The sequence below is a fragment of the Pezoporus wallicus genome, unplaced genomic scaffold (genome assembly GCF_028554395.1).
Source record: "Pezoporus wallicus isolate ANWC-B61680 ecotype Strahan unplaced genomic scaffold, APGP_CSIRO_Pwel_v1 contig_5524, whole genome shotgun sequence".
NCBI lineage: Eukaryota > Metazoa > Chordata > Aves > Psittaciformes > Psittacidae > Pezoporus > Pezoporus wallicus.
Window position 1 is genome coordinate 364,546 of NW_026636622.1, and position 143,638 is coordinate 508,183.

At 41.4% G+C, this 143,638-nt stretch overlaps 5 protein-coding genes across 12 annotated transcripts in view; 3 read left to right on the plus strand and 2 right to left on the minus strand.

Moving 5' to 3' along the window:
* The first annotated feature begins 995 nt into the window (after positions 1–995).
* On the plus strand, positions 996–32,603 carry SLC16A12 (solute carrier family 16 member 12). Of its 8 annotated transcripts, none has more exons than XM_057401009.1 (7): positions 1,297–1,313; positions 22,589–22,809; positions 24,906–25,009; positions 26,203–26,346; positions 28,757–29,348; positions 30,513–30,772; positions 31,873–32,603. In XM_057401009.1, the coding sequence occupies exons 2-7, from the start codon at positions 22,700–22,702 to the stop codon at positions 32,133–32,135; spliced, it is 1,473 nt and encodes a 490-aa protein (XP_057256992.1). In that variant the 5' UTR covers positions 1,297–1,313; positions 22,589–22,699; the 3' UTR covers positions 32,136–32,603. The 8 variants fall into 8 exon arrangements, with proteins under 8 accessions (XP_057256988.1, XP_057256994.1, XP_057256992.1 ...); XM_057401008.1 differs by lacking the exon at positions 1,297–1,313 and adding an exon at positions 19,048–19,127; XM_057401007.1 differs by lacking the exon at positions 1,297–1,313 and adding an exon at positions 21,216–21,740.
* A 5,510-nt stretch (positions 32,604–38,113) lies between these two features.
* Positions 38,114–42,181, minus strand: IFIT5 (interferon induced protein with tetratricopeptide repeats 5). The gene is made up of 2 exons (XM_057401014.1): positions 42,026–42,181; positions 38,114–39,595 (listed from the first exon to the last, which is right to left on the minus strand). The coding sequence occupies exons 1-2, from the start codon at positions 42,028–42,030 to the stop codon at positions 38,158–38,160; spliced, it is 1,443 nt and encodes a 480-aa protein (XP_057256997.1). The 5' UTR covers positions 42,031–42,181; the 3' UTR covers positions 38,114–38,157.
* Positions 42,182–45,100: 2,919 nt separating this feature from the next.
* On the plus strand, positions 45,101–57,871 carry LIPA (lipase A, lysosomal acid type). The gene is made up of 9 exons (XM_057401015.1): positions 45,101–45,257; positions 47,075–47,195; positions 50,996–51,194; positions 51,557–51,666; positions 52,301–52,437; positions 53,872–54,018; positions 55,121–55,192; positions 56,234–56,305; positions 56,901–57,871. Exons 1-9 carry the CDS (start codon positions 45,153–45,155, stop codon positions 57,132–57,134), a joined length of 1,197 nt encoding a protein of 398 aa, XP_057256998.1. The 5' UTR covers positions 45,101–45,152; the 3' UTR covers positions 57,135–57,871.
* Positions 57,872–64,315: 6,444 nt separating this feature from the next.
* On the plus strand, positions 64,316–66,447 carry CH25H (cholesterol 25-hydroxylase). Its single transcript, XM_057401026.1, has one exon. It carries the CDS (start codon positions 65,060–65,062, stop codon positions 65,885–65,887), a length of 828 nt encoding a protein of 275 aa, XP_057257009.1. The 5' UTR covers positions 64,316–65,059; the 3' UTR covers positions 65,888–66,447.
* A 68,403-nt stretch (positions 66,448–134,850) lies between these two features.
* The window catches only part of FAS (Fas cell surface death receptor), an 11,013-nt gene continuing 2,225 nt past the window's right edge, over positions 134,851–143,638 (minus strand). Inside the window, exons 2-10 of the mRNA XM_057401095.1 lie at positions 142,041–142,174; positions 140,354–140,519; positions 139,648–139,782; positions 137,683–137,794; positions 137,129–137,193; positions 136,687–136,758; positions 136,476–136,546; positions 135,959–135,980; positions 134,851–135,172 (exon numbers count right to left, since the gene is read on the minus strand). Coding sequence (XP_057257078.1) covers positions 134,883–135,172; positions 135,959–135,980; positions 136,476–136,546; positions 136,687–136,758; positions 137,129–137,193; positions 137,683–137,794; positions 139,648–139,782; positions 140,354–140,519; positions 142,041–142,174 — 1,067 coding nt within the window. The 3' untranslated portion in view covers positions 134,851–134,882. The remainder of the gene's footprint in view (positions 135,173–135,958; positions 135,981–136,475; positions 136,547–136,686; positions 136,759–137,128; positions 137,194–137,682; positions 137,795–139,647; positions 139,783–140,353; positions 140,520–142,040; positions 142,175–143,638) is intronic.

Sequence of the window (143,638 nt, forward strand, 5' to 3'; positions counted from 1 at the left end):
TTGTTACCCATGCAGTTGGTGGGGAAAACCTACCCCCTTTACAGCTGCTGTGAGCTGCCACTGCAGGAAGGGGAGTGCTTGCTCTGGGGAAGATGTATGCAGGTGATGCGGGCTCCCCAGTGTGCAGCTTCATCCCAGAGCATGCAAAAATAAGGTAAAACACTTCAGGCCAGTCTCTCACAGCTGCCTCATGCCACTGTCGTGTACAGTAGCTGTCACCTGGTCAGGAGAGTCTTTTCCAATCAATAAGCCACCCTGGAGCTGCCATGCTTATCCAAATTGCGTCTATTTCCTTATATTGAGGGGGTTTGAACTTAGCTTGGGAGAGCAGTATCACAAACACCTCCCTGCCACCCGCTGCTTTTGTACTCCTGGGAGCTTTGCACTTGCTCTTTACAACATCCCTGAAAGGCAGCAAGGTCCTGGGTGAAAGACAGGAACCAAGCAGCCCTTGCCTGGCGACAGTGTTTGGAAAGGGTAAGAAAAGATCTGATTTGTTTCATTTGTTCTCATGGAAAGTGTCACAGGATGTTTAATGTCCCTTCTGAGCAAAGACCTGCTGTTTTCCAGATCTTGTCTGAAAACCCATGTACTATTCAGCAGGCCACTTAGTTTATCTTCTTTGGATAAACAAAAGGCTGCTGGAATTTGAAACTTGTTCCAAAAGTCTAGGGTCCAAAGCCCGCTGAAATCTGTGTGAGTCCTTCCCCTGCTCCGGGGTTTTGAATTGAGGTTGAAAATTTAGACTAGCAAGCGATGGCAGCATGACTTCTAATGGTGTATAGGGCACGCAGGGCTGGTGTGTGTGACAGAGGGCCAGCCGTGTGCACAAGTTTCGGTGTTACTCCCACTCTTCAGTGTTTCCTGAGTTGGGAACAGTTTAAAAATACCTTCTGAAACGCCTGAGAGCACTGATCCAGAAATTCCCAGTACAGGCTTTGCCTTGACGGGGGCGGGGTGGGGGGAACCCTCTCAATGTGATGAAAGTACCTGTGCCACTGTTAGGACGCCCTTTTCGTGTTGGTGAAGATACCTGGTCCCTCTGCTGACAACCTGCCGGAGCCGGAGCCATGGTGAGCCCGCCGGGGAGGCAGCGGGAGCAGGATGAGGGCGGCGAAGGGGGGCCGGGAGGCGAAGAACCCGAGCCGCCTCCCCGCCGGGAGCTGGGGGCTCCGCCGGGTGAAGTCCTGCTCGGGGCGGGCTCTGCCTCGGCCCCCGCCCCGCGCCCCCGGCAGACACCTCCCCGGGGGGCCGCGCTCCTCGCGTTCCGCCGCCGCCGGGGCTCCGGGAGGGCCGGGGGCCGCCGCCTGCAGGTAGGGGCTGCGCAAGGCTCGGGGGGAGCGATGGGGCTGGGGGGGCATCGCTGGGGACCGGGGCGCGGAGCGGGACGGGCAGCGCGGGGCTCTCCGGCGGCGGTGCGCAGCGACCCGGAGGTGGTTCGGTTGGGTAGCGTTGGTGCCCTGAGGCACCACAGAGAATAAGAACAAACCGTGGAGCAGAAACGTTAATAAATAAATGAAAAATAAACGTAACCCCCATCATTATATTAAGAAACGGTATATATGTGCACACAGATGTATGAGACGTTGGTTAGGTAGAACGCTAGTCAGTGAAAGAATAAACAGCATTTCAAGTTCCTAGATAGTATGAAGAAAACTTGACTACGTTTTTCTCTGTTGTATAAGGAGAAATATTACCTGTTCAGAGCCCGGCGGCTGTTGAAGGTGCAGAGCAAGGCTTTGCTGTGTGTGCCACCTCCATGTGCGTACAGGCCCTCCTGGCTGTCACCTAGGCTCATTCACATGTGGAAGTGGCCCCCAAAATTACACGGAAGACTGAGGTGCCGACTGCTCAGTGATGGGCTGGGAGAGCTGGTCCGTGGCACTCTGCAGACAGAGCTGGCTGTGAAAGTGGCTAATTGCGGTGATTGATCTGAATTTAACAATTCATTTCCAGGACCCATTGCAGGATTTAACCTGATGTGCAATAATATACTTAAGCCAGGTGATGTTGTAGGCATATGTCTTACAGGAAATCCTGTGTTCACAGACAGGCTAAGCAAGGGTCAGTGAAAAAAAATATGCCAAAAGGTACAATAAGTAATACCCTTATTTTAAACGTTCTGATAACTTGCCACTCTTTTATTGACTTGTTCTGCTTAATATGTCTAGGGATAAGTCATTAAATAGGTATTTGGGATGAATTTGGGGTTGTGTGGTAGCCTTTTGACTGAATTGATTTCATTAGGTTAACAGGCTGGTTGGGGTAGCCGAGTTCCTCTGTTGTTGCAAGTCCTCTCCTGCAGTGGCAAAGAGGAAACGTTTCTGTTAGCACTGGGAAATTGGAGGATAACATGAAACTTAATGAAGTGAAACAGGATTGCATTTTGCTCAGAGTGGTTCTGTTATGCCTCAGTTAGAGCTGTTACCTCAAATCATTAGCAGTTACTGTCTTTTCGCATTTATTTTCTTGTATATATGTAACTTATTATGTGTTTCTTGGTTTTTTTTCAGTTACACTGTGTTTAATTTTTACTTTTTTATAGTTTGCAACAATGTAACAGAAGCTGAACTTTAATAGAAGGTTTCTCTGGGCTACCCTTAGGGCTTTCCACGCTAATGCCTTTAAAATTCAGTCATTAACTTTTGCCTTAAACTCAAGCTGGAAAGTGACAGTGAAGGACAACCTAGCACAGTGTGCAACTTGATTTACAAAGCTTTATCAGAATTGACTTAATTGAAGTGTAAAAGGGGGAACCTCAGGAGCCTTCTTTTCCCCCAGCTTGCACATTCACGTCAGCTTCAAGCTGTATTTTGTTTACCTAGCAAGTGGCTCGCTGCAGTAGATCTGATTGGATTCGCTGGGTTGGTTCTTGCCCGTGATAGCGAGGACAGGGCCTAGGAGACCCCCAGGGATCCCTTCCGGATCTGTATTCCCAGGCCAAAATCCTACGGACTGGACACAGGGGGGAAGATTTTTCAGATGTTTTGGTGCAAACACAATTGCTTCCTCAGGGAGAAATTTGGCATGTGTTTCCTTAGAGAACCGTGCTTGCGTAAGCAGCCCCCTGCCACCCTCTGTGCTGTACTAGTACAACCATTTGTGGGGCTGGTGGTGGACTGCATCGAGGAGCTGCCACGGTTTCAAAAGTGCCTTTTCTTCTTTGGTTATTGATTACTTTTAACTCTGATCTACCTGACCTGTGGCTGCTGTGTTAGGGTTGAGAAGGTGGCCTGGGAGGAGGGAATGTGTAGCAGGGAGCAGGAGGTAAGGGCTGTTTCTGCTGGCATCGCTGCTGCTGAAAGAAGTAATTGCTTATCTAACTGTGGTCAGCAGTAGATGACATGTGGTTATGGCCGTCACTTTAAAAACGTAGCTGACTGCTCAGATACCTTAATGCAATTGTGTGCACGTGCAGTTAGCTGCGTACACAGTGATCTGATTATGTATTTCTGTTGTAATTCTGATTTTACTTTCATGATATATAGCTATGTGTTTGTGTAACTTCAGGATGCATTTCCTGTACTATTCTGTCTTGCAGTATGGGCAATTCAAAAGACCATTTTTCTGGGAAATAGGTTTCGACACTGTAAGCACATGAGTTTTATTAATCAGATTATATTCAGCTGCATAGGTGTATGCCTAAAGTTCTAAAAGGGAAGATTAAACCACTTCTAAGAGGGTGCTTCTAATCCTGGAGAACATAATTGTCACCTGCATGCAATTTATGCTTTTACATGTACACATAATGTTACGTATCCTTTTGAATGTAATGTAGACCTACTGTTAAATTCTGAATGGCAGAAGTGATCAGGCATGTCACACCATTTTAATTGGTACAGTGGAACTGAAAAATCAGTGGAGTGTTTACTTTCTATAATCTCTACCACTTCTTTCAGTCTGGAAAGCACTGATGCTTTTGTGCATTGCTTTAGGACTTGTTCTCATTCTTACTTCAGACACCTTGTTTCTCTGTCATGATCCTTTTGTAGCCAGCAAGAAAACACTTATAGAACACAAATTCATGTGTAGTATGTCTGCATATTTAGAGAATGATGGTACCCTTTCTTGTTCACAGAACTTGAAGGAGTAATTACTTGCCATTACAGTCTTTATTCAACAGAGAAAAATCCCAGACTTTTAGGTTAGAAGAAAAATAAACTGTATTAGATTTAAGAACAATATTACCTTTATTGTTTGTCCTGTGGTGGGTCACTACAACTGCAGTTTGGATTATCTTCTTAGAGTGTCAAGCAGATTATATAGAAGAAAACTCATTTTATCTATCCTTTCAAACAGGAAAAGGACTTCTTGCCAGCAGCCTTATGAGACCCAAGTGCATCTTTCATGAGCTATGTTGTTGCCTGTATTAATTGACATATATCAATGTGGTCTGTGAGCAGTAAAACTGCAAACTTCAACTTCCCTGCAGGAGGTTGACTCCTCACCTGTCGTATGGAGAAATTTGGAAAGGTGCAATTCTTTAAGCCTAAACAAGACGTCCAGGCTAATCACTCAATTTTTCTTCACTAAAAATGAAGGTGTTTTCTTTTCAGCCTACTGGATTGCAAAGATAGTTTTGTTTTCTTCTCTGTTAGCTCTTGTACTTGTTACGATGTGGTAAGTGGAAGAGCTGTTGCCAGTAGGACTATATATGAATTCAGCTGCTCTGAATGAAAATACCCAGATGGAGACTACCTTTTTCTGGATTGTCTCATTGTCTCTCTTAGGGTTGTATGATGCTGGAGATAATGACACACAGGGCAAGCTATGACCTTCTGAGTACAAAATCTTTGGAGCTAAGCTCTCATCGTTCTGCTTTTGGAAGAAGCATTATCTGGTTTTGGTACATTGATGCTGAGTGCCGTCCTGCTCAAATGAGGGCATAGACACCATGGTAGTACAGATCAGGGTATAGCCAGGATGCATGTACAGTATCTTTCCTTTCACTGTAAAGGCAAAAATCCATCACTTCTGTCTCAGAAGCATTTTAAGCTGTGCAGGCTCCCGAGGCAGAAGATTATCACTTTGGCAGCAAGATAACTTATTCAGTGGTAAGATTAGCCAGCAATTTGCGGCAGCCTTCTTCCCCAGAGCCTGTGGCAGTGGAACCAGCTTGGAGGTTATAATAATAATTATTATTATGGAACTGGCTTGAAGGAATGAGGCAATGTATCTCATTAGTGAGTTGGGATGTGTTTAGTCTTTGTTAGTAAAACTCTATTAGTTACTTTGCGTATGATACAAAAGTCATTGAATGGTTGGTCTCTCAGTTGCAGTTCAGTGTTGGACAATTGCAGGTTATCTACAAAACAGGATCTTACTGCTATTTTTCTGTGAGGCTTAAATGATGCAGCACTTTTTGTTGTTGTTTGTTTTATGTGTCATTTATTGGTTTCTGCTTGTTTCATTTGATGGGATAACGAAGTGAGAAGGCAGTAAATGAAGTGGTCTCTAGTATTTGCTTTTAGACAATGTTACCTTTTTCCACTGAAGGACTGCTGGTCTCTTTTTTTCCCTCCTTTTCTGGTGTTTTATTGTAAGATGATCTTCTGAGCTTTGATGGGGATCTTGTTTCAGGGTGTTAAGTAAATAACAGAGAAGAATGAAGCAAATGTCTTTTATAGATGTGTTATATTTCTGGTCTATGTTGTGGATGTAGCTCCATACTTGAATGCACCAGGAAACAGGTTTGTGAGTTGATGGAAAGTGTAAGTTGGGTAATACTATTTAATTGAATAGAGTTAAAATTAATTTAAAACCAACACATCTGAGAGAAACTGGGCTCCTTTTTCTATAAAATATTATTTTCTTTAACTGTTCTGCTTGTCACAAGAATCGGTTCACTTTCTGGGGAATATTGTCCTTGAATGCTTTTTGAATGGTAAGTACATTAGTTGCTGCCAGAGAGTTGTCATAACAGTGTCCAGAAATAATGGTAATGTGCAACCCTAGGCCATATGTGGGTATTTAGTTACAGTGTACATTATTGTTATTTTAACTGACTGGTAGGTTATTTATGGCGAAGTAATTTGTCACCCTTTTATTTCTTGTGCAATCTGGGAGGGACTGGGGTTGTAAATTTTCCTTCTTCTAGATGAGAGCTGGCCTGTGCCTGTCGAGAGAAATGTGTCTTCTGGTCTTGACACTTGGTGATACCATCAAAATGATATCCATAGCTTTCCAAAAGATGTGACCAGACCTCTGGGATTCCTCAGCTGTCTTGGTTTGCCAGTGCTCTTGACTACACACGCCATTTATAGTCAATTTCTTCTGGGGTAACAGTGTACCTCATGTTTAGAAGCTCTTCTTGAATTCTTTTTAAGCATTAGGTAAGAGTGCAAATGAAAAGATGGTAATAGAAACTTCAGTTCTTGGTCATAAAGTTCCAGACAGGAGACAAATAGAAGAAGAAAACACTGTCTTCAGATATTTAAAAAATAAAAGGTGTTTCCCAGCCATTGCACAAGATCCTAGAGGCAAGTTTTGAGTACAAAACCCAAGATGTTTTAGCTAACAACCACCGAACTCCTGCATCCCTTTTTCTGAATAGGACCTAAAAGGAATTTTGAAGTTGGGAATTTAACTCCTCATCCTCAGTCCTCAGCGGGACAGTGTTGGCCACTTTCCCTCCCTTTGTTCAGGATGGACACAGTCTCCTGGCTTTCACTTTTTTTTAAAATTCAAAGCTCCCTTCCTTCCTTCCTGCATTTCTGGATCTATCCCAGTGTGGATGTGATGACTCACATTTCTCAGATGTGAAATGTGAATGTGGAAGTGGAATCTTTCCCCTGCCTCTCCAGGGGTTTCTCAGTCTGTGGTGCTGTTGAGTTTCTTAATGCGTCTCTCCTGATTCAAATGGCTTTCCTGCCGGCCACAGTGGTTTTGGCACTGTTACAGAACTTAGTAAGTCATGTCTTAGAGTGTTCATTGCAATTCACACATCTAATACTTTGTTGGCTTTGAGAGCTTCTTGAAGACCATACAAAACTTGTTAATTTAGTCCATTGACCTAAGCAAATACCTCCTCCTCCTGTTCATTTTAGAAGTCACCTCATCAAGTTGTCATGTTTGACAACATCAAGCTCTTTCTACAGGGTGTTTGGAGCTGGTTAGTGTGAGTTGAGAAGCCAGTAGTACAGGACTGTGCACTGCTTCTTTGTGGTCCTTCTCTGCTCTGTCTTCATTTGCTGGTGCTGCAATGGACTATGTGATCCCACATGAAATCTTATGCATTACTCATATCCTTTCCCAAGGTACCAGGGTATTTGGTTGGTAATTTCTTGGCTTTGCATTTGTTCCTCTCCTTTGATTGTGCCTATAATCAGCCCTTCAAGTTCATCACCTTTATTTCCTGTAAAAGCCACTAAAAGAACAGGGAAAAGAAGAGCTGAAATAAGAAGGGTCAAAATCAGAAATGGTTCCACAAGCATGTGCCAGCTTCACCTTTGTCACTGAAATGCTGCACCTGGTCTCTCAGTTGTTGAGGTTGAAATTTCCTGGGCCAGGGGCACCACACTCAGCTTTGAGGCGCTGCTCAGCGTCGCTGCTCAATAAATACCCATAGGAGATTTTAAAATGGATTGCAGCACTGAACTTAGTGAGAGCACAGGGGCTGCCTTTTTCATCCTATGGGCTAACTTTTGAGTTTATAATCTAGCGTTCTGAGTTGGCAGTTAAGGAATCAATTTGATGTAATATTCCTGTTTGAATGTGCAGATGTTGCTACACTTCTCATTAGAAGCAGCATTTCATGTTTTTATAGAAAACTCCCCTCATTTCCGATAGTTCAATCTCTTTTTTTTAAGCACTGCAGCCTTCCAGATGAGCTCATATCAGTTTGGATAATGAACTGCTGCCCACCTTTTCTCACTGTGATCATGTCCTGTGCTGCAGTATGTTCCTAGAGAGTTCTCTCCCTATTGGCTGTATCTGTTGGCCATGCTGCTTTCATGCCAATATCCTCTTAGACTACACTTCCTTCCATAAAAGCTTGAAAATTATACTATCTGTCTAACCTGCTTAATCTAACAAGCCAATAGTACTTGTTTTGGCTAAAAGCAATAGGCATTTGGGAAGCTGCTTCATAAAGTGCTCTCTGCCTGTTGAGTCCCTTTTTCTCTCTTTTGCTAAACTTCCGTCACAGAGTTTATTTAATTCATCTGGATGGTCCTTGGGACAGCTATAGCATGATACTAGCAGTAGCCAGCAAAAGTGTGTTTTTTGAAGGGGCTGAAAAGAGTCTTTGTGTGGATATAGAGAATATGGGAATGGAAACCAGGCAGAGCAAGAAGAACCAGCTGAGAGAAGTAGCACTTCTTCTTGTGAAGGGACTGAGTTACTACAAAGACCAGGTAGTTTCTCCACTTGAGTGATTCTAGTGCTGTGCTCCAGTAGCATCTGGGGCTTTTTGTATAAAGGCTTTTCATTATTAAGTATAGAATTAACATTTTCTGTTTAATATTTTCTGTTTCCTTATCTCAAACAATTCAGACTTTGCTCTGTGCAGCTGATATTTTGTATTAAAGTGGTCCAAATATTTAATTTGGGAAATGCAGCTGCTATAAAACAGAACTTGATGACAACAGAGAAATTTGCATTGGATGAAGAACGTGCTGAATGCAGCAGCACAGCTGATCACAAAGGGTCCTCAAACTCTGAGTAAAAATAAGCAATTTTTGTCATTATGTATTGAGGGACCTGACTTCCACCCTAAATATGTGAAAATATCAGCGGTCAAAACAGGATGTAATTGAAGAACAATTAAATTGGTCAAATTTCATTTTCATTTTTGCAGAATGACATGTGTCTGCAATTCAAATTGGGGAAAAAGAAAAGAAAAGCTTTGTAGCAGAGACATCTCTGTGCGTCCCAGCCAGAGCTGGCTTCCTACAGAAGCAAACACTGTTATTTCTACACCCTGTTTTTTAGCTCATTGGTACCCAACCTTTGAACAGTTACCATTTTGGTTTGCTTAGGGATCCAGATGCAGAGTATGTAGGGCAGTAGAGCAAGACAGCGTGAACCAGTGTTTCATCTCCTCGTTTGTGGACAGAATTCATTTTATCAATGTCCATTCAATTTAGCTTGATGGAGTAGCAAGTTGGAAAGAGTAAATTATCCCACACAGCTAGTTTATTCTTAATGAAGTTCATGGAGTGGAGAGTAATCTCTGTGGATTTACAACCCACATGACATAATTCTGCCTTTTGCTTATGGTGCATGCTACATAGAAACAGCCCACACATGGCTGATGGTAAAATGGCATTTGTCAAGAGTTTCCAAGCTCTGCTTGTTAGCTAGAAAGTACGGGATAACAAATTACTTCAAGTAAAAGCTCTTGTACAGGTACCTCTGGCATATTGGCGAGGTATTTTGCAGGACTCCTTTATCAAACAACTTCACTCTTTCACTTTTATCCAAATGAGAAATTAAATCTTGGGAGACAGTTGTGAAACCCAATACATGAAGCTGCTCCTTGGGCAAAGCCATGAAAATTAAGAGCTAGTTTTATTGCTCCTAGAGAATATAGCAGGCATGTAAATGGTGTTCTCAGTGCCTCCTGTCAGGGAAGGACTATGCAGTTGGCACAGAAGCACTAAACAACAACTGAGTGTGGGAAAAATGGAAAAAACCTCAGAGGGTGTGAAGGTTGTGACAGTCAGGATAATGCATGAAACGAGTGTGTCTTAGGGGGGCTGTGGAGGAGGAAAAGGAAATCATCTGCGCTTGAGGACTGATTGAGAGTTGGGATTTTTTATTTTGTTTTTCTTTCAGGTGGATTTGGAAGTCTGTAATAATTTCAAGTGCATCAAATGCAGCCTGCCCTGATGTGAAATGCCTGCTCAAGAGGAAAAACAGTGCAGGATTAGAGCATCGAACAGAGCTGTATACAGGAAGCTTCATAGGTAGACATTGCTAGCAACATCTTTCAGGTGTCTTTAAGGCAGCCAACATCCACAGGTGTTACTTAACCAGAAATGGAAGCTTAGCTCAGTGAGAGACCTCTTGGATGAGAAATAGGTATGACTTTTATTTGACCTTAATTTTCCTTTATCAGCTTTGTTGTGAGATCAGTAAGTTTGTAAAAAAAAATATTATCCTTTTGTTACTAGGGTCTTGATGAGCTTGTGGGTGAACTAGCAGTTCCCTGTAGCAACTGCTCTTTAGGGTACTCCAGGTTGCTCTTTCAGGTGATTCAGCAGATGAAATTTAAATACTACAGTCGTAACAGAGATAGTTTATTCCTTAGAGAGAGTGAATTCCATTGTAAATAGAAGATGTTCTTGAAAAAAAAAAAAAACTAGGTTCTGTTCTTTTTCACAGAAAAAAACTTCATTTAACCTAGAGAAGATTTTAAGGAATATCATCCTCAGTGCATCAAGATATAAACATTGGGTTTAAGCATATTTTTTGTTGTCTGGTCCTTCTCAAGTTGTTTTAGCTTCTTTTGTCATCCATGAAATAAGCTGTTTAAAGTGAAACTGATCTCACTAAAAGGATTATTGATAATGGGATCTAGTTAAGGAACAGTGGGCTGGAATAACAGGATAAAAGGGTGACTGTTGAGTCCACCTTTAAAGTCTCTTGTTCGGTTTCCCAAGTTGACGTGGTGAGTCTTTGACCAAATGATACTTGTATGACTGTCTAACCTGAACAGGTGGCAAATGCATTTCTTCATGTTGCCTCCTTAACCAGTAACAGCAATAAGGAAGCCGAGGTAGAGGAGCCAGGACTACTTTTTGTTTTTTTAACTTTCTCATAACTCCTGTGGAAGCACGGTATCCGGTTGAAAGCTGTATTTACTTAGAGAGTCTTTTCCTGAATTTGTTTCAATGTTTGTTGTTACAAACTTTCTAATGCAGTGGTCCAAGATGCTGTGATAAATGGCCTGCAGTTGGTCCGTAGGATCACATGAAGCAGCAGAGCCTGCGCGGATTGCTTCTGAAGTGCTTCCATTTGAGACTTTGCCGATAGAAGGGTTTGGATGTTTTACAGGAGATTTGGCAGACTGGGCTGGTTCCATGGTTGTAAATGCTCTCCTGCTCTCAGCTGCTGTAGTTGAGACTGGGTTTAATAGGAAGAAGAGATGGAGCAGTTTTATAAAGTCTTTTATGACATAGGTTTCTGGGTTGTTTTTCTTAGATAGCATCAGTCTCTTTCTCTCTTTTTTCTCTTTTCAAGTCCTTTAAAATGTCGCTTTTCTATGGGCTCTCTTATCATTGCTGTCTACCATTTAATGAGATGACTCCCTAACATTTTTTCTTGATGCTCCATATGAGCTCTTTTCCTCTGTCTATCTACCTGCCTTTTCGGTGTAGCTGTTGAAGAGAAAAGACAAACATAGAATCTGGGTAAAGTGGTTTCCTGTTTTTCTATGTACTGTGTTAATACTCCTAATGTAACTCGAGCTCTCTCCTGTGGAATTTCTGTCCTCCTTACTTACAGGTTAGTTTTCCTGCCAGAGGCACTCTTGGGTCCTTTGCTGCAGAGTCCTTGGTCTTGTGCTTTTTATGAGTTAAGCTAATTCCATGCTGCTTGTGGTCAGCAATTTTTTAAGCATTCTCTCCAGCTACACCTTTATTCCTTAAATGTGAATACAGGCATGTTTGAACTCTTTAATATTCGGTTTGCTGACAGTTCTGTGTCTATGGAGCCAAGAGGATACAAGCTGAGGAGCTGTATGGGAACATCAGAGAAAATGGAAAATTAACTTTTAAAGAATCAAACTAGCCAGAAACCTGGAGATCAAAAGTAAAACAACACTTAATAGGACAGATAGATTTTTTGTGTGTGTTTAGCTCACCATTTCTCTCTGTAGAGATATATGTTCTTTAACAAAAAAAAAAAAAAAAGAGAAACTGTGTTTCTGGGCTGCAATACTAATTAGCAGAAGTACACCCTTAAGCAGCATGGAAAGTTCCTGCTGATCACTCCTACAAATGATGTAATCAAGCAGCTGCACCAGTGCTCACTCAGTAGAGGGAACTTGAGGCACTTTTCTCAAAGCTTTAAAGATTCCCTTAAAGCTAAAATAAGCTGTTAAGCAAGGATCTAGTTGGAATATGGATGGCTTGGTGAGGCTGAATGGAAGGCTGAGCATGAAGAATGTGCTGATCTGCCCAAGACGTGTTGTTTGGTTGTTAACGTTCAGTGTGTGATTTCACTAAGATAAACTGTTACTTGTGAGTAGATGCATGCTTTCACAATATGCATGCTGTCAGATATGTTTTTCCTGGTCAGAGATTCATTGTTGTTTTTTTTTTTTTTTACAGCATGCTAAGAGGCTTTCCTCTTGGCCTCCATCTATTTCCTTGTCTTTCATTTTAGTATTTGGTGTTTCTTTCCAGGGAAGCTTAGTAGCTTCCCTGTCATTTTCTGAAGTTTGTGTGCAGTGATACACATATAAGCCTTCCTGTATTCAATTCCATGTATTCACTAATATGTGGCTACAGCTATATTATTTATTTATAATACATATAAAATATATACAGTATATTATATTATGCTTTTTTTAATGGATTAAATGTGATCTGAGTAATGACTCCTCAGAAATACCTAGCCCCCTAAAGCGACATTCATTAGTACTTGCTGTTGGAAGCCTGTTTCAGCAAACAGCAGACGGATTTTTTTGTCTTAAACTGTTGTCTTTTCAGCATTTAGAGACTTCCATTCCTGCTGGATATTATATTAGTGTACCATTGTATATACAATGATTATATCGTATCATTATTAAAAGAAAAATGAATAGTGGCTTTGATATTATGGCAGGGCTATCTAAATTTTAGAGTTCAAGCTTTCAGCCAAAAACCTCCCAAGAAAAATAATGCTCATGGTGACAATTTGCTATTATACGGTGCAAATTGTCCATTAGAAGAGCACGTTTGGCATTAAGTGTCCTAATAGGTTTGTTTCAGAACATAAGCTTGTGTGAACAAAAGGAAATAACCTGCCTTGCCTTTTCATGCCTTATTAGTTTTTGCAAACAAATCTTGCATATTGAAGGTGAACATGATGAATTGACAGTAACAGCAGCCCTAGAACATCTGATAAATAGAGACAATCTTCTGGATAGCTTGTTCTGTAAGATGATTTATTTCTAAAAGAGTAATCTCCTTTCCTTGTCTAAGATTCACATCTTGAAAATTATTAGTGAAAAATATTTTTCCATGTGAATTGTTAAAAACCTGACAATGCTATTTAGTGCTTTGCTATTGAGGCTCTGAACAGTTCAAAAATAGGGGAAAAATATATCTTTGTTTAAATGCAATTCCTTATTTTACTAAAACTCAACCAGGAACCTAAAGGACATTATAAAACAAATTAGTTTTGCATAACATGAATAAGGCCCTTCCATAAATGGAAGGGCTGAAAAGATGACAACTGTGAAAGAGTTCAAAGTGCAAGTACATTTTCTGTAAGTACATCACTGAGACTTCTAGGTGAGGGCATACTATAGTTTCCCATGGTCCTGCCTCCTGCTTGCTTGGCTTCCCCTCTGCCAGGGATTGTCTGAGCCCTGGGTGGCAGCTCTCCCAGGACACCACAGAACAGTTGTCAGCACTTCCCCAGGCTGTGACCCACACCAGGGATGTGTGCTGGAACTGGTGTCCATCTACATTGATTTCTTCTCAGAGACAGGGTATAAAAGCTGGCAGCAACCACAGCTTTTGGGTGGTACTTCCAGGTGTTTGCAGGAAGATGTGTCTCCATAGTATTCAGACCCTGAATTTTATCTAGGTACAGCTGCACTGTTGGTGCCTGAGACCTCTGGGGGTGCCTGATAACACCCTGATTTTCTCTGGAGGGATCAGGAAAGCATCTTCTTGGTAACTCCTTTGCCATGTCATCTACAGACCTATGAGAGGTTGATTTTTGGATCCTTATCACCAAAGAAGAATCTGGGGTGCAGAATCTGTAAAAGAAGGGAAGAACAGTGATTTCCACAGGCTGACTGCATAGTGGTCTGAGAAAAAATGTCCTGTTCCCACATGTTCCACAGTAGCTTTGCGGTGGTATTCTTTCTCAGGGCAAGATTTTCCTGAAGATGGAAAATTAATATACCAGATGTAGGAAAAGTGTTGGCTGAAGAGCACTTTGAATAAAATCTCTTTCAGCATTTCCAGACAATTATGGTTGTATGTTAGCATTTCTGTAAGGATATAATGGGATATTAATAAGTGCCTGATGATCAGAAAATGATTGGACTATCACATACTTACGTTTAGCCATAAATGAGAATTGCTTGCCAAACTGTTTAGTCATCATTAGTGATTTGTCATATATTTCAAAAGTAAGAGATAGATGTCATTTATTAAGCATACAGGTATCTCTGTAAACAAACAAAAAAAACCCTTCCACAACTGTTGCTTACAGCGTGATAAAAATAATTATGTGTACAGTTATGCCATCATGTGTAAAAAACATTAGAAAGAAATATTAGAAATATTAGGAAAAATGTAGAAATACTTAAAAATGGAGAGATATTAGAAAAACAATAAGCATCAGGCAGTTGTGAAACTATCTCATGCTCTCAGTACACACTGATATGTCATCAGCAACCTCTCAACAGCAGCAATTCCCAAGCATTGTTTTAGAAATCTTGTGTATGACTGCAACTATTGGACAGCAGAGGCAGATCCTTTCCTCGTCAAAAGGTTTCCTGATACTTTTTGTAACAGTTTTTGGCTATTCTCACTTACTTGCAAGAAGGCAGAAGACCCTTATTAAAATGGAGACAGAGATGGTACCATGTCCCACTCACAGCAGCACAGCTATTGGCTGTCAGTTAGGTAATACTTAGTGTTTTTCTTTCAGGGAGAAAATACATGTTTGATGGAACATGCTGGACCATAACCTTGCTGAGGCTCAGCTCGGATTTCGGTAATAGCTGTGGACTCAAGGAAAGCAGTTGAGCCCTCTGTTGTTTTCATCACAGTGAAAGGTGAAGTGGTGAGCACTGCGCTTGCTAGTTAAAAAACCTTTCACAATGTGGATCAAAAATGCATGTTTCCAGGCGGCCTTAGGTAGGCTGAAGTCAAACTTTCTATGCAAAGGGCTTTTCCTACAAAACTATTCCTTTGTATTGTTTTACCTGCTATAATTAACCTGGATTATTCAAGGACTAACCTAGCCAGAAACTATGTTAAAGGGTCAAAGAGTTTCCGTTGTATCTTGTAGACTCCTTCTGCCAGACCATTAGTCTTCTGGTAGACCCATACAGTGGTTTCCAGAGAAAAAGGAAGTTCACATTACATTTCTTATCTGAGTGGTACCGACTCAGCAAACAGTAACTATTTCTACTAGGGCTCTGTCCATGCCATTTGCTTTAGCAGTTTCTGGCAAATTTGGCAAATTAAGGAGCCAGCGTTGCAAAGTGATCATTATGGGAGGCCATAAGAGTGCTGCTCTTCCTTTCCCAGTAACATGCATCTCGATAGAGGAGTGACTAATGGATGTTGTGCTGTTCTACAGCCTTTACTTTTAACCATCTTTTTCATGTTTCTTCTCTGAATATTTTCTCTCTTGAGTTAAAAGGAGTTTCCTCAACTCCTGCCCCTCTTTTGCACCACCCCACTCACCTATGCCCGTCTCTGGCAGCCCTCTTCTCTACTAGCTGTTTAACATCTCTTGGTTTCTACCCTGCTTCTCCTGTTCCCACATCTATGCTCTGTTCAGTCCATCCTCTTCAGCAGCCATCTCCTTCCTTCATACACATAAACTGAAGCACATGAACATTTTCTGCTCAGCATAGTGATGAGAGTCAATAAGATGGGTTCTTATATGATTTGTCTTCTCTATCTTGATATGTTTTGGCTGGCAGGCAAGTTTTATTAGATATTTATATGATGCCTAGCACTGTGACATCCATTCTCTGATTAGAAGCCCCAGAATACTGCATGAATACAAATTGGTCATTAATGTTTCTCTTATTTGGTATCATAGGGTAAGCCCCTCCTTAAAAGTGTAAAAGAGGTTAACGATTTGCTGAGTAAGCCATCCAGATTTATGCAGGTATACTATAGATTAAGAAATGGAAAAAGTTATTACAATCTGTTGTAACGTGATTCCTGTGTTAGTGCTGTGACAGCAATTAAAAGCCAAGGAGGGGGTTGTTTGTTTGGGATTTTTAATTTTTTTTACTTTGGTTCTGGTACAGTTTCCTAAATGGACTTCCAGGTAAGTCGTTCTTGTTGCTAACTGTTTGTAACAGGGCTGGAGAGCTACTGAATTTGTAGACGTTTGAGAAGCTGAATGTACCCTTCTTATATAGGTACACATAATCCTCAAGATTATTGGCTTGCACAAGGGAAATTTGTGTGGACCCATCTGCCAGTCTTTTTAGAAAAGCTTTGGTTTTATCTAGAGGCTAGACAGAGACATCTTTAAGCAGAGAAGAGAGCTAAGAATATAGAGTAGCAGCTTTAAGATGCTCAGTGGAGTTGTTTTTATTTGGGAACAAAATATTGGAAAGGATCTCTTGGGTTGTTTTTAAGCAAGTCGAAGTCATGATGATACAATTCTTGATACTTCTGCTGAAATCAAACCAAGCTGTTCTTTTTCAGTTAAACAGCTAACCCAGTCTGCAGAATGAGACAGCTCTGCACTGAAGAAAATAAATTAGAAATGGCCTTTGAATCACAAGAGCTGTACAGAATTAGAGAGTCTAGTTTCTGCGTATTTAAGAACAACTTGGAGTTCAGCTGTCTTGCCAGACTGCTCACTGCAGTGCCTAGATGGTATGCAATTGATGTGGTGGGAGCAGGGAGAAGCAAAAGGAGGCTGAAAAGGTGCCATTTCCTAATAATCCAGTTGATAGAAGCTTCTGCAGCTTTCAGCATCTTCTGTGCTCATATCAAGTACTGTGCCCCATTTACATATGCTCTACTGTATTTGATGGCCTGTAGGGAATGAGTTAAGGGGCTAGTTAAGACTCCGGGGAGGACAGCGATCTGTGGTTATCCTTGATCCTTCAAGACATGCAAAAGAAATTAACTCTTTCAAAACCTGTAAAATATTTAATCTTACACGCATCTTACGATCCACTATCACATAGTACATACAATACTTCATATTTTTTCTTTCTCTCTTTCTCTTCTATCCTCTGGTACTTGTTCTTTGTGTTCTTTATTCATGGTTGGTTTTCTCTTTATAGAAGGTGCAGCAGTCAGAGAAAAGGGAACACAAGCAGGAGGTTAACATGGCTGTAGCAAATGCCTACAGATACGCTTGGTACAATCTTAAGAACAAGAAAAGTAAGAAAGAACCATCCTTAGAGCTATGTGAATTGGGTAAATACGGGAAAATATTAAAACTGCACTAGAGTTAGGTGCATAGGGTAAATGTACTAAATATATGCAATTCCATTACCTTGCACTCTAAGCAGTAACAAATTTTCTTCAGCAAAGCTTAAACTGCTTTAGTCTTGTTCTTTGTAAAATTCGTATACAGAGTTGTTCTCAAAGTGACTGGGAAAGCTGTGTGTGTTGTTGTTCACAAGAAAAATAGAGTTTAAATTCACTGATGCGGATGAACCTGTCCTTGGGAGTGTGTTCTGACATTTTGGACACAGAGACTGTCACAGATTTCTCAGGCCTCGCCCAACCCAGCACCTCTGTGAAGGTAGCAAATGGTATGTATGGTTTATGTTTATGTTTGTATCTTGCACTGAAAGAAAATTCTTGGCAAGGCTCGTCATTCTTTTCTCATGTGCATCTCTGTATTATTAAACAAGTAAAAGTAAGTATTGGATTCTGTGCTTATTTATGCTGGTATACATATTTAGGCCAGCTTCTTTGGGATAAACTGCACAAAATACTTCCTCTCAGTTCTGATAGAAGTTGCAAAGGCATTTTAATTTTGTGTAGCCAGAATAGTGCAAAGAAGCAGAAAGCAGCAGGGTGAAACTCACAGTATGGTCTGGGGGATGAGTGCTTCTGCCATGAGGCAGCTGTGGAAAAAACGTGACCTTGTGCCGGTGGTTCTATCATGAAATCATAGGGTGGTTTGGATTGGAAGGGACCTTAAAGATCATTCAGTTCCGATCTCCTTGCCATGGCCAGGGACACCTTCCACTAGAACAGGTTCCTCAGAGCCCTGTTCAACCTGGCCTTGAACACTGTCAGGAACGGGGCATCCACAACTTCTCTGGGCAACCTGTTCAAATGTCTTGCCTTCTATCTGAAGCCATATCCTTCTACAAATGGTGCATCCAAGCTGTTTGGCAGGTGAGGTGGCATATCTCGAGCTGCCCAGGTACGTCAGTGCTGTAAATGGAGAAGCTGAACAAGGGAGGACAAAAGCAACCTTCCAGGCAGGCCAGCAGGACTGTACCTGCTGTTCCTCTGTCCTTCGTCACACAAAAGTTTTACATCTTCACACTGTTGTGATATCATTATTAAATCAATTTGTTTAAAGAAGAAAATCTTTACGGTAGAAGGAGGGGCAGGTGGAGGGGGCAGCGAGTGCTTTGCTGGCTGCATGCCATGTTCTAAAAGGTCAGTGGCTCTTGTCGCTGTGCTGACCAGTTGCTAGGCTGCCATGGATTTCTGTGCTCCTTTCCCCAGCAAAAAGGACCTTGTGATGAGGTGCAAGGTTATAGTAGTGCCTTTTTAGTAACCTCACCCACTCCTTTCTGCTGGCTGAGCAGACTGAGTAAGGGAGATGCTGTTTTTTCTTTAGATAACCTAACTGACAGGTTATTTATCCTACTAGATTAAACCCAATGTATTAACTTGGGGAACAGAGTCACTCTTTAGTGAGCTGTCAGGGCACACTGGGTAACTAAGGCTTTCTTGGGGATAAGCAGAATTTGTTGCCACCTTCACCCCACTTACATCTTCTTTAAACTCGGGGCAAAGCACATTTACTTAATGCTTGAGTAAAACTTATCTAGCAAAGGTTGCAAAGTGCAAGAGCTCTTTTATGAGCTTTCCTTTTAGCCCTGCTTTTCTTTAGTCATCTCAAGCAGCAGGAACTTACGTGCACATCTGAGATGTGTTATAATAACAACTAATGCTGCCAGTGGGCAGCAGACCATACACTGCTAAAGGTGGAACAGATATGCAGTTAGTCTTATCCTGCACCAGAAAGGTTAAGAAAAAGATACAGCATGAGAATAAGCCAAGGTAGGGTTGGGAAGGGGAGGTCACAGTTGCTCAAAGTATGTGCTTTCTGTCTCTTTGACTTCATTTGCAGAGTCGGCAATCTGTGCTGTCCATTATATGCTTAATTAGAAAACAGCACCAGGGTTTAAGTAAATTGAGTTTTCTAACCTCAGAATAAAATTGCCAGATTGATGTAATAAGTGTTTATTAGATATGTGCAACAAGAAAGGTAACTATTTAACTTGCCTATCACTTCAGTGACTATGACAAGCACAGTGCTCCTTGAAGTGAGTGTGAAGTCAAGATGAGGTTTGCACTGGTCCTGCTAAGGGGAGCCTGGGTGGCCTATTTCTGTGTTGGCTGGACATTTCTTATAATATGGTTGGTTTTGGTTGCTTGTAACCTCATTAAACATTTCCTGTTCATGTGTATGTTGGCAGGCAGGGTTCTGAAAAAATAACAGCAAGTAATCATGTAACCAAATACCTAATCTATGTTTGCTTAGCCTGGTATGTCATCAAATATTTCCCAAGTGCGTTAATGTACAGTTAAATGTGAACTAGGGTCTCGGGGCCAATCTGAAGCTTGCCTGGGAAGCAGGGCCAGAGATCTAAGCTGAGGTCATGGCACCCAGCTATTGCTGTTTGTGCATTAAAATTAGTTAGGGCTCTGTATGTGGATGTTGTTGACTCCTCTGAAAAATTTTGTGTACGTTTCTGCTTATGGAAGGGTTATTGTTATCCCTTCTGGCATTCTTGGAACTTCCTCCTCCACCCTTAATAATCAGAATTTAAAATGAATTCTTCATCTCTCCAGAAGAGGCAGAAAAAGGTACTGCTCAAATCTAAAATAAGAAACCCTGCCTTGCCAAGACTACACAAATGTGCTGCAGATATATGTCTGAATTGTTCAGGATACTCTCTTATATATCATCTGCTTATGCAAACTCCACCTAACTAACTGCTTTACTTGTGATTGCTAGGAAACCTTCAGCAAAGTAATTTGTACTTTTTCAGGGTCCTGTTAATTCATGTGGCTGTGCTGGATTCTTATGGGCTATTCAGTCATTCAGGCATTTGAATATAACATATTAAACTTGCAATAATACAAGTTTACAATTATATAATATAAATGACACAATATAAATTATACAATTATACAGTACAAATACAGTTCTGAGGTCCTTAGTGTTAGATGCAAAATGTGGTGGCCACATGATGCAAAGCACTGGTACTCGCTTTACTTGTTCAAGTGAATTTGGCAGGATAATATAATGTGAGACTTGATTGCCAAATCAGGATATTTGAGCTATTTGAGCCTCTCTGGCTTCATGTTAGACGGGATATCAGCTTTTTTGTAGCTAGGTCAAATGCAGACACCCAAAAAAGTATTGAATTTTATTTCCCATCTAAGTAGACAGGGATGTGGTGGTGGTTTGCATCAAATTGTATTGCTTGATAATCTGGGCATTCACTGATCCAACAAGAAGAATCACGTGATCGCTGCCTTAGCCACCAGATAACTTGTTGATCCAATATTTGCATGTATCTAATAAGACAGTTGTTGCTTGAAGCTATGCAGAAAGGGGGATATAATTGATCCTATTAGTTAAAAATAGAAACTAAGTCATTAGTTCATGTCAGCTGACTCAAAATGTAACATAAACCCCACAAAATTGTTTGTTGCCTGGGTGGAATCCATACATGAGATGTATGGTCTGCTCACAAATTAGCAGCACATGCTGGAATGCAAATACAGAATGTGCGTGTCAAATGGCAAGTTCATGGATGCGTCTTCTGTATCACATGCCTGGCACCTTCTAACTAACTTGAACGCAAACATTTTCAGCGTCCCGCACAGATTTTGTTATACTTGCCTACACATTTACTGCATTAGCCAGGCTGTTGTTCCTTTTTTACCTCAGTTTGTCTGTGTTTGTGTCAGGGAGTTTGTTTCAGACCACAGAAGGGAAACAAAGAGGGTTTGGGTACACACTGGGACTGCTGTGTATTTGTCCTGAAGCAAATGGGTAAGGTCAAAAAGTGGACTTTACGCTTCAAGCAAAACATCACAGGGCTTGTGAAGAGGCCAGGGATGTCCTCGGGGTCATGTGAGTACCTAGAGAGACTGCTCAGAAAGCTCTCTCAGCTGCAGCGGCATTTTCTGCTGTGTATTAGAAGGTTGTGTCAGAAAAGGCAAACTGTCCTGGTCTCCATTCTAGAGCATTCAATGATCTTTTATGTATGTGCATTCTAGCAATTGAGTACTTCAAATATGAGGTTTGAAATTGTAAACTCATTTGGACCTCATTTGCTTTGTGTGGTTTTTCTAATCAGCTATAGGAATGGACTTGTAACGACTGCATCCAGCTGGGACCCTTTAAACTCCCTTAGGAGCTGCTACACCAGGTTTGGTGACTGCTTACAAAACCTCTTGTAACCCCAGCTGTGAATTCATGTTTGATCTGTATGAGCTGCTTTGACCATTGCTATCTAATATAAACCGGAGCTGTATCAGCTGTCCCATTTAAGATGTGACCTATTCTTTATACAGAGAGTGAAGCATTTACATTATCAGGCAGAGCAGAGCACTGTGTATCTCTCCAAAGAGCCACAGAAGTGACAACGAAAGCAGGTCATTAGAGATTATCTTTTTATCATACCTGAACTCTCTTCTAGTTCATTAGTGCAGGTTATACTGGAATAACACTTCATGCTGCAGCGAAGATCCTTATGAACACAGAGAATAACACAGACTTTGGAAGGCTTTATGATGGAATTTAACTTACAATGAAACAGATGTTTATGACAAGGAGGGAAAAAGAATAATAAAGACAGTATTAGTACATGTTCTAATGCTTGTCATGGCCATTGCTTTAGGCTGTAATTTATCAGAGAGTTCTATACAAATATTTACTTACATATAAATCTTAGCAAAGCCTATTAAATGAAGAGAGAAAATAGAACAGTAAATTTTATTTCCAAACAGTATACAGCATTTTTGGCCTAAAGTAAAATGTGTTGACTAGCACAGAGGCAAAAATAAATGATACTTGAGGAATACATAAAGACCTGGAACAGATAGTTAATGGTAGCTTTTTTTTAGCTTCTGTAACTGGATAGCAGTATAATATAATTTTGCCATTTTTTGTGGATATTTTTCTTCACTGATATTTTTCAAGGACATTATTTCAACCCTGGTCACCTTAAATCACTGCTCAAAAGCTTTGACAAGCACACATTTTGTTGTGAGGTTACGAAAGGTTCTCTTTGCCATTCACTAGGATGTAACTGCTGGGCAAATCACCCTGAAATAAATGATACCGGACAGAGGACCAAATTCTAATGGCACTTTTGCTTCCAAAAAATTCTGTAAGCTGCGTTTGAAAGAAAGCCCTCACCTTTATGCACTAAAGCTAAAGCAGTATGTCCTAGCCCAGCTGCGCAGGTTACCCTGATGCACTCTCTGTTTTCTCTCATCAGATGGCCAGCAACCCATGTGCCAGGCAGCCAGGGCCTGTGCTTGGCGTGCCAGCCCGAATCAGTCCCTGCCACTAAGGCAGGGTGGAGGGAGGAATCACCCCATCCTGTGCCATGGCCTCGCCGCGGTCAGCCCAGCGCGCCGGCCCCCCCGATGGAGGCTGGGGATGGATGATCGTTGCTGGCTGCTTCCTTGTCACTATCTGTACCAGGGCTGTGACGAGGTAAAGGGGCTGCTTCTTGTCTTTCTGATCTGTTTCTAGCATTACATTTTTCTTTTTTCCTTTTTTCTTTTTTTTTTAATTTATTTTTTTGGTATTTTTTGTTTAGGAGGAGGATTTGGGATCTCCCCTGATGTCCCACAGCTGCAGGGGTTAATGTTATTCTGGCTGGGTACAAACCTCTCTCTTGCTACATTTTTAAAGGCTTCCCGAAATCCCCAAGGTTGTGGGGGAGGCTGAGAGATAATAAGCCTTCTGGTTTTAGTCTCGTCTCCTCTGACAGCTGCTCTATCTCTCAGCACCATCTCCTTGATTTCTTACAGAATCAAAGCCTGGGGCACGCAGCATTATTTCAGGCTCTGGTGGTTTGTTCAGGGAGGGAGAAATCATGTAGGGTCTCTTTGGGTCCGCTGGGTCCCTCTGACCCCAAAGCCATGCTCATTTTTAGTAGTCTCGGTGGATTTCCTTGGCTCCTGAGTTTGAGAAGCCTGTAAATACCCACTTCTCCTACTGAAAGCATTTCAGCTACTGTCCTGCCTAAGAAGGTCCATGCCCTAGAGAGGGGGCCCCTTTCTGTACCCCTCTGGTATCTGAAATATGCGGAAAACATTTTCTCAAAAATACTTCTCAAAAATAGAAAGAAAAAGAATAGACTGCTGCCCTGCACAAACATAATATATACATTTGGGGTGAGATGGCTTCCGCAGTGACTTTGATGTCGGCTGGAGACAGAGGAGCCTGGTGTGTGTGAACATGGATATTTAAGCTATATTAAGCAGAGACAGAAGCACCCTGGTAAGTGAGAAACACTGAGACAGTGTCTTGTTGGGCAGTCAGTATAATGTAAATACAGTGTTTTATGCCTACATTTTACATTTCTTTTAAAATAAAGCTGCCATGTTTAGGGATCTAAAGTCTAGGGTCTTGGAGTCAACGGCACAAAAGGGGAATGGAAACGTTCACACAGTGTTAGTTTATGTATGCAAAAGTACTAATTCCATAATAACACTAGAGATTTCCTAGTGGATTTAATTCCTTTTTCATGTGTGAAATGTTTTACATCCAAGACGTCATCTAATGGCTGGCACACATTTATAATATCTACAAGAATGAAGAATGTGAAAGAAAAAGGCTGAAGAGAGTGGCCATTCATTGCAGGGGGAAAAGGGATCTCTTGCTGACCCAGAAACCAGACTAAAACTGTACAGCTTTTTAATCTGTTCCCCTGCAGAGACAGGTAGAAAGTAAGACTCATTAAGCAGAGCAAAGTAATCTCTCCTGGAAGCATTTTAATAAACTGTTGGAAGGTCCGTGTGCTCCTGCTGTGTTTTGATTCTCTGTTCATGAGAAGCTGCTTTTACTTTGCACTTGTGCTTCCATGAATACATAGCTATAGGGATGTCAGCTCTATAGGCCTACTATGCTGGCTCTGCCCAGCCAGTTGGTGCAGATGTGAATGACACTATTAGCAATCAACCAGGTCAGCAAAACACTGGGGAGCTGGTGTGCAAGGGAATTTGTGTGCAAGGGAAACACCATCATGATGTGGGCTATAAACTGCTGGTGATAATTACAACTTCAATTTCACGTTAGTTAAAAAAATAATATGAGTCTTAAAAAATCTAAAGTCAGATACCACAGTGAGAAACGTGGTATTATAATGTTCAGAATTTGTCTGGAGTAATCTGTCTGAATTAGGTTGTAATTTGCCTTTATTGTCTAATCTCACTGGATTGGGATAATAGTTGGATAGCAATTTGTTGCCAGTGCAAAGTAAGGATTCTTCTCAAGCTGAATCACCCTAGCCTAGGTGCCTTACACAGAGTACTGTTGGAATTATTCAGCTTGCACACATCAATTCATATCTTGCCCCTTATGCATTAAGGTAGCCCTTCATTGTAACCCTTCGTTCCCAATATCCCTTAGAAACTGTTTAAAAATGTCTCCATTTCTTTTGGATTTAGACAAATCATAGTTTTGATTTTCCTGGGAGCTAGCGAGGACCTTCTAGTGGGTACTCTTTACACCTGAAGAGCAAGACTGCTGTTTTCTGTGAAGCAAATATCCTATGTTCAAAAAGTTCATGTTTTCTTTCCCAGGTGCATCTCCATTTTTTTTGTGGAGTTCCAGACATACTTTGGGCAAGACTATGCCAGAACAGCTTGGATCCACTCCATTGTAGACTGTGCTACGATGCTCTGTGGTGTGTATTACACTTTTAAGACTAGTATGGTTGCTTTTTCTTCAGCTCCATCTGGTTTTAGCATGTTCACAAGTTGGTGGAGTCAGCTGGGAAACATAGATACTGTGGGCTCTCTGGGGTATGGTATATTCAAGCTGCTTCCTCCAGCATAGCTTTGCAGGAAGGGAGTGTCTTCATACTGCAGAAAAATGCTACAGAAAAGAAGTAGAACTTTGTTTTGCCAAATGATCTAAGTTTCCAGAAATGTACTTTTGTCGAGGTCTAGCGGGACAAGTCATGTTCGAGATCTACTAACTGAGAGTTGTTTCTCTTACCTTCTGATTGGAACCATACTTGAGACTTAGTACAGGATATAGGTCTTGCCTTCAGATCAAGTCACAGTCTTCCTAACTTGTATATTTACAAGCAGTCTTTTCCCTTAAAAGAAAATTCAGTGTTACTAAAAATGACGTATCAATGCAGTAGTTATACCAAATTTCTCATCCTGTGTAAGAGGGTTAATCCATGAGAAATGCTACAAAGGCACAAGGACACAGCTGGAATGAGACATAGCAACTCTTCTGTGTCAGCCAGGTTATATCTCGAGTTAAAAAAGAGAAATAAGGGTAACCTCGCCCTGGCATTAGAGGTAGGAGAGAGGGATGATACCCCATGGTAGGGGCATGGTGATCTGGGAGCCATCAACACTGAAGAAGTGCAAAAGAGGGGTAGAAGCCTTGGAGGTGGTCCAAAATGTGTGAGGCCTCTCCTGTTTGGGTCTGATGCAGAGCCCACAAGGCCAGGGAGGAGCAAGGAAGGACACCTGAATTTAATGAGGGCTGAAGTGCAAATTCCAGGTAGGGGATGGTCTCAGTGTTGTAAGCATGGAGTAATGGAAGAATGTGAGCTGTTGCTGTGGCCTCTCAGCCACCAGAACTGTGAATTGATTGTGTCCCATAATGACTTTGGTGTACACAAATGGCTGCTGAGAAAGCTACTGTAAATTTCAGTTTTATCCTGACTTTCAGGAGGATGATTTTTAGAAGATTTTGGTGCTCACAGCATTGTGATAGGGGGATGCTGGGAGACGACTCTGTGTATGTGATCATTGTTTTCTGCTGCCTGCCTACTGCTTCCTTTTTGGTGATGACCATTGTAATGAACTGTGGGTGAGGACCTGCTGTTAACTACCATCTGTATTTGTTCCTTTGAAGCCCCGCTTGGGAGTTTGATCAGTAATCATGTATCCTGCCAAGTTGGCATCATGTTAGGAGGGCTGCTTGCATCTACTGGACTAATTTTGAGTTCATTTGCCACCAGCCTGGAACATCTCTACTTATCATTAGGAGTCCTTACAGGTAGGAGGCATTCAGCCCCTTTGTTCTTGCCAGGAAAAGAGCACAGGAATGTTAAAAATAATGGTCCTTCCTTTCAAGAAGGGTGATCTCTTCTCCATGTCATTTGCTACCACACTGTTGAATGGAAGTACTCAGAGTTGTTCCCTTCATTGTAAAAAGAGAACCTGCAAGGGCTTCAGCACTCAGTGGGTCTCACACAGCCCAAATGCAGCACCCTGAAAAAGCAACTCTTTTGTTAGAGAGGTCTATGGGTGAAGTGCTGAAATCATAGGAGGCCAGGAAGGACTGCTGTTGTAGGTGATACACAAAAAGTTTTCCTTTCTTTTTTCCCTTGTCATCTGGGAGGAATTTATTGTAGTAGGAGTCCCACATGGTCCAAAAATATTTGCATGTTAAAAAAAATAATCTAAACATGAGAGTAATCAGGCAAAGCAAAGGTGCACTGGGTGAATACTTGCTTCCTCAGCTGTGCACTTTATTTTTGTCTACATTATATTCCAGTTGAAAAGCAAACAAAGTGCTGGCTGGTAGTGTTGCTGTAGCAGCTCTTCCAATTGTGTTCAGGTATGGTGATAACAAATATCTTTGCCTTGTCTGCCTATGTTTGTTGCACACAGAGGAACTTGAGAGGTGCCCATGGTCACTGGCATTCCTTCCTCATTAATACTGACCTAGCCACGGTGATATAAGCCCTTGTACATGGTCTCCTGCTGTTTAGTAATGAGTTGGTGGAATTACTGCAGTTCACATGCTGCCACAGCTTATTTGTTTTAAAAAAATAAAAACCCTTATGGTAGTGCATGTCACTCCTGTATTACAGCGTTAATCTTTGACAAGTGTGTTCATAACAAATAAAAAGGTTCCTTGTAACTCGAGGGACTGTGCCACATACCACGCTAATGCCATCAAGGCTTCCTTCGTGAGAACCATGGTGAATACTGAAGTGGAAAAGCGGTTGCACTTTGTACATGAAGTTGTAAAGAGCCAATTCTACAAGCAGTGAACTACCAGTCTGTGGGGATTGATTAATAGAGAGGTGAACTCTTGGTAAAGGCTGGAGGTGGTGCCCCAGCCCAGAGATGGGATGGGACCGTAACTGGTGACTGTCTAAATCCATATAAGCTTCAGGACTTGAAACTGAAGAGTGAAGCAGAGGTGAGATACGGAGTGTCAATAAGTAGCAGAGTTTCTTCTGAGAGGCACAAAAATGTTTCCTGCCCCAAGCTCTGCATTACCACTTTTCACAGGACATTTATTATTACTGACTTTTTCGGGCATATTTCCCCCACCAGCTCACAAAAAAATAAGCAGTGTGTACACCAAATAGAGTGTGATTTTTACAGTTCTTGAGTAATGATGTCCAGCTCAGGGCTGCTCCTCTGCCTCCACTGCCCACACAGGTCCAGTCCCAGCTTTCTGCCCTGCTTCTTCCCTTGCCTCTTGAGGGGTGGCAGAGCTGGCACCCATTGCCCATAGTCCTTCTAATCCACTTATCCTGTCTGGGCAGGCTTAGTGTCCACCCTGTACAGTGTGGCCTTTGAGGAGGACGTGGCAAGCTGGTTACAGCACTGGGTGATTATCTCCTGTATTGGCCAGTTCTGCCAAAAGAAGTGGGGACTGTTTTACCCTTAGTGTGGGACGTGCGTCAAAAGCCTAGTCAGGAACTCATTTCTGCAGCTCATTCAGAAATACACGTTTTAATGATAAGGCAAGCATTTGATGATTAAAATCTGCTCTCTGGTTCTGGAGCAAAGACCACAGTCTTTTTTGCAGTCCCAGAGAGGGATCTCATTTGTTTACTAAATTGGACGTGGCTTTATTTTCTGAGGCTTTCCCCCCCTCCCTTTATTTGTAGGCAGGACAAAATGGCCAGGACTCCAAGCAGCTGCTGCATGGAGTTTGTTTAGCTGACTAAAAAAGGTTTATTGTAGAACATTAGTAACAGAGACAGACTCTTTGTACTGCGTTTCAGAGACCTGAAAATTAATGTTCAGGGTTGCAACAGGCTGAAAAACAAAGTGGTACCTCATCACGACACTATATCCAGTGCCAGCATCTGTGCAGATCCCAGGGCAATGCCTCATCTTGCATCCAGAAGAGGCTGACACATCATCTCTCTGATGTTTATTGATCGTCCCTGTTCTTGTTATTAAGTGAATCCCATCACTTCTTTCTGAGTCTTGTTATAGCAGATTAACAATGATCCATTAAGTTTGTCAAATCAGTGACTGACATGGAAGAAAGGAGTCATCCTGGTTTCTCTTCACGCTGTGACTGGGCTGTGAAGTAGAGGATCAGAAAAAGCTTCCTGTTTTTTTGTGCTAATGAAAGTAGTTTGCGTGGTTTAAGTTAATGTGTTCCATATGTCATGCTTTGTATTAAGCTATCTGCACTGTGCTTTCTCTTCTAGGTCTTGGGTTTGCACTCTGTTATTCTCCAGCCATTGCAATGGTGGGCAAATATTTCAACAAAAGAAAAGCGCTGGCATATGGAATAGCCATGTCAGGAAGTGGAATCGGTACCTTCATCCTGGCCCCTGTGGTCCAGCTCTTAATTGAGCAGTTTTCCTGGCGTGGAGCTTTACTCATCCTGGGAGGTTTTGTTTTAAACCTCTGTGTCTGTGGTGCCTTGATGCGGCCCATTGCTCTTAAGGAAGACCGTAAAACTGCTTCTGAGTTTCTTGAACAGGATTATGTTCCCAAAGCACAGAAACGAGACTTAAAGCGAACATCCATTTGTTCACCCTTAATCAAAGTGTGGTCTCATGAATGTTTATGCTACTGTTCATGGAAGGAATATAACTTTTTGCTGATGCCAGGCTTCATGGTGCTGGCAGTGTCGGTTTTATTTATGGCATATGGCTGTAGCCCTCTTTTTGTCTACCTAGTGCCTTATGCTTTGAGCGTTGGAGTGAGTCACCACCAGGCTGCCTTCCTCATGTCCATACTCGGTGTCATAGACATCATTGGGAATATCACCTTTGGATGGCTAACAGACAGAAGGTAATGCCTTTTGGCTAAGCAAGTGTAAGCTTTAGCTGGTGGGAGGCTGATGCAAGTGAGGTATAACAGGTATAAAAGTTAACATCATGGATTTTTTCTGTAACATGTAACTTGAAAAAAACCCTAACCTACAAGAATAAATAAATAAAAGAGAAAAACACCTCTCCCCCCCCCAAAAAAAAACAAACAAAAAGCAAGGAAAAAACCAAACCACAACCCCCCCAAACCCCACAACCCAAACCCCCAGCACATAGTCTAGCTGTCAAAAATGCCTACTAATGTTTTTGTTAAAAATGCCTTTAATGTTTCTGTCTCTTCTGAGTTTAATTCTTTTGCATTTGATAGTGGAAATGTAGCTCTTGCCTCTGAGGTATGATGAGCATGATCCTCTGTACTCTACTTCCTCTGCCTTTACAACTCTTGTGTGCTGCTGGAGAGACACAAAAGTAATGGGAAAGGGTCAAAGGTCTGGCCCACCACTGTTGGGCAGATACTCAGAAGAACTGACCTAAAATTGTTATACATTTTCCAATATGTAAGAACTCACCATGCTTTGTTAACTCAGCTCACTCCAGACGTCTGTGTGCAGCATCTGTAACATCAGTAGAGACTGGCTAAATTAAGAAGGATTTTTATTCTAAAGGACACATTCTTTTCAGTTATTCAGTTTGTGGGAAAATCAATTATTGGTTTTGTGTGGCAGGGAGAAAGGAATTGTCATCTCACTTAGCTTACACTAACACCAGTGTTGAAGGGCTGATGCAAAGGATGACATCTAAGAGACCTACACTGTAATATTTTTACATAATACTGGGAGCACCTTGCTGAGCTGGGATGTAAAGCCCAATGGAATACTACTTTGAACACTGAAACTTCAGAGGCTGTGAAATTCTGGTGGCAGAGTGGTTCCCCTCACTAAGAGCAGCCCAAAACCCACTGCAGACAGCATGGGCTGCAGCTTACCAGATGTTTCTGCAGCTGTAGGTGTGCAGCTTTCCCTCCCTGGGCTCATTGGTGCTGAGCTTTTTATCTTGAAGACTGCAAGAAAATGGACTTAACTTCGAGCTATATAAGAGAGAGAGACTGAAGTGCTGCATGACAAAGCATACAAACAGATGCTGTGCCCAGTGATAATCCTTTTCTTTTCTGTTTTGAAATTTGCAGGTGTCTGAAGAAGCATCGTCACTTTTGCTACCTCTTTGCTGTGGGAATGGATGGCCTCTGTTGCCTTTTCCTACCAGTTCTCCAAAATTTCCCCTTGCTTGTGCCTTTCTCATTTACCTTTGGTTACTTTGATGGAGCCTATGTAACACTGATCCCTGTCATAACAGCAGATGTAGTAGGAACTTCTTCTTTATCATCAGCACTGGGTGTCGTGTATTTTCTGCATGCCATACCATATCTAGTGAGCCCGCCTGTTGCAGGTCAGTGCACAAATGACTTTCCTATAATCTTAGTGCTACTACAGATTTGCCTGTCAGTGTGACATAAAAGGAGAGGAAGGACAGCAAATGCACGCTAAATGTGGAGGTAGCCCCTGGGCAGAGAAATAATATGCCTAGGCCTTCATAAGATTTTTAAATCATCTTGAGCCCTGTCTTGTTGGGATGATTTCTACATAGAGTCTACAATAGAGTGAGTTGAAATTTAAGAAGCAGAACAGTATGGAATCAGACTTCTAAGAGCTGTTACATCACCACTTCACATAGTTCAGAAATTGTGCAAGTAGAAGGGGCAAAATTTCACTGTGAAATTACATGATTTTGAAAATGTAAGCAATTTCATTCCGAGGTGGGTTTTTTGGTGCAGAGGACTTGATCTTTTCATCTCCGAGCTGCTTTGAACAGGTAGGTGAGTCAACTTCAGTATTCTTTGGTCACAAGCTCATCACTGTAATATCTAACCATCATTTTCCCCGTCAGTTCCATCACAGTGAAGTAAGGATGAGAGCAGAGAGTTTTAAATATTGTGGAAGGTCAGAGATCTTTTTCAAACAGCCATGTACATATATGTCTTCTGGATTTTGTCTACTGTTCATATCAATTCCTGGTTAATCACTACTTTTGAATCTTTTAATTTAATTAGCCATAGCAGAAATCATTGGAAAGTGGTATTATTTTAAGTGATACATGAGCCTTGAGCATGTGTCATTAGATGTTTCTGTATGAGAATGTCATGCACACAATATTTAATCCCAAGGCTCTCTAAGCATGACTTTAGACTGCCACCTAAATCCATCCAGTTGAAAGATGTCTGGTTACTGTTGTGGCGATGACTTCTGGGCCTTTTTTCATGGATTGGGCCTCCAAACAAAAGTCCATAAAAATCTTACCTGTCTGCTGAGGACAAATCCCTCCCTGCCCTAGGAAATAAAAGTATAGTGGTGGTGATGTAAACCTGTATTGTTTGATTGTATGTACATGTGATAACTCCAGAAGCTTATAAAACCCCTGTTGATCACAGGATTTGTAAATTATCAGAATTCTGGTGGACCTTTAAAAACCCATGACTTTTTTTCCTACAGGTTGGCTTGTAGACACAACTGGCAGTTATACTGCATCCTTCCTCTTGTGTGGATTTTCTATGGTATTTAGTTCGATGTTATTGTGCTTTGCAAATCTAGCGAAGAAAATCAAAAGAACTCATTTGCTGTCACTCACCAATGACATGGGCACGAAACAGCACATCTGGACTAATGGAGCAATAGCTTATTCTGTCACAGCAGAATTAGACCAAAAGGATGTTCAATTTTTGGCTGTGGATATAAACAGCTACAGCAACAGATGACAAGTGCATCAAGATTCTGCACAGCCATGACTGAGATAGAGGTGGCTCTATAGTGTTACACTGCTGAAGATACTACTCCTGTGAAACAAGGCATCTCTTAATTAGACTTTTCTGGCATGTTTTACTTGGCTAAAGTCTACATACAGCATTAGTAATACAAGTAAATGCAGTAATAGAAGAAAGCTAGACTGAAAATAGAGTTTGTAGATACAAATGTTCACAGATTTGTTTGAAATGCAGTATGGCGACTCCACAGGTAATCTAATCTAGAAGATGAGAACTGGCTATAATAAAAAACCCCTATAATCGGTCACGAAAACTGAACAATAAAATTTGAAGTATTTAAAAAATAGTATTAATGAAATAAACTTTTTGGTGTTCTGGTCTATTATGTTTCAATGGACTACTCACGCACACCACCAAAAACCTTCCTCATGTATCATTCTGCATTAAACTCTTTGCAAATAACTGTGTCAGATGCCAAAGCCATTTGTTTTAGTTTGGGGTGGCTTGGTTTTTTGTTTGTTTAGCTTTTTTGTTGTTGTTCTTTGTTTAGATCTGGCAGGAATCTGTGATTTATGCTGAAAGTGTCCCTGGAGCAGCTTTAATTTTTATGGTGTGCCTCAATTTTGTACATACATTGCAATTTCATGTCAGAAACAGTTTTAGACAGACTTTCCCAAGCCCCCTACAGCAAAATTTTGAGGTGGTTGCTGGTTTGTTTGGGTTTTTTTCCTGGATATCTTTAAAGCTTGAATTTCTACACATTGACATTCCAGGTAGGATCCTCTGGTTGATCCTTTTCTGGGAGAGTGAAAGAGGTGCCGTGGCCAGTCTGCTGTCTGAAGAGCAGTAAATTTGTGCCAGGGGACTGGGTTTGATGATAGACAAACCTGCTTTATCTGCATGAGTGGAAGAAGCCCAAAGGCAACTCAGGAGACTAGAGCAGAGTTTCCTCTAGTCTCTATTGTTTTTCCAAACACAGAGCATCTTCCTCCTATAAAATCAACACCTGTTGATGAGTCTGTGCAAGCAGATGACTGTGAGACTGCCCACTCCAGAGACCATTACTAAAGAGGATGTTAGCAAAGTTGTTTCTGCAGTGGCAGTATTGCAGTGGCAAGTCTGCCTCTTTTCAGGCCCAGAAGCTGTAGCCTCAGTTAGAGCAAATTACTTGTTTGTGCCATCTGAAGAGCTGATCAGGGCACTTGTCCTAAATGACCACAACACCACAGCTGTGATCCGCACAGGTTTCCTTCTGCTTGTGTGGGGAATATACTATAGCTGGCTGCTACAGACTGAATGTAGTTCATGGGGTAAATTACTGACGATGTCATACGTAATGGGATGTTTCTATGTTTCCAGAGTGAAAATGTTGACAGCAATGGAGGAACTTCACATTCTGCAATGTGAATCATTTCTGTGTTTTGATGCTGTATACAACTGTATTCTGTTGATTAGCAAATTGATCAGAGTCCAAATAATTTTCACCAGTACTGAACTAGTAGTTTTGTAATTGTCTGCAGTGTATTCAATGGTTGCTTGTCATGTCCTGTTCTACTTTGTGCCACATAAGGGAAAATAACATAGACTAATGTTCACCAATTTGATCTAGATCAAGAGTATAGCCATAGGAGTATAATATAGTTATATATATATATGAATAGTATGTGTGGCAAGTAGTTTTATTATTCATGCATATCTCAAATATAACATACTAAAATTGTCTGTCTTCAGCTGTCTGTGCTCAAATGAGGTATTTCCTGCTGCCCTGCTTTAGAAGTGTGGTCGGAGCCCGTAGCATGATCTACATGCACAGACCACAGAATAAGAGATGGATGGGAGTTCAAAGACTGCTTAAAACTAATGACATAATCTTTTTCAGCTCTGCCTGAGCCCTAAGCTTGGTTTTAACATATGTTCATAAAAAAAGGAGAAAAATTATCCATGAGTGTTTCTTAATGAGTTAGGAAAACTACGCACATTTGGAAAAAGACAAAGTGGGTTTATTAATTAGAAGTGATGAAGATGTTGGTTTAGATCTTAATGCAAAGTTTTAATATAAAAATGTAAGGAAGAGTGTGGTCTACACAGAAAATAAGCAATTTTCCACAAGTTGTAAATTACCATTGTCATTTACTTCAGAAAAATTTAATTACTTTGTTTACCACATTGCAACACGTCAGCAGTTGTTCACACCAGAAATGCATATTGTAAAAGCCTGTTGTAATAATAGTATATGCATTTTTATCCTAGTAAACAACACTGTGTAATACGGTATTACATTTTTAAAGTAGTTTTTTTTTATTTCAAGTTATTCTTTTCCCAGGTTTTTTTCCATTTATGTGTTTACAGCAGTATTTCTTGCTTTAAATATCTAATTCAGCAGAAAACGTTCAACTGGTTTTATGCACAGACTTTTTGTAGAAAATGGTAGAATTATTTAAGTGTTTTCTAACACTGTATCTGCTTTGACTTCAGCCAATGGCTAAAAACTTATCTACCAGAATGTGCATAAAACACACTGAAATACCAGATATGAATCTCCCCGGTAAGAAGCAGAAGGAAGGAAGCATAAACTGCGAGTGGAAGAATTAGGAATATAGTCAAGGTTTGAGAAGCCTCATGCCAAACTTCTACCCCCTGGTCCACGCAATGCAAACGGTCAGGCTGTCCTCCATGGAGATATTTCCTGGCATGGCACTGTGCAGCAGTAAGCAGAGACACCTGGGCTAGCTGTGAACAATTTGCCAGGCTAACACTACATGTGCTCACCAGCCCTACTGAACACTGACGGATATGAGCTTGGATGTCGCACTGCACAACTGGCCCTGTCTGCCTTCCAGGGAAACCATGGTCAGACTTGGCTGGGGTAACATATGCCTGAGACAGAAACAGAATGATCCTACCTCAGATGAATCCTGCCTGGAATAACACACTATTCTGTACAATGAATGGGAATTCTGCATAAGTGAAACTGCTTACAATTGCTGAAATTATCCCATCTGTTTCCATTCCATGAGGTTTGAAATGTGGAAGTCATCATTCCTTTGAATTTGCTTATGTTCTAATGGTAACTTTTATCAAATCAGCTTTGGAACATTTAATAAATTGTACCTTGTGTGAAAACAGCATTGGAAAAATCAAGTCCCTTCTGTTGAAATAAAATAGCCCTGTTTTCAGGGGAAAAAAAAAAGAAAAAGAAAAGAAAACCCAAAACTTTGAGCCTGGAACCTTTCTGCCAGCTTGGATGATACTTTATCTTCTGAAAAACAAAAGTTGTCTGTGCTTCTATATGCGGAATATATTTTATATTGCCACAACAGTTCCTCGTTTGCTTTCTGAAGTGTTACAAATTTCATTGTGAAAAGGAAGAGCTTGTGTAAGTTAAGCTGTAACAGGACTTTATGGTCATCATAAGGAAGTCCTTAGTTGGAATTCCCTCAAAAAATAAGATCTTCTAAGTGACTATTCTGCTGTATTCCAGTAGCATTTTCAATATAATTTAGAAAGTGCCTTTGAATTGTAAGTGAATAATTCCTGACAGGTTATCTTCACTCTTGTTTTCCCTCCACCGCTAGCATAGGCTCCAGTCATGTATTCATACTTGGGTGTGAACTGAGAGATGTTCAGCTTCTGTGTGGTTCTGGGTGTTGCCCACTGGACTTGGACACTGCAAAATGGGTGTTTTGTTTTGCCCACTTGCGGAAGCTCAATCTCAGCCTTTCCCTGTGTTTCACCAGACAATGCAGCAGCACCACCCTGTGGGAAATAATATTTCTCCTCATTTACAAGACACTAGGCAAGAACTAGAAAGCAGTGTTTGACCAGCGTATCCACGGGCAGTACCGTGGTCGAGCGCAATCCTCCGAAGCCTGAAGCAGGTCAGGCACAATAAATAGATTCCTTGCATTACTACATCCCACAATCAATTTCTTTGCTGTGGAGAAGACTGAGCCACTCTGACTCTTCATAAACAGCCAGGTGCACATTTTTCTCCATGTACTCTTCCTTATTTCTTCGAGGTTCATCTTCCAGGAGAGAGACAGGAAGAGGCCCTGGTAGTGGCATGTGGAGGGGAGCATGGGTTTGCCACCATGGCTTTGGGAACCTGCACCACCATTTCTTCCTCAAATTCTTGCCTGCTGCTGTCCATGCCCTCAGGAGGGTTTGGATGGCAACGATGCTGAGGCTAGAAGCCTCAAGACTGAGAAAGGCAGTGAGATCACCTACCTTACACTCTTTTGCCCTAAAAGCTCTGAGAACGCCACCACAGGTAGTTCCTGGCTCCTGTCAGCACCCCTACTGTTGTTCCTGCCAGCTTTCAGGAGTGCTGTGTCAGTCCTGCTCACAGTCCTTCCTTCCCTCCTCCACCCCTGCTCTTTCCCAGCCCTAGGGCCACCCTTGTTTGTAAGAGAGAAGCTGGCAGGCAGCTGGGAAACTGGGATGTTTTTTCTCCCTTTCTTAGGAAGAAGGTGTGGTTGGATTATGTACACTGTTAAGTTCCTGATCACTTTAGCTTGCGTTATGGAAGATTCTTTGAGCTGAGAGGGGAGAGGCTTCCTGGTGTTTCATGATTTGACATCATATTTTACACTCCTTCAGGCCTGTCATCCTGACTGTACATGGGACTGGTGTTGCAGGGACAGGAATGCTCCAGGATGGCTGGAAATAAAAGTGCGCATCCCTCCTCATTGGCTCTGTCTCTGAATGAACCTTTCTGCTTCATTCTACGCTACTGGCTAGGGCTCAGAAGTGTTTTGGAAGCACAGTGTTAATTTTCTCTGAGCACTATGACCTACCATACCAAGGTACAATACTGTGGAATTAGTCTGGCCTGTTACAAAGAATACTGAATTTTAGTTGGGTGTCTGAAGACAATCGCCTCCTCCACCCATTCTCCCTGTCCTTTCAGCCCTTTATTCCACTCATATAGACTCTGTTGGCACTCACCCCTTTTCCCATATGCCTTTTGTGTTCTACTGCAATGCTCTTCAGTGCTCATCCAACCTTTCATTCTAGCTGCACTCTGCCCTCCATGTCCAGTTCAGTGCATTTCTTGTGTCTGTTTTCTGTCCCTGGCTTGTTTCACCAGCATGACTGCAGGTAACCATCTCTTTGGCATTTCAAAGACTGCCTTACCTTCCTCTCCGGATGTTTGCTGTAGCAGTTCCAGAGAGTGTGGTTTAGAGTAAACTAGATGGATACTGTTTTGTGCACAGCTTAATTCTTTGGTGCAACACCTCTGAAATCAGCTTTGCTGAGAGTTTGGGAAAGTAAATGGGGCTGTGTCCTGACCCTTTCATATCCTGCCAAAACTTCATCCTTGTTATTTTTTTCAAATGGCCATTTCCCTTTCTTTTATCTACTAACATGAGGACTGGTCAGCAGAGAGATACCAGAAGCAACAGCTGATACATGCAATGCTCTTTAATAGTTCAGAACAATAATACATGTTTTGTAAGCTTGGCAGTAAACTAGTCAAATAGTGGCTATTTTTCATAGATAAACAACATACAAGTTAGTAAACTAAAGAAGTCTTCAACAAATGTTTCTTCCAATTAACACTAAAAAGGATATCCTTTAAATATTTGAAAAAGCATCAGAAATTCCACTTGTGTATAAGCATGCCTTTCAAGTGGACAGATGAAATACTATAATACTTTTTTCTCCTCATCTTTTTCTCAGTTGAAGGTAAGATCTGATTTCCATCTTCGAAGCTCTACGTTCTACAGATACCCCTTACACTGGTAGAAAGGTTGTGTTTTAGCACTGAAGATTAAGACAGCCTAGCTATTATTTCGTCTTTCCAAGCATGCTCTGTTGGTGAATAAACAAACAAATGAATAATCATCATCTGCAGTTTCTACATTATCACTAGAAAGTGATGCTACCAGATGTTTCATCTGCTTATAACTCCAACCTTAAAAAAGGTTTTGAGAGTCTGTTGAAATGTCCTTGGGTTTGGTATTCAGTGTTTTGGGGTTTTGTTTGGTTTTTTTTATGAAGGTTTTGTGGAGCTTTAGCTTCTGATGGAAAGTTGTAGCTCACATAATGCGCTCACATATTCTTCATTGTTGGGATACAATGCAATGGCTTTCTTATAGCACTCAATTGCTTTATGTTTCTCATGGTTTAGATTGTGAATGAATCCAAGCGTACCAAAATCTGTTGCATTTCCCAAACCTTCCTGAATTCTCTTTTCCAACAATTGCTTCAGGGCATTTATGCAACTTTGTCTTCCATAGGAAGCTTTTTCAATTTTCAGCCCTTCTGTGTAATTCCTAATGGCTTCAGAATCCGATTTCATGTGAAAACGCTGAAAATTGCCATAATGGTAATAGAATTCTTGTTTATCAGCATAGGATAGAATATTTATCTGAAATGCTTTCTGAAATGTCTCTTTTGCTTCTTCATACCTCTTTCCTTGTGCATACATGTTTGCTAGGCCAATATAGGCAACAAAACATTTTGTGTTTTGGTCAGTCGCTGTTTTAAAATGAAAAATGGAAAGTCGGATGAGTTCCTCCACTTGCTCTTGAGGTGGATATCTTGTAGTCTTTTTCAATTGAAACAGCTTTTCTTTGTAGCAGACTCCTAGTTGGTGATGCAAAAAGGCTGATTTTGGTGTCACCACTAGGGCCTTCTTCAAAATTTCCAGTGCCTTGTCCACTTCTCTTTTCCTTCTATAAAATTTAGCAGCATATCGCAGGACATAAGGAAAATCAGGTGTTTTCTGCATTGCTGCTTCAATGTACCTCTCCCCTTCATCAACTTGCTTCAAGTCCTGAAGTTTTAATGCAAGTAAAGCCATAATAAAAGTATTCTTTGGATTCAGTTCTACTGCACGCTTCAGGGCCTCAATCGAAGGGCTTACATGTTCACATTCTCTCTGAGAAAAATCTTCCAAACGATACATTACTATTGCATAGCCAGCATTAAATTCTGGGTTATTGGGTTCATTCTTCAGAGCATTTTCAAAACAATCCTTTGCTCTCTCGTAGTATTTTCTCCCAAACTTTAAAAATGCCCACCCTTGTTCAGCATAGATATCTGGAAGCTGAATCTTCCCTGGAGCAGTACTTGAAAGCTTTTTGCAGCTGTTTTCCACTTTGCTTACATAAGTTTGAGCATCTTTGAATCTTCCCATGTAGTAATAGACCCAGGCATAGTTCCCCCAGGTAACAAGGCTTCTCCTGGCAATTTCATCTGGGTAGTTTTTCTTAACTTCTTCTTCAGCTTGTTGGAGATATTTCAGGGCTTCCTCGTTCGAATTCTTTAGATGGCATATGTAGGACAGTAGATTATAATTTTTTATGTTGGAATTTGCAAAAAACTTGATCTGATCACCTATTGTTTCCTCTAGGTTATCTAGATCCATATCTTCTTTCAGCAAAGTCCATGTAAAATGACACTGGAGCTGCATCAAGGAGCTCTTCAAGGAATTCTTGGTAATGGTACTAGAAGAAATCAAAGAAAAACTTACTTATACCCCATTTGGCTTTTGCTGCTCTTGGCTTTAAACCAGACGTAATGTAGGCCATACCACAGCTGGTGCCACTAGTTGACAATACTTCAAACAAGCAAAAGCTGTGGGAAGCTGGAGGTCTAAAGATCTGAATAGTTATTTTAGTAACTCTCCTTGCAGTGTATGAGGGCACCTCTCACATAGCAACAGAGCTGGTGGTCTGGATATCAGAGGAGAGCTAGTATCCACAGTAAAGCTGGCACACTTCTGGCCCAGAGGAATGTATTTCCCGTGCTGGTAACAACTTCTGAGGCCTACCCAGAAATTATACTCAAATAAAAAACTTCCCTCAAAACATAGCAAAAGTGATGCATTTCCTTTCCCATGTGCCTGTATTTTTTATGATTTGGATTATAAGTTTAATTTTTAATTTCTTGCCTTTGTAAATCCTTGTTTTTTAGATCACTGCACCGTTTTTATGTAGGATTATACTGATGTATCCAGTAGCTGACTCCCAGATCTCACCAGTCTCCCCAGTTCCTGGCATCTGAATGTACAGGCCCTCAAGGGTGCCAGCCCATTCTACTTGCTGGTACAGACCACACACTCACTCACCCTATAGATCTCCAGAAAATGGCTTTGGCTATCCAGTAGCTGGTCAGGGATCCTCTTTCCATGCAGGTGCTCACCTCTAGACACACACACGCAGGCATGATGACCAGACCCTGTTTAGATACAACTGGTCCCTCTTTGTGATTTTGTAACAGATCGCTCAGATCTCTTGTTTCTCTGCCCTTGGTCCCACAACAAGTGCAATCCCCAAATACTTTTCCCTGCATCCTGTAATGTGTCACATTTCGCTAGGCGCTCTAGTGGACCCCTAGTGCTTGGTGTTCCCCTAGCCCATGGAGCTGAGGGTCCCCTGGGAAGGCTGGGTGGGGGCTTGTGTCCCTGACTAGGTGTTGTGGTTTAAGCCCAGCTAATGACTAGATACCACACAACCAGTCACTCTCTCCCCACCCTACCCTGACAGCATGGGGAGGAGAATCAGAGGAAAAAAAAAAACAAAGTAAAAACCTGTGGGTTTAGATAAGAAGTGTTTAATAATTGAAATAAAGTAAAATATTCTCATAATAATAATAGGAAATAAAGAGAGAGAGGAATTAAACCTAAGAAACACAAGGGTGTGTATTGCATTGTGATGCTCAATGAAACTGCTCACCGCCCACTGACCGATGCCCAGCCCATCCTCGAGCAGTGACTGGCACCTGCCAGCCAACTCCCCTGACCTGGGTTCAGCTCTAACAGTTACTTTTCTTCCTAATAGCTGGTGCAGTGCTGTGTTTTCAACTTTAGCCTGAGAACAATGCTGATAACACACCAATGTTTTAGTTGTTGCTAAATAATGCTTAGCCTCATCAAGGACGTTTTAGTCTCTCATGCTCTGCCAGTGAGGAGGGGCACAAGAAGCGAGGAGGAAGCAGAGACAAGACACCTGACCCAAACTAGCCAAAGGGGTATTTAATACCACAGCATATCATGCCCAGTATACAAACTGGGAGGAGTCACCTGGAAGACCCAGACTGCTGCTTGGGTCAGGCTACATCACTTGTGCTTATTGTGTTCTTTTCCCCCCTTCCCTTTTCAGTTTTATATTCTCTCACATTGTTCTTTCCCTTATCATTGATATTAAGAGTAGTTTTGTATTATACTTTATTTACTAGACTGTTCTTATCTCAACCCATGGGGTTTACATTCTTTTGATTCTCCTCCCCAACCCTCTGGGAGTGGGGGGACTGCATGAGCAGCTGTGTGGTGGAAAATGAATATTCATGAATGTCACAGAAACAGATTTGTGATACAGATTAAATACAGTTTAGCTTAGTTCAATGTGTCACTGGTAAATGTAGTTTCCAAAGCTGTCATAAACATCTTGGCTTTGCCTATTTGGGGGTGTGTGTGCCTCTCTTGTGCATGTGTGTCAGTCTTCAGAAAATGTCACCTCCGCTCTGATGCTCAAAGTTGCAGCCCAGGACCTGCACTGCCCTGTTTGCTGGTCCTCATAGTAATAGAGTTCAAAGTAAATTCTCAAATGCATTGGTGCCAGCCACCCATTTGGCTGAGCACCAGCCATGGCTGTAGCCTGGATTTCATCCCTGAACTGCATGCACACAGATTTTCAGACTGCAAGTTCTGCTCATAGACACTGTTCCTTGTCAGAGAAGCAATAACAGTACTCAATACAATATTCAGTAGCATCCTTATTTTATTTTTAATCTTCCAGTAAATACTCTGTAAAATACTTTCTGCTGCTTGGATCCCCAAAAAAGTCCCTCACTACTTACATTTATGTAAATAATAAGCTTTATTTTCCCATGGCATAGCATAAAAGCATCTTTTAGAGACTGGGTTGGTGGCTTACCTCATGGTTATCCTTCTCTGCTCACTTGTCTTAAGGCAGCTGCAAAGCCAGTGGTGTGCTACTTGCTGTTGTTATGCCTTTCCTTTTATATGCTCCAGCCCCCACGTGATCCATGAGAAAGCGAAACTTCAGCTTCTGTCTGAATCTGCAGAAGCAGAAGAGCCACTTGCTGGGGAATAGAAACTTCTCACTATGCTGCTTTTTTTAGCCTGGCTCCATGCCATGCATTACTCTGCATTGTGGAGAATGTGGTAACAGCTCCTAATAGCTTCCAGCTTTTACTTTGCTCAAATGCAGAGGCATCTATGATAAGGAGAATATTTCAGGCTAGTATAGGCTGACCTGGTTATCATGCATAAGCTAGGGAAGGGTCATTTCTCCCTCCTGCCTCTGCTGATGAAGTTTTGCACAGTTCTGCACCATGATCTAGGCTTTCTTTTTATTGGTATTGTCATCCACATAACAGTCACACAATGTCTTACTGCCCCTGCCTGCCCTCCATCCTATGTCTCCACATTGCAGGGTATCTGCTGTTGTACCAGGCCTGTATTTCTCTGTGTTATGTCACTGTATGAGAGTACTAAATATCTGATCCCACCTAGACAACTGTTTGTTGCTGCTCTCTACACAAAACTGCAGTTGTACTGTGCAAAGATAAAAGTAAAACAAATAAGAAACAATCAATTCAAGAAAGTTCTATCACAGCTGTGCCAAGCAAAACAAAGCTGCAACGGTCAGGACAAGTTCATACAGAGCAGACCTGGCAAGCCATGGTCCTGAGGCCATGCAAACTCAGTGCAAAGCTTATGGCCAGTTGCTAGCAACAGCAGTGGTAGTTACAGGGCTACATGTTAACATGTACATGGGTACTGGAGCACCTATGGATATAAACAACTCACTGAACACTTAGCTAAAAAAAAAATAATATCGGCAGAATTGGCTTGATAAAGTTGATTTTAGGGGTAACAAAGAGATCAAAGAAATGATACCTAATATGTGTAAAAGGCACTATGTATGGTAAATTTGGATGGAATCTGAAGCTGCAGACAAGTGAAGAAGAAGAAAGGTGTAAAAGCACATTAGCAAACATATGACCCCCCCCAAAAAATGACCCAAAGGTGATGCTGGGGAGAGGAAGAAGAAACCACCACCTTGGCATCATGTTCCTGCCAAGAAAGGATGCCAGTGGTTGATGACTGTTGGTGTTGCTCCCTCAGCAGCCTGAAGCTGATCTGAATGCCCAGAGGAGCAATCTTTAGAGGAAGGAATAGAAACTAAAGGAGTTTACGTGTGTGCATATGTGCATAACAATTTTAACCACAATATTACTATTATTGTGTCATTTTCTGTATATAAGTCCTTTAACTGCATTATTACTAGCCCAGCAAAACAATTGTCTGAAATTCAGATTTCATTATTAAAGTAATGTAAATGAACTATACCATAATAAATGACAGGTTCACCTCTAATATCCTATTTTATGCTGTTTCAATTTAGCCTAATTTAGCATGTAATTACTATGTTGGACAGCAGCAGTTGTGGCATTTTATAACTTGGGTTTTGCCTAGGGGGGAAGGGTACCTTGTAATTAATTTGACAGAAAACCCAAGTGAATCACGGAGCAATATTTTTGCTACCCAAGTTCTTTAAAATCACGTCCCAAAGAAATGGAATCCAGGAATGCAAACGGTTGCATAGTGTCATGTCACTTGTATCAACTCATGTATCCATATATCAAAACAAGGGGATGTTATGAAAGCTTCATTTAAAATCTTAATGCTTTCTAAATAAACAGAAAATTTCTGTTCTTGACACGTTCTTGCTTTACCACTGTGTATTTTGTGTCAGGTTTCTGTATTATTCTGAGGATATTACTCGGGACCTGCACCTAGTAACATGAATATTTATATTACAGGATTGAATTTGGTCCAAGTTTTTGCAAGCCTGGTCACACATCCCCTGACCACAGACACGCTTCTCTGGGAGATTACAGTATGCAATGCCATGCCAATTAGTTGCCCCAGTGCATGAAGGTAAAGCAGGTTTGCAAGCAGCTGTGACAATAATCCTGCTGGAACTGTGTGTCTGCATGTAATTTAAGCCCATCTGTATTAGATTTGATGTATTTTGACTCTGCTCAAAGATGATAGATAGATGACAGATAGATAATCTATTTGCGGAAGGACAACAGTGATTGCTCACAACGCTTTATAGTCCTGACAAAGGACCGGCTCTTCCCGACACTGTGGAGGCGTTCCCGGGGATGCTCCCGCCGCGGAGAGAGGCCGTGGGAGACGAGGCTACACCTCTTCCTTCCTGCCGCTGTTTTCGCCCATGAGACCGCCGCAGGCTCTGCGGCGCGATCGAGGCAGGGCGGCACTGTGAAGATTCCGGAGACTTCGGATGGGGAGCACACGCACACGCACACGAAGGGGAGGGCTGGGAAGCAAAAACCGCGGGCGCCGTTCTCAGGCCTGACAAACTTCTGACAATGGAGCCCGCGGCGCCGGGGACGCCCACACAGGGATTACTTGAGGAACGCTGGAACACACCGGCTCCGGCAGCTCAAGGCCGCGTACCCTCGGCCCGCCGGCACGGAGCAGCAGCAGCTGCCCACGGCCGGGTTTCCGCCCCTCGGGCGCTGCAGGGAGGCCCCTGCCCTGACGCCGCCGATAGGCCGCGCTGTACGGCCTGAGCTGCGCCGCCGGCCTAGCGCCCTCCTGCCGCCTCACCGCGCCGCGCTAACCGCGCCGGGAGCGGCGGGGCGGGAGCGGGGGGGGCAGGCAGGTCGGTCCCGGCGCAGCAGCAGGTCTCTGTGGGGCAGCAGCCACCCTGAGGGGAGGCGCGAAGCGGCGCAGGACACACCCGGGCGCCCAGCGCGGCCGCGCCTGTTCAGCCGAGGGCTCGCTGCTGCCGCCCCGCCGCTGACACGAGCGCGACCGGCCCTGTTCTCGCTCTGTCAGCCGGGCAGTAGCCCCCGCCCCTGTGACGCCGTCTCGTGCCGGCCACTGGGCCCGGCGGAGGCTGCACATAAGGCTTTGCGGGGCCCGCTCGCTGCTGCATCAACGTCGAGTTGTGCTTCGCTGTTACGGCGAGCCGGGGCCTCTCGCTTTACCGCAGAGCCAGGATGCGGGGACTGGTGGTCGCTGTTCTTCTGTTGCAGAGCATCGCCGGCTCGGGCGCATTCGCCAGAGGGAGGAGGAACGTGGACCCCGAAACGAACATGAACATTGTGAGTGGCGCGCCCGTGAGGAAAGCGTGCCCGACGCGTGCCCAGCGCTGTTCCGTGGGTGCGGACGCGGGTGTAACAGGGCGAGGCGAGGGGTCGGGAGCAGAGGGGCGTCCGGGCGGTCTGAGGACCTTCCGCGGCTTCGGGGCCGCACACTCAGTCCCTTCCCCCGTCGCAGCCGCAGTGAGACCCCGGGGACTGCAGCCACAGGCCAGCGGTCAGCTGGCTGCTGCTTCGGCCCTCTGCTAGATGTCGTCTTTCGCTTCTCCTCCTTCCAGATCCTTCGTGGTCCCTTGCTGCCTGTACAGATATTTGTGTCACACATTTTCTGATCCAGATCTGTCAGGACACTCTTAACTGCTACAGAAGTCCATGCTTACGAAGCATACTTGAGCTACTAGCACAGTGTTGCAGTGTTCTTACCCACAACTGTCTTCATTCCCATTTAGCATTTACTCTCTTAACTTTATTCTTCTTTTGCTGCACCAGCCAACTCGAGAAAAAGTTTGCTGTTTGTAATTGGTATTAGTTGCTCTTTCCTCTGCCCCATCTAAACTGTGCCGTATCTTCACATGTGCAAGAAGGTACTTCAGGCTGTAAATGCTTGAGGTCTGTAAGGAAAGAAGTGCTTGAGTTGTCAATATCATCTAAATATCATTTTGAGGTTTGAAAATAGTCATTTAGTCTAAGGCTAGTAGCATTTGAATGAAATATAGCCTTAAAATAATTTTGGAATGTTAATGTTGTGGGTGATTAAAGATATATTTGAAAGAAATAGCATGTTTATTTAAATGCTCCTTCTCTCCTTGCTCAGCAGCCTAAGAGTAGAACTACAGAAATGTCTGGCATTCCTTAAGTTTTCTCAAGGCACAGTTGGTGTCATAAAACCTATTAAGTAGCAAGTTCTTTGTCCTAATGGAATTGCATTGAATGAAAATAACGTAAAGCCCAAGACATAAGAGATAGGGGATAAACCTATTAATGAAATCATAGTGTTAAAGAAGTGTGGGTTTTTTATTTTTTCTATTATTATTGCCTTGTTTGGCTTGTCAGCAAAGTAAAATCTCTGTAACAGGAATAAGGTTTGAGGAGAAAGGTGAGTTAGAAATGGCACATGAAACTACAAGCTGAAGTGACAATGTCAGCAGCTGGCACATGTGAAAAGCATGACGGTAATATTTTAAAGCTGCTGTTTTAAAAGAAAGCTGTTTGTGGCTCATTTCAGCACATTGCCTAAACATGACTGTGTCCTGTGTATAACAGAGAATTCAATATAAAGTTCAGATGTAAATCCAGAATGGTTTTGAAGAAGCCTTTCCCTTCAGGAGAGAGTACTCTTCTCTCCTTCTCTTCCGTATGCCAGTGTGGTGCCAGTGGCTTTCTGCTCTCCTCACTTGTTTGTTACTGGAAGTTTCTGCATTCCTTGAGAGCAGACAGTTTTGATTTTTGTCTGCCAGATCTGCTTTGTGGTGTTTTGTTCTCTTATCTCCTTTCCAACACTTCAATAGGCTTTCTCAGTGTAAGCAGCAGGTGAGTAACTAACCTGACAGTAGACAGGGACAGGTTAGGGAGTCTCCCTAAATTCCCTGGTAAAGTCTGTGCTCTGGGTAGTTCCTGATTGCATACTGGCACAGTCCGTAAGAAAACCTGTCTGCATTGAATAGGTGGGCAGATTCCTACCACAGACTAATTTCACATCCCATCTTCAGAAGGAACCCAGAGTACTTTGTGCATGTTAATGAACTTAGGAGGACTTTGACTCCAAAGTGGTTTCTTTTCTTTCTTCTCTGACTCCCAAGTGGTTTCTTTTTTTTCTTCAGAGTCAAATTATTACTTTCAGAGGATACCCTAGTGAGGAGTACGAAGTGACAACAGAAGATGGATATATCCTTTCCATTAACAGAATTCCTTATGGAAGAAAAGACTATGAAAGGAGTAAAGGTAAGATTTATTTCTGCTTGGAAAAGTGAAGAGTCATAAAAAAGCTGTCTTTGATTTATAAAACTTTTCTCCTGCAATAATTCAGAAAAGGTTTAAAGACCATATGACGTATACAATTAGCATGTTTTACTGGTGAGTCTTACAGCCAAATAGTAGGCATATGTAGAGTGACTAGAGTAAAGGAAGGGAGAAGGAGTGAGAAAGTTGTATTTTCCTGGCATTGCCTTTATGTGACATTAATGCAAGCCTTTCATTGTTGTTTTATATTTATCTTTTTTGTTTGTTTTTTTAGGGTTTGAGCAGCCTGAATTTTCTAGGAAGTGGAAAGTAAAGGTTGAGATTTGTTGTGTTTTTGAAGGCATAAAGTGTCTTGGAAAGAGATTGATTGTAAAATTGTTGTGTTATTTCAAACCTCATTTTAAAAAATGCTTCTTTATAGGAAATAAGTTTGTAAAAAATGCCTGACCATTTTCAGAAGTAGAGGCAGTGCCTTTTTTGGTTAAATATAAGTGAACTGCAGGAGTTCCCACTGGAATGTTCACAAAATAGTTACTGTCTGATTTCTGCATAAGAATTCATTCGTTGATGAAATGAAACTGAAACTGCCTTTGCAATAAGGTACATCCAGACCAATAGTATGTACTACTGGGGTGTCATATTTTATATATCTACTTAAGCTTATTTAAACAATATCAGAATCATAGAATCATAATATTTTGGGTTGGAAGGGACCTGCAAATGTCATCTAGTCCAACCTCCCTGCAATGAGCAGGGATGAGATAAAATCCTTTCAGAGCATCTTGAGTACAATACATGTGAAAATATATTGCAAACTGAGATAAGTAACAGGTAGTTGACAAGAGTTGGCCCAGACTGAATTGTTTCATGGATGTGATTTGATGGGAGACTAGGAGGAGCATTGGCATGTGCTGCCAGAGCACTGTTAAAAGCTGTACGACCGTGAAAGCTGGAAGGTGCATGGAAGGAATGCACAGGGTGTAGAAGTGAGGAGGTAGGGGATAAAAAGGATAGGGGGAATGTAAGCCAAAACTTAAGAAAGGCAAAGGGTTTTGTGAGGGCTGAATGATGGAATGCTTTCAAAGTGAGACTAAGGTAGAAGAGGAGAGACATACAGCCTTTGGCTTGCTATCCTCATACAATATCTGTGGAACTAACAGTGTATTTGAGCAGCAGTGGCTGAATTTGGTATCAAGTCTTGTCATCACCCCTTATAAATGATCCTTTAGACAATTGCATGCATACAACAGCAATAGCCTGTTTGTATAGAAATTGCGTATCCTGAGGACTGCTTCAGGACCCTTTCGACTGAAAAAAGCTAGGATGAGAGGTAAAAACATGGAGCTCAAAAGAAATCAGTGATTGCCCTGTAGCCCTATGTGTGAACAAGACTTGTGGAAAACTGCTCTCATCTGCCAGTGGCCAAGCAACAGTCTCCCTGACCTTATCTGTTGGTTTTGTATGAGTTAGGATGTTTGCACTGTGCACTGTTTCTCACAAGGTGGTTTTATGAAGATCAGTGCATGGATGAGACTGCTCAAACCTGGCAGGTGTCTTTGACTTAAGAATTGCAGGGAAGCCCAGAGGTAAAAGACAGGCTGCCTTTGTACCTGTTGATCTTGTCAAATCCTTCAATGACATAAGCAAACAGAAGTTTTCCTGACCTGTGGGAATTCTCCACATTCCCCTTGCCACACCCTCGACCCCAAGTTCATGTTTTGCAAAGTGCTTTGATTTTGAAAACAAGGGTTATTGAGCACATTTGGGGAAGTATGATCTCCTAGAAGAATGAAGATTTCAAAGTTCATGTTGATCTTAAGTTTTTATAGACTTGGTATCTTTTCTCAGAAAGATACCAATGGTGTGTTACTGCTGACTCAGCGTATATATGCCATAATTCTTCTTTTGCAATACCTGCATAATGTGAATGGGATCCCTTGGAATTATGCATCACATGATGTTTTGCTTTAGTTTTCCCCGCATAATATGCGTAAGAAGGGCATGGAGATAAATCTGTCTTCAACTTCTTGGGGGTGTAGTGAAGAGAACAAAATGTTCTACCATCGAAAGGGTAGTTTAAGGACCTACCTTTCTTATTTCCCCTCTGGGAGTTTTAGGATTAAAGGTGATACACAAAATTATTATTGTGCAAGTCAGTTTGTTGTATGATTGTGTAATTCATGTGCAAATCTGGTGACTGCTTGGTAAAGTGAAAAAAGAACTGGCAGAAACTGAAGGCTAATAGAGAACAGAATTGAAGCATTAAAGAAGTTAAGCAGTTTTCCCCTTCCTACATTATGAAACATGCAAATAGCAGCCTGATGAAAGCCAGTTCTTCAAAAAGTGGGAAGTTCATTGATCTGAGTTTAATAAAAGGGAAGAAGGTATCACAGCTAAAAGGGAACATTAACTGAAAACAAATTTAATGTTAGGCTTGAAAATCTTGCGCACTGTTCATAAGGCAATGAAGTATTACTGCAGCAAACAGTTGTGTTGAACTCTGCTGTCTCCAGTGCCACTTTGGCACTGATGGAGATTTGCTCTGGTTGCAGGGACAGTGTGCCACATGTTTTTTTAAGAAAATGGAAAAAGCAGGCACTGAATAGGTTTGTGATCAAAGGTATACAGGTTCCTAGGAGGGAGGAATATTGCTTATTTGGATTTTGTAAATTGCAGGAAACATTTATGTACATGACCCAGAATGGAGAGTATAGGTGACTGAATGGTTGTGATTTGGCTGCTTCTACTAAAAGATCCAAGCCTATATTATCAATGGAGGAAGTACCGCGTGATTTAGTATTGTAGTAGAATGATGTGTCTTTGGAGGAGGTAATTCCTGAGTAATCTCTGGCACTGAACTAAAGTTACTGTGATATCAGATTTCAGTTATTAAAGCAGAAAAAACGCCCAAAATACCTGTGCTACTGCAAGACCCAAAGAGGTCTTTGTATTTTCTGAAGGTAAGACGCTTTCTAAGGGATTATGTGTTAGCTTAGCTTATTTATGTAGAAGCAGGTATCATCTTTTTTTTATTAATTTATTTTTTTAATATGTATTCCACATAAGGATGTCATTTCCCTTTTCATGATGGGGAAGTCAGGTTTTGTTTATTCTACCTGGGTGTTGATTGTGGGTTTTTTTAACTATTTAAGTCAAGGGGAGAAAGTCCTTTGAAATATTGATTCACCTGTAGGCTACTATACTGCTCTTCAGGTTCTGCCAGAGCTTTGGTAATGGAAATGAGTTGCATAGAGGTAGTATCAGTACCAGCTGCAGAGATTTCCACAGCCCAGCAGCTAGTTTGTCATTGTCTTGACTGGAAAACAAAGATCTCAGTAGTACATATATGGGAATGTCTTCTCCAGGTTTAGGGGCAAGGCAAGAGTCATAAATAGTTTAGTGGTGTCTGTTTGGGCCACTTTGAGTATTTGTGGTCTTGAAACAGTTGTAAAGGGTACTTGTATTTTTCCTGTAGCTCCCACTTTTCTCATGTTTGCTTGTTGCATATCTGCTGTCTGTTTTGAACTTCAAGGACTCTTTTGCTCTAGTTAGAAAACTAACAAGTGGCTAGTTTAAAATTCTTAATGATAAAAAGTAGCTTCTTGTGAAAGCACATGATTCATGGCACTATGAATAATATATGAATTGTTAGTAGACTAAGTCAAGTAGATTAAATATTCAAAGTCCAAATCTAAAGTAGGCTTTCAATAACTCACTTAAATTATTCTTAGGCATTCAGTTACAAGTGAACAGGAAGGTATGATAAATGCATTATTTTTCAGGTCCAAGGCCTGCCGTGTTTCTGCAGCATGGTTTGCTTGCAGATGCCAGCAACTGGATCACAAACTTGGATTACAACAGCCTTGGCTTTATGCTGGCAGATTCTGGCTATGATGTATGGCTCGGAAACAGCAGAGGGAACACCTGGTCCAGAAAACACACACACTTCACAGTGAAGCAAGAAGAATTCTGGGTTTTCAGGTATCCTTGTCTTGCTAGGTTACTGCGTATGCTGTTTGCGAGCAGGCTTCTTTTCCTCTTTGGCCATCATCTTAGTTCAATCACATCGTGAATGTGCAAGGTATTTTTTTTCTGATCACATATGCTGTTACATATGCAGGGGCAGTAAAGGGGAGTTTCATGGTCAGTATAGTATCCTGAGACAGCCTGGTCAGTAGAATTTGCTTTTACCCGTGCTTGGTGTGTAGATGCAGTTCTGCTTCATGCAAAGGAAGCTTTTCTTTATGTCCAGACAACTGATCTGCAGTGCAGTAAAGCTTTGTGCAGCTGTTCCACACTGATAACTGTACTTACACAACTGACTTTTTGTCTTTGCTTTGTAGCTTTGATGAAATGGCTAAGTATGACATTCCAGCCTCAGTGGACTTTATTTTGAAGAAAACTGGCCAGGAACAAGTGTTTTATGTTGGTCATTCACAGGGCACCACAATGGGTATGTGAAGAGATGCATTTGTTAGAATATATTGTGTTTGAAGTTATATCAAGTTCCACATATGTGGTTTAATGATGAAAAAATAGGGCATTTGTAATCTACTGCTTCTGGGTTTTAGCTGCTTCCTGGAATAGTTGTCAACATTAAAATGAAAGACTTACTCTTTCTGTGTTTACTTAAAGTGGGAAGCTGCTGAAAAGATAAATTGAAGTCACAGGTAGCTACCAGTACAATTTTTATTAAAATAAATTGATGAACTGTGGATAATAAAATGAGAGTCATCAGATGTGTAGAATAAAGAATCCTATTTACAGAATACTTTGCTGTACATAAGACCTGGTTCAGGTGCTTTTAGACCTGCAGAGAGAAAGCGCTAGAAGAATGTTGGGTGAGTTAGCATGAATTTGTTTTTCAGAAGAAAACAGTCCTTCTTATTTGCCTCATTTAATCTGTATTGTATAGTAACTAGATTAATTTGCAGTATCTAAACTCATCCTAAATAAAACAATCAAACCATTAATCTAAAAGTACTTTTGTGCACTTGCTGTTAGATTTTTATAGAATCATTGCCATGTAAAATTCCCTTCTAACTTGCACCATTGAGGTTTGTTAATTATTCTCTTGTTATTTACAGCTTTCATTGCTTTTTCAACTTTGCCACAGCTGGCTAAGAAAATCAAAATGTTCTTTGCCTTGGCACCAGTAGCTACAGTCAAGTTTGCCACTAGCCCTCTGGCAAAATTAGGAGTGTTTCCTGACCTGCTACTCAAGGTTTGTATTTTAGCATAAATGTTTTAAGCCAAACGGGGTGCCTCCCTTTCTAATTGAAAACAGCATAGCAAAGGCTTAATAGCTGTGATTAGAGAGTAACATATTTGACAAGAATACTGCCTAGTTTCTCCATAATAATGCTGTGGAAGTAAACAGTGACTTTTCTGGTTTTATACTGCATAATGAGACAATTTGCATCCATTTAAAGTAGTATTTTACAAGCTAATATGTGGAATAAACTATGTTTTTCCATGTTTCTAAAATTTCAGCTACAGAAATCACACGATTAATTAGTCAGTGTGTTTTAGAAGAATCACATGATAGCTTTAAATACAGAATACTTCTGAATTGTCATGAACTTTAACAGATTTGTTTCAAAATTAACCTTTAATATTGGAAGAGGATCCTTCAGAGGATGATTAAGAGCAGCAGCTTTATTTAGATGTTGTGAGTCATGCTCTGGAGGAGTTTTAGCTTTCCCCATAAGCCTCAAAGGGTATGTAGGCAGACTAGCAGGTTGCAGTGAGTGCCTGAAGTCAGACATTGTGAACACACCACTGTGTCATTTTTAACCATCACTTTTCTTTCCACCACCCATGGAGATTCCCACACAGAGCTGTTTGTTGTAGGAGATAACACCCGTCTCTAATGTTCCTTGTACAGATTTAAGTACATGTCTCTTTACATTATTAGTTCCCTGCTCCAAAGGCAGTTAACTTAAAAGCAGTACTAACAGCTGTAATTTCCTGTTCCTTGTGTAATGAACTTTGTCTAATGAGAGCAGTAGCTAATCAGTGCCTTCTGCAGATGTTCGTGTTGTGCTGAGGAACTTGATTCTCAGGGTGACTTGCAAAAAGGCTAGAGTGCAGAAGTATGTGACAGTGAGAAACCCATGGGCCAGTTTTATCTTTAAAGAGCTGTGTCACCTCTAAGGAAGTTCTCAGTGGGCCATTTTTAAATCCTTGGATGTTTTAAAAATGCCCATCAAGAGGAAGTGGCCACCACAACTCATGTGACTTGTTTTTCTTACATGATTTGAAGAGAGGAAGTTACAGCTACAAAGCCATTAACATTAGTAGACACAGCTTAACATACTTTGATTCTGATGACAAGACAGTGTACAGTATTCTGTAAAATACTGAATTTAAAATTGATTTGGATTTGAGGTCAGGTTTGGAATTCTTGAAAGATTGTCCTAGTTCCCAGGTGCTTTTTGTGGGATTTAATGGACTGTATCATTTGGAGCAGAAGCACTAACCGTGACCTTCTGGATTGGACTGTAAACAAGGTTGATAAGGGGATAAATAATTTTCATGACACACCTGTCACCAGGGCAAATGGAAATAATTACCTTAAGAATGTTGTGGTAAGAAAACTAAACCAAACTCATTCTATGCAATTACATATTTGTCCTATGTTCTTGTTATTTTGTAGGACATGTTTGGAAAGAAGCAATTCCTCCCTCAGAATTTTTTGCTGAAGTGGCTTGCTACCCATGTTTGCACTCACAGAATACTTGATGACCTTTGCGGCAACCTGTTCTTTCTTCTGTGTGGTTTTAATGAGAGAAACTTGAATATGGTGTGTTCTAGTGGCTTTTAATAGCTAAGTTCTTGCGAATTTTAACATAGTATTAACTGTGTATTGCTGTACTGATTGTCCTTTACATGTAATTAGAAAACCCCTAATGCTGCCTTCATCATACTGAGTTTGGATTAGTATCTTTTCTTGGTATAGATCAGTTGTGCAGTTATGATGGATAGAATTTACCTTTTAAAATGTTACTGGAAAGCTAAAATACATTATTTTTGATCTGCTGGCAAAGTGGGTAAAATAAATGATTTAATATGATGGTGCAAGTATTTAATTGCTTTTGCAATGAAGTGAGGAAGAAAGATCTAGTTTTCAACTATTTTCAGAGAACCGTTGAAGTTTTCTGTTCTTTTGGTGGACATGTGCGATTATTTTCTCTGGGACCAATTTCTGACCCTGATGATGGCTTCATCTGTGGTCTGAGTTCCAGAAGGCTTGTTCATAGAACTTGTTTTATTGTCTAAAAGCCAGTTAACAGAAATCAGTATGAGACCACCTTTCTTCACAATGCTTCTTAAAGCGTTTCTAACTCCCTGAAATCAGTAGAAGGTGGTATCAGTTTACCCAGAGGTGATTCTCTGTTTTTTTTATATCAAGGTGAAAGTGCATTTTTTGGATGTTTTCTTGCCCAGCACATGCAGTTTTCATGGTTTTAATGGTGGATAGTATTTTTTTTTTCTGCCAGGAATTAAGCTTCCCCTGGGTATTTGTACTTCTAAACTCAAAGTGTAAGAGGTTCTGAATCACTTTGGACTGACAGCTACTAGTTTAGATGTAGAGCAACAGAAGGTTTCTCTGGAGGTCCATCTAAATATTAGTTAATGTGCTCCCAATTCTTACAACACTAGCATTTTTAAAATATTATTAATATATGAAAGATGTTTAAGGGATATCATTATGAGATTTAAAGTTCTTTAGTTAATTGTCATTATTCCCCAGACATTTGAACTTTTTACCTCATCCATAGGTATGGTTCCAGTTAACTTTTGTTTATAGCAATTTTAAGAGGAGTGGAAAATTTTGTGTTGTTCAATAATGGGTAGAACTGCTGCACTATGAGGAGTAAACCATGTTAATTATCTTGTTGCAGAGTCGAGTGGATGTGTATTCAGCACACTGTCCTGCAGGGACATCTGTACAAAACATGATCCACTGGAGCCAGGTAGAGTTTCCAGAATCTAAAATGTCCATGGCTGTCTTGCTTATAGGATATTGATATATCTGATATTTAAACTGAATAAAATGCCAAAATATATATGCAGCATAGGCTGAGTGAAATTTTGGAACTACCAATTTTCAGAGTGACAGCTGTTCACTGATGATACTGACTTAAGGTGCCTCACCCCTTTTGTTTATTTCTTTGGAGATATGGTAACTGTAAGTACCTCAGGCCAACTATAAGTACATCAGGCCAACAAACAATACAATGGAAAAGCTAAATTCAGAGGGATGCTGTAACAAGTGTTTGCTCCCCTTTCAGCAAACCCTGGTTTGATTAAAAGTTATATTTTTAGCCAGTGAAAAGCATCAGGCATTCTGTTTTGTTCTCTTTTGCTTCATTTTATATTTTATTAGTATATTTTGAATTTCACCTTGTTGCACCATTTCATGACTCTGACATTATTGTGCCTGAAGCTTGCTCTGCGGGCTGACAAGAAAGAGAAGGCATTTGCCATGGAAGCTGTAGTCAGGGCTGCTTGTGATGTTGTAGCTCTTCAAATGTTGGCTCAGAAAAAAATTTGTGAAGATCTTTTCCCCCTTTTCCTCCCCACAAATTCCTGTTATTTAGACTTCTGTTTCTGAAAAATAATAGATGATAAATCATGCAGAGTAGATTTCTAAGAAAGCTTCATGCTGTGTTCATGTACCTTCAGACAGCAAGGTAAATATTTCAAAAGTAGGCATGGAGCTGCCACATCCTGACTTTGGATACACTGAAGTGTTTTCCTTAATCTTTCCTACTGGTGCTATGAAAGAGTGTGAAATCTTAAAGGACAAAGTCTAATGGTGGTGAATGTCAGTGTTTCCCACTCCTGTGATGCTGGGCAAAGCAGTGACACTTGTCCTTGTTAATATTTGGCATTTCACTGTTTCTTGTCTCAGTTTTCTCTGCCAGTTCTCCAGATTACCTACACTTTTTTTATTCCTGAGATAGAAGTGTTGCAGTTTTTCTTTGTATGTGTGAATATTTGTTTATTTCTAGGCTGTGAAGACTGGGGAACTCAAAGCTTATGACTGGGGAAGCAAGGCTGCAAATACAGCTCACTACAACCAGGTAGGCATCTTTTATGGATATGATTCTTTAGTGTCACAAAAAAACCTCCTAGGGCACTTCTCTGGGTGCTGTGTTTATGCTGCACGCTAAAGAGCCACCCAGTAACCAGACTGGAGACTTGCCTATTAACACGCACACACACACACACTCACACACACGTATTGCTGGTCTCCAGCCTGTTTAATCTCCATGTAGTTTTCAAATTGCTATGTGCAATACCGAAGATATTTTGCCCCTTGTTAAATTAGTGATAAGTAATATTGCAGTATGATACTTGCAGAGTAGCAGTCACTTTTAGTATTTGATTAGGGTTCAGAAATAACTTGAGTGGGGTGCATCTGAGACTTCTGCTACCCTACTGTCTTGTAAGCTCCTCAAAGCACATTGTTTACTGCTATGTGTGCTATAATATGGCAGGACTCTTGAGAATTATGTTTTCTGTTGAGTCTGAACTCCATCTCTAGCTGCCCAAGAGAGGAAGAGAAAATGAGAATCTGAGACATTCTTGAATTTGCTAGTATGTTACACTGCAATGTAGTATCACACTGGAGAGTTTTTCTGTCTAATGCTTTTGGTTTTGCTTTCCTTCACTCAGTCTACTCCCCCTTTCTACAAAATAAAAGAGATGACTGTACCAACTGCGGTGTGGACTGGTGGACATGACTGGCTGGCAGACCCAAAGGATGTTGCTATGCTGCTCACTCAAATCACAAACTTGGTTTACCACAAAAATATTCCAGAATGGGAACATTTGGATTTCATCTGGGGCCTTGATGCACCTTACCGCATGTATAATGAAATAATTAACATGATTAGGAAGTATATCTAAACTAACATGGTATTTCAGAGTCATAGCTCACCAGTCAAAGCTCACCAGAAATTCATCTTTTTGGAACATATGCTTTTCTGGCAGTAATGCTACATTGTTTATTTATGATGCATTTTTAAAATGCCAGCAATGACCACTGAATTAGATTCATATTTGGTTAGTTTTTTCTCAAATGTTATTTCTCTCTCCTGCATAAATCCTCACTGTACCCTGCTGATTTTGCACACACCAGCATGGTAATCGAAAAACAGCAGTGTGGCTTTGCAGAAAAGGAGTATGTCATGTGCATATAAATTTAGTGACATGTCTGAAAGACAAGTTAGTTCATCCAGCACCTCAGGTGCTTGACAGTTAAAGCAATAAATACTTTACTGTCCATAAAAGACACTGCCGTTTCTCAGTACATTGCCATTTCTGAATACCTGTCAGAAATACTCCTTGTACTGCAGTGACCCATTTGCTGCTGGTCCATTAAAAAGCACTTAATGACCTCATTATTTGAGCCATCACATACAACCTAGCTACATTAGATGATTTTCAATATTGCCCAGAAGAACTGCCATGAAACCAGAGAAGATCATCACTGTCAGTTGAAATCTACTGTTTTGGTAGTGATTAATTGCTGCATTTTTTCTTGATTTAATGCTGATGCCTTTCATGTTTCACATACCAGCTATGGATAAGGATCATTGCAGGAATCTGCAAGGGCAAGTAAAAAGAGAAGTAGCTGAAAGTAATACCACTTTCAGATAGCTTTGTCAGTAGGTTATGGCTTTCAAGGACAATGATACTTGTGTTTTGTTTTCTTTGCACTGACCACTAAAAAACAAGCTCCTCAGTATACTACTGATGAGGGAAGAGCCAAAGCATTAATTTTATAGCTTGAGTGACTTAATTTGCATGGACTTTTCCCTTTACTTATCTGCTGCTTTAAAGGTATGTTTACTTCTTAGCTTCTGGTGCTTGCCACTGTTGTGTTCAGGAACCACACAACATCCTGGTGAAGCCTGGCAGTATTAATGGCAGTCTCCATTTGTTTCACTTTCCACCTCAAAGGGTGACTAAGCCCCCCTTTAATGGGGGAAAGGAATCGCATCTGCTTTAAGGGTCTGACTTTGGAGCTGTGATTCTCTGTGGTATAGGTGCCTTGCTCTTTTCATTGATTATGCAGAAGACTTCGGCTCCTCTGAATTACACAAAAGTTCCATACCAAATGTAGATATGCAAACAACCTCCAGAGTCAGTTGCCTCAGTCCAGATCATCTCTGTGCCATGCTTGGATTCAACACAGATTTCTCTCAGTAATCCCAACAAGATAAAACCCCTTTTCAACATGGCGTAGAAAATAGTGCATTTTAAACTGAGGCAAACTTTCTTTTTTTTTTTTAAAAAAAAGAGCAAAACTATGCATAAGCCAAAAATTAGGTTGTTTGTGTGTTTTCTTTTTTTTTTTTTGTAATTCCTAATTCAGACTCAGGGAATCCTCAGGCTTTGTTTAAGGAAAAAGTGATTCATGCTATTCCAGTTGTGATTCCTATCAGGGCCTCCAAGTTTGCTTTATATTTGTAGCAGCCATATTTGCTCCACCTTGCTGTGCTGAAAGGAAGTTTCTGTTGGAATCTAAAGTGGCTGACTTAGTGGTTGTGAGGGAATGTGATACAGCAAGAGCTGTGTGCATCGTGTTTGTTAAGCTTGAACTATTTCAATAAACAAGATTGCTGCTTGGAGTTCAGAGCGATGTGTTGTGTTTCACTTCTTGTTTCATGAATGCATGTGAATCTTTGGGACAGAATCCAGAAAGCTGTCTGTTTTTTCACAACTATTCAGCCATAGAACAAGTACATTAAAATAAATAAAATCGCCAAGTAAGCTTGCATTTTACTTGGGTCCTGAAAGAGGCTTTTACTAAGCCTAAAAGGACTCTAATGTTGTTTTGGGGGGACTTCTCCAAGACATTTAAGTAAGGTACCAATTGTAAATACTCACAATGCAGAGACACTTTCTAACCTTTCAAACCACTGACATGGTGGAAAGCATCTTGTATCCCATTCTTAAACTTTGGGTAACTGGGTTGCTTAACAGACTGGTAATTTCATAAATAGCATTTAACCACATAGTAAAGCAGGGAGCTAATCTCTGCCATGGTATGCTTGACCCAGCTTTTGACTTTTGTCATCTTCAATCATAAACGTGTTCAGGCTGTAAAGTCTGTATACAGCAGATGTGCAGTCAAAAAAGCAAGTGTGTTAAATTCTATGTGTTGTCAGCTTTGCATGCAGGTGAGTTCCTTGTGTGCCTGGAAATATAGCCAGAATAGTGGAAACTTTTCACAAAAGCCATTGTGGAGTTTTGCTGGAGCAGGGGTGGCTATGGGAATGGTCAGCTGTTGTGCTCTCCCTGGCTTGCTAAAATTACAAGCACTGTGTGACACAAACTTGGAGAGGTGTCAGTGAAAAGAAGTGTGCAAAATAAGACACCCCAAACATCTTTTTGGAGGAGAGAATCTCGGTGTAATAAGAATGAGCAGTAATGGATGGTGCATCTTTCAAAGCAGGTCTTACATGCTTAGTGTGTGGTCTGTAGACATCTTTGTGTTACAGGTGTATATATATGATGTTGAATGTTGGCTGAATGTCAGCTTTGAATAATAAAAAGTGCACTGGCATAACAGAGGGAATCAGACCCCTTCTGCTGACTTGGTCTCAGCATTTAGTGATGTGATCAAACTATGCCAGAAAGCCAGAAGACAGTAGTCCCCGTTCAGCTGATGGATTGCCAGGCTCACAGGCCTGCGTATGTCTGAAGTGAGTGCATGATCCAGGGCTTTGGCTTAGAGATGTACAACACAACCGGGCATACAAGGATTACACAGACATAACATTGCTTTGTCCACTTGAGCTTGGAACTTGGAAAACTTTTTTTTTGGTGGTCATCTGCAAATATATTCACACCATTCATTTTGTGCAGAAGGCCTAAGGATGGTAGAATGCATGTGTGTCTGTTGGTGCTACGTACTGAATGATGTACTAGCTCGATGCAGAGCATCTTTATGCTATTTAGTAATTCTGTAGATAGTGGTAACACTGATGAAAGTTTACACATCAACCGAAACAGCCTCGAAGTGCCTCAGAATAGGAAGAGATGACAAAAGAGCTCCTCCTCCCTTGAGCCCTGTAAGAGAAAAAGTGTTGCCAGCTTGGGAACAAAATAAACCAGTTTTCCATAAATTACTCTTTATGGTGAATGTGCCATTAAAAAAAAAAAAAAAAAGGAAACGTGAATAATACGAAAAGTTACAAATAGCTTTAATCTGTAAGGTATGAGAGATGGCTGCATGGGTTTTCTGGTATATAACAAAACATGGGTCTCAGTGGAAGATTTTCCTACGCTAAAGCACTTCCAATATCTTGTCCCTTTCTTTGAGATCTTACAAAACACAAAGTCATGCTGCAGCATTGCCCATCATGAGCATGCTAATAATGGCCTCTCTTCTGCAGTAGCCTATTTTCAAATAACTTTCTATGAGCAAAATCATTGAAATCATCAATTAAATAAAAGATTACCAAGGCTGGATAGACGGTACCAATTGGATAGACCTGGAACATGATTGCCTAAGTCTTATTTTCTAAGGATACTGGCCTGAAAAATGTCTGTATTGCATTCTGACTCTTTCAAAAATGATGCACATGTGCAGTTGTCGAGGATGTGAATCAATTTTTCACTATGGAGTTATGAATTCTGAATGAAAGACTTTTAGAATCTTTTCCTGATGGTTATTGTTTGTAGAGCTGATCCTGATAATGTAAAGCTTGAGAATTAACTATTTACTTTGCTGGCAGCTTTCCGTCCACAGCCATTGTTAGGAATAAACTTAAAAGACCCATAATTAAGCTTGCTTTCTGTGCTGGCTGGGGAGGTTTTCAGTAGAGCTTGAATGGGGAGGTGGGGTGTTGGTATGGAAATATTTTGATTCAGGAAATGTGTTAGTTCTGTTAGGAAAAGTACTTTGTGTTTTCATCAAAACTGAGGAGGAATGTGTGTCTTCTTCATCCTCAAGTACTCAGCATACCCAAGGGCTCAGGGGATGCGAGGAATAGAGACTCGTGTCCATGCTGTGGATTGAGATTCTAGATTTGAAACCTAAGGGGACTGTAGGTTGGAATGATGTAAATATGCAAAGCCCCTCTTTCCTTCCCCATCTGTAACAAATCTGTGCCTACCTGGCTGTCCTGCCGCAGAAAGGCGTTACCCCTGAGACTGGTAACAAAGCTCGGGATGTATTTCCTGGTTCCTGTAAAGTTAAGCGCAAGCCCGCCTTCACTCCGGCCGCCTCCGCTCGGGAGCTGGCGGGCTGTGCGCGGCTCCTGCGCAAGGGGGCGCTGTTGCCCGCGCAGCGGAGCTGCGTCGCGGCGCGGCGGGGTGCGCGGGGGGCTCCGGCCCCGAACCGCGCGGAGCCCTGTGGCACCGCGAGTCAGCCCGGTCCGGCGCGTCCCTCCCGCTCAGGCTCCCGGACAGAGGTGAGTTAGGGTGCGAGGACCGCAGTCCCTTTTGATGCGACAGAAGGAGCTGCCGCTGCCTGCCTGTGCTCTGGTGACTGTCCTGCTTCCCTGCTACTGCCTTCACCAAGTTCCCAACCCGCTTCCCCAGCACCCTCTTTCTTGTAGAAGGCTCAGCATGCACTGGGATGTTGCCCTATCTTTGGTACGACAATAGTCCCCTCGTACAGAGAAGGAGAAGAGGAGGAGGGATAAAGACGTTTTGCCTCTCCTGCTGTGACATTAGTTTCTGTGACATACTTTCAGTACGTTGATCCTAGTTTTCCCTCTTGCTGCCTGTTCCTCATTTTCCTACCGCCTTAGTGTTTTGATGTTTACCTTGCAGCTTGTACCTAACAGAGGAGCCTGGGGTAGGTGCTTGCGTCTTGTGCTCATGTGGAATCTATTTCAGACCCTTTGCGGGGCCTCATTCCAAACTATGTGCCCTTCAACCTAAACTCTGTAGCAGGAGTCTTGATTTTTTTGAGACCCATTTAGAGTCCTGTAACATACGGGGAGGTTTGGCAGCATCTTAAGTCGGGTGAAAAAAAAAAAAAAAGCCAGAGTTGTGTTGCTGAATTAAATACAAAAAGGATTAGTGTTCACTTTGTCTTCATGTTGTACCTTACGCTGACAAAGAAACATGAGTTAGTGGAGTGGAAATATGTGAGCAGTGCTTTTTGGTGGCTAAGCCAAAGAGCATGAACTATGTTACTGGAGAGTGAAGTTTTGCCTTCTGATGCACAAGGATTCATTTTTCTGAGCTGTCCCACGGAGCGCCAGCAGAACGGGACAAGTTCTACACATTCTGCGCCTTGCTTGGGCTTCATGTTGCAGGGTAGACTGGTAATAAAACTGCAGAATTCTGTTATTTTTCCTTAAGGGATTTAAGAATATTTTTCTATGACCTAATCTGCAGGCAAAATGCCTATTCTTTAGATTTTAGCTTATAGGCAGCACTGGTTCTAAAACTTCTTGGGACTTCACATGGCTATTAGGGATTAGTCAGAGGAGTGTCTTCAAGGCAGCTGAGCAATTTCTGTCAATGTCCCTTTAGGCAGATTTGGAATACATTATAGAATAAATTTAGTCCCTGCATAATTCTAATAAAATAGAGAATCATAGAACAGAACATAGAATAGTTAGGATTGGAAAGAACCTTAAGATCATCTAGTTCCAGCCCCCCTGCCCTAGGCAGGGACATCTCACACTAAACCATGTCACCCAAGGCTCTGTCCAACCTGGCCTTGAGCACCACCAGGGATGGAGCATTCACAGCTTCCCTGGGCAGCCCATTCCAGTGCCTCACCACTCTAACAGGAAAGAATTTCTTCCTTATATCCAATCTAAACTTCCCCTGTTTAAGTTTTAACCCGTTACCCCTTGTCCTATCACTACAATCCCTAATGAAGAGTCCGTCCCCAGCATCCTTATAGGCCCCCTTCAGATACTGGAAGGCTGCTATGAGGTCTCCACGCAGCCTTCTCTTCTCCAGGCTGAACAGCCCCAACTTTCTCAGCCTGTCTTCATACGGGAGGTGCTCCAGTCCCCTGGACAGAGAATCTCGTGTGCCATCTGAGAGGCTTAATTTCTGATTGTAACTACATAAATCAACCAAAAGCATCTCACAAGGATATTTTCAGAACCAGACAGTGATTGAGCTGCAGATGCATTTTTCACGTCCTTATTGTGAAATAGAGGTTGGAATAAAATACAATCAGAAAACAGAAACGAAGCTCTTGTATATAGATCCTCAGCTATTAGATGAGTGTTTCTCACTGGGTTTTAGTTTCACTACATTCAACACTTTGAATTAATTGAGTTCAAAAGAACAGTCTCACAACAGCAGAGAATCTGAATCCATTTCTAAAATGTATATGCAATGAGTAGAGTCTTTGAAGGCTGTACCATACCTGTCTCCAACAAAGAACTTCTGATTGCCTAAATAATAGCACAAATAATGTTGCTGTTTCAGTAAACTCCTTCATGTCTAAGGAGAGAACAAAATCTGCTCTTCCTTAAGAGTAGAATCTCTATAAGAAAACGGTGGAAACTGAAAACATATTTAAGTATTAGGAGAAATCCATGCGCAGTTCAGGAAAGGTCACTGCTAACTAATTATTCTTAATTATTGAGAAGCAAGGAAATGCTGTCTTGCATTCCCATCAGATTTAATTTCTGAATAGTGAAGAACTAAAATCATCTGAACAAGCTAATAAAGTCATTCAGGAAGTTGAGCTCATTTCCAGTATTAGAATAAATGCCATACCTACAAAAGAGGTGAGTTCATAGGAAGCTGATGGCAAGCTTCGTTTCCCTAAATGTTCAAAGCTTTGTTTGCCTTTTTTTAAAGCACAAAAGAGTGATGTCTTAGTGGTTAAATCAAAACTTCCATCATTTACCCCTAAAATACTTTTAGCAAATTAGAAATGTTGGGGGACAAGCCTGCTGGCTTCTGCTGTGTGCTTGCCTACAGTCGAAGATCCATTAAAGGACTTAGGTCTAAACAGTGGAACTTTTAATTGCATAAGTTGGTTTGATACTTGGGTAAAGAACGATTTCCATACCATACTGCTCAACGAGCTGGTGAAATGTGGAGTGAACATTGTAATAATGCAGTAATACTTTTCATCTGTTCTTGTATCTGTTTGGAAGCATAAAGAGATTTTACTTTCTGTTCCTCCCAGCAACTGGAGGATGTATTTTCTTTTCAAAGTCACTGGCTCAATTTTGTATCTAATCAAGTCAGGTGGATTTTGCCATGTCAGGTAGATACAGGAACATAAAGGAGAATGTGACCTCAAAAGTAGATGGGGATAGATCACAGCTACCACATTCAGACTGGAAGCATAGTATAGGTCTCCTTAAGGTTTTGCCTTAGCCTGTTGTATAACCCAAGGGATCATTAAGAAAACGTGTGTTTGCAGAATCATCCAAAAACATCCTGGATGATTTAGGTACATTTACATCTTTAAAAACAGTCATGTAAAAAAAAAAAAATCAATTATAGATTGTATTTCCTGACCTATAAAATTAAAAGACAAAGGATGACACAATTTAAAATTACTAAGAGACAGCAGTTTTCACGTGTGTGCACTAAGTGGAGCAGAAAATGTTCCTACCCTCTTTCTTTGAATGCCAGTGTTAGAATTCTGCATTTCTGCTTATTTTTCCCATTGTGCAAATCTCTTGTAGAGCTCCAGTGATTACCCTAGCCAGCTAATTCTGTTCTGAGATTGTAATGCATTATACCTCTTCTGTATAACAGGAAAGGGGACTTCCTCTTTAAAGCTACGTATTGCTAAGGAGGATTTCTAATGGGCGGAGTTTTCCTTGAGCAGGCTACATAAAGGCTTGCAGGATTCGCAGACCTCTCAGACTGCCATCAGCATGAACTGCAGCCTGCCGGACAGAGTGCTGCTGCTCAGCTACGTGATGGATAGAGGGCACGACAGGTTGTGCCTTCAGCCTCTTTGGGACTTTGTCACAGCAAAGAAGCCATTGATCAAGTCTCCTTTTTTCCCAGTGCTGTTTTCTTTTACAGCATACATGGCTTTCTGTCTTCCATATATTGCACTGGACTTTTTAAGCACTAGACTACCAAACTTGAGAAAATACAAAATCCAGCCGCAGAACTATCCGACTCTTGGAATGATGGTGCCGTGCATTATTCAAAGTGTGTATCACCATGTTGTTTTTATCTTCCCGGTGACTTTTCTCCACTGGTACTGGAAACCAATGAATCTGCCAGTGACAGCTCCAGAGCTGCCTGAGGTCCTGCTGGAAGTAGTAGTTTGCCTGCTTCTGTTTGATTTTGAGTACTTTCTGTGGCATTTGATTCATCACAAGGTGCCTTGGCTCTACAAGACCTTCCACAAGGTGCATCACAAGCACGTATCAACATTTGCTCTTACTACACAGTATTCCAGTGTATGGGAATTGCTTTCACTAGGATTTTTTGCTGCTATCAACCCAGTACTCCTTGGATGCCATCCTTTGACAGAAATTATTTTCTTTCTTGTAAATATTTGGTTGTCAGTGGAGGACCATTCAGGATACGACCTTCCATGGTCAACTCACCGGCTTGTGCCTTTTGGTTTGTATGGAGGAGCACCACATCATGATCTCCATCATCTGAAATTCAAATCAAACTATGCTCCTTACTTCACCCACTTGGACAAACTCTTTGGGACATTCACAGAGTCACATTCTAATTAAGGATATTTACCTGTGGATGAACTCTCATTTTTTTATGGACTAAACTAGGACATTAAGACTAGGACATACAGAAGATTGTATATTTGAAGCTGCCTATAAGAGCAATAGTTATTTATTACAAATCCTCTTAATATATGTGTATTTGTATGTATACTTGGAACCGCCTATGTTAAATGCCTGCAAATGGGAGGGTAAATATCTGTTGCTTAAATTTGTTTGAGTCAAAGGTGTAACGGAAGTATTAAGAGATACTCTCTCTTCTTTCCTTCTTTCCAGCTTTCATAAAGCATGTATTGTATTACTGTATGATGTTTTATACATACACCAGAACAATTATCTTACTATTGTAGGATTATTTATGATGTAAACAGAAAAGGTGCACATTGTGGACTTTGTGCAGATTAACCTGCCAGAGCACATCATTGAACAATGATGTTGTAAGATATTGCTGCCAAACAAAGCTAGTTAGTCAACTGTGCAATAATTTTGATATTTATATTTTAAACCTTGGTGTACTGTCTGTTTTTAATAAAAAATAAATATGGTAATTCTTTTAAGAATGTATTCTGCTTCGTTTCACTCATTCCTCTACTCATGTTAGTAACAGGTATGATTCTTTGTGCATAGGTACCATTTATTTGAGTTTCAGAGTTTCAGACTGTTCTTGCTAAAATATTGTCATGCTATTTCAAAAGCAAACCATTTACTTTTTCCCCAGAATCACGTGTTATTTTTAAATAGTTTTCAGTTTTGTAGAACCAGAATATTGAAGAATGCAGTTGAAAAAGCCATGGTGAAATTTTATTATTACATTTGTGAGAAGCTTGAATAATTTTCATAAAATTTATGATGTGAGAGCAGTACATTAAGCAGCTCCTTAATAAAAGGGAGCATTGGTCCTTCACAATCACATCAGTAAATTGTTACTTGCATGCAAAAACCTGGCAAGGAATATAAACTGGTTTCTGCAATATAAATGATGCTTTCAAGCAGATTTCAGAGGAGTGGAATTAAACCTTTTTTTGCATCCTAACCCATAGAATAAAACAGCTACCTGTTGCTAGATGAACAGTTATGTTAGAACATCACCATGCAGTCTCACAGAAGTCACACTGTAAAAAACAAGCATGAAGAAATAAGCAGGTCTTCCATGTCTCAGTCAGCAGAGATCCATATGGACTTCTCATGTCCACCATATGGTATTTTAATGTTTATAATCACCTATCTATAATTATTAATAAAATTCTCAGGACAGTGATGGGAAAAGAGAAAGTGCAAATATTGTAAAGAGTATGTAAGGAACACTTATGCATCATCATCCAGAAATGTCTTCTTTGTCATTTTGTTGTGTCTAGAGGGTTGTGTGACCTTACAGAGGCTGTTTGTCCAGGAGAAGAGAAAATCCTTAGTATTTCCAACAATGTGCTTACAAAGGGAACTTATGAAGGGAACATCAATTTTGGACAGTACGTCTTTTTCATAACAGGAAATAATTTTCATAAACTTCTTCATAAACTGTACAAAATGCTGCTATCTTAATAGTTATCTCCTACTCCCTCTGCTCTCTGATACCATAGAAGAGCAACTCTTTTTTTTTGCTGGTAAGAACATGACACATCCTGAGAGCAAAATCTGAGGCTTAGAAGAATACAAAACTGGAATTTTTGCCGTACATGTATTCAGCTGAAAGAGTTCCTGATCTTTCTGATTATTATAATCCTAAATATTCTGGGGTGTGTGACAAAAAGAAGAAAGTATTCTTTTCTGCCAAATGCAGGAGGCAAAATACAGTCTCTGATTTATTTGAGCTGTTTAGCCATTTTGAGGTATCCCAAAGTTACCCTTTCAGTTCTAGAAATGCCACTTAATTCAGCTTGGCAAATACTGAGCATTTGACAGGGGTGCACTGTGGTTTCAACGAGTTACATGTTATGATATAACTATATATTGCAACTGTACCCTATAACTGTCTGTTTCATGTACTATTGGCTCTCTAAGTAAGCAAGATTAAGGCTAACTGGTACTTGGATATGTTGCTATAGGAAGCCTATGAGCAAATCCCACAAGAAAGGTTGTAGCTAAACCCATGGGGATTATTCTGCTTTTTTGCATGAAACTGAAGAGTTGATATAACAAATACTTTACTACTGGAGAAAGAGTCCTAGGCAGCTGCAGGCAAAAATATGATTCCACTTATCAAGTCAAGTGAGACTGTCTCATTTGGCATTGAGAGAATAGCATAACAGCGGTGAGGGTGATCAAAGCAACAACGAAAGGAGGCAATGTACTGCGTGATGATTCTGCCTACTCCTGTCTCCCTTACATCCTCAACATTTGTATGACTTTGGACACACACCAAGAATACATTTCCCTAAATATGGAATTTCCCCAAGATTATATCTTTACTGAACATCTTGCCAATCAGATCTGGAATCTCAGTTTAAAGGCTCATTATGGCTTGAGCTTGGAATACTTAAAAAAAACAGTGAAAAAGTTTTCAAATGAAAATTCAATGAGTAAATGTCTTGAATGGCTTATTTCAATTCCCTGCTAGAAATGGAACTGTACTTTGTCATCATGACATAATCCTAGCATAGCCTGTCCCTATTTCTCCAATGCTTCGAAGGGAATCTAGGCTCTAAACTGTGAGTGATTGAAGCCATTAGCATATTGTGTGTACTTTGAAGCACTTTCTGAAACAGTGTACTATAATAGAACTTCAGGTGCATGTATGAGAAAAGCTTATGAGCAGAAGACCCAAACAAATATGTAACTTCAGGCCTTTACAGTTCAATGAAAAGCAAAATATAGACAAAAGCATATACTGAAGATAAGCAAATAAGAGTTGTTTTTTTTCCTGTTTTCGTTGAAAGTTCAGCATAAACTGTACCACTGAGCGTGAGAGCACAGTGTATTGATGGTGCTGAGATTTTAAAACAGGATTATACAGATGTCACTTCCTATATTTGCGTTTCTGCATAGTCTTTACCACAAGTCCTTACCAGACAGATGGAACATCATGATACTCTTTTGCAAGCAAACCAAAAGCAGCTTTCTCTCTTCTGTTCCAAAATTCTCCTAGCTTCCTTCCTCATTACAATGTGACATGATGTGCCACACGGATTTCTTATCTGAACTGCTGACAAATAATCTGTTGTAATTTGAGAGTAAATTGAGGACGTTTGAGTGGAAGTTCAGGTTAGATATAAGGAAGAAGTTCTTTACTGTGAGGGTGGTGAGGTGCTGGAACAGGACGTTTACCAGAGAAGTTGTGAATGCTCCATCTCTGGCAGTGTTCAAGGCCAGGTTGGACAGAGCCTGGGGTGATACAGTCTAGTGTGAGGTGTCCCTGACCATGGCAGGGGGGTTGGAACTTGATGATCTTAAGGTCCTTTCCAACCTTAACCATTCTATGATTCTAAGCTATAAAACGAGATCTTTTGCTGCTGCTATTGTCCACCTTATATCTTCAAAAATCCTAATTTAATAAAGGTCAAAGAAGCCAGATTTTATGCATTTCTGTTTATAACTGTGTTTTGGGTCTTAGGCACATGGTTAAAGATTGAACTCTTTGATCTTACAAATCGCATCTCACTGGCAACTTAGCAATATGCTTCTCTCAAAATTTAGGTTGTTTCAAATGATACCCAGTTTGTCAATTTTGAGGTAACAGCAAAAACACTGCAAAGGGACACGTTTTTGCTTAGTGGGTGTGTTCTCAGAGCTGCTGGGAAGTGTGTTTCTCAGGTGCTTTGGAGAGAATATACAAAGTTTAGAGCCATGCTGAGTCAATATTCACTTCTGTAAAAGGATTTGTTCTTCTTCATGTTGATCAAATACAGGCACTTTACAGAGGAAAAACAACACAGTTATAGTCTACAGCTGTGATTTTTTTATGATTTGAAAAATATGTTATTAATGGATTTAGTGACTCAGTTAATCTAGTGTTTTGTCTGGAGTAAATGGAGAGCTGGTATCTCTTTGGGCTGTCAGACTATGCTATCTCTGAATTAGTCTTGAAGCAATTTCTAATGACAGAACACTTAATAGTCATCCAATGTCACTCCATTGGAAGGAATTAATAACTCTTTGATGTGGCTTTATCTTAGTGGACTCCGCAGTCATTTCAGCAGTATTACTTACTCTTGCTTTCATGCACAAGTATTAAACTTCCACCATTATCTGCCTACCCCCATGCAGCCCTTTAGAAGTAGTTGTAGTTCTGCATCTGAAAAAAACCAAATCATCTTGGACTTTCTCAAAATACAAAACCCCCATGGTTCTATTCCCAGATTACCTTGTTTAAGAGAATAATCATAGAATCATAAAATCATAGAATAGTTAGGGTTGGAAAGGACCTTAAAATCATGTAGTTCCAAACCCCCTGCCATGGGCAGGGACACCTCACACTAAACCTTGTCATCCAAGGCTCTGTCCAACCTGGCCTTGAACACTGCCAGGGATGGAGCATTCACAACTTCCCTGGGCAACCCATTCCAGTGCCTCACCACTCTAACAGGAAAGAATTTCCTCCTTATATCCAATCTAAACTTCCCCTGTTTAAGTTTTAACCCGTTACCCCTTGTCCTATCACTACAGTCCCTAATGAAGAGTCTCTCCCCAGCATCCCTATAGGCCCCCTTCAGATACTGGAAGGCTGCAATGAGGTCTCCACGCAGCCTTCTCTTCTCCAGGCTGAACAGCCCCAACTTTCTCACCCTGTCTTCATACGGGAGGTGCTCCAGTCCCCTGATCATCCTTTTGGCCCTCCTCTGGACTTGTTCCAACAGTTCCATGTCCTTTTTATGTTGAGGACAGCAGAACTGCACACAATACTCCAGGTGAGGTCTCACAAGGGCAGAGTAGAGGGGCAGGATCACCTCCTTCGACCTGCTGGTCATGTTCCTTTTGATGCAGCCCAGGATACAGTTGGCTTTCTGGGCTGCGAGTGCACTCAGCGTGATCCTGCTGTCACATTTACATGTAATTCACATGTATCTAAGACGCTGGCTTTGTGTGCTGGGGCTGGCTGATGTACCAGTTTGCTCAAATATTTAGGCTGGTCCTGCATTGTTCTGTACAATCCAACCTGAAAGCTCTTTGTAGCACAGTTTGGAGTTGTGTTTGCAGTATGTTTTTCTCATAAAAACAACTGCCAAATAATTGTTTTCTGAAACTTAAATGTGTTTCTAATTTATGAAAATTTGAAGTTGCTTAGGAAATAGAAAAAAACCCCACACCCCAAAACCAACCAACGCAAGAATTCCAGACTTTAACGGGAACCAAACTAATGCAGAGGGGCCTTTAATTGCAGAAAATTATGAGTTTTTTAAATCTTTCTTTTCAAAAACAAGATTTGAAAAGCTTACTAATCACCATCTTCCCCAAACTGTAATGACTGCTGTGATCATGTAGGATGTAGGTGTGGACAGGGGGAGGAGAGAAAGGAGAAACAAAAAAGAAAGCAATGTGTCTGGAGTCACTTCCATCACTGTCCCCCAGTGCAGTGCACTACCTGTCAGGTACCCATCAGGTGGGTTGCTGCTCTAATACATGCTTCCCACCATGACACAGATGCTTTCGGCCCTCAGATTCTCACTGCTGGACTGGTACAGACTGCACATCCACACACAGCTTTTACTTTCTGTTATCTAGTTCTTTCTGGAAATTCCCACAGCAGCAAAACACAGTGACCTGCAAGAGGGAACTTGCCTTTGGTCATAAAGCATAAATGCAAACATACTTTTGTGTCATCAGGCATAAGATTAAGTTAAAAAAAAATAATCTACAAGCACATGGACTGGAGTGCCTTTTTCATGCCCAGTTTTGAGATAACAGGTTGTGGGAAACCACAAAGCTAACAAACCAAGCTGGATGGTTAGTAGGCCAGGCAGGCAGAAACATGACTTCTTAGGTTTCACTCTATGGAGAGAGACTTCAGTACTACAGGTATGGGATTCTGAGGGATGTGGAAGCCTATGTTACCTATGCTTCCAGGGAGACTTTAGACGGCAGGTACTTTTATTTGTCCTCAGGACTAATCAGTGAACAAGTCAGGGGATTAAACTGCCCAAAATCTAGGTTGGACTACAGATAATCTGATTCTAAGGCAAGAATGATGTACCCTCTTTAACAAATGGATATGAAAAAGCAATGCTAAAAATTGTGTTTACACACCTCTTTGACATTCACAGAATCTGTGGAAGATTACACCCCCAGAAAACAACATGCTTGAGTAATTAGAAAGCCTTTAAGTGGTGTATCTACAAAACTTCTGGAGTTAGTCTAGATAGCTGACACAACAGAATATATCAAGGCATTCAGAAAAATGAATATAGGAAGTACATGGATGCCAAGAGCTGCAATGATTTAATACTGTGTGAGCATGCTCCTCTGATGCCTGCAGCTTATAAAACCTGCAAGCTCAGAGGTGGTCCAGTCAGCTGAGCTTATAGAAAGAGCAAATGCCTACCAGCTGCCTTCCCTCTTATCTGGCGGTCTTCTCTGCTGGTATTCTCTTCTCCTGGTAAGCCCAAAAGACTTCCCTTGAGCAGCTGCTGACAGCCTCCCCTCCTCCCCTAAGAAAACTGGCCGAGTACTGCCAGCTGCTTTGCCAGGTTTACAGTGTTTTTTCACTTAAGCAGTCAGATGATCACTCCCTTGTGCCTGCATCGGGTGAGAGCTAATACATTTCATACACGTCCTGCTGCAAATGGAGGCTTATCCCTTACAACCTGTCCTGGAAAACTCTGTCTGAGAAGGCAAATGCTTGCCTCTGTCCTTTTTCCTCTCCTACTCAGGTCCATGTGGGTTGGCTTGCACTTCAGGTGTTTTTCTTTCTAGGTTTTTCTTCCTCTGGGGGAGTCTCCTGTAACCTGCCTCTCTAGAGCTCACTTGACACTGGTTCATCCCAGCTCAAAGGAGCAGGAGAGGCGGCTTTCTCCTCCTGAATCCTAGGCTGGGGAGGCTCTGGTTTGGGTCACTGTGCTCAATGAAGTGACCTTAACTCACACTGGACTTTTCTGCTGCGTAGTAAGTGTGTTTGAGGGTGACGGCTCAAATACTCCCATGAGTGATTTCTTCCCTGGCTGCAAAAGGTTCTGATGCGGAAGCTGAGTAGACTGATGATGTATGAAGGGAAAGGACTTGTACATGGTGAGGCTATGCCTGTGGGGTCAGCAGGGCTGTGCTGATGTAGAGCTGCAGGATGCAGTGTTCCAGGGCATCAGTGTTTTTCATCAGCGACAATTCCAATGTGATTGGCCCAACCCAAATTTGGAGTCTCAAGAAAGTGAGTAATGGTTTAATATCTTTGCTACTCATGTGATGAGGAAAGCAAAAGAATATTTAATTACTCGTTCTGTGGGGTTAATTGTTTCCACCTAGTATCTTTCCTCTGTTCCCACAGCCATGGCTCATCTTGGATTCAGTACTGTCTGATGCTTCTTGCAACTCGCCTGTGGGGAATTGCTTTTCCAGTTTATGACATCTCCATTTTGTATAGTGTAGCATGTGTGTTTCCTAAGCCAGAAAGCTGAAGCAAAATCACTAGCTTGGAACTGGCTGGTGGAAAATTAGTCTGTGTAGCAACCCTCTTTTGCAAGTAACATGACTGATAGTTTTCTCTTTTATCTGCTTTCTAACAAATCCTAATGCTGTGCTCATAACCAAACCCCCCCTCCTACCACTCTTAAACCTAGGCCCTAATTTTGCTGTTCTGCTTCCTTTTCTTGCTGGAAATTAATTCCATGCTGTTGTGGTTTAAACCCAGTCAGGCAGCTCGTTCACTCACTCCCTCCCCTTCTTGCCCTCCCCCTACTCTCAGAGGGACGGAGAAGAGAATTGGAAAGAATGCAACTCCCACAGGTTGAGATAAGAACAGTTTAGTAACTAAGGTATAACACAAATCACTGCTGCTGCCACCAATGATAATAATGATAAAGGAAATAACAAGGGAAGAGAATACATCACTTCACCACCAGCCGACCGATAACTCGCCCCCCCAGCCCAACCAAGCACCAACCCATACCTCCTCCAACCCTGCAGTCCCAGCCCTTCCGGCTAACTCCCAGTTACATCCCTGGGCATGATGTGCTGTGGTATGGAATACCTCTTTGGCTAGCTTGGGTCAGGTGTCCTGTCTCTGCTCCCTCCCGGCTTCCCCTCCTCCCTGGCAGAGCATGAGGCTCACAAAGTCCTTGACCAAACCAAAACATCATTGTTATCAGCTCTGTTCCCAAGCCGAAAGTCAAAACACAGCACTGCACCAGCTACCAAGAAGGAGAAAAAAGACTGCTACTGCTGAACCCAGGACACATACTTTAGCCAATACACTATATGGGGATTTTAGATTCCCCCCCCCCTCTTTTTATGATTAGATTTGTATCCTGAGTAATTGAACCATTTTTTAATAGAAGGAATTCCACTTGCCTCCGCACTTGGCACAGCTAGCAGAAAAGCACTGTTTTTCTCTGAAGGACAGATAACAAAAAAGCAGAGCACATTATATGTGGAAAGGCACATGCACTCAGCCATATCAACATAACAAGCTGATTCTCTGTTCTACTTCCTTTGTCTATTGAACTTCAGCTTACTGCTTCCCTGCTCTTTTCTCAACTCTCTTAATCAGAGAGTAATGGGATAAATCAGTGCTTTTGTGTTAGCACCAGTATTATTTCTAGAAATTAGCTGTACTGATAGATCCTCACTGTTTCAAATACTATTATGTATAATACGGTTTTGAAACCCTACAAACTGTAGGTGCCAGGAACTTTGCAAACACAGAGGAAAAAGCTATCTCCCAGGCAGCTAGAGGTATAGTATGGACCTTCTGCATTTACCAATACTTCCAGCATCTGCTTCTTGCTGCCAAAACTTCTTCTGAGACCTAAGCATTCCTTGAGGATGAATTATATTTCTAATCATTACAGCTGAAGAAAACCAAATTGAAGAATAAAATATACCAATATGCATGTTCTTTATCTGCTGTGACCCAACGTATTTTTCCCATTAGTTTCAGGAGTAATAAATAAGAACTCAACTTAAAACTGTAGGAGCTTTTTAACTCAAAAAATACAATAGCAGTCAGAATATTCACTCTTTACCTCACAGGCATTTTAGCAGAAAAGTTCTATTGTATTTGCTTCACCCTCCTATGCCAAACAGCTTTCTTGGTACCTACAGCTTCCTGGTGGCTAGAGTGAAGTTGTGAATGAAAAGTGAAGAAATCTATAACATGTATTCTGGTAAAGCTGTATTCACTTCTTTGTTAGAAGAATTTAATCAAAACATTCTTAACACAGGCATCTAAATTTGACTTGGCAGTAATTGGTCTTTTCAGATACCCAAAAAGCTGAAGGGTATGTGTTATCTACAAAACAAATCAAGTAATCCAAACAAAACAAGTAATGGGGCTTTATCTCTTTCCTAGTGCTGTTACAAATTTGTTACAAATTTTAATTATTTAATGTAGATGTAGTGCCCTCTAAGCTTCTAGCTGGTTGTGCCAAGGAGAGGGATTTAGAAGCTTGTTTTGCTTATTACAGTACATGTGTAAAGGTGTAAAATCCAGTGTTGTAAGGTTTCTCTAATTAAGCCATTACAGCTGTATACTTGCAGTACTTCTGCCTTTTGGTGTAAAAAAGTCCTGACAGTAGCATGTTAAAAACAACACAGGATCCAAAGCAAGGTGCAGGGTGACATACCTGTAGTTTCTGGGTCTTCCTATCTCCCCTTTCTGATCTCCAGTCCTCTGGGACCTGTAGCTTAGCAAGCTCTTCTGCCAGCTTCTTCAGCACTCGGGTATTACACATCTGGCCCCATAGACTTGTGTATGTCTAAGCGGAGCATGAGGTCTCTAACCATTTCTTCCTGAATTATGGGGACTTCAATCAGCTCCTCGTCTCTGCCTTCCATTTCAGGGGACTGAGTACCTTGAGGATGGCTGGTGTGACTATTAAAGACTGAGGCAAAGACAGCATTAAATACGTCAGTAACAGCACAAGCAGGAATGGCTTTAAACTAACAGAGGCTAGATGTAGGTTGGACATTAGGAAGAAATTCTTCACTGTGAGGGTAGTGAGGCACTGGAACAGGTTGTCCAGGTAAGTTCTGGGTGCCCTGTTCATGGAAGTATTCAAGGCCAGTTTAGACAGGGCTTTGAGCAACCTCGTCTAGTGGAAGGTGTCCCTGCCTGTGGCAGGGGGGCTGGAACTAGATGACCTTAAAGTCCTTTCCAACCCTAACTGATCTGTCAGTCTATGATTCCAAGACAGCTGTAACTTGCGTGGTGGCGATAGTATCATTTTTCGCCCTGTTTCAGCCAGAAATGACAGTTATGCAACCCCAGCATCCATCAGGATTTCCAGTAATTTGTGGACTTGCTACACAACTCAGCAGAATCAGACAGCGCAGGAGGGGTCCCAAGATATTACATGTTCTCACATTTTATGAAAATCAGTCACTGGCTGGGAAGACGTGAAATATATTTACACCAGTTTATTTATGCATTTACAGAGGGGCAGGGAGGAAGCGACCCTGGTTTGCAGTGTGTGAAAACCGTCTGCTGGCCCCAGCACAAATGCGCAGCTCTGCACTGATTGAAGCCTGTGCTGTCTGTTCTTTAGCTAAAAACCAAATGAGACACATGTGTGATGTTGCAGTGTGTGTGGGAGGGGAGATGACCTTTGGGAACATTGAAGAGGACGGAGGATTTTGTGGGACAGTACAGAAAACCTGGAGGTAGCTGGAGATACTGCTGCGTCAGGGAGGACCTGGCAGAAGTTCTGTGGTTTTTGTGGTTGTAGTGTGTAACTCATAAAGACAATAATTCACAGGAAACAAGGATTCACAGCTTGCAAGCTGTTTCTTTGATTTGAAGTATGGCCCTCTTTCTTTTCCATGGTAAAAAAAGGGTGAATATAAATGTGACAAAATAGGGAGCCAACTTGTGATCCAAACAGATCAGTTCTGTTTGGATCAGGTCATTTGTAATCACTTTGTCAGATCTGCAGAATAGACCTGACAATGAACTCAGCACTGTCACAGTTATTCCCAAGAATGTGAACTCCAGAGCTGTGACCCCTACTTGCCAAAAGGGAGAGCAGACTTTGCAAGAGGTGCTGTAGGGAAGGGAATGGTGGCAGACTGACGACATGGAAAAACATAGTTGGAAGCACGGAGTGAGTTCTAGGAGGAATTCATATGACATTCTGCACACACTAAACACCTATTTGTACTTATTTCTGGAAGTCTTTGTTATAGTACCAGCAGTATTTTATGGTGGGATAGTATCTTCTTATATTTAGCTTTCATTGCAACAAGAGGACTGGCAGTTGATAAAACTGTACTGCTATGTTTCTTATTTTGACTCGTACTGCATGCTAACCTATTTGAATTAGCTAACTTAAATAGTGTAATATATTATAGATATAGTACCCTTGAATTATTTCACATATTTTCTGTTGGTCTTCAGAAAGGCTGATGTATTCACAGTAAGAATATTCTGCCAAAAAGAAGCTCAACCTTGGAGGCTTAATAACAAATATGGAGTTGATAGAAGAAAATGGGAGAGGAAAAAATAAAATTAAAGGGGAAAAAAAAAGAAGAATAAGAAAGAAAAATAATAATAATGAGAAGAGGAGAAACAGCATGCTGAGGGATGCTCAGCTTCTGAAACCACACCAAGGAATAAGATGACCGTAGAAATTAGTAATAGTTTACCTGGCATTCCCTGAAAAACTTTAACTTCAAACTTTACTAAATGGAAACACTCCAGCTTTTGTTTTTTTCTTTTCCTTATTTTAGTTTCTCTTTAGCATTTTGCTGTCAGCTTGAGCAAGTGACAGCTGGCTAAAACATTGTGTTACTGATTCCAGAACTGCTTCCTCTTTTGGAGATTGGTTAAGACTTTGAGCAATACTCTGAGAGCATTCACCCTCACCTGCAGGTACTGCATTGGTCTGAGTGGTGTCATCCCAGCTGATGTAAACTGATTTGCACCTGGAATAGAAGGAATGAAAAAAAAACCCCAAACCTTGAGTGGGCCTTAATCCTTTCTCCCAGGTGGAAGCTCGGTTTTAACCTGCAGCATGTCAAGATGGGAATTAAACCTCACTTCCAAATAAAAAGGAAGTGCTGATGCAGACTTCAGCAGTGCTTTGAACCGAAATTAATATCTGATTTTGGATGGGTGGGAAAAAAGCTTACTCAAAAGTATAAGGATATGAAATGTTTTTTGGGGGTTTCTCAACTTTGTAACACAAAAGGGGAATAACGCTCCTTTAGGACAGAGTGAGTGGAATTTTTCATGTGGTAAAGGGGGAGTTTCCTGTCCACTTGAAATCCTGGGTTAGACCTCAAGCAGCATTGTGAAGGTAGTAGAACAAAATATGTGGAAATTGGTCTAAACATTGGCTAATTTTAACTATCTCTGCAGCAAGGAGAATTTCTCTGTTGAATAGTGATATTTTTCTACTTATAGTTCTCTTTCATCCCCTCTTTCTCTGGGTGTTTTCCCTCCTGCCCCCCACCTTTTTTTGTGATGCCATATTACTCTTCAGTGCTAGATTTGCCTCCAAAAGCTTTCTGGATCTTGGTCAACTTTACTACTGAACCTCCTTTTAGGGGAATGAAAAGTGAGAGATCAACAGTCAGAAGTGCTCTGGCACTTCATTTCAGAAGTACTAGCTAAAAAGGTTTGTTTTTTCCTTCGTCTCTTCATTTCACCTTACTCCATGCCATACAGTTTTCCTGTACCATCTCCACATTGCCCCTCATGACCAGTTCCACAGACTCTCACTCCTCTACCCTCAAACTCTTATTCTTTACTTAGCATCTGCTGTTTCTAACAAAAAGCTCCTGAGCCCTCCCAGAACTCACAGCATAATGTAGCTGTAACTCATGACGGCTTTGCAGGAGACAGCTTGAGAGCGCAAGAGGAGCTTGCAAGTGGGACAGGTTCAAGGCTGGGACAGGGCACAGTGCTCTGGTGTCCCCACCTGCCCCTGCAGGGGCAAAGCCTTGGTCTCCCTCCTCCAGGGCCACACGGGAAGGGGTACACAGATGTGCAGAGGTGTCTAGAAACAGCTGCGCACATCAGAGAAAAACTGGAGCTTTCTGTGACTTCAACTGCTTCATTTGGAAAAGCAATCATTTGGAATCAAAACAAATGGGGTGTTTTTCTTCCCATTTTTAGAAGGAAAGTCACATTATCTATTTCTTGATATTTTAAAGTTTTCTATTAATCCAAAGTTATTAGCTTGATTTGGAAACAAAACTAAATGCTTTTAATTTTGAGGTATGGAAATGAATCATAACGATGTGTTACTTTAAAAGATGGATTTTTAGCTCTAATAAAAATAATCAATTTCCTACTTGATCCAAATATGCATCTTTTCTGCAAACAAAGTTTAGTTTTATTATGAAAAAAAATGTGTTAGCTGCTATGTACAAATTCAATCCATGACATCCTCTTGGGAGGATATGGTCTCATGTTTCAACACTGACATCAAAAGCCAGTGATTTTTCCTTTCTTGCTTTACATTGCTTTACTTGGGCTTATCTTTTTGGTATTGTATAGCAACCAGGAATGCACACAAGGCATCTTTTTCTGCATGTTATTATGTATATTTAATCTAATAACTTCATTAATGAAAAGCTCTTCCTAGTTGGATACTGACCATGTGTATTATGGTGCATTAGGTATTTTAATCCTCTAATTTATTTGGATGGATGATTTGAAGTCAAAAGGGAATGAAAAATGTGGTCTATTTTGAAGGTGCTGTGCACAGTTTGTACATTAAATGTACACAGATGCTGAAAATAATGGTATTCCTACCACTGGGGTCTCATTTTACTTGAAACTTTTTGGGAGACTTGGGGGTTATCTAGAAGCAAAGCCTGTAAATGCTGCTTCTGTTTTCTAACGGTGACAGCAAAAGCCTCCATCCCACCACTCTTAAAGGCAGTTGGTCATTCTGCATTTTGCAGCTGAATCATCCCTGTGTGTTTATTTTACATACACTCTGAGTTTGTTTTGTTTTTTTTTTACACTAATTGCTGTGGTTTTCTTATAACCATGAATTATTTTACCACATGAAAAGCAATTTCATTCCTGCTTGTTTAATCTGTTCTGATTACATGTCTTCTAACTTGACAGGAGTCATAACCATAGGTGCTAGGTCACATAGAAAATACCACATATAATTCAGAATTGAAACTAATCATTAGTTCTTTACTGAAGAGATCACTAAAGCTTGCGTGAGTTTGGTCTACAAAGCTCTTTTGTTGAAATCTGTTCTTTTCTGAATGCCAGTGTTATCTCTGTGTATCGCACGAATGAGGGTGAGACTGAGCAAAGAAACTCTCAGAGCCTCAGTCTATTAGAAACGGGCTGAAGGGGAGGGTGGCCTGTGTTTCAAAGAGCTTAAAGTCACATAGAGTTCAGCAGCCTTGGACTCTCTTTCTGCAAAAAAACCCGTGGTCAGAATCACAGCTGAGATCCCTAATGATGCTCTGCAACTTTTGGAGACATTTTTAAAGTGAGACTGAAGGAGGGCAGTGTCCCCTGGTATCGTTGTCTTTTATTTCCTTCATAAACAAAACCCTCACAAAATAAAAATGATTTTTTTTTAAAAGCAAGGTTCTGTGGAGCAAGATTTAGTAGCTTTAGATGCTACCATTTCCCTTAGGGAGGAGGGAGACAAAATCTTGATGGATTATTTTGATTGAGAAAGCAGCTGTGCCAAGGGGAATGTGGAGCCAAAGGAAATCATGAACAGGGAGTGGAACTAAGCATGGTGCAAAAAGAAAGAAGGTTGGAATAGCAGGTCTGAAGGAGGTGATTTATGGAGAAGGAAGACAGCTTAAGGTGAACGGCTGAATCACCAGCGAGGCTTAGGAGGAGGCTTGTAACAGTTGGTAACAATCACTGCTAAATTGCCTAAGGTAGCTTGTTATGACATGGGCACTCACAAGAAGGAAAATGAAAGTAGACTGCAACAGTGACTAACTTTTGAGTGATCACGGAATCATTTTGTCACTTGGACATTAGAGATGTGTTCCAAATCAACTCAGTTTAACTAGAAACATTCCTCATATACTAAAAACTTTAAAAACAATACTAACAACTGTCAAGGAAAATAGATCAGCACCCTCATCTCACTTGTCTGCCCTGCTAAAATTGTTAGAGTTCCTTGCCACCATAAAACTGACTTAATACATCTTGGAGAAAACTTTTGATAGGTTGCAATCTTCATGTTATGAGAAAAATATGGCTCTTTGTGGCTCCTTACTGATATATTATTACATAAATCGCTGTAAGACAACAGCAGATCTTTTATGGTAATTAGCACAAGGCCTAGGGCTGTGAGGTAACTTCCCAAAAAAAGCAGCAGAAGATTCCTCTAAGGTTCCCAGTATGCTCTATTTTCCAAGCTACTTTAGAAATGCTGAGAAGGAAAAATGACATAGTGCTGGTAATGAGACGACTCATTGTCCAAGTATCAGTTGACAGATTAACAGCAAACATAGTAGCAGGATGAGGAAATTAACTGACTTTCTCAGATCAATCTGCTTACAACATTCCTGCTGATACCCCAAAAGTAATACAAGATAGAAATTCCCAGATTTTTCTGGGGAAAAAAAATCCTACTGCTCCCATTCTCTGACCCCGTCATTTCTGTCCTTACTCAAAATCCATCAACCCACTGTCTCTATGCATTGATTTATTTTATTTTTCAACAAATAGAACAGCAAACCCTATGTGAATCAATACATCTGTGAAGCTGGATTGAGACAGCCATCTACTCTACGAGCTCCTGAAAATCCAGGTCAGAGTGCATTCAAATTTCAACTGATGTAATCACTTCTGGTGGCATAAAGTCTAATAGAACAAAGCTGTTTGTACTTGAATGTCAACTCAAATGCTTCCCATACCAAGGGTTTTGATGTCCTCCCCACCCCCAGCTCCCTCACGAGCAGCACGGGTAATAAGGAAGTCTGTGACACAATATCTTCATTGTGAAAGTGACTCTTGGCTCTTTTTCCTTTTATTTTGCACACAGATGAGGAGACTGCTTGCCTTTCCAGCAGATAGTGAACTGCATCTGGCCAGCAATGCAGAGAGAACAGGAGGGTGGAGGAACAAATATGTGTATACGGTGGAAGTATCCCTAGTCCTTTTAATTAAGGCACTATGTGCATTCACATGGTATGTTCAGCCTGGTTTAAGCCACCTTCTATTTCTGTTACTACCACCATCTGCATTTGACTTCAACTCAGGCCTTGAAACCCATGAGCTCTCCAAGGCCAGGACAGAGACAAGAGCAAACTGAGGAGTATGGGTGCTGTTTGAAGCTATCCCTGCTGTGAGAAGTTGGCCTAGGTGATCTCCAGAAGTCCCTGCCAGCCTCCACAAATAGATGGTTTCCTCTGTTGCCAGATGGGCATGAACCAGCCACCTTGGTGCTGGTCTGTGCCAGGCATTGCCATTCCCTGTGGGAGATCAGTGCCTTCTGAGTTTTCTCTGGTTCTCTTCCGTGCACTCTCAGTGCTTCTCACCCTTACCAGTACTCAGCCTGCACAGTTGGAAGAGGAGCAGGAACCCCTCTCAAGTGCAGAGACTTCTACATTACTGGAGGATTAATTTTATTTTTTTTTAACCTTGACAATGTTGTCCATGGACTTATGAAACTGGCCAGTGATGCTCCCTGAGGGGAGTCCTGACACTCTTCTCCCTGCTCCTGCTGTGAAGTGATGCTGTGGAACCACTTTTCTTCTTTTTAAGTGATCTGAAAGATAACAGGAAGGGATTCTATAGGTACATTGCAAATAGAAGACAGACCAGGGACAACATGGGCCCTCTCCAGAAGCTATCAGGAGAACCGGCTACCCTGGATTTGGAGAAGGTTGAGGTTCTGAATGACTTCTTTGCCTCGGTCTTCACTGGCAAAGGCTCTGAACACACCACCCAAGTCTTGGAAGAGAGATGCAGAGACTGTGAGAATGAAAACCCTAGGCCCACTGTAGGAGAGGATTGGGTCCGAGACCATCTTAAGAACCTGAACGTGCACAAGTCCATGGGTCCTGATGAGATCCATCCACGGGTCCTGAAGGAGCTGGCAAATGAAGTTGCTAAGCCACTGGCCATCATATTTGAGAAATCATGGCAGTCAGGTGAAGTTCCCAATGACTGGAAAAAGGGAAATAATAACCCCCATTTTCAAGAAGGGGAAAATGGATGACCCAGGGAATTACAGACCAGTCAGTCTCACCTCTGTGCCTGGCAAAATCTTGGAGCAGATTCTCCTGGAAGGCATGCTAAGGCACATGAAAATCAACAAGGTGCTTGGTGACAGCCAGCATGGATTCACTAAGGGGAAATCCTGCCTGACCAATTTGGTGGCCTTCTATGATGGGGCTACAGAACTGATGAGCAGTTGATGTCATCTACCTGGACTGGTGCAAAGCGTTCGACACTGTCCCACACGACATCCTTGTGTCTAAATTGGAGAGATGTCAATTTGATGGATGGGCCACTGGGTGGATAAAGAACTGTCTGGATGGCCACACACAGAAAGCGTTGTGGTCAATGGCTCAATGTCCAGCTGGAGACCAGTAACGAGTGGTGTCCCTCAGGGATCAGTGTTGGGACCGGTCTTGTTCAACATCAGTATTGTGTGCAGTTCTGGTGTCCTCAACATAAAAAGGACATGGAACTGTTGGAACAAGTCCAGAGGAGGGCCACGAGGATGATCAGGGGACTGGAGCACCTCCTGTATGAGGATAGGCTGAGAAAGTTGGGGCTGTTCAGCCTGGAGTAGAGAAGGCTGCATGGAGACCTCATAGCAGCCTTCCAGTATCTGAAGGGGACCTATAGGGATGCTGGGGAGAGACTTATGTAGGGGCTGTAGTGACAGGACAAGGGGTAATGGGTTAAAACTTAAACAGGGGAAGTTTAGATTGGATATAAGGAGGAAGTTCTTTACTGTAAGGGTGGTGAGGCACTGGAATGGGTTGCCCCGGGAAGTTGTGAATGCTCCATCCCTGGCAGTGTTCAAGGCCAGGTTGGACAGAGCCTTGGGTGAGATGGTTTAGTGTGAGGTGTCCCTGCCTATGGCAGGGGCGTTGGAACTAGATGACCTTAAGGTCTTTTCCAACCTTAACTATTCTATGATTCTATGATGTAGCTGAAGGTGGTTCTGCTGGTTGCCTTCCCTCAGCATCTGCTGCAGGGTTGCTGACCATGTGAACTTGTTTGCAGCCTGTCAGCAGAGCATGTGTAGGTCAGGGAGCACAGTCATTTCAATAGGAAAGTGCTTAGTGGGGAGCTGCGAATCACTTTGAGTCACCTTGTGGGATTGCTGACATGCTTTCCCTTCTTCACTGTGAGCTCTGGAGCTTCTGACACTGGCTCAGCTGGGAAGGGGCCCTGCCAGCAGCCGGGATGTGCCAGTGCAAGGGTCTGCTCCAAGTACCTGGCTGCCCGGGGAGCTTTGTCACCAGTTTGGCTGCTCCCATGCCATGGGCAGGAGAAGGTCTGAGTGCTGGGGACACTAGGAGTAGCCTCTTTAGGGAAACTGAGCTGAGATGAGAGCAGCTACCAATTGTATGTGAAATCTGCGCTGTGCTGGAGAGGGATTCAGTGCTCACAGCCTGGATTGACATGCCTGTCTCTTCCAGGCATGCTGTTACTCTTTGTTTATTATCACAGTGTCTAGGAACTCTGCTTATGGATGAAGACCTCTGTTGTGACTGGAACTGTGTAAACATATGGTATGTACAACATCCTCCCTTCCTCTTCTCACACTCCCTGCAATACAGTGTATTCATGGAGTGTAAAGCATGGGATAACTTGAAGATCTGAGCAGTTGGAAGGAGACAGGGAGGTAATTTTGGTAACCACTCTCATCTGTGTACCATGGCAAAAGGGACTGTGTATCCTTGGAAAAGCATAGCAAAATGCATTTGCTTTTGTTTAATGGGAGTTCCTTACAAGTGTGAGTTTTAGCAAGAGATGCCTTCTGGATACAAAGAGTGGGGAGATCGTTCCACCCAAAAATCCAAACCCAGGATTTTTGGCTGGCTGGGGTAGGAAATTTCTTGGGAAAAACTGCAGTGATTTAGTTGTGGGCTGAACCTCTTGGTATTGGGTAGACAAAAAGCATAGCTTCAAGTGAGGAGACAGGAGAATAAGAGGCATTAAAAACTTTGTTGAGGATGAAATATAGTAATATTCTTTTTGCCTTTTTGGGAACAGACATCTGAACTTCATTTTTCTTTTCACAATGGCCCCTTCATTAGTTTTGAGCCAAAATCAGCCATTTGGTGAGCTACTTAGTGAAGGCTTCTTCTCTTTATTGTCAAAACCAGAAGTCCATTAGTTAATGTACTTGTTCTAGCTAGTTTTACTGAAGCTGTCAGTTTGTAGTGTGGGTGTAAACACTTTCTGTGACTTGTAGTGTTGTATGACTGAGGAGTTGGAGTTTTACATGGGGTTAGCTGGGGAAGTGTTTGATAGCTCTGAAAAGTACTCGGGAAAAATAGAGGATTGATTTAGATTAAAAGTTATGCATGTCTGGATAAAAGTAAACAGTTGAATTGCAGCTCTTATTTTACAGGAGGTTTTTATAGCTCTTCATTGAATAGCCTTGCCCACGGTCTGCATTGCAGTTCATTGGCACTCTAGCACGGCACATTCTTAAGGGGTTTTATTAGGAGCTTGCCTTTTAACTCATTTCCATTATACATTACTCCCTCTCCAGTTTTATGTACATGAGATTGCAGCTTGTCAACAAACTTCTGCTACCTATCTAAGTTGTCTGCTAAAATTGAAGCCAGATAACAACACTTAGAGGTAGAAGATAGGGACTGGCTATCAAGGTGTGCTAAAGGAAAAGGAGTGAGGGATGGAAGGAAGGTATCCGAAAGGTCAGATCTGCTGAAAATAGACTGTGGTTAAAACATTGACTCATAGGAACATAGAAAATGACAAGGACTTAGTATATAGGTGGGTTGTACAGGCTAATTTTGTTACAATTGTTTCATGTTTTTTACTGGGGAAGAAGTAAAAAGCAGGGGAGAGAGAGAAGTGGAGATTGTGGAGTGTGAGATGAGAGTTTAGAGAAAGCAATGCAAGTCGTAAGTCAGAGAGAGACAGTGTTCTGAACCACACTGAAGCATCTGTTCCCCAGTAATGGACTAACCCAAAAATAAATGTACTTTTGCATACCCCCACAATTCTGAAAAAGGAGATATGGTGTTAGTTTTCAGTGCTGAGGTATCACTGGCAAGCCTAAAGAAGGTGGGTTTTTTATGGATTAGTTTTATCACATTTTGTTTGATCTGGACAAATAAGAGTGAAAGTGATTAGTGTTAAAAAGTACCTTAGTTATTTGTAGCTTATCAGATAGATACCAGTCAAAACTTAGACGAATCAGTGCTGAATGATGCAATGACCCCCTCACTATTTTCCTAGTGGGGCTCAATTTCTCCTTAGCAAGACACACTCTGAGTAGATAATACTTCTCACAGATAAACGTACTATTACAGGAAACTGTCTGTTGTACAGGAAGCTTGGAGGGAATTCTCTTGCATTAAGCAGACTGTCTGCACCTCATGTGTTGGAATACCCAGCATCATCTCCACCACCTAAGCAGAGGGGAATGCCTCAATCCCTGTTTTTCATTTAGAGGTAACTTTTTTTTTTCCTCACTGTTTTAGAACATAAGTTTTATATTTTAAGAAAGTTTAGTTTGGTGAAAGCATTGAAGTAGGTCTTATAGCCTTCCAAGTGTTCTTCACTTTCCTAATGGATTTGTAAGTTTGTTTGTTTGTTTGCCAGATGCATTAGAAACTTCTAAAGTTGTAACAGATGGAAGTGTAACCAGAGGCCTGAGCTGCTGGGATGTTTATACTGCAGTCTGCAAATTCTCCCATATGAGAAAATCCTTTCTATGCCCTATGAAAAATCTGGCAAGTGAAGCATGTGCTGGTGTCATGGGTGGATCAGCTCATGAGCTAGCAGCACACAAGTTGTAGTGGGATGAAGCCGAAAACATTTACTTAGCCACAGGTGAGTTGAAACACTTTTTTCTCCCCTCATATGGCACACAGATGAGGCAGGCAATTAATTCCTCATGGCCCTGAATTCAGCAGCCACAGGAGGTGGCTCCCATCTCTGGATGACATGTGTGTTAGTCCAGTCACAATACAAGGAAAGATAATGACATGAGGGAATTAAATAAGGCAACATATTTCCTCCTTTCCTGTGCTCATCAGGGCAATGATATGAGCACACTTTAGGTAGTCCCTTGGGCGATTCCCCTTGCCTGCCCTGAGTGGCTGGGAAGTAGGGAGGGATGGATCCCGTTCCTACAGCTGGCAGATCCAGTTTCATTTAACTTTCTGAGACTGAACCTGATTTCACAGTTGGAAATATTTTACTGATCAGAATTAGACCCAGAATGTATAATTTTTTTTTTGCTTAATGATGACAAGATGACATTAAGTGCAAAACACATAACAAAAGTTGAATTTTTATTGAATCAGAATTTTGAGAGGGTTCAGTTCCCATGCAGAAAAATACACAGGAATGAAAAGCTAGAAAATTAAAAATAAAAATGAGAAGCAGCTCACAATGGTAAAGCCTAATGTTAAAGTATTAAAAAAGAAATTAAAGTACATGTTTAGACGTATTTAGTTATGTTTAACACTGATATCTGAAGAATTCATGCAAACCAGGTAAAGCCCTTTGCTATAGAGATTGGCAAATTCCCAGGTAGAAACTCCAACCTTTATCTGCTCAGCAACCACAAGGAGCAGCAAAGTTTTGCATTACCTATTTTTGTTAAAAGCTGAATGGGAGAAATTACAGAGCCAAATTACCAGTGTCTTTTTTCTTTCAGTTTGACTTCATGGTGAGCTTGACTATAAAGTACTCCGTCTGGTTAGCTTCCTCTGCTGACAGTGTAGCTCCATTTACAGTGAAAGGACAAAATACCTTTTAAAGGAAAATATGAACCTAAACCCATGCAACCTGATGTGGGAACTTTGGCAGGTACAGCACATAAAACTGCATCTAAGCCCTTTCTTCTCTTTCGGTTTTACCCTGACTAGAATACTTACTGACTGTGCTGCTTTTATGTTACGTTTCCTGCTACAGTTTTCAGTGCACAAGGTGTAGGAGGGTTTTTTTTAACAAAAATTTCCCAATTATAAGTTTGTGTCAAAAAATTATTCTGGCCTACCCATGCAGATAGAAAATACAGTATAAACCAGCAATTCAGCAATTCCATAAGCAGAATTTCACAACTTGGTACTCCTCTGTGACAAGCACAGCCCTGAGTGGTTTGTGTTTTGTGCTTTGGCATCAGAGCATCTTGGTAAATATAGTGTATGAAATGAGCTCAATTTTCCCCCTTTATTTTGGTGTTATTTTTTTTAGTGTTAGTAAGTTTGGGATTTATTGTTTAATAGGTTAGTATAGTGTTAGTAGGGTGTGGGAGGGGAGGTAAGAATTGCCTTTGCTATGACGACAGTGCTGTGGTGGATCTGTAGTGATTTTAACATGTGGGAGTGAACTTTGCAATCTCAGACAAGCAGCCAAAATGGCCTTAGCTCTGTGTCTCTATGTACAGAGTTAATGTGGTCAGATCTTGGAAGGCCCCTGGTAGCTCCTGAGATCTCAAGATCAGTGCAGTTATTTGGAAATGGGTTTGAATGAATCACCAGCAAAGGACTGAGATTTAATCTTGACTTACATGTATTTTAATCCTGATGTGTTTACTGAAAGTTTCCTTTTTGTCTTGCATTGTCCAAAATTGCCACACACTTGTCTGAAAATAAAGGCTCCATTATGGAAGACAGGAGTATATTTTGGAGAAATTACCAATACTTGGCATCTCCTGATGCCTTTCTGGTCTTAGGCCACTGGCATGCAGTGGACCATTGATGAGAGGAGTCAAGTAGAGCATTGCATAAAGGAAGTTATCCCTAGAGATTACAAGTCAAAACTGTCCAACTCTCCTTTGTTCCTCACTTGTCCCACTTTGCTCCAGCTCACCCTATGCCTGCTTCTTCCAAGCAACATCCCCTTCCTTTTGTAGGACCACTACCACAGGCTGAATGGGTTTTCATCAGGTCATCTGTGTTGGTTGTGATGGGAGAGGGCTCAGGCCCTTCCCAGCTGCTCTTCCCCTCACTGATGGCAACAGAGGGGTGAGGGACCATGAATGGGGGGCCGTTGGCAATCCAAAAACTGAAAATGCCAGAGCCCACTTCCCATATCAAATGCTACTTCTTTCAAGGGAAGGTGATTTAACATTGTGAGGGTCAACTTTTAAGTCAACAAAGGCATTTGCTGTCAGCAAGCTCTGTATGTGTTCTTCTAGCTAGATAAAGCTAGAAAAGCTTTATATGCTTTTATTCTGTAAACATCCTGTGCCAATGAAGACTCTAATAAAAATTGTTAATCTAATAAAAAAGATTAAGGAAGGATGTCTTGGTGGTTGGTGGTATTGAAAATTACTTGGCAAGACTTAGGCATAGCCTCTATATGAGGACTTAAGAACAAGCCAATGTTAGAAATAGCATCATGAATATTTTAGTGATGGAATGCATCTTATCTGTTGTCCCTGAGAAGAAGGATGACTGATATTTGGAAGGGAATTATGAGCCCTTTTTAGATTCTGCTGAGCTTCAGATGTTATCTCAACATCTATAAGAAGATACTTGAAGGTTTTGTTGGGACAAAAGTACTTAGTGTTCAGTGGTAGATCTGTAAACTGTCAGACTAGAGATGGAAGCTGACTTGTAAATCTTACAATTTACCAGTGATAAGGTATAAATGGAGAAGTGGGAAGGATTGTATATTTATATACAATGGTTTGGAAAACACCTGGCAATCAAGAGGGGAAAGGATTAAATACTGGTTCTCAGGTTGCTTATAGCTCAGAGGAGCTTCTTTTAAGTGCCAGGTTTGAAGTAGAGGTAGGATGGCAAGGGAAGAAGCTGCTTCCAGGCTGTGGTTGCACAGAATATGCTCAAGAATTTGATGGTGAAAGGCAGAAGGAAGCCAGCAACATGCTTGGATATTTTTGATACTGGAGAATTGAAGGCGTGTTGAGTCTTTAGAAGAAATATCCAGAAATAATTAGGATGAAATGGAAGTGACATGACTATGCATGAAACAGATCAGGGGATGCTCTCAGAAGGGAACGACAGGAGCAAGCAAAGTAAGTAGAGGGAGAGACTGGATGAGGAACTTTGATGGCTCATTCTTTTGCATGTAAAACCAGAGGGCTTTATGTCCTAGAATACTAATTAAAATTTGTAGTTGTGAATGTAAGTACATAGATTTGTGTGGGTCAACTTACCTGAGTTCAACAGTTAGAACTGCCCGAAAGCAGTTGTTTTGTATGCAACCCAGATATCTTAAACACACTTCTGCAAAAAAAGACTTTCTTACCTGTTACTTTCACAGGAATCCAGCTGTGGGGTTGTTGAAAAGACTAGTTTCTACACATAGGCGTTAGTTTTCCAGTACTCCTGTTACAGCCAAGGGGACATGGTTCCTAAGGAGATACTTTAGATTACCTGCAAGGCTGCCGCTCTGAATGAGCCTCTTCAGAGGAATCTGTGAAAGCAACCTTGTGAGGTAGCTCATCACAGTTCACAAATACTTTCCAAAATTACTCATTGTATCCTCAGCAAAAAAAAAAAAAAAATCACTGCATGCTTTAAACCATGTCTGAATATAGAAGCAAGAATACATAGTTTTATGAGAGAGATTCACATTATATTTGAAACTTCTTGAACAATTTAGCTTAGGCTGACCCAATCCTGACATTTCAAACAGAATGAAAAAATAGACTTCAGAATGAAAGAGGAGAACTGAAAACCAAACTTGCTTCTACTACTGGTTTCAGGAAGGATGAAGGTGATGGATTGAGGCATGAACAGCTAAATTTAGCAAGGATGAAGGGAAGGAAGCCAAGCAGACTACAGATTAATTTAACTGTTATGAAAATGAATAACAGAGTTTGTAGGAAGTTGTATTATCTTTTGCTAGACCAGACAACGTTCTTGGAAAATAACACACCTAAAATCTGGTTGGGTTTGTTGTTTTTTTTTCAGCAATATTGAATTGCCTAATAAAATATATTACATAACGTAATAGCTTTTTCAATCTTGTAGCATGTTCAAAACTCAAATATGTAACATGGGTTTTATATGAAAAAAGGTTTTTTTCTTTCAAGCATAGAAATAAACATTGCTTCAGAGTAACAGTTAACTTTGATATCAAAATAAATCCAAGAACCCAAGCTTTTGCTTGCTTTTTAATAGCTTTGGGATTCTCAGCAGCATTTTGTTGACGTCCAGAAAGCATTCTTTCTGATTATCTTTGGTTGAAAATGTTCATGTCTTTGGTTATTGGTTTCAGTTGTCACAAAAATGCAATTTGAGGGCTTTATTTTTAGATCTGGAACTATAGATAAGTCAAAGTGTTCGTGTTCCAAAATATAAGAATCAAAGGCACCTTTGTGACATTTTTAGATCAGGCATAGGATGGGTTTCAGTCAGATTTATTTTTTTAATTTAATATATTTTTAATTCTACAATATTGTTTACAATATTTAACCTATAATATAGTATAAGGATTGATAATAAAACCAGAAATTGTATTAATAGGAATAGTTATAGTGGTAGTGAAGATTGGTGTTGTGCTTTATAATATTAATATTTAGATTTATTTTAATGTAGTTGTTAACATACTGAGAATTAGCTTACTGCCAGCTAAACTTAATAAGAGCAGAAAACATCACATGGGTGTTTTACAGCTCAACTCCTGAAAAACATGAGAGATTTATATAATTGTTGTTGCTGTCCCAGCTATGATAGGTAAAGAAACAGAAAACAGTACAAACTCCCTTAAAAAAAAGAAAAAACTCTAAGCAATAGTATTGGCATTTTCTTTTTCATTAATGACTTGACAGGATGTTTCCTAGCATGCATGTTCTTTCATTCAATCATTTTCTTTCAAGTGCAGTACAAAAGCTTGGCTCAGCAAATATAATGGCAAAACATAATCAGAAATGTGAACCTTAATGAGGAAGTGAAATTATTATCATACAAATTCTGAATAGCATTTATTTCTCCATTTTCCATGAACAGGACACTGAGCTTATATCACTCCCCTAAAGTTAACACTGACATCATCATGTGAGCGATCCCCTTTCCTGTCCCATCTCTTCTATCTCAAAGTGCATGCTTGCAAGTTGGATCTGCTGCCATTATATATATATGTTCCTAGAAGATTCTTCCCAGTTCATCCTGGTATAGCTTTCCTCCCTCAAGCCTATTTTGTTCACATGAGGAGGAAACCTGCACTGCCTGTAGAGGCAGGCTTTGTACCAATGGGAAAGAATGGTTTACTCTGTGTTCAGTGGCCAGCTGTGATACCTGGGTTACACACAGGGAGAGTGTGTTGTTTGGTATTAGTTTAGTGTTTGAGGCAGCTGTAGATGGTGGGGAAGGTTTACTTCCCCATCATCTACTAAATAGAAAGTATTTTGTTTAGGTCTGGTAATGACCGAAGAGGTTGATCTCTGGTTACAGTGGTGGGTATATTAGGGTTGTGGTTAGAGAGATGTTTGAAGAAACCCAGGTCCTAAGCACCTTGGACACACTGAAATATCTGCTGTATGTATATTAAGCTGAGTTCAGGGTCAATATTTGAGAAAGTAGGCCTGGGAGAGCAAAGTTTATATGGACCCTTTAAAATCTGTGAAAATAAAAGAAAAAATAGAATCTCTGAAAGCAAATGGCTCTCATGGATTTCTTAAATGCTAATTCCAGTCCCAAAACTCAAGGGAGATTTAGCACCATATGGTACCTCCTTTAGCTGTAGAAAACAAAGTCTAGAAAAGGGGCTTGCTGTTTCATCATGAATTGTTTGTGGTAATGCAGCAAGAGACAGCTTCTATGGCTACTAAAGATTATATTGAATTCAGGGCCTGCTGAAGAAGGGCTAGGTTTGGCTCTGAAGTAGGCTACAAGAAAGCAGAACCTGGAAGATGGTATTAACTGTTAGAAATAGTAGCGTCTGCAGAGACAGAGATGAGAGCCAGTGTTGTCTGACATATTTCAGTGACTGTGGGTATAGCTGTATGAGGCATAAGGGTAGGGTTTTCGAGGATCTGTTAACCTTGTGGATTTTGTTGAGCTGATAGCTGGTCATTCCTTTTTAATTGCATGCCCCTAATGTGACTAATTTCTTCTGAGCTCTCAATGTCCCTAGATCTCCAGGAGTTTCTGGAGGGTCTGGATAACTTGTGATAGAACTGTGACTGATGTTTAAACACAGGTCAAACCAATTTGCTTCATACATGAAGGTCGACCTCACTGCCTTAGTTAACTATGGAGTATAGAGTTCCCTTACCTTATACAGCTGGACTGAGTTTTCTTGATGTCCATAACTCACTTCTGTGATTATCAATGTGCATTTTTGGTTTGAGTTTTTTTTTCCCTGAAGATTTTAAGCTCTAGCCTTTTCTTACTATAATGTTTGCTCTCTATTGGCCTTGCCATTTCTTGGACATCACAATTTCACCAACATAAAGAGCATCCATGGGGTAGTAGGAATATTTTTTCACTTGTAGAAGGAGCTATGTAGGTGGCAAACTAATCTGATGAGTGTATTCCTGCGTGGGAGGGAATCAAGAGGTTGTCAGTGTATGCTGGCATGCATGTCAGCTGGCATGCTGTCATTGAGCATGTCCTGCTGAATTCTTCCATCACAAAGGTAGTTCCCTAATTTGTGCAATTTATAGGTGAGGATGAGATTTATCATTGTAATCTCCACAGCCAAGATCATTAGAGGAAGATCTAAAACACGTATTTACTTCCACATTGGACAAACAGCATTTCTGATGTTGAAGTGGGGCTCCAAGGAATTTTACAGGAATTTTGAGTATTTTCAGGAATAATTTGAAATTATTTGAATGAAAATGAGAACCAGCCTAGCTAGATATATGGCAGAATCTTTCTCTAATTTCAAATTCATTCTTAAATATGTGATTTGTGTCTTTGAATAATAAGGGCAGTGGTTACTCATGTATGAGAAGGCATGCATCAGGTTACAAATTTATTTGCAAAATTCATCTTTTTCCAGTTCATACAGTAAAGCATAAATTAAAGCATTTCTGCACAGGTTAAAGAGGAGCCTCCTTTTATCAATGTTTTTTTTTTCTGTTGTAGAGTTTGTATGAGCTTTGCCTGAAGTCAGGTTGAGTCTTTGTTGATGTTAACAGGGAATAGGCTGAGCAGCAACGTCCCTTCTTTCTGCATTCCAGAAAATGTTAATTTTTAATATAGAACTGACTTGATATTATTATATGAAAATTATTTTCATGCCATATCCATGTTAAAAGAATTGATGCTTGGAATTTTTTAGAAAGCACAAGCAACTTGCTTAAAACTGCAATTTTAGTCTTACCAAATGAATGCTCTAACAAACAGTTTTATTACTCTGATTATACCCTTTCTGCATGAGGCTTAGCTGTAATTATAGGAAATTAGGGAATGTTTCTGCTGTGGAAGCATAATAATAACTTCTGTTAGTATTTTTAGATCTGTTTTGAAAATATAAGTATGAATGATACTCGAATTTCAAATCTCACATTAATCAGGTCTTTATATGCTGGGAAACTCCTGGCTGACAGAAGTAGGCAAAATCTTTTTAGTGGGTGAGGCTAATTTGAATGTTCCTATGCAGAGAAAGCCAGAGGCTTCCAAATTTATTTTCTAGCAGTAGCAAAAAGAAAGTCACCAGAAGAGGAAAAAGGGAAGGAAGGCTGGGATCAGGGAACTGGTGTTTGGGGTGAAATAAACAAGTAGCTGAAAAAGGAAAAGGGCATTGCAAGGGGGCTCTGAGAATGAGATAAAGAGTTAATAGTAGAGTCAATTTTGGATGAAGACATTGTTTTTCCTCTCTCTTTCTCACTTTTTTCTCCTCTCATGCGGTTTCCCCTGTGCCTTGAGATCTCCCTGCTGCCACCAAGCACCCGTAAACCTGTCTAGCCCCTGAAATTGCCTAATGTCACCTCCATTCCAAGTAGCAGTGACCACACTTGATTTCTCCTGTTCTATGCACCTATTTTAAGAGTTGTTTTAGAGGACCGATGTTCTTGGTCATCACCAATCTGAGTAAAATGTATGGACTGTGATACATAGCAGGTCAGATTGTGTGGCCTAATGAACTCAATGTCTTTAACAAGAACAAACACCTCAAGCAGTCAGGGATCAAAATAATTGGGATTCAAGTCCTGGATCACTTCCCATACTGAGAAGGGCACAGGATGACATGAAAATGAATCATCTTCTCACCATGAAATTCACAAGTAAAAAGTTGATGACCTTTTGTTTGTTTAGGACAAAAGAAAGCAAGCAGGCAAAAGGAACATTTTAGCTCTGGAGCAAATGGGATAGTCACCTTCAGCTTTGATTCAGGCTTTAGACTTGGGCTACTGACAAGTTTTTAATAAAGCTGGTCTTGTACATTGCTGGTCATCCTGAAACCAGCTATAACTCAGAGAAACCCAGAATATAAATCTCTTTCTGTACACATACTTTCAATTCCTTATTTAACATAGTGCCTTTGGATTACATGGGTCTCTTCCCTAAGCAGAGACAGAGTTACACGGAAGTGTGTTCAGGCGAGTGCAGTAACAGCAGAGCTGGAAGATACTCCAGAGAAGGTGAAGATGGTGTGTTTTGAGAATGTATTGTCAGAACTGTGTTCACCCAAAACAGTGAGTGTAGACTTATCTGTATGTGGCAGCTGGGGTGCCTGATACAGGCTATATGTTAAGTACTTTTCTCTCTTGTTAAAGTTCTGAATCTCTACATCCATCTAAGTACTCTCTGACTGTTTAGGAGGCTAGTAAAAAAAATGGAAGAGGAACAAGTTTCTTTGAATCTACTAGAGACTAAATATGTACCTTTTGGAAGCGGAAGATGGGGACTTTACTGTGTGCTACCTGAAACCTGATCTGTTCATAATGTCAGCATAGGTCTGTACAACTTCTGCCTGAGCATGTCCTGGCAAGGAAGGTGGCCGTCTAACTATAGGGATCTGTTGACTTGATTTCCAGAGCTGGAAATTATTTAATCTACTGTGTCAAAATTTGTGCCGCTAGTAACAGGTGAGTACTTCCTTCACAGAAGACAGTGTTTGTTGAACTAAACTAGATTTTTATGGAAAGCTTTACTTCCAAGCAATCTCTGAACAGCAAGTGTGTATCTTGGAAATGTTTCAGTTTCCCAGAAGGAGAACTCGGGGCTTTCTTCAGAAAATACACTCAGCCTCCAAAGTCTTTCTGAGGACAAAATGAGGGAATTAGGTTGCCTGCTCTTGTAGAAAGACCACAGCTAACCTGAGTTAAAAATTTCAAGCATTTCCTGAGACTTCGTGAAATTTAATTGATCATTGGATATGCCACACAAATGGCCCTTAAAATAGGTAAGGCCACTTCCAAAAATCTCTTTGGGCAATGCTCTGTTCCAGCTGCAGTCACATAGTAAAATACTCATTGACTTTAATGGAAGTTTGTTTTTCAGCTGTAGAATACATAGCAACTATTCTACAGAGAGTAATTAGGTAAGCCAAGTGTTGGGATTTTTTGGTGTTAGTGGTGGCTTTTGTTGGGGGGCGATGGGATGGTGGTGTTTGGGGTTTTTGTTTGTTTTCTAAACATTAGGAAGAGCCATCAGGCCAGAGCTGCTGAGCTGAGTTGTAAATCATTTAAGCACTTAATCTCTCTGGTCCATCTCTTGGTATCTTCTTTGGCCACATGTTTCTATTCTGAAAGCTAACTGGAAGCAACATGTGAGAGGACAGGCACTGATTTAGGGTATTTTAAGCTTCTTCTGACATGGGCAATGGAAACTATAGCAATTAACATCCAGTAGAGCTATCTGACTCTTTAAGTGCTCTTCTCTGTTCCCAAGCAGGAGCAAGCATGTTAGTTCAAGCCAGGCATGGATTAAGTTTCCCAGTGTTGCTTATTCCTAAAATAATGAAGAAGCACTTCTGTAGCTGAGTGCCAGTTTTACCTTAGCCTCTTGGTGGATGCGGTGTCTGTTGCCTCTCAGCTAGGGCTCATATGCTGACTCTTTCTTCATTTAGGTGTAACAGTAATGGACCAAATGGCTTTGGGAACTCACCCTTGCCTTCAGCTTGTGCCAAGCATGCAGTGGAAAATGGATGGGTTTGAACGTGAAAGTTATTTCTGCTTCTGAGGGAAAAAGCATGGGTTCAGTGACATGGTCGATCTTTCTGTTTTTTGTGACTGTTTTAAAGTAACCCACACAAGCTGGGGATAAAAGACAGGACAATACTATTGACTTACACTACGATTATGTTTGGCACTATGTCATACAGATCAGTTCCTGCATTTTTAATGTCTTTATTCTTGGCTTTGAAAGAAGTATAACAGATCTTCTCAACACCCTACTGCCATAAAAGTTTACTACTTTGGGAGCTCTTCAAAAGGCTATTCAAATTGCGCAGTTTTATGAAATGAAGAGTGAACGTTTTGTTAATATATTCCTTTGAAAGGAAAGGCAAGGTGTAGTGAGGGCAGCAAGCTTTTACCATTTTTGCTTGTGGAGTAGCAATTTCCTTCAAAATAATCATCTGTGCAGAGTACAGTTTATTAGAAAATCATCCTATATAGTAAGCTGTTCCTTAGGTTTGTGATTTCCTGGTGATGAATGTGTCACTACTATTGCTATCACTATTTTATTAGCAATCACTTCCTGAAGACATTGTATTCATATGCTTAAAATATTCATGTGCATTTGCTTCCTCTAGGATCTCCTCTACCCTTAAACAAGTTAACTCATTGCATAAGGACTCTGCAGACTGCCTTGGCAGCCATCAGAATGGCAAGAGTAAGTCGTGAAGAAAACTAAAAGTGTAAGTACTAATAGAACATATTTCTTCTTAACGTTTTAGGATGCCTTATTTTGTCCTAGCTTTGCTGTTTTAGCAACATCAAAGCTTTTGCTATTGATAGCATTCCATTGAAGAATCTTCTAGCTTCAGATGGCAAGGCTGATATCTTTATTTGACTTCCAGGTAACATTCTAGATATGATCAAAAAAGCATGCTTTGTCAGAGTTCTAGTTCCCTATTCTATTTCTTAGGGACATTCCAGGGCTGCTGACATTTAGGATATATACAAGACTTATAGTTTTGTATCCACGCTTATGGTCTCAAGAGTATCTCAGTAGCATTCTTTCTTCTATTTGCTTTCCCATTGCATCATTGATGCCACACGCTACTTTTTCTCAGAAAAGTGTTGTGCTGGTCCATAACGTTGTCTGATTAACAAAGGTCACTACAATGTTACTTGCTTTTATTTGATGATACAAAATCTTGTATTAATTTTCCTAGGGTTCTTGCAGACCCATTTTGGGAGCTCATTTTCTTTATGTCAGCTCCCTGGTAATAGTGTCATTGTAAGAATGATGAGTGTATTCAAGAGTAATACATGACTTTTAAGTAGGAGATGATCTATGCTATTAATGGCTTTAGGCAAGCCAATAACAACAATGAGTCTCAGTGGACAGACTGTTATGTAAATATGGGAAAAGATAAACTTTATTGTATTTTCCTATAAAGGCAATGTTTACTGACAAATTGCATGCCTTTATTTAAATTATAAAATAGATGGACTGTAAATGAACATTATATTTTTGAGTGAGTTCTATGTGAAACAGTGACCTGTGTTGTAAATAAATGTTTTAACTTAGTAAATACCATGTAAGTTCCTGTTTCTATGATGCTTTCCCCAAAGCAGAGCAAGTACTTGGCGAGTTGTAGCCAATGCCACATACGAACTCCAGTCATGCATTTCAAAGTTGCTCTTTTAGAAATTATTATACAGTTCAATAACCCATATTAATAAGCCTATTAGAGCAGTTGCTTGATTTCCAAACTTTCTCCTACTCATCTGAATGCATGCCTATCCACTGTATACAGTAGAGATTATCAGTTTCAAGTTTGAAGTGGGCTTTTGAGTCATTACACTCCCTCTCAAAGCAAGTTACAGGATAAAGTAAGGAGTGAGAAGGGAGAACCAAGGAGGTACTTGAAGAGAATATTTGGTCTGTATTTGTATTAGATAGCAGGGAAATCTGAAAATTGTCAGATGTTCATTACAGTGTGCTGAAAGTCCATGGTGCCATTTATCAAGCAAGCTGAGAGTAAGAATTAAGTTTTTTTCCAGTGTTTTATTCACTGATATGATCCAGAAGGTAGTGAGTGTGCTCTCCTGATGTGCCAATCAGTTCAACTCTGACAGCAGTGGATGACATCTGGTGGTCCTTGTCAGCAGGGACAGCCAAAATATTAGAGTTCTTTTGTGAGAAACAGCAAAATAAGTGCGATCTAATCACAGAAAATACTTGCAGAGTGCTCAGCCTAGTACAAACAACATCTGGGGACAGCTGTAAGTCAATGCCAAATTAAATTTCATTTAAGTGAACGCTATGAAGAGAACTTTGTGTGCATTTGCTTCTTTTGTAGTCTTCAAAGATTCAGCATGCTCTCTGCTGTTTCTTCCACCACTTATTAAATGTTACCAAATCCAAGCTGAGACAGAGCCTTTGGCCGAATAAGTCTTGAGATTTAGAAAATTAGATTAATTTCGTTTTAACTCTCATTGCACAAAACCCAACACCCATTGTTTTTAAGATTAAGTAATTATGATGATGAAGAAAAATAAAGAAGCTTCCCTGGGATATGTTTATCTCTGACAGATTCTCCATATCACTTACATGTTGCAATATGTGTATTTATTTTCTTCCCCAAATATAACTAAGTTAATTCTTCTTGTGAAAATTAGTCTTCTACTAGGAATACTTTTGTCTACTTATGAGAAGAAGCTAGGCTTCAAAGATTATGTTTTCCAGAATCAAACAAGGTAAAAAGCTCTTGATCTCTCCAGATGTTTCCTCTAGAGACATGCCCTTCTCTTTGGGATCTCAACATGTTTGATGAGTCATTAAGTTCTCTTTCAGTGTTCAAGCCTTTGTTAAACTATTAAAGGTTTCCTTTTTGGTGGGAACTGAGTGACTGGAATGTACAGAGGAGTTATCTTTTGAAGTGAGAGCAAGTGTTTATTCTCGTAAGGTTATTAATGAGATGTTTCCTCATGTGAAGCATTAGCTATTTAGCATTTCCTTATTTGAAGTATTCACTACCTGGGCATCTGATTTTGTGCCTAGCATTAAGCCTTTAGATCTTTTTCTATTCTTTCAACATCTACAGCTAAAATTCACATAATCTTCACAAGTTTGTCCAATAAACTAAGATTATTTTCTTCCCTTGATTTGCTTTAACTCCTCTTCCACCCTTCTCTTCAGAACAGTTTCCCAGATGAACAGGATTTCTCCATTCCTTAGGTGATCCCTGCGGGCATCTTCGTTCAGTTTGGGTAGGTCCAAATGATCAGAGACTTTCTGCCCATGTCTGTGTTCTACCTGATCTGGCCAGGCCCAAAGCAGCCAAAACCTTAGGTGATCTTGAGACTGATGCTTCATTTCCATATTGCTCCTGTAGGTAGTTTGCACCAAGCCCCGTTATTCATGTTGCAAAATATGTATCCATGACAGGCAGTGCTTGGGCGTGTCTAGGAAATTTGTAGGAATGATCCTGAAATCCCTTCTTTCATGTCAGTCACATAACATGACTTTAATAGTAGATGAGAAAAATGGGGTCCAAACAAGACCACCTGATGTAGTTACACAAAATCTTTTGGGGAAAACTGAATTGTCCTAAAGCTAGCCTCAGGTCACAGGACATGAGCATAACTGTCACAGAACATGAGCATATCTGTCACTCTGAGCTAGGCTTTGGTAATTCTTGTATTTGTGTATGATTGCCCACAGCATTCACTGTGAACCAATGCCTGGCAAAATAGTTGGGAGTGGATTATGATATAATTCCATGGGTGGAGTGTCCATCTACCACCTCGAAACAACACTTTGACATTACAGAAAGTGGCAGTGCTGCTGTTTCAGGAAGGAAATATTACTTTGCTACATGATAGCAGTGAAAATATGGCACCAGGACAGTACCAGTCTCCCACTGAGCTTTAATAAATGGTAATCCTTTCTAAATGGAAAGCAATCTTTCCATGTCCTTCCTTATGCCCTATGGTATGGAGGGAACCCTAAGGCTGAAAGCGTCTGCAGGATCTGCCTCTCTGCAAAAACAAACTGAGGAGTAACATGGTTGCAACACTGGTAAGGATTATACTATGATTGTGGAAAGAAGGGATATTTTGTCAATGCACTGGGAACAAGGGAGAAAACTCAGTTCAAGGGTCCCAGTGCGCATCCATTCAACTGTAGGATCTGGGAAGAGCGAGAGAAAATACAGACAGATGGCTGGAAGCAGGGCTGCCTGGATCATTTTATTCTTTAGAGGAAGCTGGGCCCTCATAAACCTATCTGAATGCTTCACTGCATTGAATAGATACATTTTTGGTTTCAGTAATGATAGGGATGTTCAGTGGTGAGAATATATTGACTATTTGGACATAAAAAGAGAAATCAGCATGGCTGAACGTGGGGATTGGACTAGCTGGAGCAGGCTGTAACTCTTCTTTTTCTCCCAGGAAACACTTCCATCAGACTATTTACTTTGTGGCACATCACGTTTTATTTTCAGGGTGTTTGTTTTTAAACATATAAAGTGGTAAAAGACTCAAACAGGGATGAAGTATATTAAGAATAGGTTTCTCAAAGTAATCTAAATTAAAATAATGATTTTTGAATGTTGGAATTGGTTCTGCAATTTTTATTTTTTTTTCTTTTTTATTATTTTATCTTACTCGAAGGCTTTCCTCATGTGTCAGATTCTCCCTCCTGCGCAGGGATCAATGGAGAAGAGATGATGTAAATAAATTAAATCAGTTTTAAAGTTCTGAGCCTTGTGCCAACCTTGCATACCCTAACACATAGGCAAGAATGGGAGAGTATTCTTCTTGGTTTAAAGGGATTCCCATTTCTTGAAGCTGAACAGCTGAATGGAAATTTTTCTGATGAGAATAGGTATCTACCCATGTTTCTCTCTTCCATGACTGGAAGACCTGCCTGTGTTAAGACTTGTTTCTATTAGCTGACATGAGGTGGCCGAAACTACAGTAGGCCTGTGGACTCTCATTAAGTGATTTGCACTCCTACATGTGCTTTTGTCAGCATTCAGGTACATTCATACTTTCCATTTCACCAGTGGGGTGAACTTGCCCGTGCTCCCCTAGGGCACTTGGCATAGCTCCATACAGCATGGTTATTTGGCAGACAAATTCTCCTTTCTCATTATGAAAAATTGTGTAATGATTTTTAAATATCTTGCTGATGCCAAATCCCACCTTCTTCATTTTACATTAGTGCCAAAAAGGTTTCTTTCTTCACTAAATAGTACCAAAAATATGTGTGGAAGCTGTGGTCTAATACTGTTTGGAAGGCTTTTATAGGTGATTCTCCAAGCGCAAAGATATTACAAGAAAAGAAACTACAGATTAATTGGTTGCTACTTAACCATTACAGTTCATGTCATATATGCCAGAAGCACTTCTTGTGGGAGTGCCTATCTGAATAAAATGTAATAAGTGCATGATAAAGAAAGTGCTGATGCTGCAGTCATAGACTTTGGCTTCATCTGGTGTGAGAGGGCCAAGTCTGTACCACATGCAAAATGTGTGGTAAAGCCAACTGACATGGCAAATTGCAGCAGCGTTCCTCAGGAAAGGCTTTAGTGATGGATAAATACTGAAATAATAATATTAACCAAAGATTTCCTGAACTTGACTAGACAAGGCCCTGAGCAACTTGATCTCACATTGAAGCTGGTGACTTCTAGATGTCCTAACTTCACTGATTGTACCCACACATTAATGGGTTAATTTCAATGGTTCCATGAGATCTAATGGATGAAAATGGAAATATTCCATTGTCATAATAGTAGGAAGCTACAGAAGGGTTGTCTATGTGGAGAAAAACACCCTGTCATCAGCATACTTAACTGTAATGACTGAAGCACTTTCATAGTCAGTTGAAAGAAATATTATTCAGCCTATTAAGAATAACTTTTCAGAACAAGCATAATGAGCAGGTAAGTTTCTTGTTTAAGCAAGGCCTTGCTCCTGCACTTCTTTGGAGTATCTACTCAGAATTTTCAGTCTATTTGAATTAAAAACAAATTTGGAGATAAGATTTAATATTTTTGTGCCAGGAATATGTAAACCAGATAAAGTAGTCTTTTCTCTTTCCCTGGAAAGGACAGGATGTCCTCCATTTGCTAAACTTACCTCTAGTCTACAGTTTAGAAACATTTTCTTCACTTTGCCCTAACAATTTTTATGCACTTCTGATGACACTTTCTGTTTCCCTCTGAACACTAGCTCTTTACTGCTACTTGTAAAGTCTCTGACCTTCCAGTAGATCCTGCATTGCTGCAGTAAACTGAACATAGTGTTATGTTTAATTCTATAAATATTTTTTTCTGGCATCTCCTTGTATACTGCTAACTTCAGTGACTTTATCTGCAAAATTCTCATGAGCTGAATACACACTTGTATCTACTGCCCAAACCCTGTTTTCGTGTTTTCTCCACATCAGTGAAAAGGGAAGTAGGAAAGAAGAATTGAACAGTAAGACTCATCAACATAGATTAAATTAAAGTCATAATAAACTGTGAAATTATTTCTAAGCTGATCAGTCTGTCTGCCTTCTAGGACTTGGCATAACTGGCCTTGTGAGCGTGGACGAAGAAGTAGGTTTCAGATATTTGTGATTTTACTGAGGCTTTTGATGCTGTTCAGATAAGCAATCAGGTGCTTCATGGACATGTCTTGTGTCCAACAATATTTTCAGTAAATTGAAGGACAGTAGAATTCAAAATCATCTTGACAAATTGAAGACTGATTTGACAAAAATAGGATGTGATTTTAAAACAAATCGAGCAGTCAGTCACAGGTTTTGGTTGGGAACAAGTAGTTAAGTTGCAGAAAAAGGACCGAGTGGTTGAAACCATGAAAATGCATCAACAGTGCTGCTACTCTGCAGATGATAAATCCTGGGATCATATAAACAAAGAGCTTAGCTGTTCAGGATGCATCAAGATTTTCCACTTTGACATTACTTAAATGTTAGCTGCAGCACTATGTCTAGTTGGAGCAGTATGTCTTTAGAAGGATATAGACAGATTGGAGACAATTCCAAGAAGAACAACAGCAATATGGAATCTTTGAAGGTACATGATCTTTGAGGAAAGATATAAAAAACAGGCACAGGGAAAAAACAGGCACAGTACTGGTCTTCAAATGCATAATGGGCTGAATTAAAGATAGAAGCAATAGTGTCTTTTTTTCTCTATACCTACTGCAAGTAGGATAGAAATAGTGAGTTTTAACTGCAGTAAAGGAAGATTTGCTTAGACATGGGGAAAATATAATGTATTAGAAAAATTCATGAGGGATCACGAAAGGCTGAAAGATGAATCTCAGGAGGGTTTTCAGTTATCACCATCAGAAAGAGCAGTTCACAGACATCTGTTAGGATCCATACAGATTTGTGATTCTGCCCTAGAACAGGGAGTGTTAACAGATATATGTTAACAAGGGTCTCCTCTTGCTCAATTCTGTACAGTCTTGGGAAAAAACAGAAGCTCATGGCTGGTTGGGGCCAGTGGCACAGCTCTGTTGTATGTTGCATGGAGTATCTTTCTGTCAGCAGCTCACTGTTAACCTCCACTGTTAGTGTGTTCTTGAGATCCCACTCCTTACTGTGTCATGTGTTTACCCTTCCTTTTATTCTCTGGGCACTTTCAGCTCATTGCCTACTGAACCACTCATTCTATGCCTCTATGTAAAAGGAAAACGTGTAAACTATTAATAGAATTACTAGTAAAGAAGGAAAGTTAGTAATTCCATTTCAGATAAGGAAAGCTGAAGTGCTTTGCAAGACAGCCCAACCGTGTTACTCGAGTGCTAATGTGATCTAGGAAAATAGAATTGATATAACATGAAAAGGTTGAAACAATGGTCTCTTGTGAATATAAGTTACTTTCTCTACTAGCTAGATTTTGCAGTTTCTTGTGTTATTTCTTTGTCTTTATAATCTCTTGCTCAATTACTGGAAATGCACTGCTGGGTAATGATATATAATGGTCTTCCTTCTGTTACATAATGTGCATTTACTTTTAGCTATGAGCAGGGACAGAGAGGGACAAGAAGTTGTAACATCTCGGGAAATTCCCTGTACTCTTTTGTGACTGTTTCTGAAACCTCTTTTAACTACCAATGTAGTAAAGAAACGGGAATCTTTTGGCTGCTTTTTTTAAGTGACCTTTTTTGTTTTTTCTCAAAACCATCTGCCGTTTCCCCGCAGTGTCAAGTGTAGTCTGTCTGACCTTCCTCTTATTTAAATACCGTAAACTGTCTCTGCTGCTGAAAGCTGAAAATGTCTTCAGATTGCTTTTGAGAAAATTATTAGAGTTTCTACACTTTGATGTTAAAAAGGACTGTGTAGTTGACCGTTTACTGTTACAGTTACTGTGTGACACGAAGCTTTTACAGCTTGCACTGAGGCCAAACTTCAGTAGTTCATCTCTGCAGACCACACACCAAAAGCAGTTGTACTTCAGCAAGAATATATACATAGAATATACACATACCTGTGCAAACATGCATGACACACTGTTAACTAAACACATGAAAAGCCTGATCAGAAATGACATCCACAATCTGTCCACTTTGCACATAGCTTTACATGGAATACACGATCTCATGTGCAGCTTTGCTTTTGGCATAAACCTTAAGAAGTAAAAATCCTGAGCCAGTCCCTCACGAAAGTCATTGCGCAGGATCTACTCCAAATACTCTAGTGATGTCAGTTGTTCCTCAAGATTAAGAGGATAAAACTGAGACTAAAGACAGTGGATTAAGTCCCATAATAGACAAACAAAAGGTTTACATTAAGTTTGGAGAATGAAGTTTTTTTCCAATGCTAAAACTATTCTGATGAAACCTCCTTTCAGGTGATCTCTTGCCCATGTGCATCGGACCAGGGCCTCAGCTATCAGCAGTGTGACCTTTGAATCTGTAACAACTGTGCTGTTTTGCTAATGAAAAATGTCCAACATTCAGGCCACCAACAAGTAGCCCAGCACCGGCTTTTTAAAATAGAAGATCAACATTTTCTAAAGGTCTCTTGTGGCTGAGCATGCTCAGTCCTTTCTGACTCATACAGGCAAGTGACTGCAAGCCAGTTCCCTGCACTTGATTTGAATGCTCAGGAGTCAACAGCCAGACTAGATGGTGGGGGGGAAAAGACACAGGAGTAAGACAAAGAGAAAACATGCCTGCCTTTTTCACTTTCTAGCCTTCTCTGTCTCAGAAACACATCTCAGTGCCTGGGAGAAAGAACCTGGATATCTTCAATTGGTCTGTGAAAAGTATGGTGTGGAGCTTATGCCATTAAACACAGAGTGTGGTGCAGCATGTTTTAAAGATCATGAGGAACAGTCACCCAAAACTAATGATCATCCTGAGCTGGTTGGTCACATCTGGTCTCAGTCAAGGGCAATATACTTTAATCCCATTAAAAAAAAAACAGATCATCTGGATATCCGAATAAGAATTTTCTGATTCCCTCAGTAATTCCTGTAAAACCTACAGATTTCTGTCTATCTTGAATGTGATGAACAAATGCTCTTTTATCTGCATTTTGTCTTTAGGCTGACCTGAGTTCAGTGTTGGTTTAAGGTGAGTAGGTGTTTAAGGTTTATCCAACAGTGAGGCTTTCCTCATCCGTTTGGGGAACAGCTGGGACATGGCAGCTGTCACAACACAGCTTGCTGTCTCTACTAGCATCTTGCTATCAACAACTACGTTGCTGCCTCTAGTGCATTCTCTAGCTTACCCAAAGGATAAGTGGAACACTCTTGTTAGCCTTGTGGATAACTGGTGGCCTGGGATATCGTGGAAACTCCTCAGCAGGCAGTTCAGTGCTGGTGTGTATGCTTGAACAGCAAGGATTGCAAAGCTCTAGCCATTGCCCACATGCAGATGGGTCAGACTGACAGTTTCTGAACTTTTAAGTTCTTGACTTAACAATCCCAATATTTCTTTTAGATCCGTGTGTCATATTCTAAGTCATCTCTTTTTGCTTCAGTAAGAATAGTTACAAATTTTGCCTCCTTTCTGCTCTTGCCTTTCCTTCTTCTTCTCCCCAGCACATAATTTTGTAGCTTTATTCTTCTATTTTTTTTTGTAAAATAATAAGTTTGGTTTATCTCAGAAAGCTTAACTGGGGCACACAGAGGAATTTAAGCACGCAGACCGTCGCTGAAACCTCTTAGATGTCTGGTAGCTAAACAGTAATTTGGTGTCTATACAAATATCTCTGTGGACTTGGCGCTTGAATGTGAAAGTGAAGCATAATAAGCGGAATACATTTTCACTATCTCTGCTCCCTACCTAGATCTTTTCCTTGCCCCAGAATTAGATAGAAACATAAAAGATACATTCTGTGGTAACTACCACAAGTCACCATCCTCTGCATTGCAAAATGGGACTATGGCAGAGGACAGGTGAAGATGCTGTGGTAATGCTCCAGTAACAACTTTAGGAGATATACTGACCAATTAGTTAATTAAACACCCTGGATGCAGTCATCCATATGTTTTGTTGTGCTATCAGAGAATTGAAACAATACAAATACCTTTCCAAAACTGGCTGAAGTAGAGCAAACCTTTCTACTTGACCAAAGGAGGACACCAACCAGGTATATCCTGGTTGTGAGGTTCTGTGGCTTTGAGAGGTACATGTGAGGGGAGGAAGTGTCACAGTAGAAGGTGGACAACTGTTCTAATGCCTGTGGCAGCAGCATTGCTGGCAAACCCAGGCAGCATTCCCTTTTGGAATTTCTGCCTGATAATGCTGGTGTAATTATCATAAAATACCCAAGATCTGATCTGCAACTTAGTTCCTGGAGGGATAAACAAAATATTCACTGAATGACAGATAGGCTTGCCAAAGTTGAGAAAGGGTAGCTGGAAAAAGATGTGAGAGGATTTGCATACCATGTGGAAGTCCAGAGACCCATGAGGATATGTTCCTACAAGCACTTACAATGTGTGTGCATGGCAGATCTGCCACTTGAAAAATTTTAAGACAGTTTAAGGTGTGGTTGCAGTTGGATCTGACTCCTTTTTGCGTAGTAAGATCATATTAAATTGATGCCTTTGTGCTATCGTGAGTTAGGGGTGTGTGGCATCATAGATTTCCTGGTGTATAGTCTGTTCCTTTGTGGGGGTTTGGGGCCAGTTTTCTTGAAAGTTCGGCCTTCTGTTTCTCAGATCAGTTATTGTCTCTGGAAGTAGCTTTTCTAAGCGATGTCAGAGATAGTCGTTATTTGCATCTTGTCATTGTGAAAGTAGTTTTCCCCTTTAGCCTCCTACCAAGAACTACCAAGGAATGCTGCAGCAACCCTTGCAGCATGGACTGTGGCTTGGCTAAGCTTCTGTCAGCCTCTGAACAGTGAGGTATGTTGCTGGCCGTTGAATTACTTCACTGTTAGGCTGTATGCAATATACAGAGACTGCAGAGCAGCAGTGCTGGATTAAATCAGAGAAAGAATCTTGCACAGATAGAGCAATGGAGAACAATGGTTCCAGAGATATTTTTTTGCAGGATAGCTTAATACAGCACCCACCACTGTCACAACTTTCCCAAGACAAAAGCAGATGGGCTCAGGCCAAGAGGTGTATCTTGCAGGCTGCAGTTGGTCCACCAGATCATGGATCCTGTTGTGTCAGAGTTTGTGCCGGAGAGTTCAGGCCCATGGGGCAGAGGTAAGTGCAAGTTTTGGAGAGGTGAAGAGGTGACTGCTCCAGGAGATTTATTATCACTGTGCTACATCTCAGACAGGCTTCAACATTGTCTTGCCACATACTCCTTCCATTTGATGCTTGCAAGGCCTCAGGGCACTCGTCATATGGTTCTGATTCATTGCAACCACAGGATGATTCAATCCACATCCTGGTCTAAGAGGATGGCTTCCAGTCAATTCTCTGTGCCTGGGCTCTGTGGCTGTAGATTAGCCACTCATGGTCATCCGGCTTTGGCTGAACATTTTCTTCTGACCTGAGAAAACCTGTCATTTTCTCTTCACCAGTTCTTCGCTATACTAATTTGCTCAAGGTGCTCCAGTTCTCTGCTTGGGCCATCTTTTGAGGTGGTTGTCACTTAGTAAACAGTCCTGAGTAGTGCTGATCCTCTGCAGAGTGTATCTGGGGAAAAGTGAATTCTGCTTTTCTGGAACACACATGGTTTCACTGCAGTACTGTGGTCCTTGGCCTGGACCTCTTGTGTGAGCAGGATCTACTGATAAAATGAGATCTAAGGAGCAGGGGAGTCAGAAGCAATGGAGAGCAGTGGTTCCAGAGGTATCTTTTTGCAGGCTATCTTAATATGACACACACCATTGTTAGGACTTGCCCAAGACAAGAGCAGATGGGTCCAGGACATGTGAACAGGGAAAAATGTCCCCAGAGGGTTAATGAGGATGCCTGCTTTCCTACTGCACCCTTGTCAAAACTACTGCTCAGTAAGCTATTGCTGGGCCTGTATCTGTGTTGTGTCTGCATCTCTTCCAACAAAAGAAGGTAATCCAACTGGCAGTGGAATCCAGTAGCATGCAACTGGAGGAGCTTGTGCAGCAGGAAGGAAGGCTGCTGACTGGGAAGGCATGGTGACAGATATGGCTCTGGGACCTGCTCCAGGGGTGGGGAAGAAATTAAACCTGGGACCAGGGAGTGTTGCGAGGTCAGGCTGGGAGTTGTCATGGGAGGATGTGGCACCTCTCCAGAGACAGAGGCAAAGAGGCTAAGGCCAGAGCAAGCTAGGAGGGAGGAGCAGGAGCACTCTATAAAGCTAGAAAGTAATGAGAAACATAAATAAGTGTGAGGGACAAGTTGTTTAATAGCCAAATAGAAGCTTACAGTGCCCTTCATCCTAGACTTACAGTGGAACTGAGGTTATTCTGACCCACCAAAGCCCTGTCTTTACCTGTGAGGGATTTCTTCCTCCTTGCTCCATCTCCAAACCCAGGCACCTGTGGCACATTGCTGCTCTTTCAGGAGCACCAGTCCAAGTGTTTGCCCAGCTATCCTGCAAGCTGCCTCAAAACGCTGAGCTGGTCTGGCAAACAACTGTGGGAAAAAGAAAAAAAAGGGCCATCTTTAGTTTTTGGGTTTTTTTTTAAGTCAAATCTGTTCCTTGATATGGTCTGACATGGTGTCAGGGGGTAGTATGCTAGGGGTAAATGGCTGACTAAATGGGTAAATGAGTAAGGAGTAAATGAGCAGGACTACTTTAAGGCACTGTTGCTACTACTTTTTGAGTTACAAAACCATAATATGGATTTTCCTACAGACAATGGAATGACCCTGATGTGGTGGTAGATAATTATATTGCTTCTCTATTTTTACTAAATCATTTTAATATCCTTTCTTCTTCACATAGACTTCTTTACAGGCAGAAAAGAGCTGATGATATGTTTGATTAATTACTGAATGGCAGAGTAGAAACTGTAGAAGACAGGAGCCTGACAGAGAGAAGTTTTCTGAGGAGTACTGTCCAAGACTCATCATACAATGTATGACTTTTCCCTAATGTTGTCATCTTTAAAACAGAGAACTCTTGAGCGATCTTCTGCTTGCGTAAGAAACTTGCACTGCCATTATATTCAGGTTCTGAGAAAGCTTTGTTTTTACGGAGGCTGCTTCATAAGTAAACACTTTTAGAAGTAGCTTTACTTTCTGCCAAACACTTTTGTTATATTTTAGTAAGCTTTGTCTAAGCAGAATGATGTTAGTCACTAATACAGTAATCTGCTATCTACTCATTCCCTTTTCCAGCAGGTTCCTATCCAGCTTTTGGCCACTTTCAAGCAAATCTGATGATAGCATAATAATCTTAAAGACAGCAAGTTTCTCCAGGCGTGAAAACACCATGCACTTAATAACTGGTTTTGACTTCCTGTCTGATGACGTACCCACTTTCCCTAGGTAAGTAATTGAAGGACTGAATGCTCCTGCAGGCATGACTGTCAAAGTGTTGCACAAGGAGCAGAACTAATGGTATGCCATTCTTGCAGAATCATGGCTTGTGCCCAGATTTCCCAATGTGTAATCTAAATAGCATCCCCTCTACAGCCCTTTCTTCATTATAAAATATCCCTTCTCCTCATCTATTTCTCTGCAACCTGGAGAACGTCTTTTCTTTGGCTGGTATCCTATTGTTAGATTTGCTTGAAATTGGTCAGAGTGTAAAGCCCCTAGGAAAAGGAGGCAACAGCATCAAAGACAGACAAAGAGACATACCCCAGCAGAGTGATTACATAAACCTTTGTGTTGAACATGACAGTTTTACTGCCCTGTGATGGGAGGAAAGAGAGGCAGAGTGCAGTGGAGGAAGTGATGCAGGCAAATTGTCCAGTCAGTGCAAAACCAGCTTTGAATAGCTTCCACCGGCATTTGTGAGCTGCCTATCTGAGGCTATGGCAAAGTAGTCCTTACCATAAACCTCTTGGGTAGGTTGCAGCTATGGGCTGCAGGAGCAGCTGTCCTGGCCATGCAAGTGACACAGGGTAGTCTGCCTTCCTGCGTCTGGGACGGCCTCCAAGTACTGAGGAATTCTCATCTTCAGGAGAGCAGAAATCCTTAAATCTTTGTTGCTGTAAAGAGGAGGTAACATTGGTGTCTGCTGACTTTCCCCTCTGTTTCTTTCCAGGAATTAAGAAGCTAAAGGTCGTTCTACAGAATTTCTTCATCCCCAGAAGACCTTGCATTGGGACTGCAGCTGCAAGATTGATCCCTTTGTGTGCAGCATAAGCACAGTCATTCTGAAGGTCTGGTCTCTCTTTTGATGTTTTCCTTTGAGCTTAAAAAGCCTATTTGGCTGGGTTTAATTTGAGTAGACTGGAAGAAGCCAGACATCATCCTTTTACATAACTCTAGCCTAGCCCTGGGGAAAACTCTGAATCCATAGGCATTCTGCTGGCTTCTCTTCACAACTGGTTCCATTCCTCTGTGTTCCTTATTGTATGTATGTGAGATTAATGAAAATAAAACGTTGGTTAAAAGCTTTCTGATGGTGGTAACTAAAAAGGCATTGTGATGTGTAGAAATTATTTCCTATTCCACAAATGTTTTTGAGTACTTTTTCTTGGTATCTGTTTGCTTCTCTGCCATATGAGCTCTTTGTCTTATAAATGTGCATTTATATGCACAGCAGATTCATGGAGATTTCCAAGGACCAGGAATAGCATATACTGCACCTGCCAAGACCACAGGCACATTCTTTTCAGAAAGGCTGAATAGAAATTGAGAGGTTTCACCATTTAGTGTCACAATAATAGCTAATACTTAATGTATTTCTGCTGGCAAATAGGCAGCTGTATCACCCTTACGTAACATTATTGATGCTGTTGTCAGCTAAATTAGGCAACATTAGGGGCATCTTTGATGGAAAATACTTGTGGATCTCTTTCTAATTTAAATAGTATGCCCAGAGCAACTTGCTGAGACAAGATTTTGGAAAGAAAAGTATGAAGGATTAAAAATTAAGAAGACTGCCAACTATGGGCATCCTGTTACCTGTGCTAGCATTTGCATACTCTTGCATGATCCTGGTGGCACAATAGCTTCAGGAAGGTCTAAAGATAAAGGTCTGGGCTGTGCCTCTCAGGTATGCAATACAAAACTTTAGGCTCAATGAGGTGTGGGCTGCGTAAACCCCATTCATGTTCATCTGGGAATGGGAAGAGACTTGCCTGTAGTTCAGTAGAATTTGGCATTTGTGTAGGAGGTGGCTGATTTATGGTTGAGAATACAACGTGGGCACTTAATTGTCTTGACTGCTGCGCAAATGGACTTCCCTACCCCATGACTGTTCTCCAAGAAGTAAATGGTATAGCAATCCTCAACAATACAAAACTGGGATTTTTTTTTTTTTTTGCCTTTTCGCAAGATAGGGGAGATGAAAATTTCTCTTCCACAGGCTGTGAATGCTTTCTGAAAATTAGTGAAATTTAAGGTATTCTGTTAAAAAAATGATTCTTCACTAAAAAGGTTTTATTTTTTATTATAATTAGTCAGGATATTTTTGATCTATTTCTACTTCCAGGCAACCTACTGGGATTATTCCCATTGAATTCAGTGCATACAAGATCAGACTTGCCTGGCTGTTTGTTTCAGAGTGCAGAATACTTTTGTTTCTGATGAGACTTCCTGGTCAGGTGATTTTATTTAGAATACAAAACATATTTTCCAGTCACATTTCCATTTGGACCGATGAATTTGCTATGGCAAACTTCCTAAGCAGCCTTTGCTGCTTCCTGACCTTTGACCAAATGTTCTAATAGTTTCCCTATTAACAGTAAGCAGACACAGAATTTCAGATGGTACTTACTTTGCTGCAAGGGTGATGTTTGGGATTTTTGTTGTTTGATTTATTTTTTACACCCCCCCCCCCCCCCCCCCTGGGACTATGCTTACTGTATGTTAGGTTCATATGAGGGCAAAAACTAGCACAGCAGATGAATGGCTACATCAACAAAGAAAAATCATCACACTAATGCACCCTCAAAAATTGTTCTTAAGAGCGTCTCTGAGATAAGAAAACATCTCTACAGCATGAAGATCCATGCCCCCGTGATTGCTCACTGCAGCTTTTGTAGGGATTATTGGGTCTAATCTGTTTATTGTGGTGTTAAGAACTAGAATGTTCTCAACAGTAGCTGGACAGAGAATTTATATTTAGACTTTGATGATTTAGGTAGGTGCCAGCCCACAGGTTTAAGCAACCTGGGCAGCAAGTTTTGTTGAGCATCAGTGTGGATGTATTGAATTCAGGAGAGCTTCTCCTATTTAACCAGCTGGGGATTTTGATTCTTCTGAATTCTGACAATTGTTTTGGGGCTTACATCTACTCTTGATTGCTGGGAAAGTCTTAGTGATTTCACAGTGAGCTCATACTACAGATGAGAGCAAAATTTGCATATAAGTACTTATTTTTGTAATTGCTAAGTATGTTTGGGATTTTTGTTTTCAGTGATGTCCACATAGTTTGGTCTTCCACATTCTGTATGTACAGATGTAGGTCCACTGCCTTGTTGGCAGCCACAGACCCTGTGGGTCAGTGAGGGGAAAGGCTGTACTTTCAGGCATGCCTGTGGTCCTAAGGTGGTCTTGGTACTGCAGTTTCTGGTGAGAGGGCAACTCCAACCTGAAGTGCAAGGAAAGCTAGAGGGACTTGGTGGAAACAGTCTGTGGTGTGGGATTTTGTTGGGAGCTCTTTGCTGAGTCACTGGAGCAGCGCTGGGAGGGTGCAGCAGCGCCAGGCCAGTGCACAGTGCCTCTGTGGTGAGCGGCCTTGTGCAGGTCTTGCCGTGTCAGGGCCTCTAGCAGCATTGCTGGGTGCGCAGCCTCCAGGGGCAGGAAGCTGGGACACCCTGCAAGAAGATTAAAGAAGAAGTCTTGCCTGCTGTGTGGTAGGAGGAAACAAAGCAACTGTTCCCTGATTTTTAAGAGCCTTACGTAATGTCAGTTGAAAAAAAAAAACAAAAAAAAAACCACCCCCCCAACCAAACAAAATAAATTAAAAAAATCAAATCCAAAAGAAAAAGAAACGATTTCCTGTAATGCTGACATGACACTGTACTGCAGTATGTTAATGTTTATATTTGTGCCTGGCTTTAAGAGAGCTCAGATTAGGGAGGAAAGGGGTACAGCATGTGCATGGTGATCAGAAAAAGATCTGCATACCGCTGCAATAAAACTTTTGCTTAGGATGGGAATTTAGAGCAGAGAAAATAGACAAATAGAGCAAGCAAAGGACAAGCGAGCAGTCAGACAAAACCAAACCACTTCCATGTAAACACTCTGGAAACAGCGGCCAGAATGTCATGCTAAGTTCAGGGGAGGAGGCAGCACACAAGACCTTCACATACTGATTCCATGTGTGATGACTGACTTCTCTTTTCTTTTTGGACACATCAAGTGGAATATCTGGAGGCAGAAGAGCCTGTACCACCAGTGCTGTGGAACACAGAGATGACTATAAAACCCTTCTCTGGAGGGGAAGTGAGAAGTTGTGTGATTTAGCTAGCTCTGGTTAGAGTGACCAGATTTTTAAGGAGTTTTTAAGGGGCAGAGGGAGAGATCCTTCTTGCATATTTTTAAGGAAGAGGAAGGTGTGCTGGATCAGATAGCAGTGGAGAAGCTTGGTCTGAGATCCATATCTTCCATTGTCATGAAATAAGGATGGAAGCAGGATAAACATGCCTGATGTTGCTGCTTCAAGGGTGAATACTGCATCTTGTTGAAAAAACGAGAACACATAGCATCCCAGAGGTGTTTTTTTCAGGATGGCAGAGCAGCCTACGTATTCTAGAATTGCCCCAGTCAAGGGGTGTAGCTGATCCTCCTTTTTGCAGTGGTGTATCCATTTTTATGGCATCTCTGTTCACTACTGCCGCAGACACGTGACAAAATCAGTCACCACCTTTTGCTGTTTACTCAATTCATTTTCTCCCCACCTCTGTTTCCAGCATGCTTGCTTTGTCCCTGTCTCGGCTGATGCCATCTTCATCTGCTCCACAGACATATCCTGTCTTCTATTTCAACTCACTGTTGTTAGCCTTGTTGCTCCCACTTAGTGCTGACCTCTTAAGACTGCTTTATTGAGAAGGCAGGAAAAAAGATAGTTATGACACTGTGGAAACAGCCTTTTGTTTCTTCTCCAGAAAATTCCCTCTGGCCAATAGTGCTGGGAATAAGCTCTTTTTGTGGAGTGTTCTCTGGGAGATGCATTGTATGTCATAGCAAATTTGCCAGACACAGGGAGTCACTGCCTTTCCCTGGGGGAGTGGGCGAAGAGTCACACTAGGCTGTCACAGAGGAAAAGCAAACATCTAGAAATGCTCCACAAAGGTTCTTGAAATCTGGGCTATTTCTCTCAGTAAGGGTGGATGGTATGGGAGGAACCAAGCGCTGGAGGCAATGTGTCCTAAAAGTCAGGACTTCTGATTCCTTCTGCTAACCAGGATAGAAAAGATGTGGGCTTGATAGAAGTATATTTTCTACCAGTTACTGCCCTAGAATATACCTGTGACAGAGGAAAGAAAATTAAGAACCTCAAAGAAAGGCTGATAAAAATGCCCCTTCTTCTTCTAGGGGCAGTCACACAGGAACAGTGGAAAGTTTCTGTGCAGAACAGGATTCTTGGCAAGGATGCACTACTGCCAGGTGAGAAGCTGTCCTGGTTTCAGCAGTAGCAGTCATTTTTCTCCTTCTTAGTAGCTGTTGCAGTGCTGTGTTTTTGACTTTTGGCCTGGGAACAGCACTGATAACACCTATATTTTTAGTTGTTGCTCAGTAATGTTTACTCTGACCAAGGACTTTCTGAGTCTCATGCTCTGCCAGAGAAGGAGGGGAAGCTGGGAGGAAACAGAGACAGGATACCTGACCCAAACTAACCAAAGAGGTATTCCATACCACAGCACGTCATGCCCACTATATAAACTGGGGGCAGTTACCGGGAAGAGCTAGATCACTGCTTGGGTCAGGTGGGGTATCAGTCGGTGAGTGGTGAGCGGTTGTATTCTCTTCCCTTGTTATTTCCCTTATCACTATTATTATTGGTGGCAGCAGCAGTGGTTTGTGTTATACCTTAGTTACTGGGCTTTCTTGTCTCAACCCATGGGAATTACATTCTTTTGATTCTCCTCCCCATCCCTCTGGGAGCAGGGGGGATAAAGGGGGGAATTGAGAGAGGCTGCGTGGCTGGGCTTAAACCATGACAGAAGCGAATGCTTTCAAGACAAGGCAAAACATCTAATATTCTTTTTCTTGTTTGCCCCAGGTATATATTAGCAGATTGTGGGAACAAAGCTGGGAACTGTCTCCTTGTCTGCAATCCTGAACTGCTCATGGTGGTTTCCAAGACAGAGAAAGATGGGCATATATTGGATAGGAGGGGCTGAGGAGTTCAAGGTAGCCAGGTTCAATCTATTTCTGTTGCCAGAACAATTCTTTGGCTCAGATCCTGTTCGTTCTCAGGTTACTCCTGAGGAAGGTGGCTAGCAGTAGCTTGCACCAATTATTCTGGCACTGGTAGCTTGTTCCTTGCTGGTGTCCTCCCTGAGCACACAAACACTTTGCTGGCTGCCTCAGGCCTGAACAGCAGCTCCACTGCTTTCAAGGAGCATAACATCTACCCTGTGTGCATTGCACATCCAGTCTATGTGTATGTAACAAATCCAGTTTTCTTCAACAGCACCAGATGCGCTGTTCTTGCAGAAATAAGCTGTGCTATTCCAAGTGCAGCTGATGCAGTTGTGTGACAAAGGAGAGCTGTATACATGGCTTACTGGAGGGGGCTAAGGGAATCAGCTGTGCACTGCCGTGCTGTGCAGTGATGTACACGGCCACTGGTCCTGCTCCCCCAGGAAAAAACTGAGAGCTAGACACCTGTATCTTAGGGAAAATGCACAAGCCTATAGCATAGGATATTGTGGCATTTAGGGTACACTGACTTTATGACCCTTAAGTAGCAGCAGGAAAAAAATAGCTTAGAAGTTCTGGTGTATTTCTATCCTCAACACTGCAGGTGCTAGAGGTCAAGACAGAAATTTAAGTACAGCCCAAGAAAAGAGATAGCCTGAACTTTAAGAATAGATAAGTGAAGGAAAGTGAGAGAGATGTGTGAGCATATATGCAGTTTAACTTTTATTTTTGACATCTTCATTTAACAGTGGTGAAGGAAAACCAAATTTTTGCAGCTGTAGCCTATGTGGGGCCACTGTCACACTGTTTGTCATGCAAGTTTTATCTTCTACTTGAAGTGGTATGCCTGCAGCTATTTAAACAGCCCAGCTTTCTGAAAGACAGTTAAAGGTCTATGCCGTTTCATTAATTTTTTTTGAACTTAAAAACTGAGAAAACAGAATACAGACATTTATCCAATTAATAGAAACAAACTCCAAATATACTTTTCTATTTAAATTTAGGCCCTGAAATTATTTTGGGTCAGCATCTCAGTAAGTATCAAACATGTATGTATTATATTTCCTTTTCCGTTCTCCTTCTATTTTAGGTAATAGGAAGTTCTCTTCCGTGATTAACCATGATGTAACACACTGTAGCCCTTGGTTCGGGCTTTTTTTCCTACACATCTCAAAACCAGAGTATATTTCAGTTCTCTATTTTTATTCTTTCCATACATGGGTTGAACTGAAAGTTTCTGCAGCCATTGCATGATGCTGCAGGCAGCCATTAGGTGCTACCAGCTGTCTGGAAGATCTAGTTTGAGTCCTGTGAGAAGGCAACATCGATTTATTACAATTCCACTCTAACTGACATTGGTAGAAATTAAAGTAGTTCTGTTGAAATAAATTAGTTAGACCAGCCATCTAAATGTGAAGAAAATTCAATCTATTATTTTCCAAGGGACTTTTCTTCTAATAATTTAAGCTTGATTTAGAGCTTATTATAAACAATGAAGCACCTTCTTTGACTATAGCTAGATATCCAAACTTAACTGTGTTTAGCGGCACTACCTACAGCAATGGCAAGGTAAATGCCTGAAATTGACATTGGTCATGTCAGGGCAGAAAAAATGTCAAACAACCATAGAGGCAGCCATAAGACCTATGTTGTTTTGTACTTGAGAAACATCCCTTCTTTTAATTTACAGTTTTCTTTTTTAAAATAATTTACCTACTTACCTATGCTTCTCTCCTCATACAGCTTCCATATTCCCATGGGTTAGGTAGCATCACATGGAGCCTCCAGCAATATCTGTGATTTTCTGCCACATCTTACAGCTGACAGGCTCTGATCCCAGACCTGTTTTGCTATCCAGATGACCTGCTTGTCTCTAACTCTTCCTGGCAGGCTAACTGCTCCTCTTCATTGTCTTGGCACTCCATGTGGAGCCTCTACGACATACTAAAGTGTAGTACTGGTGTGTGTACTGCTGCCATGATTAGGACTCCGAAAAGTCTACCTTATTGCAGAGTAATAGAAGCTAATGATAGCTGGAGTTACAGCAATGATCCAGGTACTTACCCAGTGCACTTTTGAACAAGCCCTTGTGATGCTAAAATCTGTTACTTAGTTATAAAGACCCAAACAAAAAAATGCTCAAAGAAATGAGGCATCACACTACAACCCTTCCGAGGTCCAGCACCCCAGATTCATTGGTGGACATTACCCAAATTTGCCTTAACATCAAAGCCAGACAACAGCTGTTCTACCTCTTCTGGGAAAGTCTACTACTAGTATCTTCCACAAGGCAAGTATAAGGATTTAGAATCATAGAATAGTTAGGGTTGGAAAGGACCTCAAGATCATCTAGTTCCAGCCCCCGTGCCATGGCCAGGGACAACTCACACTAAACCGTCTCACCCAAGGCCTTGTCCAACCTGGCCTTGAACACTGCCAGGGATGGAGCGTTCACAGCTTCCCTGAGCAACCCATTCCAGTGCCTCACCACTCTAACAGGAAAGAATTTCTTCCTTATATCCAATCTAAACTTCCCCTGTTTAAGTTTTAACCCGTTACCCTTTGTCCTATCACTACAGTCCCTAATGAAGAGTCCCACTCCAGCATCCTTTTAGGCTCCCTTCAGATACTGGAAGGCTGCTATGAGGTCTTCACGCAGCCTTCTCTACTCCAGGCTGAACAGCCCCAACTTTCTCAGCCTGTCTTCAGCCCACCTCACAAGTGTGTCAGGGTCCCTCTGGGTGCCATTCCTGAGCTATTGACCTCAACTCTTTGCGTGCAGCCATCCAGCCAATTCTTTATCCACCGAGTGGTCCATCCATCAAATTGATGTCCCTCCAATTTAGAGACAAGGATGTCATGTGGGACAGTGTCGAACGCTTTGCACCAGTCCAGGTAGATGACATCAACTGCTCTACCCCTGGCCATCAGTTCTGTAGCCCCATCATAGAAGGCCACCAAATTGGTCAGGCAGGATTTCCCCTTAGTGAAGCCATGCTGGCTGTCACCAAGCACCTTGTTGATTTTCATGTGCCTTAGCATGCCTCCCAGGAGAATCTGCTCCAAGATTTTGCCAGGCACAGAGGTGAGACTGACTGGTCTGTAATTCCCTGGGTCATCCATTTTCCCCTTCTTGAAAATGGGGGTTATATTTCCCTTTTTCCAGTCATCGGGAACTTCACCTGACTGCCATGATTTCTCAAATATGATGGCCAGTGGCTTAGCAACTTCATTTGCCAGCTTCTTCAGGACACATGGATGGATTTCATCCGGTCCCATGGACTTGTGTATGTTCAGGTTCTTAAGATGGCCTTGAACCCGATCCTCTCCTACAGTGGGCGGAAGGTCTTCATTCTCACAGTCCCACTCTTTAAGATTTAATTTCAACATAACTCTTATGTTTTTTTGTGTTTGCAACTCTTTCTGAATCACTGTAATGACTTTCTGAATCATTATAATTCATCAAATCCTACACTGTTGGGGCACTTCAGGCAGTTAAAAAAGGTGCTGACTCCTTCTTTTAAGACATGACTCCTGGAGTGCCCTACCTTGGCTGCTGTTCCCACAAGGTAACCAGGACACCGTGCTCCACCATACATCATTACTGTGCCAGCAGCAGCACAGCCACATTACATACAGACAATAATAATGAGACAGAAAAGCACATGAATAGAAATATATTTAGATTTAAAGATTTCTCTTGCAGCTCTGTAACAAATGCTTAACCTCCACAAGTGGTGTCCCTCAGGGATTGGTGTTGGGACCAGTCTGGTTTAACATCTTCGTTGCTGACATGGACAGTGGGATTGAGTGCGCCCTCAGCAAGTTTGCCGATGACACCAAGCTGTGTGGTTCGGTTGATACCCTGGAGGGAAGGAATGCCATCCAGAGGGACCTTGACACGCTTGTGAGGTGGGCTGATGCCAGCCTCATGAAGTTTAACCATGCCAAGTGCAAGGTCCTACACTTGGGTCAGAACAATCCCAGGCACAGCAACAGGTTGGGCAGAGAAGGACTTGGGGGTGCTGGTTGATGAGAAAATGAACATGAGCCGGATTCAGTGTGTGCTTGCAGCCCAGAAAGCCAATCGTATCCTGGGCTGCATCAAAAGGACCATGACCAGCAGGTCGAAGGAGGTGATCCTGCCCCTCTACTCTGCTCTCGTGAGACCTCACCTGGAGTATTGTGTGCAGTTCTGGTGTCCTCAACATAAAAAGGACATGGAACTGTTAGAACAAGTCCAGAGGAGGGCCATGAGGATGATCAGGGGACAGGAGCACCTCCTGTATGAAGATAGGCTGAGAAAGTTGGGGCTGTTCAGCCTGGAGAAGAGAAGGCTGCGTGGAGACCTCATAGCAGCCTTCCAGTATCTGAAGGGGGGCTATAGGGATTCTGAGGAGGGACTCTTCATTAGGGACTGCAGTGATAGGACAAGGGGTAACGGGTTAAAACTTAAACAGGGGAAGTTTAGATTGGATATAAGGAAGAAATTCTTTCCTGTTAGAGTGATGAGGCACTGGAATGGGTTGCCCAGGGAGGTTGTGAATGCTCCATCCCTGGCAGTGTTCAAGACCAGGTTGGACGAGGCCTTGGGTGATATGATTTCGCATGAGGTATCCCTGCCCATGGCAGGAGGGTTGGAACTAGATGATCTTAAGATCCTTTCCAACTCTAACTACTCTATGATTCTACGATTGGTTATCTAGTGGACCACATGCCACAGGAAAGACAGCCAAGGAGCTGTCCAGTCTGTGAAACCATCTAGTGCACATGGGCTTAGCAGCCAGTACTGAGAACTCACTTGTAGACACTGGCATCTATTGAGATATTGGGTACCTAATTCATCTCCAAGTTAGGCTGTAGGAGGTATCAAGAGATGTAAAGGCAGCTCTTGCTACAGTTTTGCATTATATAATTTTTTGCATTGTCACACTACACTGTCCCTTGGGATTTTTTGTTTTGTTTTGTTTTATTCTTTTTTCCTAATAAGGTATCTGGGACTTTCTTCTTTTGAGAATGCAGTCCTGTTTATGGTATTAAACAGGAAATTAAGTCTTCTAGCTGAGGTGAAACCCAAGAATTTTTCCTGTTAAACAATGGACTCCACAGGGAGTTCCTATTTAAAAAGAAAGGGCTGGAAATTCCAGTCACCTTACAATAAATTTACGCAAGTCATTCTGCTAATGCTTACTTTCTGAAACTTCTGAGACTAGAAGGGACTTTGAAAGGTCTTTTACTCCAGTCCTTTGTCCTGAGGTAGGATTAACTATAATGTTTTTGTCCTACCTCAGAAATGGAGACTCCAAAACTCTAGGTAAATCATACTGAAGTTTCACAATCTCTACTCTTATAAAGTTTGTCTTAATTTCGGAATGAACCCTTGGTGTATTTTCAGCCCTCTACATCTTGCCATATCTTCTATGACATGGAGAAGAGACGGTTCCATTCCTTTTTACAACAGGCTTTTACATATTTGAACATCTTTATCATGCCTCCTGCCTCATCTTTTTTGCTCCTTTAGGCTACGCAGCAGCAGTTTGTTCAACCTTTCATTGAAGAGCACCATATTCTGCACAATGTCAAGCACACAAAAATGTAAAGAACATTTTTTTCTGTTTTTCTGCATGATCACATAAGCATAAATAAGCATGCTAATCCATTCGGTTGCTTATCTTTGAAACTTGATAATTAGTCCCCAAAGTAGGGGTGTATTTCCAGATGCATACATTTCTGTGTACATTGCAATCCAGAATTAAGCACATAAGGACTTCTGACTCTCCCTCACGTGGCAGTACGTATGCTTAAGAGTAAATAATGTCTAACCCAGGATTCTTTTTGAAAATCTTATGCTCAAAAAAAATCAGTCTAATTCTGCTAAATCTCCTATATTTATTACCATGCCAGCTGATGAAGCAAAGTTCATACAGTGAGTGCTTTAATTCCACAAATAGTTGGCAAAAATATAATGGCTGAAATTAATTTCCTTGGCCCCTAACCAGGCACCTTTTGCAAGTGTGAAGGTATTCTTCACATGAACAAGTTCACTGTCAAAACCAGATCCTGGCCAATTCTGGCTCTTTTCCACATATCCTCTAAGTATTGCTTTGTGAGAAGCCCAATGGAGTTCGGCTTTGTACAAAATCATTGGGCATTTCAATGCTTCAGATTTCATTTCCAGAGGAAATGTTGCTTTCATCAGGAGAAGTCTGCATTCACATACTTTAGATACACGATTTAAAAGAGCTCTGTGCATCTGTTTCCTTTATTCAGCTGTCATGCTAAGGGTCTGCTGAGGAATTCTGTTTCCTGACTCATCCTTATTGTAACAAGGCCACAAATATGCAGTTTATTTCTTTAAATAGTTGGGGTTTTTTTTCAGTTATTGTGTCAGTTCCTTAATGCATTTTTAAATTTCATGGGATCATTAAATCATTGGAAACATTAGGAGTTCTAACTTCAAAATTGCAAGAACAAGACGTTAACATTTTGTGCTAACAAAATTTTATTATAAGATATATACACAGATTATATATATCTAAAACCCTGCTCCTTGCTGTGACAACGTTGCCACTGTACCCATTTTTCTCAGCATTTAGTTACAAGACACAGCCAGACCATTACCAAGAAAACCAATGCAACTGTCACTTGTCTAAAATCAGTTCTTTCCTGAAATTCATAGAATCATAGAATAGTTAGGGTTGGAAAGAATCTTAAGATCATCTAGTTCCAACCCTCCTGCCATGGACAGGGACACCTCACACTAAACCATCTCACCCAAGGCCTCGTCCAACCTGGTCTTGAACACTGCCTCCCTGGGCAACCCATTCCAGTGCCTCACCACCCTAATAGGAAAGAATTTCTTCCTTATATCCAATCTAAACTTCCCCTGTTTAAGTTTTAACCCGTTACCCCTTGTCCTGTCACTACAGTCCCTAATGAAGAGTCCCTCCTCAGAATCCCTATAGCCCCCCTTCAGATACTGGAAAGCTGCTATGAGGTCTCCATGCAGCCTTCTCTTCTCCAGGCTGAACAGCCCCAACTTTCTCAGCCTATCTTCATACGGGAGGTGCTCCAGTCCCCTGATCATCCTCGTGGCCCTTCTCTGGACTTGTTCCAACAGTTCCATGTACTTTTCATGTTGAGGACAGCAGAACTGCACACAATACTCCAGGTGAGATCTCACAAGAGCAGAGTAGAGGGGCAGGATCACCTCCTTCGACCTGCTGGTCACGCTCCTTTTGATGCAGCCCAGGATACGATTGGCTTTCTGGGCTGCAAGCACACACTGAAGCCAGCTCATGTTCATTTTCTCATCAACCAACACCCCCAAGTCCTTCTCCGCAGGGCTGCTCTGAATCTCTTCTCTGCCCAACCTGTAGCTGTGCCTGGGATTGTTCCAACCCAGGTGTAGGACCTTGCACTTGGCATGGTTAAACTTCATGAGGTTGGCATCAGCCCACCTCACAAGTGTGTCAAGGTCCCTCTGGATGGCATTCCTTCCCTCCAGGGTATCAACCGAACCACACAGCTTGGTGTCATTGGCAAACTTGCTGAGGGCGCACTCAATCCCACTGTCCATGTCAGCGACGAAGATGTTGAACAAGACCGGTCCCAACACCGATCCCTGAGGGACACCACTCGTTACTGGTCTCCAGCCGGACATTGAGCCATTGACCACAACTCTTTGTGTGTGGCCATCCAGCCAGTTCTTTATCCACCGTGTGGTCCACCTATCAAATTGATGCCTCTCCAATTTAAAGACAAGGATGTTGTGTGGGAAAACAAGGATGTCATGCAGGGAAATCATGTGAATAACCTAAAAGTTTAGGCATCCCCTGAACAGAGGGAATCAATTTCAAACTTTCACAGCAATGAATATTCAATTATACATAGTGAAACAGCTGCAACAAGTGTGATCAGGAAAGAGATGTCCTCAAACAGCTCAGACTTAGACTTCTGGGAGCTGGGACACTTGCATGCAATATTCTGTTCCAGAGTAGAGAAGGGGATTCCAGCCAGGTTCTGTCACATCTCATGTGAATATTAACATCTACTGTGCCCGTTAGTATGGGGTTAGAGTGTAAAAAGGAGAAAGAACATCTGACTTGCATTTCAGTGTTTGATAGTGTGGCAAGGTACCAGAGATTGGCATCATCCCATTTTAAGTTATGCCTTTAGCTCCAAGAAGGCTCTTCTAGTAGTTTTAGATTTAAAAAGTCTGCTTTGCTTTCTGGCTCTGTCATGGCGTCCCCTATAGACTTACCTATACTAACAATGTCTGTAAGTCTGCCCAGATTTGTTAAGTAGTGAGTATAAGCTGGTGACAGATTAGAGCCTAGAAATGAAAAAATCTTGCTTTCTAGAACTGGGATCGTTTGCCTCTTTGATCCTAGTTGCTAACTTGAATCCAAGTAAAGTAGGATTTCACTTGAAGTTGTATTTCGAACTACTTATGCTTCTAACACTTCCTTTGCTAAAATTTTCTGGACCTGGTTGCTGTCCAAACATAATGTACTGGTTTAATTTTGCCAGCAATATTTTCAGTCACATTTGGAAGAACCATTTCCTCCATTTAAGTAAAAAAATAATACATGACTATCTTTGGAATAGGTCCACAGCTGAGAAAAGAAAGTAGGAAAACAGTATTTCTTTCTGAGTAATGTTTTTGCATGTTCTGTTGCTAGTTGCTTTGGACTTGGATGAGTTAGGGGATGTTGAATGCATTTCCTGGATGATGTTTGCATTTTTATTGTGATATATGTAGGAATGACTTTGGAGGAGGGAAGAGGAAGCTGGTATCTGAAAGACTGTTCAAATCCAGCCCCTGCACAGAACAGAGCTTTTATCTTGCGTCCAGCCCCCAGATTCCAGCTCATGAATTTACTCATCTGTTTTCATTTACAAAGAAAAAGAGAGCCTAAAAATTTGCACTGACAGCAGGTCAATAGTCTTACAGTTGTAAAGCAATGATGAGAGGACAAATAACCCCACACATTTTCTATGTATCTCCTTGGCTCTCTCCTGTAGTGTAACTTCTCTGGGTCACCAGGTAAATGTAACTCTGGGCATAGGCTTGAGTCCCAAGTACCTTGCAGTGTGGCCAGAGTGCAGGAATCTCCTTGGAAGTACTTGTTAGTGTATATAACCACTGATACCAGGCTCCCTAAAGGGTAAGGGTTTAGGCTCATCTAAAGGGTACCTAAGAGCACCTGCCCATGTAACCTTTCATTATTATTTAAATTATGCTAACACTGTTCATTGGCCTTCTATGATGGGGATACAGAATTGATGGACGGGGTAGAGCAGTTGATGTCATCTACCTGGACTGGTGTAAAGCATTCGACACTGTCCCACATGACATCCTTGTCTCTAAATTGGAGAGGCATCAATTTGATGGATGGACGACTGGGTGGATAAAGAACTGGCTGGATGGGCACATGCAAAGAGTTGTGGTCAATGGCTCAATGTCTGGCTGGAGACCAGTAACGAGTGGTGTCCCTCAGGGATCGGTGTTGGGGCCGGTCTTGTTTAACATATTCGTCACTGACATGGACAGTGGGATTGAGTGCACCCTCAGCAAGTTTGCCAATGACACCAAGCTGTGTGGTTCGGTTGATACGCTGGAGGGAAGGAATGCCATCCAGAGGGACCTTGACACACTTGTGAGGTGGGCTGATGCCAACCTCATGAAGTTTAACCATGCCAAGTGCAAGGTCCTACACCTGAGTCAGAGCAATCCCAGGCACAGCTACAGGTTGGGCAAAGAAAAGATTCAGAGCAGCCCTACAGAGAAGGACTTGGGGGTGTTGGTTGATGAGAAATTGAACATGAGCTGGCTTCAGTGTGCGCTTGCAGCCCAGAAAGCCAACCGTATCCTGGGCTGCATCAAAAGCAGCGTGACCAGCAGGTCGAAGGAGGTGATCCTGCCCCTCTACTCTGCTCTTGTGAGACCTCACCTGGAGTATTGTGTTCAGTTCTGCTGTCCTCAACATAAAAAGGACTTGGAACTGTTGGAACAAGTCCAGAGAAGGGCCACAAGGATGATCAAGGGACTGGAGCACCTCCCATATGAAGACAAGCTGAGGAAGTTGGGGCTGTTCAGCTTGGAGAAGAGAAGGTTGAGTGGGGACCTCATAGCAGCCTTCCAGTATCTGAAGGGGGCCTATAAGGATGGTGGGGAGGGACTCTTCATTAGAGACTGTAGTGATAGGATAAGGGGTAATGGGTTAAAATTTAAACAGGGGAAGTTTAGATTGGATATAAGGAAGAAATTCTTTCCTGTTAGAGTGATGAGGCACTGGAATGGGTTGCCCAGGGAGGTTGTGAATGCTCCATCCCTGGCAGTGTTCAAGACCAGGTTTGATGAGGCCTTGGGTGAGATGGTTTAGTGTGAGGTATCCCTGTCCATGGCAGGGGGGTTGGAACTGGATGATCTTAAGATCCTTTCCAACCCTAACTATTCTATGATTCTACTTTCCTCATAGGCTCTTTATGGGCTGCTCTTTGGAAGTTCCTTACACCACTGTGCCTGATGACAGGGAAAGTCTTTAGTGTGCTGTAGGTAGATCTGAATAAAGCTCATACAATAAGATACTTTCTTAGGAAAGACATATCAGTTAAGGAGCTTTGTATCTTGGACAGCTAGTTGCTGATTTGCTGTTCGCTAAAGATACAAAAACAGAGCTTGCAAAAAGCATTAAACATGGTGTACTTTGAAGCTCTGATGTCTCATGGTAGAGGATTATACATTTTCAAGCATTCATACTCACTCCAGTTTTTCTGATGGAAGCAACAGCCATAAATTTTGTAGGATTAAAAGAAAAAAGTCTTGGCAGCAAGCTTCCTGATGTGGTCATTCCCAACATTTCTAAAACTAGAACAGAAGTAAAAACTGCATTTAATATATAGTCATTTAAAATGATAGTTACAGTTATTTAAAACAATAGGCTAATTTACAAGCCTGTAAGAGAAAGAAAACAAGACATTTACAACAGCATGTTGTAGCAATTAAGAGTAAATCATAAGCCAGTTCCTCCAGAAAGCCTCTCAGCTGTCACCACCCACCCCTTCTCCTCCCCCATCTTCACCAGTTGCTTTTTCACTTTATTATGGTGGTGCAAAGACCCTTCAGAGGGCCAAATTTAGGAACACAGAATTTCAGGACACTAGGCAAGAGCCTAGTCTTTTGTAGGATTTCTTGGTCACTGCTCATGCCTACCTTTAGTATCTTGGCAGTTGTGTAAGTACCAACTATGTGCATGTCTCTCAACTGTTTTATGTGAGCATTAATAAATGACATCACTGCAATGCACATTCATGCTGGCACAGGTAATGTTGCACATACCTCAGTAACAGTGCCAGTTCCAGATTTTAGTGTTTGGTTTGCAGCCTGGTTGTGTTGTTATGACAGTTTTTTCCATGTGTTATAAAACTTAAAACTGGTGATGCCAAGTCATCAGCTACTCTATAGTGTGGGACTTCCTTGAGCTGCTTAATCTTGGCGCTAGTTGAAGGGAGTCAGGCTGTGCTCATCCTCAAATCTGAGAAGCGTTCAAAAGCTGTTGCACAATATTTCATGACATTGTAGGTGTAATGTTAAGTCTTGTGGAACATGACTTGAGGGATCGCATGTAAAACCAGCGCTGGAACTGGCTTAGCCTGACGGCAGGCTGAGCAATAGCAGGGCAAGGCTTTGTGCCCTTGTCATAGCCAGTGTGCTGCTCTCTTCGTGTGCGAGCTCATATGTAACATGTCCTTACCCTCTGAGAATAATCCATCCCCAGAGAGCAGCCAGCCGGAGAGCCAGGGAAGGAGCCGGGGAAGGAGCTCCCGCAGACTCTCCATCCCTGCCAAGCCAGCCCAGGGGAGTGCGAGGGGACCGGCAGAGGACACGCGCGGGACTGCACGGACAGAGGCTGCCACCTGCTGAGCAGAGGCCGGGAACGGGTCCGCCCGCAGCTGTATCTCTGCCTTCTAGGAGCGCCAGGAAGGCACTGGCTGTTGCCTCCCTTCTCCCCCGGCCACAACCACCACCCCTGCCCAGGGCAGTGGTTTATAGTTTAGACAAGTTTAAAGGAATTTAAAGCTGATGAGATTTCATTGAGAGGTTCAAAAGTACTGAATGGACCACTCAGTGAATGAGGAATTGGCTGGATGGCTGCACGCAGGAAGTTGCGGTCACTGGCTCAATGTCCAAGTGGAGAACAGTGGTAAGCAGTGTTCCTCAGGGTTTGGTGTGTTTAGACAGGTGCTGTTTAACATCTTTGTCGGTGATATGGACAGTGGGATTGAGCGCATCCTCAGCAAGTTTGCCAACAACACTAAGCTGTGTGGTGTGGTCGAAAGTCAAAACACTGGAGGGAAGGGATGCCATTTAGAGGAACCTTGGCACGATTGAAGGGTGGGCCTATGCCAACCTCATGAAGTTCAACCAAGCCAAGTGCAAGGTCCTGAACATGGGCTGGGGCAATCCTGAGCACAACTACAGGCTGGGGGAGACTGGATTGAGAGCAGCCCTGAGGAGAAGGACTTGGAAGTGTTGGTTGATGAGAAGCTCAACATGAGCCGGCAGTGAGCACTCACAGCCCAGGAAGTCGACTGTATCCTGGGCTGCATCAAAAGAAATGTGACCAGCAGGTCAAGGGAGGTGATTCTGCCCTTCTACTCTGCTCCTGTGAGACCCCAGCTGGAGTAAAAGTGGGTTCAGCTCTGGGGCCCCCCAACACAAACAGAACATGGACCCGCCAAGTCCAGACAAGGCCACGAAGATTATTAGAGGACTCTAGCACCTCTCCTGTGAAGACAGGCTGAGAGAGTTGGAGTTATTCAGCCTCGCTAGAGAAGACTCTGGGGACACTTTATAGCAGCCTTTTAATACATATAGGGAGCCTACAGGAAAGCTCAATAAGGACTTTTTACAAGGGCAAGTAGTGATAGGACAAGGGGGAATGGTTTTAAACTGAAATAGATTAGACATTAGGAAAGAGTTCTTCACTGTGAGGGTGGTGGGACACTGTAACAGGTTTCCCAGAGAAGCTGTGGATGTTCCACCCCTGCTGGTGCTCAAGTCCAGGTTGAATTGGGCTTTGAGCAACCTGGTCTAGTGGAAGGTGTCCCCTTTGTGGTTTGGAACTAGATGATCTTTAAGGTACCTTCAAACACTAAACATTCTATCATCCTATGAATTATTTAATGACCACTACCTGTTCTTGGATTAATGAGAAGGCACTGTCAGGGCACTTATGCCCCTTGTGCCCCAAAGTACAGGAATAGGTGGTGTCCTCACGTCTTAGAGAGAAAACTTGAACCTCAAAACCCTTTGAGATCAGCCCAGATCATGGCCATCCTGCCACACTATGGAAAAGGGCCCTCTAGCACTCTGTCTGCCTTAAAAGTCGTGCTTTCAGTTTGGAAAAGAACTTGAACTAAAACCACTGGAAAGCTATCCATAAAACACTGACTGTACATTACGTTTGTGATTGTTCCCACATCCCTCGTAATTCTCAACCACAGCTAGTGACTGTACTAGAGACTCGGTAAAGATGGTAGGCACTTTTCCTCTTGCTAGCAGTGGGATAGCAGGAATGTGAGTTTCCCTTTCAAGTCCAAATCAAAGTATCTACAAACAGTAAGACGGGAATGTGAGTTTTGAGGTTGTATCTTCCCTCAGAAAAACTAACTCTGAGGCTTGTCCCAATAAGGTTTATTCTTCTCACAAATTAGTTTGTATTGTTTTCCTTTCCTCTCCTCCATATAGGAAATATGCCTACAGCTATCTCACACTTTAATATGCTTGTCATGTACAGAAACATTTCAGACTCTTTGTACTCAGCCCTTCATTCCTCAGCCATGTGTTTTCAAGAACTGCAGCCTGTAGGATGACTTTAAAAATCAGTTATTTCATGTTGCAGCAATCCTGTATCGCAGAATTGCCTTGAGCTGCTTTTGCTTTCTCCTCGTGCCGCACTGCAATAATGACCCTGTTTCTGTCTTCTTGCAGGGGTTTTGTTGACTTGTGGGGCAGCAGAAGTTACTCTGCAGTTTGCAGTGTGAGTGAGCAGCAAAACAGCTTGTGGAATTTCTGAATGCACCCTGGCTCCTGTGGTCACTTTCGATTCTCAGATTTGAAGTAAGATCATCCTCTTATTGTTCTTTTTAAATAACAATTGCTCTGGGTTTGCTATTTAAATAACAAATGCAAGTGTTCTTGCAAATGTTTGGCTTCCCAAGGAAAGAGCTTCCCCTTTGTAATCTGCTCTTAAAAACTTGCCAAGTCATTCCCCGGGCAAGTTTCTGTTTCTGTTTCCACTTGCTTTTCTGATGCTGAGTTACGGTAAATCAGCAGTCTTGCATTGGTTTTTGTTTGTTTAGATTTTTCTTTGTGTGTTGGTTGGGTTTTTCTGGTTCTCCCCATGAACCCTGGTTTGAAAATGGGGCCAGAAGCAGGAGGCAGTGGAAAGCTGGGTGCATTTCCAGGGGTTGGCAGAACTAGGTCACTTTTGATCCCAGGTACAGGTATTTTAAATTTGATCAGATGGCTCTATGTTGCACTGTTGACTTCAGTGTAGACATCCACCCACTCTTTTGGGAAACCAACTGCACAATAGAATCAATCCTGTTATTTGATACACAGTGTTCCAGTTGAGAAAAAAATTGTGATGTATGCTAACCACTAGAGTTAATGGCAGTCTGGGTTCAGCCTTGCAGCTCTTGCAGAAGTAGAATATGACTCAAGGACTTTCTTTTTCAACTTTCCTCATTATACTGAGGTTGGGCAATTCCAGTGTGACGAAAGGAGAATGTTTCATTGTTATTTCACTGCCACAAATTTATGAGGTTTGGTACCTCTGTTTTAAGATCTGCTTAGTTCAGATCAGTTCTACAAATTGACCCACTGAAGCCCTGAGAGGTGGATAACCTTAATTTCTGGTGGCCAGATGCCTCACTCTGAGAGATGAAGGCAGAAGCTATGCAAAGCCAAAGGTCAAGTCAAGCACCAGCCAACATAACATACCTTTAAGCTACATTTATGCCTTCCTGGGTGGGACATGGCACAGGCCTGTCTATCAGGGCATGTGAGAGCATGGAGCTTTCCTTGCTTCCTGTCTTGGCTGTGCTTCTACTGAACTGCAAGCTAGGAACGATGGCAGAGCCTACACAACTGCCATGCTGCTTTTCTGAAAGGCAGATATTTTATTCTTTTACATATGTAGAGCCTGACTAGAACATGGTGGTGAGCAGCACACTGTTGCAGTATGTCAGATCTGTACACAGATAGAACAGACACAAGTAATTTATGCAGTGCTACGCCTTAGTCTGTTCAAAGGTGCGCAGGCCTGGTAAATGGCTATTAAAGCATTCAGCTATAGCAGCCTGAAGGATTTCCTTTGTAAAGCAGCACAGTGTGAGCATTTTGGCAGTATGCTAGAGGCAAGCTGATTGATTAGACACTTAGCAAGGTTAGAGGCAAGAGGCTCCAAAGTGGGATGGAAGGTTTTTCTGAATGCTTAGTATCTGTGTGGTGCTTGAGACCTGGGGAAGAGCTGTACAACTGTCGTGGTTTAAACCCAGTCAGGTAATTCGTTCGCTCACTTCCCCCCCCTTTCTTGCCCTCCCCCTGCTCTCGGAGGGACGGAGAGGAGAATCAAAAGAATGCAACTCCCATGGGTTGAGATAAGAACAGTTTAGTAACTAAGGTATAACACAAATCACTACTGCTACCACCAGTGATAATAATGATAAAGGAAATAACAAGGGAAGAGAATACAACACCTCAGCACCAGCCGACCGATCACTCGCCCCCCAAGCCCGACCAAGCTCCGACCGATACCTCCTCCAACCCTGCAGTCCCCCAGCCCTTCCGGCTAACTCCCAGTTACCTCCTGGACATGACGTGCTGTGGTATGGAATACCTCTTTGGTCAGTTTGGGTCAGGTGTCCTGTCTCTGCTTCCTCCCGGCTTCCCCTCCTCCCTGGCAGAGCATGAGGCTCACAAAGTCCTTGGCCAAACCAAAACATCTCTATCAGTTCTGTTCCCAGGCCGAAAGTCAAAACACAGCACTGCATCAGCTACCAAGAAGAAGAAACATGACTGCTACTGCTGAACCCAGGACAACAACGTAAACTGAGTCTGAGCTTGGCAACAAAGCATGCCCTGTGCCCTTCAGATCTCTGACTGGTCAAGTCTATGAAAGGCTTAAAGATTTTGAAGCTAATCCAAGGCCTACCTTTCCTTCCAGGCTCCTGCTTAATGCCATACACAGATTTCCAGCTGGTGTTAAGGCGCACACACTGCCCTCCGAGGAACCTCACTCCTAGAAACATGACCTCTTGGAGTAATGCCTCATGGCTGTGGGTGCCCTGCATTGACCAGGGGTTGACTGCCAGCGCCCAGCACCCTGCTGCCAGACCTGCTCTCCCCTTTCCACATGCCTGGGGCTGGTGCCAGCGCTTGGACTACCCAGCAGGAGCACACTCTGGCTGGCACATGGGAGCAAGCCCAGGCAGCCCCCTCATGTTTTGTCTGAGTCTTAACTCAGCTGGAGATTCTCTCAATCTATGGAACTGATGTTGGAGCTAAAGAATAAAGAACCCCTGCCCTCTGCATGACCTGGAGAAATCCAGCCTTCCTACCGAGGTCTCCTCTGCTGCTGAAAGGCTTTGTAAGACTTTGCACAAATGGGTGTGTGATTGGGAAAGGCCTCGCTGCAAAGCAGCCAGCGCTGCTGGGTCTTTGCATGTGGGAGCATAGCCATCTGTGATGGAAGAAAGGTGAGGTGAGTTTTTGCTGGAGAGCGGTCTCCCTGTGATTTGCTAACCCGAGTAAAAGAAAACCTAAAAATGACATCTGTAGTGTGCATGAAAAGAAGGAAAGATGGAAGCCACGCACTATGTGGATTTTTTATTTAATGACAAAGACGTTTTCATTGTATCAATTCCTGCCTTAGAAGAGCTAGTGTTGCACATTTGCTTATGGAGACCTCATAGCTCCTGCAGGTTGCCTTCCAAACTGCCTTCCAAACACCATGGTGCTGCTGTGCTGCTTCAGCTCCTGCTTCTTTGCAGGCTTTTAGCATTAAGAAAGGCTTGCAATCATTGCAAAGCATGAGGGACATAACTTTCACTTAGCACTGCAAGTTTTTACATGGAAAACTTGCACAGATATAAATACACACACATAAACAAAGCTCTGTATACACACGCACAGGTGCTTTTATACAAGGGAGAAAATCCATTTATAGTAGCCTAGAATTTAATTACCCAGCAACACCTTTTTAATTCAACACTATTCAAAATTCATCAGGTGTGTATTAGGTAATTGGTTGTTGTTCAAATATTCTTCATAGTATTTTTCATAGAATCTTAACACCAGAGATTTCACTTTGAAAAATGCAACATCCCATAAGTTTCATGTAAGCAAAACATTACATCACTTAGGTAACACAGGAGCATACCGTATCATCGTTTCTTGTTCCTATAGCTGGATGTGGGGAGTGAAGGCTATAAGATTTGCATGAAGAACAGTTTGAGAATGAGCTCTGAGGCCTTCCCATCCCTGCCCATCCCTGGGGCGATGAGCTGGGGCATGTAAGGCCAGAGGATGTGGGGATTGTGAGAGGGTCTGCAATACTGTGACTGGACTATTTACACGGAGAGTTTTACAGGGGCCAATGAGATTGAATGTTGTATTTATGTTCAGGTTGGGAAAGTACCAACCAAGGGGATAAAAAGGGCTTGGTGGTAATAAATGGGGATTTGAGTCTCTGCATCAGCTTGAGTTCGTATCGTGAAATGCCACAAGTTTCTACCTTCCTGCTCTTCTGAGTGTCACCATTGTAGAACTATCCCCCTTTACTCAGAGTTGGAAACAGCTGCCTGTAGTTTTCTCTCAATTTTATCAGCTACAGCACGCATCTTAAGGTCTCTCAGGCTTCTTATCAGGGTTTCATAGGTTCCATTCATTCCATGTCTTTGAAGCCAGGCTCGAAAAAGATGGATCTTCTGTTCAAATGTATCACGATTATCATGAATAATCTCATCTATTTTAGTTTGTGGTACTTTGTGATAACGAACAAATTTCAGTACTTCTTTATATGTCATCTCTTCCATAATATCAGTAACATAGGTGCTCAAATCAACATCTAAAAACATAAAAGGAAATTAATGCTCTGGTAACTTGTATCTCACTGTTTTTTATCACCTGCACTCAGAGTTGATAATTTTTGTATCGACAACAAATGCAGTTTCAGGTATTCATGACCCAGACTATTTTAGATGTGATTTTTTTACAATATATAGCTTTTACATGTTTCTACCAAATGTTATGTAACACATTGCTTCCTACCACTTGAAATAGAATCTCAGTTTCCTTAGTAAGCTGTTCTGTCCTTCTCTATCATTAAAGTCTGGTCATCCTTCATGTACTTGTTTTCATCAAAAGAGTGTTGGGAAAGGTCCTGGAACAAGACAGGTCTTTTGCTGTGATACAGCCTTGGAGCTTACGCTCTTTTCCTACTGTGTGTTGCTAGTATGGATTTGCCCTTGAACATAAGGTAGGTTTGTGTGTCTGTGATCCCACCTCTGTGTGTGGGATTACTCCCTTATAATTATCCATGATTCTAGAAATTCTGCCTCCTAGTTTCTGTATCCAGTGCAGAATAGAACTTCAGCTGTTGTCAAATAGTAATTGCAATTGCTTCCTCTAAAAAGAAATTTCTCCTGAGGCAAAACTTTCATGATACCAGCTAAATGCTTGAATAAGCACAATATGAACTGGCATTTCTTCACGAAGTGTTCACTGTTGCACTAGAATGACAGTTCCAGTCAGCTGCAAAGTCTACACAAAAATACCCTTTTTCTGAGTGTAGTATTTGCATGTCTCTACTTTTCTTCTTCTACTGAATTTTGAGAAATTACTTGTCTCTTACCTTGTCTGAGAGGTACAATCTCCTGAAAAGAGAAGCAAGAGAGCAATGAGTAGAAACAAGCTTTGTAAAATATTGACCTTTTATGAGAGAATAAACACATTTCATGACACATGATTTCTGTAATTTTCTTTTAGTTTTCTCCATGATTCCCCTGTATGAGGGGTGAGGGAATGAGATTGGACAGACAGACCTCTTCTGACCTGGGTGAGCTTGAGGAATCACCTCACAATCGCTATTGCCTAGAAGTATGCACTGGGACAGGTAACCTGGGGTACTGGAGGCCTGATGATTTATGAAGTTTTGACCTTGATCATGTAACATAGGGAGTATGTTAACAAATACTGCAGAAATAATCCAGGGTTTCTCTCACTTCTCCACAAGAGTCCTCATGGTAAAATTTGCTTCAAAAATGTCATGAGAGAGAGGAATGTGCATGTTTGTGGAATCCCACTGTAATTTAAATGGAACAGAGTTTCTTGCATGAAGCTGTTTTTGTGATCTAAGCAACAATACTTACATCAGAAATGGATGGTTGGGGGAATTCATGGGGCCTTTTCCTTGTATTAAACCACTTCCGTCTTACGCAGTCTGAAACAAATAAGCATTTTTAAAATCCAGGACAGAGTATATCTCTCCTCTGGATGCCAAGAATATAAAACTACATCTGAGTAAGCAGCTGAACATCTTATTCAGAGTATGACAGGTATAAGGACTAGGAAATCACTTACACGCTATTCCTCCAACTGCTAGAAGTAGTAACAGAATTGCCAAAAGTATGGCCCACCATGGTGTTCTTGTTTCTGCTGGAACATTGGAAACATTACCTGAGAGTTAAGTCAAGAAATGCAGTACAGCAACATTCTCTAAACTTAAAACAAGCTTGTGTCAGATTATAAAAGTGTTTCTGTTGTCTCCTAATGGCAGAAGCTACCTCTTTGTTAAAGTCTTACCTATCATGAGTCACCCCTGAAAAGGAGTAATCGCTCCTACATCTGTACGGTGATCAAGGTCAAAGAGCAATCATGCTTCACAGGTCAGTATAGGGTCCGGTAGATATAATGCTCTTAACTTTCAGGAATCGCTAGGAGCCATTGTGTAAAACAGTACAATTCAAAATACAACTCTCAAAATAGAGCAGATGCTAGACTATGCTAAGTTTTAAAATTGTACCTTTCAGTCCGCACACAGTGTCTGAAGTTGAAGTACATTGTTTTTCAATTACACCGCTTTCACATCTGCAGAAGACATGAACAAGAATTATTATGGGATTTGTATCTCTGTTCAGCAACACTCAAGAGAGCAAATCAAAATCTTCTAACACTTTTTATCAGTTAAATATTTCATATGTGAAGATTTTTTGAGTTTGTAATTTAATAGGTATGAAAATGGTATGGAAAGGTATGGGAGTGGAAAAAGGTGTGGAAATTATTTTCTAGATGTAACAACAGTAGATCACACTAAGACAACAGAAAAGCTGAGAAACTTTGTTATATTTTTTAAGATGTATATACAGACTTGGTAGATGTATACAAGTTCTTCTGCATGCCTTTGGAAAGCCTGCATGGACACAAGTTGAGTGAGCTAAGTCAACTCAACAAGCTAAGTGTGGAGGGAAACTAATGTTTTCCCTCAGCTTATATGTTGATTTATCCTCTGTCTTTCAACATGTGTGACAACATAGAATATTAGCAATTTTATATGAAATGATGAAGGCATAAACTTACATGGTACACGGATCGCAATGCGTACATGGTACAGAAGAATTGCAAAAATGGTTCTTTGCACAGGTGCATTTTGTGTTCTGTGCCTGGCTACAGTTCTTTGCAACCTCCAAACCTAAAATATATTTCTTAAAGTTTGTTAGTTTGAAAAAGCAGGTCTTAAGAGCAGGCTTCTGCTCACAAGTTCTTGCCCTCCCATTCGGATGCCTTTAGCTCTATCACTGCTAGCACAAGTGAGGCTTAATTGCAAGAACAGCATAACTGGAAATACAAAGATGGCAAAGAGACCTCTGCTGGCCAAGAGCTCAAAAAACTGAGCTCAGGGTAAAGTACTTCCTAAAAGAGGACTCATCTTGCACTGCCAAATATTGTCAGCTGCTTTTTCCCATTCGGAAGTGTAAAGCCAAAAGGAAACTCAGATCACACAGCCCATCTCCCTGCTTGATGTCAGAAACAGGTTCTTTACTCTCCCTGGCGGACAACAAGTTTTATCTCTTCGTGAGGACCTTCAAAGTGTGTGAGGAATTCCATTCTCTTTAGCTAACATATTCCCAACTCCAGTATCAAAATAAATGTGTTTATTTTCTCCTACCATCAGTGTAGCTATCTCCATCTATGAAATATTACTTCTGCACTGAATATCACTGTAGTAGGAAAACTGATTTCATAGTCATATAGGAATAGAAGTGAAGTTTTGAATTGTTATAATCACTGCCCTGCTGTAACAGGATACCAGGTTATCTTTCAAATTTGATGAACCTCTACTGTAAAACCAGTGCTGAAGCCATTCATGGAAATCTCAAACATGAACAATACTAAGAATAGTTCTCATGGAACTTCAGTGGCAGTTTTCCTCCTGCCTGGTGTTTTCTACTGACTTCTACTACATTGCTGCCCGTGGTATTATATGACTAGTAATCCCATTAGTCACACTTTTTTTTTCCCCTTCAGTTTAACAAATAGTTTCCTTTGTGGCTCTGCTCAAAATATCAAATTGCCCTGCTGTACTCCATTTCATTACCCATCTAGAAATGCTTATTATAGTAGCTAATGAAAAGAGCTACCTCTCCATTCACAAAACTTGATTTTCAATATGAGGAATGCAGAATCAGCATTCCTTAAATCCAAGTACAGTAGAACTACAGGACAGTTGGTAGAACTGATAGGAGATCAGGTTAATCAATTGAAAAAACAATGGGAAAAAAAAAAAGTGTGGTGGATATTTATGAAACAGGTCATGAATTTCTGGAACCTGGTGCCCCCTAACAGGTTCATGCACAAATGGTTCAGAGATAGATTCTAAAATTACTAGGTAGGGATGGACCTTCTAACGTTCTTTCCCACAGCTGTGGATGCTAGTAGACTTAGCGGGGAATAGACCTCAGAAACTGTACAGGTTTCTTCATGTTTTCTGAAAACAGCATCTGCTGAACTCAGAATACTGGGGTAGATGGACCCCTGGTCTGACCCAGTAGGGCATGCCTCATAGTCTCCTAATTTGAACCTATATCCCACACAGCATCTTGAACTTATAAAAGTCATCACTCTATTAGCTCCAGCAATTTGAAATAATATTACTAATTACATAAATGACTATGGAGGAAACCATTGGGAAATCTTCCACCCCTGCTTTTACAACACCCCTCTTCTTTTAAATAAAGGAAAAAGAAGAGTGAGAACTTTTCTTCCAGAATTCTAACCAGTTTGTATTGATTCTGCTTTGAGTGAGCAAAGGTACATATAAGAAAAAAAAACAGACCAACATAGCTTGTTCTTTTTGCTACTTTGTGCTTGATGAAAGGGAACTGGAGAATAAACTTACGACTTAAACATGAATTCCTGCATGTACTACCACTAAAACACTCAAACACATGCTTGCTATTCACTATTCAGGGACTGTGGAAATTTTTCAGTCAAATGCTGTATCAATGAAAGGCATTGCTACAATAGCTATTTCTATAGACATACCAAATATGCTGTCACATGAAGCGCACCTCAAACACTTGGCCAGATCATTGACATGATCTATGTACTCCTTTCCATTTTCACACGGAACACAGTGTTTGCTAGTATCTGTTGGGCAGCTGACATTTTTAACAAAACCTGTAGAGAGAAAACAAGAATTAGGATTTGCAATATCTTTGGACAGAAGTCATTAGCTTTAAGACCTATGTCAGCCTTTCTTTCTAATCCCTAATACTTTCTGAGTTATAAATATGGACAGAATCTATATTCTTTACGCATATGTTTATGCTCTTCAGGAATGTAGCATACACAAGATCTGACTATCCCCCTTCTCCCTCCAATTTAGGACACACCAAACAAAACTGTATATTTGAAATTGGAAAATCCATGAATATATGGGGTCTTGTAGGCAAAAGCCTGTGCTTGCAATTTTTTAACCTCTTTCAAAGATGTGTATATAATTCTTCACTCTTTTGTGACAAGCATGTTTTGTGAGAACTATCATCTGTAGTAAAAAGTCACTGGTTCACTCAGCTCAAGAAATACTTTTGAAGTGTCTCATGCCCTCTAGTAGAGAAAGATACAGCTAGAATGGAGCATTACCTCCAGAAAACCACAGCACGCCGCTTAGCTATCCCGACGGAAAGCAATTGCGCGTGTTATTTTTCCACTCTTAATGACTTTTCAACAGTCTTATAATGATACTCACCACGTTCACATTTCTTGCAACACTGAACACCCAGACTGTATTCGTCCCAGTTGCAATTAATTTCCCTCTTAGCAATGATCCTCTTTGTAATTAATTTATTGTATGTTATATGCATTATAGCTTCAGTCTCATTTTTGCACTGTGTTTCAATAATTAAGGCCACCACCTGGGAGAGAAGAACAACAAGTTACATAAAAAAGTCTGTCAAGGATCATAGGTGTGTTTTACTACTGGCACAGTTATATCAGTACTATTACTCTATTGCTAAACATATTGATGATATTTACCCCTTTATTAAAGGTACTCATTACTCCAGAAGAGATAGTGGACAATAAGGACACAGATTTAATGCTATGAACACTCCCACTACAGGTACTGATTGAACATTAATGCTTAAGGACAAGCCCATACATGGGGTTGTTATAACAGATGATCATATGATTAATTATAGTTCAAAGCAGTCCTTGACTTGAAGAGTTTGAAGTCTTAACATCTAAGATGAGCTCTACATTCACTGCTCTTGCTCCTCTTTAGTTGAATGAAAAAGCGTTTTGTATTTTACAAGACTCATATACACACCAGCAGGGATACTGAAGGAGGGGGGGAAATGATGCCTGGGAAGAAACAGAGCCATGCTACTGTCCTTGGCAAAATGGCAAAATAGCCCAAGCTGTGAAGGAGAGGAGTGGCAGGGTACATTTTTTGCAAAGGAGATTAGTGGGGGATGAGGTGCAATACAAAGATTCAAAATCCTTATACCAAAGGTGCACTGCATTGACTAGAAATCCCACTGATCACAGATTCACTCACATTTTTAATCAGCAAAACTTTGACTGGACTAATTTATTTTTAATCTTGTCTTGGCTATTTGAAAGAGGTTAAATCTGAATAGCTGGTTATCTTTGAACACTTTTGAATTGCAGCTTAATACAAATTTGACCATATCTGTTACTGCTAACAGTAAGAGACGTATATATTCAAAGATTTCTCTTTGAATCTGGTGATATTTAATGGCTGATTAACTTCATCATCATCATTTTGCTTGAAACTGCTTGGATGCCAACCGTAACTTTAGTTAGAGGCAGAAAACTCTTTAATTGTCTTAAACACTAACTTACTGAAAATGGGCTTGGACTTCAAACTGGGCTCTCAAGTGAAGGAAGTGTTATCTGTGACTAATTAAGTGAAGTTACCAGTATGACCACTGTCTGCTGACTTCTACATTTAGCCACTTATTTTGATCCCTTGATCTATTCAGAAATTAGAAGTTGAAAAGCATTTTCTTTTCCTTAGCAGCCACCTGTTTTAAAATGTATTTATTGTTAATTCCTAGGCTAAAGTGAGGAAGACTTTCTTTGCACCTGAAGGAGTAGCGCTATAAAGCAGTATAGCACTTGAGAAACTGTGGGTACGGATGCTCAGCCTGTCACTTCCTCCATTGTGGGTATGGATGCTCAGCCTGTCACTTCCCCCATTCCGTGCTCTGACTCTCTTCCTGCCAAAGCTTTGAGGGTGCTCTTCTTGGAATCCCAGTGAAATGATGCTAAAAGGTCAAAGTTAATGTAAGGCCTTAATAAAAACTGGTAAATGGGTGTGTCAAATTAATGTGATTTGTTTCCTTTTGCCTTGGAGAAACATGTCTCTAAAAACTGGGGTAGATTAAAAGATAATTACTAAAATGCCTCACCTGCCTACAAAGCCACACCTGGCAATGCTCTGCACCCACAGGACACCCCGAATTCCTGCTTTCAGTACCCAAATCTCCACTTTTTGGAACAGAGAAGTCAAGCCTTTTTGCAGGAGGGTCAGGGGAGAAGAACCCTGGGCAACAGCAAAGAGAAAAGGGAGAGTGAAGATTATCACAAACATAACTACAGACAGTACCTGGGCACAAAAGAGAAACTGAAGGACACTGGCAAAGCACAGAGCATGCACAAAGAAAGCAACATCTAGTGTCATGCAGAAAATGTGATATAATGAAAGAAGGAAACATCTTTCTAAATTACTAATATCAGTAAAACTTAGCTGATTTTGGGGGATGTGTTTACTGACTGCCTTCAATCACAGTAAGTGCACAGACATAGCCTTCCTGATGCAAACATACCTCTTCACCACCTGCTTACACCTTTATATAAACAAGCTACACTGATACAATGCAGGGGGACAGAAATGCAATAATTTTTGATGGAAGCCCTTTGCTGTTGCTCATGGAGATGGACTTCCTGGTACACTTACAAGAAGTAGGGATCACTTCTCAGAACTAGACTTTTCAGCAGCACCAAACACCTACACTGGCTAAAAGCAATCCAGTTACTATATAAAAATTTGGGCATGTCTTACAGGAAAAAAGAAGTCAACAGTCATTTAGCTTTCTGCATGCATCTCAATTGCTTTCCTTTTTGCCACTGAGCAGCAGCTTCCCTTCCTCTGCCAATAGTGGAAAGGAAGCACTTCAGGGGCTTTTACACAGGCGGGGTGATAGGTGCTTTTTCACAATATGTACATTCAAACAGCAGCTGTTTTCAGCCTAAAATGATTCACAAAGGCTCTCTTCTACCTTTCTCATCTTAACCTAAAATATAGTTGTCATAATTAAACTGAAAACTTAGACTGAACTAAGCAGTAAATGGGAATAAAATAAACCAATCAGGGATATATATAAGCTTAGCAGAACCCATAAGAATTATGATGTGCCCAAATTTTCTTGTTTTTCTCCTTTTGCATTGCCTGGGCATTAAGAGACCTCTCCTTCATTCCTACAGAGTCCTCCAAAATTCTTTCACCAACAGGCCCCTAAGGAGACTAATAAAATCTGTTTTCATCTGTGTTCCCAGGGCAGAATGACAGGAACTTCAGTTTCTTCAAATCCTTGTGTGATTTTGAGATTTGCAGGCCTTCAATTCTTCCTATGTCAGAGTATTCTTCATAAAGGTCAACTTCCTTCAACTGAAAAATCTCATTATGGGTTTGTAATCTCAGCTCTGGTGTGTGAACATGTCATTTGCATATAAGACTTGTGAAAGCTTTACAACTTTTAACCCTGGGGGAAAAAAAATTGTCTCTGCTTTCTCCTGTTGTCTTTATAACACATTTTATTTTTGGCAAGTGAGTTCTCCCATCTCTAATCCATAGATGCCTATGGATGAGAAGGCCAATGCCTTCAGAGGTTGCTGGCCCAGTTTTTCACTCCACATTTGTTACATGGGGCAATATGCATGAGCTCATCAGGGGCTTTCTGAGTGTTAAAAAAAGCTGGGGGAGAGGGGCTTTTTCTTTCTTTTTTTG

Excerpts from the sequence above, each read along its gene's own strand:
- CH25H (XM_057401026.1), top strand. The coding sequence starts at position 65,060 with ATGAACTGCAGCCTGCCGGACAGAGTGCTGCTGCTCAGCTACGTGATG.
- LIPA (XM_057401015.1), top strand. The coding sequence starts at position 45,153 with ATGCGGGGACTGGTGGTCGCTGTTCTTCTGTTGCAGAGCATCGCCGGC. Across the intron at positions 47,196-50,995 it reads AGACTATGAAAGGAGTAAAG|GTCCAAGGCCTGCCGTGTTT; the intron begins GTAAGATTTATT and ends ATTATTTTTCAG. Across the intron at positions 51,195-51,556 it reads GAAGAATTCTGGGTTTTCAG|CTTTGATGAAATGGCTAAGT; the intron begins GTATCCTTGTCT and ends TTTGCTTTGTAG.
- SLC16A12 (XM_057401005.1), top strand. The coding sequence starts at position 1,105 with ATGAGGGCGGCGAAGGGGGGCCGGGAGGCGAAGAACCCGAGCCGCCTC. Across the intron at positions 1,314-24,905 it reads CCGGGGGCCGCCGCCTGCAG|GTGCATCTCCATTTTTTTTG; the intron begins GTAGGGGCTGCG and ends TTTCTTTCCCAG. Across the intron at positions 25,010-26,202 it reads CTGTGCTACGATGCTCTGTG|CCCCGCTTGGGAGTTTGATC; the intron begins GTGTGTATTACA and ends GTTCCTTTGAAG.